This window comes from Thermobia domestica, chromosome 7, assembly GCF_964235325.1.
Source record: "Thermobia domestica chromosome 7, izTheDome1.hap1.1, whole genome shotgun sequence".
Lineage (NCBI taxonomy): Eukaryota > Metazoa > Arthropoda > Insecta > Zygentoma > Lepismatidae > Thermobia > Thermobia domestica.
The window spans coordinates 88,039,305-88,183,483 of NC_137460.1; the positions used below are offsets into that span (position 1 = coordinate 88,039,305).

Sequence of the window (144,179 nt, forward strand, 5' to 3'; positions counted from 1 at the left end):
CGACTGTCGCTCTACGGCCTACTAACAAGTGTTGGACAGAACAACGTAATATCTTGCGATATGGACAGTATCATCTTTATACAAAGATGAGCAACTTCCATTAAAATTAAGTTCTTATTTGGGTGGGTTGACGAATGCAAGTTCAAGTGGGTTGGAAAATACGTAAAGTAATAATATTAGGTGCAAATAATTACGCCTACGCTGTAGTCAATGCTAGTGGGGAAATGAAGTATGTGTATAAAATTCGTGGAATAACATTTAAATCACAGAACGAGTGATAAAATTAATTTTGACAGTTTTTAGGATTTAGTGACAGGCAATCGGGGGAAACTAATTGAAATGTCATCCAAAATTGTTCTGAAACCAGATTTGCGCATCTTTTCTCGAAGAAAACTAAAGACATATCGAATGGTGACCAGTAAACGCAGACGAATAGAGCTGACGTACCGAAAAGTGTTACTGTTCCGTATTGCTATAGAATCCATTACTGATTCTCCACATACTCGTTTTTTGGAAAGAAACAGCAGAGTTTCTATGACATTGTGTTATTTGAAAGAAGATGTTACGTTTTCAACATTCGTACACGATTCTCGTTGCAGTGGTAAAACTCAATTTGTCAATCGATTAATCAAAGAAAGAAATTATATATATAATGTTCCCTTTGAAGAAATTGTGTGGTGTTATGGCGCTGTCATACCAAACTTGGACGTTCATACAAAAATACGTTTTCTGGAAGGAATCCCCGAGATGAATACTTTGGAAGGAATCCCCATGGGTCACGTCAACTCAATCTCGCATATGGCCAAAGTTGTCAGTCTGATACAAACAAAGGATTTAATTTCAAATTGGATGTAACTAAAGTTATACTGTTTTGTAATGTTAAAGCTCTAGGCCGGACACTGATCATTAACTAACCCATAACTCGCACACTAAAGATAATATTTTTCAGTTTTCAACAGCAAGCATATCATTACCGTATATAGGTGCGTACTCATATATTTATTGCATACAAGTTTACAGGTGTATCATAAATACGTATACAATTGCTGGGAAGGTGTCAAAAAGATAAGGGTCTAGAAGGCATTCGGAGATAATGAAAGTACTGTACTTCTTTTAACTGTTTCTGATGACGCCCCTCAACTTTACCTATGCGATGTGGGGCATCGGCATGCCTGTTATACAAACTTGACCCAGCATTTTTAATCACTACAGAGCTGAATACCATAAATAGCTTCATTCGCCATATTCCTCCCCTGTTTCTTTATTAATAAGAGTGATAGTAACTGAGATTTATGTTAATTCTATTTCAAAATTTTTAATAATCTGAATCTTCAAGAACTGCTCTTTTAGATTTAGTTTATCTCTTTGTGGGGGCTTTAAAATATTTGCAACTAATTCCATATAATAATCTCAACTGGATATTTTACGAATTGGTTAGTAACTATAGCTATGACAACTTAAACACTGAAATTAAACGTCATGCAACAAAATCAACTTTAAAACAATATATGCTTGTAACGCAGGCCTGTTACAAAATTATTACTCATTCTGCTTATGGATAAAAAATATCCTTTTTTCCTTTTGCTCCCATAGTACTTGCTTGGTTGGACTGACGCGATGTATCTCCAGTTAATTCTCGCAGCCCTTACTGCATCATCTTCCATTTCTTGTCTAGGAATTTTGGTCCTCTTAAGGCTTTCTTCAGATTACGTATCATTCGAAGTGTACGCCAGAGTATCACGAATTGTAGCAATATTTCAATATTTCAACACAGTTTCAAGTACTAGTTCCATTTCCCCATTTTGCAATTGCCAATGACATTTTTTTTCTTGGACCCAGAAGCCTAGGATTAAAAAATAGAAACACATGAAATAGCAAGAAAATCTAAATACATATCACATCATTAAATGCTGCTAAAAATAAAACAATTTGGAAATTGTTCGTAGCATTTAGTATTTTTGCTAATTTAATATCTTACACAAATGTTCATCTAAACAGTATTATATATGTTACACATATTTCTTTTTCTTTTCTTCACTTCAGTTTAGTATTCTACAGGTATGACCTGTTAAGCTAAAGAGACATGATAAAGACACATAATCTATGAAAGAATAAGTGGACTGAGTGGGAGAAAATGGGGAAACTCCGAAAAAGCCCATGGAATGATACGTTGATCACTACATTACTAGTTGCACGAGGGATGTGCGTGCAACCTAATACTGAGCCCAGGTTCCCGCGTAATTAAACATGTAGGTTGCCAGGGAGATCTTACTTACCGTTTACGCTTACTTTGGGATATAACTAAGATATTTGAAAACAATGTATTCGTATAATATATTACTATGGTTTAAAGCATGCCAAGTACTATTATTCATTTTACGTAAGCTGATAGGCAAACAAAACGAACTCTCATATACTTAAATCGGATTTAAACAACTCGCTGAGCAAAACAATACGTTTATTGTACAAATTATTACGTTATTACAATAAACTATTGTTTTGCTCAGCGAATAGTTTAAATCGAAGTCTACTAAAGCAACGCTTGTACAATCCGCGGCAAAAAACCTGCAACATGAGCATATAAGTTTATTGTGAAATGACGAAATCTTTTGCTCCAAAATAAGTGTGCACGGGACGAGGCCGAGGTTTATCCTGACGTGATTCGTTCCACTTAGACGTTATGTTCATTCCCTGTGCTGTTAGGGGTAGTTTCACAATAAACTTACATCCTCATGTTGCAGGTTTTTTGCAGCGGATTGTACAATGGAATATATTATATTTCTTAAACTGTTATCAACAAGAACTATATTTCATTTTTAAAACAAATGTTGATTATTATCTATGTATTAAAGACGTGATTTTATTATATATATTACGTGTAAGAAATTGCAATGTTTGTTCATTTGTAGCACATTTCATGGTTCCTAAGAGAAGCGAAAATCCATAATGTCTTGGAGTTCAGAAAAGTAAAAACGTTTACTGTGAAAATGTCGGCTTATTAGAATGACTTCCAACTTTTTTTTTCCTACTGACAACACAACTTTGCTGAACGCTCACCACATCGCGACATATTTGTTAGAATGTTTTATTAATATCATAATATAACTTAGTGTAAAAGAAGTTTCAATAAAGTAATGACTTTATGTATTACAGAACTCTGTTGCTATCGTTGAAGGCGCTGAATGGTACATCTCAAAATTTATTTTAACTGATTATTAAAATGCTTCATGATTTGAAACTCCTAGAATTTTGCGACACACCCTATGTGACTGCATGATACACCAGTGTCACGACACACCTGCTAGGAAACAATGTATTAGAGGGCCGTTAGCATGTTGGCATTTTGGTATCACTCATACAGATTGTATTTGATTTTGGACTACCTATTAAGATGACATTATTGCATGAATATAGAGAGCATCCTATCAATTTCCAACTCTGTCATCGTCTGGTATTCAAATATTATCTCACAACCCCGACTAAAAAATAAATGACAAATGGTTGTTTGAATTTACAATTGCACTAAAGAATGATTCCTTATCTCACAGCCCCGAGGATCCCTAACTACCAAATAAATGACAAATGGTTGTTTGAATTTACAATTACACTGAAGGATGGTTACTTATCTCACAACCCTATCAAATAAATGACAAATGGTTGTTTGAATTTACAATTACACTAAAGGATGGTTCCTTATCTCACAACCCCCGACTACCAAATAAATGACAAATGGTTGTTTGAATTTACAATTACACTAAAGGATGGTTCCTTATCTCACAACCCCCGACTACCAAATAAATGACAAATGGTTGTTTGAATTTACAATTACACTAAAGGATGATTACTTATCTCACAACCCCGACTAAAAAATAAATGACAAATGGTTGTTTGAATTTACAATTACACTGAAGTATGGTTACTTATCTCACAACCCCGACTGCCAAAATAAATGGCAAATGGTTGTTTGAATTTACAATTACACTAAAGGATGATTCCTTATCTCACAACCTCGAGTACCAAATAAGTGACAAATGGTTGGTTGAATTTACAATTACATTAAAGGATGGTTACTTATCTCACTAATACAGATTAATGCAATAAAGTGTTTTAAAATACGTAGGGCTATTGTGGAAGCTACAATTAATTCTTTAGACATATTTATGGGGTTGTAATTAATCCGTTGCAAAAATTAACGATTAATCAGTTTGTTAATTTTTAATTTAATTAATTACATTTTTCAGGAGTTAAATTTTAATTGATAATTGTTAAAAAACCTACAAATTTAAAAAAAAATAATTTTCTCTAAAAATCACGTAGAATGAATATTTCTGAGTATTATGATATTAAATTTTACTGTTTATTAATTTTCGTTTGAAAACATTAACTTTTCATATAAGTACACTAGTTTTCAATGTTCTTAACTATATATATTAAATTTTACATTAACTTGCATAATTCATGCCAATTCTCATTGCACAGTAGGGAAAATTGTATTTTTTATTTTAATTTTAATCAATTAATTTTGAAGCTGTCAGTAAGCTTCGTATCAAAACAGAGAAATCGTAGGTGAAGACGAAGAGCTTAGCGGAAGACCATGGAGCATGGAAGCCTCTCAGTTCAGCAAGTGACCTGCCAATAATAGCAGAATACCTATGATGATGGTGAATCTTGAAGCTAATTTTAATTTTAACCATTATTTTTTCTGAAATTATTTTTTAATTTACTTGATTATATATTTACCGGCTTAATTTTTAATTTTTATTTATTAAAAATTGTATTAATATTCCCAATTACCCATATTTAGATACATTCTTTACCTCCATGAAGGGGGTTAATGGTCGAAAGAGGAACACAAAAATTTACGTTTATTATACTACGTGGGAGAGCGTGATAGGGAGGAAACTACTTTTGATCTTCTATCAACTTATCTGGAATGAATTATAAAGATACATTCCTTTATGATTTTTTCATTCTCTGTTACTGCAAATACACTAATTGAACAGGAGCAAGTGAATATGATCGTTACATGGTATTATGGTGATGCTGGCTAAGCGCACAATTACTAACATTACCTTATTTTCATTCCTATTGTTGTATGGCACTAATATTTCCAGAACTACTTTTTTTTTTTTCCTGTGTCTTTTACTGCTGAAGTTTAAAAGTTATCATAGAAAGGTTCTGAAGGTCCAGTTTTTGTCACTGCATAAGAACTATGCAGTATTCTAGTGCTCTGTACACTCATTCCTGAATTGTGCAAAATTTGTTGGATGACTTTCTATAATATTTTGGATTCAATTAAAAGAGTTTTCCTTATTCAAAACCTCCACATACTTAAATGTTGATGAAGAGAACAGAATAAATAGTACTCGAATATTAGTGAAATACTACTACTAATAATAATGAGGAGGAGAAAAAAAGTAGGTAAGACAATATTTAACAATTTTTTTTTTCTATGCAATGTATTTCTGTTATGTTTATATATCAGGGAAGCAAATGATACATCTTAATACAGTGACTGGTTGACGATAATGTATTAAAGGAGCAGGGAACAAGAATGTTAAATTTTCCACATTCAGAGCGACCAGAAATATACAAAAATAACTCAAAAATACAATTCAGAGCATTGTCCCATTATACTGACACAATGTCATGATAAAGTATTACATTATTTTAAAGGAGAAAGGCTTGAAGAAAATAATCTCACGGCATAATAAAGATACAAGTGCCCCTTTGTTGTAAAGTAGTAACGCGTGTGATCCCAGATTCGTTTCCTCATGACTATTCTTGCCTCGGATGAATAACACAGTGTCTCCGAAAAAGGAAGGGAGAAAAAAAAAAAACTTATGAGCATGGGTGCCCGAAGGAAGGGCACGGTGGGGTCCGAGGCCCCTCCCCCCGGCTCACGAAAATGTATTAAATTTTTTAAGATTTTCTTAATACAAATAAAAAATACCGCACGTAATATGGCAACCAGGGATTTGATCCCCCCCCTAGAAAGTTTTCTTCGGGGGCCCAGTGCAATGAACACTACGACTTTTGCTAAATAAAATAGACCTGACAAGATCTGTAGTTTGACGAAATTATACAGCAATAGTAATGAAATTAATACAGCAATGAAATCCCGAAATTGCGATGCAAGTTCAACATTTTTAGATTTTTCCTTTGTTCTTGTTCCATACACCTTAACGTAATTTTTGTTTTTATTTTTAACCCTTTTCTCCCTTCGTCCTGAAATGAACAAAAGCAGCGTCCAATATATTTTTCAGTTTTACTTTCTGCAAAGGAGTTGAGATAAGATTTTATCTTATTCTGTTACTAATTAAAATTGTCTTTCCTGCGCTTGACTGTTAATAACTCTCACAAGTAAACCTTACATTTGGGTGAATCGAGTTGCTGACTGAGACACATATGAGAAAGTAATACTAAATGTGGTCAGTATTTCAGTGAAGTTGTAGGTGCGAAGCTCCAGGGGTTTAGGAGATACAGCTACCAGAACATCACATGGAAGTACAGAATAGTCTTCATACAGTTGGAGGTAAAAGCCCTGTAAGACCTCTTGTAACGACAAAAGTTGAATAACAAATATATGGGTACATATTAGGACTAGGGGGAAGTCATATAGTAAGGGTATACCTGACGGCGGCCATCTTGAAATCCGCCATTTTGAATTAAGGTTGTTTTTAAAGTAGGAATAGGGTCATGTAATACATGATTTAAGGCGCAAATTTAATCAGAAGAACAATGGTGACGTTAGTTTTGATTTACGCGCAATTGGTAAAAAGTTACAGGGAAATTAAATATTGTTGCAACATATGTATTAGTCCTTTACCCCACCTTGTAAATTTTGTGTTAATGATAATAATTAAATATAAAGCAGGTGGATAAATATTAGGTCTATGGTAAGAGTAGCCTTGGTGGTGGCCATGTTCAAATCCGCCATTTTGAATCAGACAAAAGTTTTAAACAAAACGCATAACAGTGTCACCTTATTAATAGCAAATTTTACCATAAATCCAACGGTATAACCATTTTTGCTTTATCATTAACCAGCATTTGTTATCGCATAAACAAGTTGCTAATTTAAGGAAAAATGACCAAAGTGGAATTGAGTCATAATTGAACTTGGGTCTTTCTTCCAGAAAAGTCCTCAATTAGTACAATCAATATGTAGTTCAGAAAAGAGTGCATAACTTGCACAAATGCTCTGCTCACAGTGAGCACACCCGACAAAGGCAACAATATTTAATTACCCTATAACTTTTTACCAGTTGCGCGTAAATCAAAATTAACGTCACCATTGTTCTTCTGATTAAATTTGCGCCTTAAATCATGTATCACATGACCCTATTCCTTTTTTTTTAAAAAAAAAACTTAATTCAAAATGGCGGATTTCAAGGTGGCCTCCGTCAGGTATACCCTTACTATATGACTTCCCCCTAGTCCTAATATGTACCCATATATTTGTTATTCACCTTTTGTCGTTACAAGAGGTCTTACAGAGCTTTTACCTCCAACTGTATGAAGACTATTCTGTACTTCCATGCGATGTTCTGGTAGCTGTATCTCCTAAGCCCCTGGAGCTTCGCACCTACAACTTCACTGAAATACTGACCACATTTAGTACTAACTTCTCATATGTGTCTCAGTCAGCAACTCGATTCACCCAAACGTAAGGTTTACTTGTCAGTGTCTATATATTACAATGATGAAGCGCACACAATTGATTGATTTTATTCGTTTCCATCATGTAAGTACTTTTTACTTTATTTTATGCCCATGCTGAGCTTACTCTAGCCAATATATACATATATTAGTTGGTCACTTCTATAGTTCTCGTTAGCATCTAATTAAACCAAAATAAAATAGTTGGATAAAACAAACTTGTCTTTCGAGTTAATCGCTCCTTTTTAGCAGCAAGGCTAACAAACGAAAACTATACTTTCTACCGACATCAAACGAATGAAAAGCAAGAAGAAAAACGAAACTACATAAGGCACAAACTACAGTATGCCTCTGATTGTACAAGTTATTTCCATCGAAAGAGAAGTTTGATATATTTAAAGTGTCTTTTGAGCTCGAATAGAATTAGATAAACGATCTAAATTAAATCGTTACGTTTAAATTAGAAACAAGTCTACAAACCATAGAGTTACTACTTTTAACACTAGAGGGACAATTGGCGCCACTGTCTACGTGATTCCAGCTAGCAAAGCGTTGCCAGTTGAACAGCCATTTGTTTTCCAGTTGCATGGCAAGAAGCGGTCAGCTGCTATTTGTAGTAATGTTTAAGGGATGTTTCCAAGTAAATATACAAACAAGAATTCACGTAAAAACTAGCTTAAAATATGTCACTTAAGAAGGAACACAATGTTACCAATTGATTAAAACAGTACCATATTATACGAGGGCGAAATAATATTTTTATTTTATTTTAAATAAAACCACCAGTTGAATAGAAAAAAAAAGCTATGTGTAATAACTTTTTTCCCAATGTAGCTGGATATACACTGGGAAAAAGTTATTACAGTCCGATATAATAAAGTCCAGATAAATTAATGTTTCTATAGTCCAGTAGAGAAAAGATCTGTTATAATCTCATACAGTAATTGAGACTGCTTGACAACTGTAAGAAAAATTACTGTTTGTGAAAAATTGGGAAATAATAAAATACAATCAGTCTAGTTAGAAACAAAAAAATTTACTAAGTACTGAACAAAATAATTTACAGAATCTTTTTGCAAAAAATGTAACTAACATTTAAAAAATGATCTATCAAAAAATATTTTAAAGTAAATTGGGCCATTAGATCCTTAATAAAAATTTCAAAAGTAAAATACAGGGTGGTCCATAAGTCTTAATGCAATGGATTATTTTGGAAACAAACATGATTAAAGAAAATCTGACTAGCGGAAGGCGGACATGGGTAAAGGAGCTATCGATTGATGTATGCGTGGTGAATGGCCGTCATCCTGGATCTAGGTCAGAGTTGGCAAAAACCATGGTTTTTATTGAAAAAACAAAAAAAGTTTTTTTTTTTTTTTGTTTAAACCAGGTTTTTTTGGTTTAAACAATTTGCTCTATGTATTTATATCACATATGGACAGAAATAAGTTTGTTTCACCTTGGTGCTATTATGCAACAACCGGGTTATGCTGGAAGGGGTCACATAAGCTTAACGCGGAGTCCAAACCGTTTTTCGACTTACATCCGAAACAAATTGTCCTCCATTTAAACTCGAAACCGGGACTAATTGGCCACAAATGTGATATGTCTGCCGACTCACTCTTAAAGGACTCCTGATACGTTATATTGATCTTTACATACTTTTAATACAGGGTGTTTCAAAACAACACCGACAACGTTTGAGAGGTGATTCCTGACACCAAGATAAGACAAAAAGTATAGACCAACCTAGGTGTACAAATGCTTCCTTTCGGAGTTATAGACTGCCGAAAACATGAAAAACTAAATTTTAGAGGTCCATAGCTCCAATACTATGGGACCTACAGCAGTCGGGTCAAGACTTCACTTAGGAACTAGTGTATGCCCTATCCAAATATCCGACTTTCAGAATCCTGCGGTACTGCCGCAACTATTTTTATAGAGGTAGTTGGTGAGTACTTTAGATTATATGCCAGTAACCAAACTCCCTCCATAAAAATTGTTGCGTGAGTACCTTAGGATTCTGAAAGTTGGATATTTGGATAGAAATAATACTAGTTCCTAAGTGAAGTCTTGAACCGACTACTGTACGTTTCATAGTTTTGAAGCTATGGATATCAAGTTCATTTTTCTAGTTTTCGGCAGCCTATAACTCCGAAAGGAAGTATTTGTGCACCCAAGTTGGTCTATACTTTTTGTTTTATCATGGTGTCAGGAATCACTTCACAACCGTTGTCGGTGTTGTTTTGAAACACCCTGTATAATTGTCTGGAGTCATTTGAGAAGTACAAAAAGATAAACAGTTGCACAAGTGAAACCATTATACATAATTACAGATGGACAATTTCAAAATACTTCAGAGTATAGAAGAACTAATTAAGTCCAGGTTAGTTCACTACGACTTTTGTTAGTCCAAGTTAAAGAAATACGACGAGTTAATTTGCATATCAGGAAGAAAAGTGAATAAAGATAAGAATTATTTGAGTCCACTTTGGCTCTGACCCATTTATACATAAACAGATACCAAAAATACTTCTGATTTTAGTAAATGACCCCCCCCCCCAAAAAAAATAGGTATTTCGATGAATTTTATCAATAGTAAACATTATTAAAACGAAACAATATTTAGAATTTTTCTTTGATTGCAATTGCATAACAATAATAAGTTGCTTTTGTAGTATATTCTCTGAGTAATGAATGGGGAATTTAGGTTTGAATATAATACGAATAATATGCGGAAGTGACACGCGATAACCAACAAATGTGTGTTCATCAAGATTTCACGAACACACACTTTTACGAACATTTTTCGTTTTTTGGTTTAAACCAGTTGGTTTTTCTAAAAAACAGCTGGTTTAAACCATGGTTTAAACCAGCCAACCCTGATCCAGGTTATTTTTTTTCAAATGGGAAGGTATGTGACACGTCAGTTAACATTATTTTTGCAGGGGAATGCAGTCCCGCAAGCAGAAATGCGCTATCATGTCTCGTTCCAAAGTTATGGTGTCCCAAAGTCCCACCTACAGGATGTGCTCCACATGTTGTCCGTTTGGAGTCTCTTAATCCAGTCCTCCTGAACCCGTAACAACACAGCGGGGGTGGTGCTTTCACAGACGTCCTGAATACGTCCCTGTAGGTGTACAACATCCCGAATTTTCTTCTGATACAGCAGGTATTTTAAGTGCCCCCATAAAAAAATCCAAGGGAGTGAGGTCCGGCGACCGGGCTGGCCATTCCACAGGACCTCGGCGACCAATCCAACGTCCGGGAAAATGCAGATCCAAGCATTCCCGCACAGGCAGTGCATATTGCTGTGGGGCACCATCTTGCTGAAAATATCGCGGCAAGGTAGCATCAGGGCGAAGAAGCAATGGAAACACCAACTCTTGTAAGATGTCCAGATATCGGACACCATTTAGGGTACCAGAAATCAATAAGAGTCCTATGATCGACGTATTCCATATGCCACACCACCCCATGATATGAGCAGGGGTAACCCTCTTGCAGGGATTGATCGCATGTGGATTTGCATCCGATCAATATCGCATGTTCTGGCGATTCCCTTCCACACTCAAATAAAAGTTTGTCTGGTCTGTGAAGGCAAAGCTGGCTGGGAAATGCGGATCTCGGTCATATTGTGACAAAGCCCGATTGGCGAATTCCATGCGCCGGTCTGGACCATCCTCTGAAGGGTTGTGGACAAGCTGCAGCTTGAAGGGTTGCCACTTGTTCGTATGGAGAATCCTCATCACGGAAGCACATGGTACGCCTGTTATCGCTGATAGTTGCATTGTGCTGCGCGTCGGACTTTCAACAGTCGCAGCAAGCACCATTGTGATGTCTTCTGTGGCGGTTCTTGGAGGACCTGACCGTGGTGTGTCGGCAACAATACCAGTTACACTGAATTTCCTAATGAGGTAGCTCACGGTGTTGTGGCTTATTGCAGGTCTTTCGGGGTGGCACGCGTTGAAGTCCTGGGCAATCACACGACTGCTTCTTTCCCCAGACATTAGGATGATCTCAATTCTTTCCTGCTTCATCAGTGCCATCTTGCTCTACCTGCAACGAAAAGAAAACCTGTAAATTTGGGGAGTCACGTCTTTCTTGCAGCGTTAGTGCCATGTCGTTCTCCCTGTAAGGAAACAGAAAACCGGTCAACTTTGGGGCTTCATAACTTTGGAACGGGACATGATAACGCATTTCTGCTTCCGGGACTGCATTACCCTGCAAAAACAGTGTTAATTGATGTGTCACATGCCTACCTTCCTATTTGAAAAAATAAACCTGGATCCAAGATGGCCGCCATCCCCACGCATGCATCAATCGGTAGCTCATTTACCCAAGTCCGCCCTCCGCTAGTCAGATTTGCTTTAATCATGTTTGTTTCCAAAATAATCCACTGTACTAAGAGTTATGGACCCTGTAGATAAAATGTCCTTCAGCAAACCAACTTAAAATCACATTTCCACTCCATATTTATAATAGGGTTTTGAGAACAAAGATAGAAAATACACTGTTGGTCTGGTTGTTATTTGCTCTAAATCGGTAAATTGGAGCAATTCTTTAATACAAGACTTCGATAGTAATTAATAGTATTTACAACAATGATAATGAAAATCTCGATTTTTCACGACTACCCGTAATTTAATAAGCTATCCACAAAGCGAATACACTAAGTACCTACAACCGTTTTCCAAAAATAACACCTGTTCTATGTATAAACGTACACAGAGGGCTTAGGGGGCAGAATTCCCCAAGATCTAAAATTTATGCAAATAAATTGTTCCTTACTTTATACTTTCTTGTCATTATATTTCTTAGCTGCTAAACTTCTTTAAAAGTAATATATGAATTCAAACGTACTTCTAGCTTTCATTGGCGTAACTAGGATATTTTGCTGGGAGGCAGGGCCCCTTACTTCTGAAAATAGCAATGGATATGTTTAAATTGAGATGAACTTACTACGTTATTTTCGTCAAATAAAATAATTATGAGCGAAGCAGCTTTGCTTCTGTGGATGTCCAGGCCCCATGCCCCCCTCTAGTTATGCCTATGGTTGCTATGGACTAAATTTGCTTTCTTACAAAGATAATGAGGTAGCTATGGACATGGCAGGTGTACTTTCTGACTTGGGATTTTGAAACAAAAATGTTTTTTCCGCATACGTTGCTTCCATGTAGGATCGGCTCGAGAACCGTAGCTAAGGGGAACTAGGGGTCAGGTCCAATTTTTTTGCTTCCCCTGAAGTTTCCGTATGACATACGTGGGAAAATGTTTTAATGGTTTTTAAATGTGATCATATGATTGGTCCATTTCTAAATTTTTGTGGCATCCTAAACATTTTACCTGGCCACGACCTTGTTCGGTTCTAAAAGTGTGAAGCCTCATACAGTGACATATACCTGTATATGTCCCAGTATGTATGTATATGTGTGTGTGTTTGTGTATACACTAAAATATGTCATAAGACGCTATAAATCAATCCCAAGATATCAGCGTATAATAGTTGGATCTACTGATGTGAAGGCACGTATGGAAATCCGCTACGATGGAAAAGATCATTTTGTGGCTGCAATTTCTGACAAGAAGCAGCGAAGACGTAACTTAGATCGTTGCAAGGCAGTTGTGAGAACACAGCGTGTAAAGTGTAGTGTTGGATTCTGCATAAATGCTTTATCTCTTATCACACACGCTGAATTGAAAAGAAAAATATCCTTGATCAGCTAGTTCAGAAAATGTATTCTTCATTTATATAGAAAATATGCCTATCTATATCATGTGTTCAAAGGTGGCTCTTGATGGATGCAACGAAGGTAAAAATTACAGTCTTATATCTTCAAACTAAGGGAAGAAAACATATCTGATATACAGACTTTTGAATATAATAATTGTAACACTAGGTAAGTTTTATTTTATTAGTTTGAAGTGATAACAGTTTAACTTTACCTGTGCGACTTTCCTCAAGAGCATGCATGAATTTTAGCTCAATATGACATCTCTGAGTATACAATGTATTTTTTAAATTTACATATAACAGGTATATAAATAAATCATTAATTATGCAAAAGAAACCAAAAGTTACCACATTTGCGAATTGACACGATAACCGCCCAATGTAATATGTCACACCCCTTCCCTCCGCACACTGAAAACCGATCTTTATAAAAATTCCAATGTATGTCATAGGCCTAAATGCTCATTAAGAAGAAATACTATATGCGGCATCATCATATCATACACACAAAAAAGGCGGATCTCGGTTAAAAATATTCGCAACACGAATATCAGCATCAGCGCAGACCTCTATATGTGAGTTATTGATTATGGAACAGAATTACTTTCGGAAATTTGTTTCTTACGTTTTTTGGTTGTACATGCATTTTGGCTACATGATGCTTTCTTATCATTTCCTTTTTTAAACTCTTTCTGTACAGCCATAAGCTGCACAAGAAATAGGCATTTTCTTCTTCCAAACAAAGTCACTCACAACAAACAACGCCATACACGCTCGCTTTTGCTACACAGTAGTATGGTTGAAAGGGCAACGCGTTTGCAGCGCCAATTGTCCCTCTAGTGTTAAACGTAGTAACTCTATGCTAAAAATGCTACCGTTAGTTGTAACGAGTAAACTTTTAAATTTTACGTACACAGGGTGGACAATTTATCTGGAATATCCGTGATAACGGAGAAACCAAAAAAAGGAGAAAAGCGAAACTTTGCATGAAGCAACTATAACGAGGGGGACATCGTTTTACGTAATAAGAAAAACCACCCAGTGAACAGTGTTGCCAACTTAGTATAAAGCTATATTTTTTCAAATGGCACTACGTCAGGTTATTACGTATTTCAAATCGACATGTTAAATGAAAACTGAAAATACTACATTTGTTATTCAGTGTTGCAAACTAATGATGTTATAGTTGACAATCATCCGGAATTTGGAAGCCTCTATCACACATACAGCGCAACGGAGATGAACAAGACAATGCATATCGGAAGTACCTTGGCGTTGGATACTATGGTCACGGTATGACTTGTTTAGAATGAATAGCAACGAAGTTACAAGGGCTTGAAAATTAGAATTTTTCTGAAAGGCTTTATTTCGAAAAATGCTTAGATTAGTATCGTATCTAGTTGCTTGTGTGCTTTGCAATGGATGTGTAAATTATTTTGCTGTTTACAGCGCTTCGATATCTTAAACCTTTCCGGAGATATGATCAGCATTGCTGAAGTTTGCAATACTGCTTAAATCAAATCATGTAACTGCGAGGACTAGTTGTAATTATACCTACTAAAAGTTATTCCTGGAATGCTACAAAAGAGAAGGAAACCAAAATCGGTTTCAATATTGTCCAGAAATACGCTATTTTCAGCAGTGTTGGTAACTTTATCAATGTTTATCATATCTCCGGAACGGTTTGAGATATCGAAGTGCTGTAAACGGCAAAATGGTTTGTTTGCCAATTGTAAACCACACAAGTAATTAGGTATGATACTTACCTTAGCATGTTTTCGAAATAAAGCCTTTCAAAAAAATTCAAATTTTCAAGCTCTTGTAACTTCGTTTGCTATTCATTCAAACAAGTCATACCATGACCATAGTATCCAACGCTGAGGGTCTTCCAATGTTCATGGTCTTGTCCATCTCCGTTGTGCTGTATGTGTGATTGAGGCTTCCAAATTTCAGATGATTGTGATACTATAACATCATTAGTTTGCAACACTGAATAATAAATGTAGTATTTTCAGTTTTCATTTAACATGTCGATTTGAAATACGTAATAATCTGACGTAGTGCCATTTGAAAAATATAACTTTATATCTTAAATATAACTTTATATTTATACTTTATGGGAGATGGCAACACTGTTCACTGGGTGGTTTTGCTTATTACGTAAAACGATATCCCCCTCTTTATAGTTGTTTCGTGCAAAGTTTCGCTTTGTCCCTCTTTTGGTTTCTCCGTTATCACGGATGTTCCAGATAAATTGTCCACCCTTTATATATCTGTTACTATTACTTTAAATTTGTTGCTAATGAGTTTGATTTACCAACCAAAACTATATGTTTACACTGTTGGTCTGTCTGTCCTACTTGATGGTTCACCATCAATTTCGGCCAACACAAGTTAGAAACTGAGAAACTGAGCGTCAGAAAAATGCAACTCGCTTCCATGCTTAACTCAACTCTCTACGAAAACCGGAAGTGACAGAAATTCACTGGAACTTCTAGTTTGAATACTGATCTACATACAGCAAAAAAGATGCAATATAGAGCACCTGCGGTTTTCTTTTTCAATCGACATAGCGCTCTAAGAATATATACCACCTTCTCTCTTAATCCTCTATTCAAACCAAAAGTGGCAGAAATCAACCATTTCCGGTTTTAATATTGGTTGTTATAGAGTAAAAACACAAATTGACATCGCGAAATTTTAGTTTCTTTTTGCAATCAATTAAGCATCCCAAGAATACAATATATTTCATTTCCACTCTAGTGTCTTTCCGGTTTCAATATTAATTGATAAAATATCACGCCATACAAACCAAATTCCTTCACGTGGTGTACAAGTAACACGGCTACTTGTTTTTATTCATTTATGATTGTTTCTAACGTTATGTTGTACACTTACTCGTACAATGCTAAGGCTAGTTTACATTATTGTTAACATTTACTCAGTTTCCGATTTGCACTGCAAAGCAAAATGGAAATTAGTATTATTCACCTCATAAGCTTTCCGTTTAACATCTTCAGTTCCTAATTTTCGGAACCGTTTTTTTTCCCGCCCTCTTCCCTAGTCTAAAAATGAAATGAAATCTTTAAGTTTTACGTCCTACGGTTATGCCGGTTAGGCTAAAGGAGACGGTGATGATGAGTGATGAATGAAATGGTGGAATGAAGAAAGTGGGAGGAAACGGGAGAACCCCGAGAAAACCCACGCACACGGTGTTTGTCCACCACAAAGTTCACTTGGCGGGGGCTGGGATCGAACCCGGGACCCCAAGCACCAGAGGTGAACGCTCTACCACTGAGCCACCGCGGTCCCTCTTCCCTAGTCTAGTGGCAAGAGCGTGTGTCTTTGGTGCACGACGTCCCAAATTCGATGTCCGGTAGGAGAACATCGAACGTATTATAGTGGGTCAGATTCCACTTAAACTATAGATCTCGTTCTATATAACCTCCCTGCTAGTAAATGGAGGTTACAAATAAAAACTGATCAACCATTCTAGTAATTTTTAGAGAAAAAAATGCACGACGAAAAAAGGTACATGAAGATGATACGATCTGGGAAGATGTAATTTTATATTTTTAATATTTACTATCTACATATACTTACTTGATCCCTATCTCCTTTAGATCATTCTCAGACAATGTCCAGAATTTTTTCAGATCTATTCCCTTCTCTTCAAAAAGAGGCAAATACTTTTTCAAGTTTAACATTTCCAATAACGTTTCTAAATCTTCAGGTGGTGATACATCTGCAAATATTAATGAAACATAATTTTACTTAGACATTAATACATATACAATCCTTATTTGAAAATATTTAATGAAACAATTTTATTTAGACACTATTACAGGTATAATCTTTAGACAAATATACAGTGTGTCTGAACTATACGAACGAACTTCGAGAGGTGATTCTACAAGTTTGAAAAAAATCTATTAGTCTGTGCGAATCAATGATTAGTTTAGGAGATACAGGGTTCCGAAATTATGGAATAAAAGACTTTCGAGCTAGAAATTACCAAGATATATGCCCATTATAGACTCGTAATTTGCTCTATCCAAAGAGCAGAATGTTTCAGTCATATACAGTGGTTCCATATGAAATTTCCTGGAAACTCTGGGAAGCAAACATAGGCGCAAATGTACTGATCATTAATAAACGATAATTTGTTTGCGAGATGTATGTGTCTCACAAAGCTAATGATGTAGAACCCGATGTGCGTGGTTGCATACCACCCACATGTAATAGCAAGTGTATGTCGCTTTGAATGAGAAATGGACCTACGAACTCGAGGAGGTTGTACGTCCTTGGGTCAAGGCCAGCACTAATATCCCTACAGGTAAAGGTCCTTAGAAAGATGAAACTGGACATCTTGAAAGCTGTAAATATGTATATCTGGGACATATTCGCATAGTGTATGAATCGATGTGGATGAGTGAGACGAAAGAATGAACAGTGATATAATCTCCCAAAGAAACGGTGCAGCGGTACAGAAGTTGCCACAGGTTTGGCACCAAGGGTTTAATATAGTATAGTTATGCGAAGCCACACTCCGTGAAAGGCAGATGGCATGCGCAGGACAAAACGATCTCATTAACGAACAGACAGCAATGTGTCATTTGGGCAGAAGATAGTACTACTACCGCATGTTATCTTCTGGTACGTTAGTACATAGTAAGACTAGAAGGTGCTGGAGAATGAAAAAGTGTGTGCTGGAGGGTGTAAGAGTGCAATTGGGCTAGTCGTTGGTAAAATGGTTCGTTATTCGTACCAAGAACAGGCGAATATGCTTTTCATATATAGAAAAGTTAATGAAATGGTCGACAAGTAGTACGGCTGTCTGGACAATGATTTCGCCAGCGACAGCAACCAGCATATAAAACATTTATGGCCATATATCGTTGCCTCTCTGAAAGTAGAACACTAGTGCCTGTGAATGTCGACGATGGCTGACTGCGTCATGTACGGACGCCGGATGTGGAGGGTCATGTTTCCAACTATTGAGAATAATCTTAGTAGGAGTTTAAGATAGGTAACCCATGAGGTGAATGTAAGCTGTGCTTCTTTATGAGAAGGTACTAGATCCACACTATCTGCACATGGTACAAGAACTAATAGTTGCACATTTTCCCGCACACGAAGTCTTTTGCTGCTGGTTTATAGTACATGCCCCTACCATTGTGACACGTCTGTTTTCTGTTCATAGATGAAGCTGCATTTGGGATGGATGTAATCACTAATCTTCATAACACTCACATATGGCACATGGGCTAATGAAAATCCCCATGCAACACACATCGAGTGTTCCATCATACAGGCCGCATTAGACTTAACGTGTGAGTTGGTATTGTTGGTAATAACCTTATTGGGCCCTAATCCTGTCCGAACGACTTACTGGAGCAGTGTACTTACAGTTCATGAGGAACACTTTGTCGATATTACTCAAAGATGTGCTCTTTGCGGCGCGTCAGCGCATGTGAATAATACAGGATAGTACTCCACCACTATTTAGACTGAACCCAGGAAGGTGGATTGGACGAGAAGGACTTGTAGCACGGTCCTTCCGATCTCCAGATCTTAATACTCTAGGCTTTTGCTTTTGAGGACATGTTGGCAAGGGTGGGACGTATGTCACCACTATTATTAGTGTCAAATTCAAAGTTTTCGGAGTCGCTGAGATGAATACGCAACATTCCCAACGAAGTCCAACTTTATCCCCCACAGTCATGAAGTTAGGAGGGGGGTGAAAATTAGCATGCCCAATGTCAAATTAAAAGATTTCAGGATCGCTAAACTGTTTGGTGACAGTTTAGATGACATTTGAGCCCAAATTTAGGCCAGAAGGGACATGGTAGCTGGTCCGGAAAATGACAGGGGCAATGTCGAAGACATTACTCGTCGATATTCTTTTTGTTTCACTCATATTGAGAGGGACAACGCTATCCGATGTTTATTTAAAACACTTATGTTCACAGGGGAAACGTCCAAGGCTTGTTCTTCGTTGTTTATGTACGAAGGTGGGTTGATAAGTTTTCAGCCTCACCAAGAAAACAAGTAGATAGGAAGCGAAGCTTAGTGTTTTTATTCAACATATTCCCCTTGTAGTGCAATGCACTTTTCACATCGCAGCTGCAGTGCTTGCAGGCCAGACAGATAGAAGTCGGATGAACGCTCTGCAAACCAGGCCTTTGTTTGAGAAATGATGTCATCGGCGCCATTGAAATGCGTTCCCTTTAAAAATATTTTCAATTTAGGAAAGATATAAAAGTCTGATGGAGCCAAATCAGGCGAATAAGGTGAATGTTCCTGTATTTGAAACCGTAGGTCCTCCAATTTTTGCAATGTCAGACGTGCCTTGTGTGAGGGCGCATTATCCTGGAGGAAGATTACCCCTTTTGACAGCTTTCCACGTCTCTTCTTCTTTAGTGCTGCTTTCAGTTTGTCCAAAAGAGATGGCTGCATTGCTGGTTTCACCCGATTTCAAATAATCCAGCAATAGAATTCTTTGGCAATCCCAGAAAACCGTAGCAAGGACCTTAGCAGAGGAGCGCTGTGTCCTAGCCTTCTTTGGACGTAGAGAACCGCTGTGGCGCCATTCCGCCGATTGCTGTTTCGTCGTGGGATCGTAGAAATATAACCAGGTTTCGTCCTGTTACCAGCCGTTGCAAAAAATTGGCCTTATCCGCTTGAAATTGGGACAGAACTGCCTTACTTGCCTCTACCCGTTCACGCTTCTGATCTGCGCTCAAAAGTTTCGGAATCCATTTTGCTGCGATCTTCCTCACACCCAAGTCTTCATGGATAACTTTCACACCCGTTTATGACTAATGCCCAATGTGTCCTCTATCTGAGCTGGATTCGGCGATTGTCGAGAATCATCCGGTGAATGGCGTCAATCATCTCGGGAGAGGTCACTGAAATTGGTCTGCCACACCTTGGATCATCGTTCAGACCAAATGGCCACGTTTGAAGTGCGCTGTCCATTTCTTCACAGTGGCATACGATGGTGCCGTGTCCCCCAATATCGTGACAAGGTCGTTGTGGATCTCCTTCGGCGAGTCTCTCTTTAGGAAGAGGTACTTGATGAATGCACGGTGTTCAAATTTACTAATTTGTGGGATGTGGGCTGACATCCTCACTTTGGACCTGAAAAAAATAAATTAAAATTCGTTTAGTCAAACCAAATTTTGCACAGTAGCTTCACAAATTACAAGCCTCATAAACGTATATAACTTTTATATCTAGCTTTGTTTGAACCTGGGTAGGCTGAGAACTTATCAATCTACTCTCGTATTTCACTGACATTGACATGGGTAAGGACAAAAGCGTTCTCTTAGGTAATTTCACTAATATTAACAATGCAACGCCATCCCTTATTTATTTTGTTTCACTCATTTCTTTGCCTTCAAATATGCATAAACCTTATTTTCCCCGTGCGAAGAACAGGTATTTCAGGTAGTACACACATCGAGTAGTTATTATGAGAAGTTTATTTAATCCACTCGTAAATGATGATGTTTTAATGCATACTTTACAACGAAGATTTACTAGATAATGTTATAAATAAGTGAAAATATTTTTTTAAATGGGAGTATATATGTAGATTTACAGTATAACAGTACAATATGTAATTTTATTCACAGTTTCTACAAAGTTTACTTCTTTGTACTTCGATATAATGTAACCGTTATAAGAACAGAAATAGCAGCTAGCAAAAAATATAAAGAAATTTGGATACATACACCGAATTTTAGAATAAAAGAACATACGAGATGAAAAAAAAAAAGAAAGAAAGAAAACGACTGCCGATGCAAGGCTGAATAAAACATTTGAAAAGATATTTACACGAAAACTGACTAGGAACGACATATCTCAGAATCACGGGTCATCTAAAAATGAGAAACATCTAGGCCTCGAATCAACTTAATAAAATGTGGAACAAAATTAAGAGTTATCCATGCTGAGGAGATAAATGTGTTTATTGATAATGATGTTAATACTTCGTTGCAAATGACGACCACCATCGGTTAGATATTAATTACAAACCTATATAACGTACCTAGGAAAAACAAGGTAGATAAGTCACCTCTAATGTTTAACAATTCTATGCTATCAAACAGCACAATTAAATTGATTTCACTTGTTTTTAGTTTTCCTTTCCTGAAATGATTGTGAAACAGAAATTTGTCTCCTTGCGGACATTTGACTCCATACATTACATCTACAGACGTGTTCAAATTATTAGACTCACACTCGAAAAATGCAAAGTTGATGTTGCAATTCTAATTTCGGAGTTCTAGAACATGTAATTTCATAGTTAAACCACAAATATAGAATCCTTCATTTGTTTACTCTACAGTTGAAGAGGTGATATCGTTGAACAGCAGATGGCATTAGTGGGAGACGGAGTTTTGAAAGTGGAGTTTCAGTTGTAGACAGCTATTGTGGTTTCCATCAACAAGTTGCAGTCTGAAGTGTTGTGGTTGCAGTCGTAAGTAGTTACGACATTGAAATCGTTCAACAGTTCGAAATGGGTTAATCTAAAGTGATTGTGACATGTTTATTTGTGTATTAATCTTTTATTCGATGTAGTCCTGTAGTTGCGGCATAATGGGAAAAGCCAGAGACCTTCCTCCACGTAAAGTGGAAGTTATAAAACACTGCTGACGGAAGGAAGATATATACAATGACAAATTGCTAGTAGAGTTGGGGTAGGGGAAAAATTTGTGGGTAAAAACTCTGTTGCAATAAGCAAGAAGCAAATATATCAGCAAAATAGGGTTGGGAAGCTTGGGCGAAACCCAAAGCTATCGCTAAGAGGTATCAAAAAACTAAAAAGATTGGCTCTGGGAGACAGGAATGCAACTTCTAGAGACTTAAGCATTAAAATGGCTGAGTATGGTGCAAACATTTCGCCTGAAAGTGTTCGAAGGATTCTTTGTGTTGAGGGAATAAAAGCAGGCAGACCAAGAAAGAAAGCAAAAATTACTCCAATCATGGCAAAGAGCCCCTCGAATGGGCACGAGGCCTAGAACATTGGACTGCTGATGATTGCAGAGTAGTGTCTTTTAGTGATGAATCATGTGTCTTCGTGTCTGATGAATGTTCACATGTGCAACGTCGACCTGAGGAATCCAAGTTAAAATGTCTCCAGCAAACCATGAAGCATCCTAGTTTAGTCGTAGTCTGTGGTGTGATGTCTATCGTCATCACACGAAATTAGTGTCCTTCCCTGGCCAGACAACAGTCCTGATATGGACCCGATTGAAGACCTTTGGAGCTTCATGAAGAAAAAGCTAAAGAAGAAGCTCATTACAATCAAACATCAACTGATCGAGATCAACAATTTGTGGTATCATGGTGCTAAATTGAAAGTAAAATGTGCTAAACTCGTACATAGCATGCCACAAAGGATAAAGACTTAATAAAGAATAAGAAATTTCATACGAAATAGTAATCTTTGTGTTAGAGATCATTTTCTTGTAAATATTCTAATACATTTTTCGTTTCCAATTTGGATATACACATTGTATAGTAATTACATTTGAATGTCATGTACGCATTTATTTTATTGATATTGAAAAGCATGTGCTACATCCACTAGAAATTGGGACAGAGTTACAAAGCAATAATTTGGATTAAGTTCGAACGTATTTTCTCACATAATGTTGAAAGAACAGTAAAATATTCAGAAATCGAATCTTTAGTCTAATAATTTGAACACGTCTGTACATTTAATACTCAATTTACAAGGTTTCTCAATAAGCTAAATAAATTTTACCATTACGGATCAATGCTTTGCTATTCATTTTATGTTAGAAGGTTTAAAAGCACAACGGTATTTATTTAGCAGTCTACATATTTATGCCACATGGTGTATAGTGTACACAAAGCAGGTAGAAATATGAATAATATGAATGAGGAATTACCCAAAAGTTTCAATAATTCTAATTTACATAACTATCTTAATTGAAATATTTGCTTTCATACCATTCCCTATTATCATAGGAGGCCGGCAATCGACGACTTCTCTAACGATACGTGCAACTGCTGTCGAACTATCTTCGTTGGAGTGATGCAACATTTCTTTCGAAGCTTTGCTATCATTTCTCGTATCTTGATTGACAGATCTCTCTTCCGCAAATCCTACAAAAGAATTGAATTCAATAAATACAAGCGAACACACGTTGGGTGACTGTAGATTGGTAACTGATTCTGAAGGATCATTACTTGTAACATCAAAGAGAATGTGATTACTATTATTTGTTGTATAGATATGCGGAAATCAGCAATATTTCTACTCTGTCATTATTATTATAAAACATACATTTCTTCATCGTCTACGACTACTTCTATTCTAATGCAAAAGGGGTTTCGAAACTTCTTTATTACTAAGTACTGTTACCGAAACACTAAATACAGTGGAGTCCCGATTATCCGAGCTTAATCGAAACAAACAAACAAAAAACATCTTTTAAAACCTGGTCTGGTTACAACGATAAACAGTTTTTAAGCCTTTGTTTCAGCAACAAAGCACAAGTGAAGCTGGAGTAAAGATAACAACCATGCCCGACGTTGCACAATTTTGTTTTTTCCTGTATGAACTTCGAAATACTTATTGGAAGATCTAGAAAATAACAATACGCTTGTCGAAAGCCTAAAAGAGGTTACTCTAAAAGATGCCATTTACTGGGTGACAGAATCTTGGGACAATGTGAATCTACTTGTCCTGAAAAGCTGGAAACATATTTCACCAAATAACGATAGCAAAAGGATGGCACAAACTCCAGAATCTTCAAATGATGTAGAATTAGTATATAGATCTCTTGAACAGGCTACAGAGGCAGTAGCAAATGAAGATATGAGTGATTGGATGTGAGATGATGAATACGATGAACTGTTTGATGAGACCATTGTAAACTTGGTCACACAAAATAACAGTTCGGTTGACGTTTTTTTCTAAATGTTAAAGAATCAGTCACCCGAATGATTTGATCGCGATCAAGAAGGTACTGCTCTGCGTAGAACAGCAAGGCGACACGGCACCAGATGATATGCTGTTGCAACGTCAGCGCAATTTAGCGGCCAAGAAAACTAGACAGCTTAATGAAGCAGAAGTCTATGAAATAATTCTGTTTATATATACTATGTGATCAAAAGTATCCGGACACCTGGCTGAAAATGACTTACAGGTTCGTGGCGCCCTCCATCGGTACTGCTGGAATTCAATATGGTGTTGGCCCACCCTTAGCCTTGATGACAGCTTCCACTCTCGCACGCATACTTTTGGTCAGGTGCTGGAAGGTTTCTTGGGGAATAGCAACCCATTCTTTACGGAGTGTTGAACTGAGGAGAGAGGTCGATGTAGGTCGGTGAGGCCTAGCACGAAGTCGGCGTTCCAAAACATCCCAAAGATGCTCTATAGGATTCAAGTCAGTACTCTGAGCAGGACAGTCCATTACAGGGATGTTATAGTCGTGTAACCACTCCGCCACAGGCCGTGCAGTATGAACAGGTGCTCGATCGTGTTGGAAGATGCAATTGCCATCACCGAATTGCTCTTCAACAGTGGGAAGCAAGAAGGTGCTTAAAACATCAATGTAGGCCTGCGCTGTGAGAGTGCAAGCCCCCTCCAAGAAAAACACGACCACGCCATAACACCACCACCTCCGAATTTTACTGTTGGTACTACACACGCTGACAAATGACGTTCACCGAGCATTCGCCATACCCACACCCTGCCATCAGATCGCCACATTGTGTACCGTGATTCGTCACTCCACACAACCTTTTTCCACTTTTCAATCGTTCAATGTTTACGCTCCTTACACCAAGCGAGGCGTCGTTTGGCATTCACCTGCGTGATGTGTAGCTTATGACCAGCCGCTCGACGATGAAATCCAAGTTTTCTCACCTCACGCCTAACTGTCTTAGAACTTGGAGTGGATCTTGATGCAGTTTGGAATTCCTGTGTGATGGTCTGGATAGATGCCTGAATATTACACTTTACAACCCTTTTCAACTGACGGCGGTCTCTGTCAGTCAACAGACGAGGTCGGCCTGTACGCTTTTGTGCTGTACGTGTCCCTTCACGTTTCCACTTCACTATCACATCAGACACAGTGGACCTAGGGATGTTTAGGACTGTGGAAATCTCGCGTACAGACTTCTGACACAAGTGACACCCTATCACCTGACCACGTTCGAAGTCCGTGAGTTCCGCGGAGCGCCCCATTCTGCTTTCTCACGATGTCTAATGACTACTGTGGTCGCTGATAATGAGTATCTGGCAGTAGGTGGCAGCACAATGCACCTAATATGAAAAAACGTATGTTTTTGGGGGGTGTCCGGATACTTTTGATCACATGCAAGAATAATATGGATCCAATTAATATATTCAGTGTTATAATGCAAAAGGAGGTACCTACATACAGTGTCCATCGTGCAGTTAGAGCAAGAAGCAGGTAGCTCCAGGAAAATTTCTGAAAGTGGACATACTTGGTTCTTGCATCCAACCCTCCAATTATACTTTCTCTTTCATTCATTTTAAGTGGTCTAGTACAAAAGATACTAGGAAAAGTTTTACAATACGATGCAACCATGTGTAGCAGGTTGCAGGTTATTAGCAGTGATAAACTGCTTGATATGGCATGTTGGTCACGAAATGAGATACAAGCAGTTTTGTTGTATAATTTCGCGCGTGGTTTAAATATAGACCAATGCTTAGAAGAAATTACTCTTGTACTGGGTGGTGTATCCGCATTGTACAACTATATTTAGGTGGTGCAGAGCAATCTAAAGGGAAAATTTCACTCTGTAGGACACTGAGAGGGGTTGGGGTGGGAAAGGCTACGAACGTCAGTTACGGAGGAAAACATTACTGTTGTTAGGAAAATGCCTGACGAAGACAAGCGAGTGATCTATCACAAGACTGAGAATAGTTTAGGCATAAATGCACCAGCAATTTGTTCGATTCTGCATGAAGAAACTTTGTCGTCTCTGGGTGCCGCATAATCTGACTGAAGAGCAGATGACATAACATGCGACACTGTGCCGGGAGATTCTGCAAAAGTTTGATATGGGACAATCTCGATATGTGAACAACATCGTGACAGGTGACGAGACACTATTGTTATACTATTATGATATGCCGACCAAGACTCAGTACAACGTTTGGGTCTTTGATGATGAGAATATACCTGTAGCTGTCAGGAAATTCTGATTAGTAAAGAAGAAAATGATACCTGTATTTTTCAAATCGAGTGAAATTGTGGAGCGTGACATTTTGAACACACAGCTAATTGGTATACTGAACAGTGCCTGTCTAAAGTCATTGAATCTATGAAAAACTTAGGATTAAATTCAAGAATGGACACCTAGTTCCTCCATCATGACAATGCTCCAGCACACCGCGAGAAAGCCTGCACCAAATACTTGAACACTACAGGATTGAAACTTATTGAGTGTCCTCTTTACAGTCCAGCCCGTGCTCTCTGCGACTTTAGACTGTTCCCGCGTGTGAAAATGAAGCTGAAAGGGATACAGTTTTCCAGTGGTGAGGATCTTCTGAAGGCTTGGGACGAGTGTGCCTTATTCCCTAGTGAAACCTGGCAGATCTGGTTTGATGATTGATTTCGGAGGATGGAGAGGTGTGTTGAATGTAGTGGAAATTATTCTGAAAATAAATAAGTTAAACTTTCATAGTACACTTTGAATTTCAAATTTTATTTATTTTAAAATTACTATTATTTGCATATCTCCATACTAGTTAATCCGAAAATTTGATTACAAATTTTTGTGATATGGTCTGCTTATATTTGTTGTTATACAGCATACTTTTTGCTTGCAGAAAGTTCCCCTGTGGAACCGAAATATTCCATAGTAAATATATCAGTATATCAAAAACTAATGAGTTTTATTTTAAATTTGTCCTCGTCATATCATGGAAGTTTAAATATTGTGTGTTATATGTTTTAAACTTAATAAATATTATGTTTTACATGTTGTAAAATTAACTAATTCTCTTACAAACTAAACGTGCTTTATTAAAAGATCCCGAAATGCTTAAACGCAATTGCTATGTTTCATAATGATGTAACGTAAAGTAGTGCAACACTGAGTAATTACTTGTATTCATAATTAGAAATGCAAAAGTTCGGGGAAAAAAAAACGGAATACAAAATCTGTCCCCGCTTTTTTTGCCTGGAAAATTTTGGCCCTTTTTAAATACTTCGATTTTAATGGAGGGATAAGAGTATGATTCTCTTCAATATTTTATTTTTCATTATAACAAGAGAAAACATTTAATTGCTAGATTCTGAAGAAAAAATCCTGAAACATTCGATAATAATAATAATAATAATAATAATAATAATAATAATAATAATAATAATAATAATAATAATAATAGGCTAATCAATAGGAAAGAAGCAAGGCAGTTCAGTGAACTCAGGGATTCTCTAGTTGCAACAAATTTTGTAGAAAATGAAATGAAACGATATCTTTCGGTTTAACGTTCTACGATTATGCTCTTTACGATACGGGAGACAGATGATTAACGCAAGTGAATAATAATAGAAGAGTTGATGGAATGAGAATGTGGAAGAAGTGGGAATGGCAAGAGGAAACCCACGGACACGATTTTGTCCACTACAAACTTGCTTGGCTGAGTATCAATCAAACCAGTGACCTCCGCACCAGAGATATGCGCTCTACCACTGATCCACCATGCCCCTGATTATTTCTCAAGATATTAGATTAATGTTTAACGAAAACAATGAGATTAACAGTGTAGACAATAACTGTTCTGAAAATGAAGTAGGTTTCGTGGTACAAAATTATCATGTAAACCAGTAAAACATTCACAAAGATGTATAACTTCGAAGCACTTGGTAAGATAGACAACCAATGTAATGCCAGTTTGAAAACCAATCACGACAGTCAGTATTGAACAAAGCATAGAACCCAAATGCAGAATGTTGTAAACGCACTTGCTCAATTGAAGGGTAAGGGGAAAAAACAAGGAATGTCCATGTATGTGATTTTTCTGGTGCTTTGCCCTATCTGTTGGTGAGTCTTGGTACTATTTGACTGTATATGCTATGCATGAGTAAATGTAGAAATGTCCATGTAAAATAGGTAAAAGATTTAACTAACCATATTCTTCTTACGCGGTTTTCAATATTAAAACGACGATTTCTCGAAAATATAATTTTGTGACTCCTTCTTTTTTCCTTTGTCCTTCAATTGTATAACCCACTACAGAGAAATGAAAGTGATAAGTCAATAGGAATCATAAAAAGCCATAAAACAAAAATTTTCGTTTTTTGCTAAAAGAAGCCGTTCTTTTTAACGGAAAAATCCTCTATCTCAAAAAAGCCAGCATCTTCGCATAGTAGAATGTTGACGTGATATCTATTCATTTTAGAAAATGCATTTAAAAAAAAATAAACAGGTACTCTGTAATGTGTTATCACCGAATAGGTATTAAAAAAAATCGTCGCTAAGCATTAAATCAATTCTGACAGTCATAATTTATTTCCACAAAAGTATTACGCATTAAAAATATATAATACTTTTATAATTTGTCCCTCCCAATCATGGCGTCATTCCCACAAGTGCTTGGAGGAGATCCCTCAAATTTACCATTCTCCCTCCCCCCCCAAAAAGAAAGTAGTAGTAGTAGAGGAGACTAGGCACTTATGCGAACAACTTGCAGCCTAAAACCTGCCAGTGGACAGCTCCATTTCCAACTCAATACAAAGAAAAAAATAAAATAAAAAAAATAAAAGCTAACAAAAGCTAACAAAACAAATGGCACTCTAAAATGTTTTCATTCAACAACAACGCTCCGTTCCACGCGTTACTTACTACTATATATATAGAGAGAGAAATCACATAAAAAAAATCTTCTTATCGACTCTGATATAGTTATAACAAAACTTTACACTGTTACTTCCAGATTCAAAATTTTTCTACTAATACATAATCTCATGGTATGTTCTTGAAAATTTTAATTATGTAGAAAATTTAAAAGAAATATTTAAATGTCAAATCATACGTACTTCCCCTTAAAATGTAATCCACTATCAGCTGTGCTATTGTCAAGTACCCCTTTCGTAAGGCCAACATTTGCGCAGTCTTTCCATCATGCGACGCAATAGTTACATTTACACCGTATTGCAGGAGTACTTCCAAAATATGTCCCCTACCATTCTCAGCTGCCAACATAGCTGTAGTGTAACCGCGTATATCATCCCTGAAACAGGAAAAGCAGTCTATTAGAAACAGTAAAGATACAAAATGTAAATGATATGGTTACTGATCCAAGACCACAGTAGAAGAAATTCGATATTTCTAGTTTTACGTCCTACGCTTATGCCCTTTAAAGCAAAAGGAAACGGATGATACATAAAAGTGAATGATTACGAATGAAACGGTGCATTGAGAATGTGGGAGGAAACGGGGAGAGCCATGAGAAAATTAACGGACACGATGTTCTCCATTACAAACTCACGCGGCTGGGATCGAAACAGGAATCCCTCGCACCACAGATGAGAGTTCTACAATTGAGCCACCGTGCTTCCCCCTTCTCCCACGAGGAATAAAAGAATACCTTTTAATTGATAACAACACTAATTGTTTATCTAAATTTTCACGATGAATTTTCACTTAAACTTTTTCTTTTTCTGTCTGTCTGTTTGAGCCGCATATACAGGGTAAGCATAAAGTCTTGCCCTGATTACAAAAATTCATTGTGCCCCTTTGGTAGCTCGGAGAATGTCTAAGCGGTATTCCAGTTCCCGCCAGGTGTTTTGTAACATGTCTTCTATTACAGAATCCACAGGTGCTTGTATCCCAGCCTTCAGTTCCTCGACGTCAGCAATAGGTGTGGCATAGACTCTGTCCTTGATATAGCCCCATAAAAAAAATGTTGAAACGCTTGCTGAACACGATCAACAGTTGCCTCACTCACATTAGGTCTGCCACTTCTCGAAAAATCTTCATCGCTGCCTGTTGCTTTAAATCTTTCATACCATCGCTTTATTGATTTCACATCTGGAGGGCTGCGGCCATACGAAGTCAGAAACTTACGCTGAACACTGATGGGCGATTTGCTTTCGTGATACCACAGCACGCATTGCGCTTTCTCCTGCTTCGATGCCATTTCGCAAACTAACCCGCACGCGCCAAGTAACGTACTGCGTCACTCTTGGGTAGCACCAGTGCCATCTATTGGTCTTAAAAAAAAAAAAAAACTTGTAATACTAACCTATGTAACGGACCAGAATTTACATTATTCTGTCCAACGGTTATTCCGTAATAAATTTTTATAATCAGGGCAGGACTTTATGCTCACGGTGTAATATTGATAAAAGTCCAGCTGAAATAATTTCGTGATCTTACTCATTTGCTTCTTCATTTCTCTCTCTTTTTTCTTCCAATTCAAGGACTGAGGATCAGTCAAATTAACAATAAATGTGATCGCCTCTATATAATCACCTTTAAACTGTGTTGAATAAATACGTATTTTCTACATTCTGATTTTCCTCTTATTTCACTTTTTCTCACTATCCTGAGTATGATAGCTGCTTATTTTAACAAATGGACGTAGGCTAATGATTAACGATCTTGTTTTGTACTGAAAAGTTCCGGGCTCGAATCTGATAGTAGATCATCCTTACAAGTTTTTCATCAGTTCAGCTGTCTAATGCTAGAACGGCACCTTTACATATAAGTCCTGGTCGACCACCTTCTTCTCTCATCAACGTTGTTATTGATTATTAAAGATTCCAGTGGGAACTGACTTCGCAAAATGTAACTGGAAGTTCGTTAAGTAAATAAATAAACAAACTTAAGTATATACTCCAGTTCAGTTCAGCAAGCTGTTCGAGTGAAACGTAAAAGCACGCAAAAATAACAATGGAAAGTGCGCATTGTTATGTAAGGTAACCTAGGATACCTGAATCAGTTTCCCAGCAACGCTGTATTGTTGGTATGGTGAGAACCCAAGGGAACAGCCTGCTGAACTGGCAACGTTGTTTTTTCAGTTAACATGGAGCTTTACCAATGAGAAGCTGAAACGGCTGGAGCGACTGGAGAAATTCCACCATTTTAGACTGAAAACTTCCTATTGGCAACTTCCTCTCTCCAATTTTTCGTATCATTACTCGTAACAGAGTTGGCCTATGGCCCCGAATTTTTTATGCATTCTGTATTGTAATCAAAACAATGGAAACATCTGTAGCTGCAACACATAAGATACGAGGTCAGACTAGCTGATGCTGGCAACCTGCAGACTGAAACCGCCATCAGCATGTGATCTTGGGAATGCTCCAGTAGCACAGCACATGGAACTCACGAAATATTATTAATTGTGGAGTTAGAGGTTGAAGAGTGCAGTTGTGTGTTGGAACCCCGTCACAACAATGGAAGCACGTAATATTGAGCAGCGCTATGCAATCTCCTTTTGTGTGAAACTTGGTGAGACTGTCGCGGTAACGTACCGGAAGCTTCAGCAGGCCTTTGGAAATGAAGTGTTATCAATGGCACAGGTGTATCGTTGGCACAAAATGTTTGCGGAAGGCAAAACAGAAGTTGAAGATGAACACCAGTGGGCGACCCACAACAACACGAACGGAAGAGAACACAGACAGGATGAGGGAACTGGTGCGAGCGGATAGACGATTAACCGTGAAAATGATTACGAATGAACTGAACATGAATCAAGAAACAGTGCGTCTGATATTAACTGAAAGTTTAGGAATGCGAAAAGTATGCGCCAAACTGGATCCGAAAAATCTCACACTGGAACAAAAAGATGACCGGATGACTGTGACGGTTACATTGTCTGTTCAGCAGTATTTGGCATCAAAATCCATTACAGTGCTACCACACCCTCCTTATTTACCGGACATCGCCCCGTGTTAATTTTTTTCTGTTCCCAAAGATGAAAGCAGCTCTTAAAGGACACCATTTTGAAGCAGAAACAGACATTCAAACAGCTGTAACACGGGTTTTGGCAGGCATCCCAAAAAGATGACTTCCAGAGATGCTACCAACAATGGAAACGCCGATGGAGTCTGTGTGTGCAAGTACAAAGGGAGTACTTTGAAGGTGATCACATTGTGGTTGGTTGAAAATGTAAGTGAAGTTGTTTTTTTCCAACAATTCTCATTACTTTATTGTCAGCCCTCGTATATCAAGTAGTAAAACTACGGATAAGTGAGCAGCGCTTACCCGTTGTTTGTGGAATATTAGGTGACCATCTTTAGTGGTCAGGCGGGAAAAAAATGAGGCATGTGTTGAAGCGATCAAATGGTGATGCAAAATAGGAAATCTCTTTGAGTTTCAAAGAGATCAAATTGTTGGTGTGCGATTAGTTGGGGCAAGTGTACCTCAAGTTTCCACTGTATTAGGTGCCACGTTTTTCACCACGTATTTGCCACGATACATGTTATCCATACCTTACCTTACTTCAGAGAATTAAGAATTATTGTATCTTGTTGAAATCCTCTCCATGCCGTTAAATATAACAAAGGAAAAATAAATATTGTGTAACTTTTTTGTGTGTCACTTCATTGTGTAACTGCGTCAAAAAGTAACTTTTCTAGTTGTATATGTACAACATAATTTAAAAATAGGAATTAAGGAAAAGAATTATCAGTTTAACGTCTCATAGCTATGCTTTTTAGGCTAAATGAGACGGTTGATACTTGAAATTGATTATTGAAGAATCGATGGAATGAGAATGGGGAAGAAAACGGGAAAACTTTGATAGATACTAAAGGATACGATGTTTGTTTGATTTGTATTTACATTTTCTGTCATCAGAAAGGCTATATAAGATGAGATCTACAAGTTTCAAATGGGATCTGAAATGTTGTGCGTACGTTGATCTCAAACGAGGATCTCGATTATAGGACTAACCATTAGAACAATAAAGGCAGCAGCACACACAATGTTATCCACAACTTATACTCCACGCACTACAGATAAGAACTCTAGCACAGAATCACCGTATACCTGAGAGCTGATAAGAAAAGCTTATTGTTAGATTAAAATATAGGTGTTCTTAACAGAAATATAGAAGCTGTAGTAATCTGTTTTTAAAATGAGTCTTGGTAGACTACTCGTAAACGGTCGGCGTGTCATGAGACTATGCACACATACTGTGTTCGCCCACGGTAAAACTTACATGAATTCAGATTTACTCATATATAAAATAAACTAATTACGTTATCTTTCTATTGTATAATACTTACACAACATTAACATCCGCTCCTTGCTCAAGTAATAGTTTCACAATTGAAAATTGGTCCATATTCACGGCGTAGAAAAGGGGAGTCCAACCTCTTGAGTCTTTTGCTTCAATATCAGCTCCAGTCTGTAATATTTTATATATATAAATTAAAATACCACACTTTGCAGATATTAGGAAGATATTCACTCATTTTGCAAATAGTCCTAATCGTGTGACCAGGAACGGATTGACAAACTTTGGCCCATCCAGCTTAACTATAAAATTGACCCACATTGAAAATTACGATAGTAGTTTCATTTGCAGCAAGGAAGTGCTTTTCAAAGGTCAGTTTGACTTACCCCTCCAAAATAACTTCTGAAGACAGTTAAATACTTCTCTAGAGATTTTGGAGATGTTAGAACTGCTCAAAAGTCATATCTCTGTGCTACTGCTTTGTACTTTATTAGAAAGTCTAGGTCATAATGATTAGGAAATCCAATTGTTATACGTTTGACTATCTTCATTATTTAATTGGCCTTGCACCTTTTTATGTATATTTGGAATGCTTTTGATTCCATTTACCCAGGGTTGATATGTTTAAAACATGTTTTAAACGAGGGCTGCTGTTTTATTCAGTTTGTTTTAAACGTTTTAAACAAATTGTTTTAAACGTGTTTTTTTTTTTTTTCGATGGTGGTTGGACATGTTTAAAACAACTAAAATATCAGATTGAAAAAGCTAATTTAATTTTCTAACAAACAATCCATCCTTCGCAGGATTTGTGCATGAAGTAAATTATAAGCAGAGTTATATTCTTATTATAACAGCAATTACTGAACGAAATTCTGTACGACAATGTGCGTATAACTAAACCAACAGAAATTCAAGTGAAGTATTTGAACATTTCTTAATTTCCAAGAATAACTGAGGTTAAACACACTATACACTATTCTAAGATCCAAATACACAAATTCAAAACTTGAGTATTTTTTGGTCACTATCATTTCTATAATAATGAACAGTTCTCACATCATAAGCTAGAAGAAATACCCTGACAAATACAACTCATAGAAAAGAGCAGTGACTAGCCTACAAGGAGCAAATAACATTTTTTAACTAAACAGTTTTCAAGATACATCTCTATCTGCAACATGGATAGCTAACAATGATTAGAGTACGGCATAATAACACAATTAACCTTTAGACGCCCGCCAGGGATTTTAACAAAATGGTAGACTCTCACGTTCGGGGCTCTGGTGACCCTCCTAATTACCACAGAGTCATGATTTATATACAGTTGGAAAGCTTATAGACCACAGATTCCAACGAGATAACATTCATGAAATTCCCGCCGTATTTGTAGAAACGAACAGACATAAAAGTCATTAAAAAGTATGAAAATATTGACTTTGCGGAGCCCTGGCAACTCTTGCAGTCACCTGCGCTGACAAAATGATGCTAATGTGTAGGCCACATACTTGTGACAATAATATAAGAAATGGTAGCCATTGCTGCCATTGCGTAATGAATTCGTTTTATGTAGGAAGTATTTAAAAAATGCACAGAAAAACATTCATTGAATTAGACATTTCCTCCCCTCCCCCACGGCAGTACCACGTCCATATGCAAATCATTTTTGCTGCACACAACATGTATACGAACAAGAATTATGCTTCTAGACCACTTCAGTAAAATATATCTTGCCTTATAAGAAACCGTTCTGAAACTAAATGTAAATTAGCCAAATTTGACCCCCTCTTCCTCTATAAACACAGTACATATACAGGTTACTATCATGTAGGGGACTACTTCATTGCTTCACATACTAATTTTTGTGGATGTACCACAAAGGGGGAAGGAATGGCCTCCAAAATCTGATGAAAATTTTAAAAAAAGAACTTCATCCTCCCTTTCTTGGCTGTACATAAATACCCCCTATATACATAAAATGTAGGGATGGGCACGAGCGAGTTCGAGCGAGTTTTCATTGAAACTCGACTCGAGTTTCGAGTCAAGTCGAGCCAAATGCTGTGTGTAGTTTCAAGTACTTTCTTCAAGTATCCTACATAGACAATATAATTATTATCAATGATACTTACTATTACTACAATTTCTTCTTCTTCTTCTTCTTATTATTATTTAATAATAAACATGAATGATAGGCGGTTTGTATCTGAATACTAAAAACTAGTTGACTGCTGACCTCGGAAAAGGTGAAGTCAAGGAGGCAAGGACATCGTTCACGAGGTTCTGGGTTTCAGTTCCGGAGGAGCAAGTATCCAGGCTCGAACCAAAAATCGTTAAAAGTTAGACTGCGTCGGCCAAACATGTTCAAACCTGCTTGGCTCAGATTCTCAACGGCTCGGCTCACATCTCATTCACTATCGAACTGCGCCAACAGCTCACCCAACCGAGCCGGCTCGAGCCGATGGCTCACCTGAACCGAGTCGGTGCCTCATCTCAACCGAGCCGGCTCGAGCTGCTCCTCAGTTGAACCGAACAGAGCCAGTTAACATCACTACCTGGGTTGGGCTTCTGCTTTGGCTCAAAAGTTAGATCGTGCAGGTCTCAGCCTTGGTGATAAGGACTACAGTATATGCCGAAGTTTACATTTGAGGCTGTCTCGTTATAAAAATCCATAGTCGTCTTGTTAATCGAGACGACATGAGATCCCATCTTCTGAACAACACTAAAAATGTTCCATATTACTGCTTACATTTTTTATGACTTTCGTTTTCCAGTCTAATCAGGCCATGATTTCAAAACGAGTTAAAACGAGCTAAACGAGCGAGCCGTTTATCAAACTCAACTCGACTCGAAACTCGACCTCAAAACAGTGACTTGACTCGAAACTCAACTCGAGAAAATTAACTTTGACTCGACTCGAATTTGCTTCGAGTTTCGAGTCGAGTTCGACTTTGCCCCATCCCTATTCCCCCATATTAGAAAGAAGTACAAATACACGATATTACCATGTAGTGGCTTACTTCATTGCTTCATGTACCAATTTTTATGAATCTACCCCCAAAAAGGGGGAATAGCTCCCAAAAAACTGTTTAAAAAGAAACAAAAGAACACATATTTACCCTCCTTCCACCGCCACGTGGTACCCCCACATAGATAAAATGCACACTAGCGGAAAGATGCATCCTTCAGGAATAAATTGGTTCCAAAATTATCTTCCAGCCTTAATGAGGGACTGAGTCATTGAGGTTTAAAGCCTTGATACAGCAGCTGCGTCAATGGGAGTTTGAAGATTAAGAATGCAGACGACCAGTAGAACGTAACACAAAGAAACTACATATTCTGTTAACGGAAATCGGGAAAATCCCGATTTCTTTCTCTGCAATTGAATATTTGGACGGATCGAGATTAGGGAAGTTCCCGAAATTTGATCTAACTGTTGAATATAGAATGCAAGCAATACCTGTGAGCGTGTAAAAATGGAATATATATGCCTATTTAGATTATTGTTTTAAACAAAACAAACATGTTTTAAACATAAAAAACGTTTTCTTTAAAAAAAAAAAAAAAAAACTTGTTCTTTTTCAACCCTGCATTTACCTAACATATTTATGTCTTCTTGTTGTGATACAATTTTGTGTAATCTAAAGAAGTTTTTGCGTCGATATGATATATAAAAATTACACGCATTGGGTTTTCTACAAATGTCAGAACGACTATTACCATTAAGTATAATAACTTATAGATAAAAATAATTATTTACAGCACTTGCGTAAAACTAAATCCGTAATCTAGTTTCACTTTAAATAAGTAATAAGGATTTTACTCATCTTAATAAGTGTAGTGAAAGCCTGAGGAACTAAAAAAACATTAATAAAAACAAATGTACTACATGGTTAGCGTTCTCCTATAGTGTGAGAGATCTGGTTCAATTTATGGTGCAAGTACACGAGGTTTAGACTCCATGTCGGTCTAAATTTATTCCATGACTCATACTGCCTCAGAGCGGGGAAGAAAATCCAATTACCTTCCCCCTCTCCAATGGACATTATACATAATTCTGTATCATCTCAATCTAGCCAATACTATTAAAATACTAATATTCCTACCATTCTGCATTACAGTATCCCCTATTACTTTCCCACCAAAACCAAATACGTTCTTCCTAAAGGCTTCCCAACCAACAGTGTATACAAGTGCACATATTTTCAAGGAAAATGATATCTCTACCCATTTTGTACCAACACCTTAGCATCGGGCTCAGACTCACTACTCTCAATGAAGCTCCCGATCAATAATCGCAATAGAACTCGGGCTTTCTCGGGCCTGCTCTCGCTATCCTCAATATGACTCGCACTCGCTCTCAACTATTGAGCCATTTCTGTCTTCCACATCTCGTTCTAATAATTCACACCGTATGTAATGACAAACATTTTGTGGAGTCCTGCTTACGAAACTTTCTTCAACTCATGTTCGATATCCTGTTTAAGGTTCGAATAGTTTCGTCAAGCCTAATATATTCTAATGTAAATGCACCCACTTCTTTTGTAAAAATAATAAACCCTTTAGACATAATAATTTATACAAAGACCACGCTAAAAGTTAAAAAGCTTACCTAATTTAGTCTTCTCTTTTTAGAAAGTTACACTCAATATTTCGGCCCACTCTGTGACCATGAATATGAGCTATGTTGTATGTTAGCTGGAATATCACTAAAGCTGTGTCTTGCTATTGTTTGACTCCTTTCCTGTAAAAGAAAAATAGGACCAAGTATTTTGAAAAGTACTCTTTATGTCAATCCACACCATAAGATTTATTACATCGGGTCATTGTCTTAGAAATTAAGACTATTTTTTGCGGACTGTTAATTATATATTAAATTTAATGTCACTTTACACTGACTTCATTAAGTTTCTATGGAAACTTTTCAATTGCGTTTTAAATTTTTGGACACTTCATTCTTTAGATATTTTTCTAGATAGGGTGCAGATTCCTTTGATAGTTTACTAACTAAACAGCTTTTCATTGAAGTTTCGTTACAGTACTTCTCTTTCCGTGGGCAGAAGAAATTTGAACCAGTTAACATACAACAGCTCGTGTTCATTGCCACAGATCGGGCCAAAATATTGGATATAATTAAATTCTAAAGAGAGAAGACTGGATTGGGTAATTTTTAATAGTATGTACTCAATAGCATCTATTAATAACTATAAGACTATACTACTTGAAATACTGTACAAAAGATAGCTTCTAATAAAAGTATTTACCTGAATCAAAATACGAACAGTTTCCTCGTCGCCACTTACAGCGGCCAACATCAAACATGTGGCTCCTTTTCCACTGGTAACTTTCCTATCCACTCCACAATTTAACAGTAAGCGTACAATTTCCTGGCGACCATGACAGCATGCGTACATTAACGGTGTCCAACCGGCTTTGTTTTTCCTATGTAAACTCCATGGTGCTCTTCAGTTCAAATAAAATACACACAAATCACTATCAACATAAAATTAACAAAAATAAATAAATAGAAAAGCAAATTAACAAAAATAAAATAAATGTATTGTAGTATTGTATAAATTAACAATACTAAAATAAAAAACTGTACTTGTTCCTGTGATAAAAAAGAAATGCAAAACATCAACATTTTCAAATTATGTTAGTGCATGCATGAATGTGGTACACTCTTGCTTAAATCAGAGGAAATTATCCAGCTACTGGCACGACTCAATTGGAGAATATATATTAATGAAAGAGGAAACAAAATACTTTTTTCCACACATCAGATCCTCTGTAGATGGGAATTCTATAACATACAAAGAGTGAAAGTGTGACTGACTGGACTGGGATACGAGTACCGGTCCAAGCAGTCACTTTTTCACTCTTAGTATGTTAATTGGATAAATTAATTATTTAAAAAAAAAAAGATAAAATCAAAATAATTACCAAAGCAACAAATACAAACTGCAACAATAAATTATTAATCAATAATAGCTGTTGAAACGAAAAAAAAAAAATTATTTGAAAATATTTCCTTTTTGTTTGGTGCTTATTTCGTTATGTATATTGTATCACTCACTCTTTTAAATACCAAAGTGACTAGGACGCAGGACTAAAGGACTGGATATCGTGAACATCCGAATTCTGACGCTGGTATTCATCTCACGAGACGTTTAACACAACTGGGCACTAAATTCTTATTCAAGTTTTCCATGCATAAGTGGTTAGCATACTTGCCTTGCTTGGGAAAGTTTTGGGTATGATCTTCGGTAGAAATATGTGTGGTTCAGATTCCACGATAGACTAGGTTCTATCTCACGTAACTTCAGTACAATATACTGCATGTAATCTTTCAAAACCCTACACTCTACTTACTACTTTGAAGCTTTTGTTACAAGCATTAGTGCCAATTTCTCAACAGACCACAGAAAGATGAAGAAAACAGTATTCCAACATAATCTACGAGAGTAAGTCAATAAGTAACTTCAATATTTTTGTATTTCTTTTCAGGTTGGTTCTACGGAATTGTGTGCTCACCAGATGCTAGGTGTCACCCTTGGCTTCGCCTGTGGTAGGTTGCAGCGTTATAAATCAGTGCGCTTTGCGCTGTTGCGGAAGTAAAGATGGCCACGCCACACACTGTGTGCACCAAAGAACATGTTATGTCATCCGCTTTTTATGGTTTGAAGAAATACCTGGAGCGGAAATTCATAAAAGACTTTCAGGACAATGTGTTGCCACAGCGAAGTGTTTAGCAGTGGATTGAACAGTTCAAAAGTAGTCGAACAAGGGTGAAGTATGAGGAAAGAGCAGGACGTCCAGCTACAGCAACAACTGATGACATTATTGAACGAGTAACGTGCCTTGATTCTGAATAACAGACGAGTGACTGTTAAGGAAGTGGCAATCCATATGCACAATAGTCATGGTTCTGCATATGGCATGCATAGCAGGCTCAACTTTCACAGTCTGTATGAGATGGGTTCCGATAAAACTGGATGAAGAAAACAAGCGAAACCGTGTGAGAATCTGTCTGCAGCTACTGGGCCCTTATGCTAAGGTGAAGAGTTTCTCAGGCGAATCATCACTGGGCATAAAACGTGGATTCATCACTTTGAACCCAAGAGCAAACGCAGAGCATGAAATGAAAGCACCTCGGATCTCACGTCAAGAAGAAATTCAAAAGTCAGCCTTCTGCAGGGAAAGTGATGCTCACAGTGTTTTGGAACTCACAAGAACCAATCCTGGAACATTACCTGAAAAAGAGGTCAACAATAAACAGTAAAATGTACAGTGATACGTTGGTAAGCAAGCTGAAGCCTGTAATTCATAATAAAAGTCGATGTCGACTGTCGGAACGCGTTCTTGAGTTGCATGAGAATGCGCGTCCACATACAGTCGAATTTAAGAGAAGAGAACCTCCACTGAAGATTACACAAGATCAGGAAAGCTCATGGAAGCACTCCCTCACGGGAAGTGCATGAAATCTTCATACTTGATCGGCGAATGACCAACAGACAGATTGCTGAGTGGTCTTAACTACTGTAAGCGTTGACCGAATTATCACCCAGCATCTGGGAATGAGCAAGGATTCCGCGAGCACCAGTTGATCAAAAGTTTACCAGACGCAAAAGTTTAAGGAACAATCTTAATTTCTTCCGGACAAATCCAGATGCCTTTCGCACTCGATTCAGAATAGTGAGTGAGTCTTGGGTCTACCATTACCAACCAGAGTCCAAACAAAGTTCCAAGCAGTGGAAACACCCCTCATCCCTCCTCCGAAGTCATTGCTCTCAGCTAAAAAAGTAATGGCTACACTTTTCTGGGATCCGGAAGGGATAATGATGGTGGATTATTTTTCAAAGGGGCGAACAGTGACTGGGGAGTAATATGCAAGTCTTCTAAGACAGTTGCGTGATAATTTTCGGCAGAAGTGTCGTGGGAAACTGACAGCAGGCCCTAGCCACAAGTTAATCATCGCATTGGCAGCAACTCACGATTGCGGTTATAGATTGGTCCCCACCCACCTTATTCGCCCTGATTTAGTACCTTCTGACCGCATCTCTTTCCAACGCTCAAAAAGAAGTTGGAAAGTTTTCATTTTGACACTGATGGTGACGTAATGCGTGTCATAGATGAAATTTTACACGCCTTTCAGTTTAACGTTCCGCCACTATGCCTCTTGGTTAAGGGAGACGGATGATTATTGTGAGTGAGTGATGATGGAAGAATCGGTGGAATGAGAATGTGGGAAGAAACGAAAATACCTCAAGAAAACTCACGGACACGATGTTGCCCACCACACACTTACTTGGCAGGGAATCGAACCAGGGACTTCACGAACCACAGGTAAGGTCTCTACCATCGAGCCACCGTGAACCCCGAAATTTTACACACCTTCGACAAATCATTTTTTACCAGCAACATTAACGCACTTGAACATCGATAGGAAAAATGTGTTAACTTCTCAGTGGAGTATGCTGAAAGGTAACACCATCCATAAACTCTTTGTTGCTCCGTTCATAGATAGGCTTAGAATTTTTCTAACAACTCTCGTATACTTTTAATGAAGAATAAACTTCTGTTCGAATTAAAAAAAAAAAAAAAAAAAAAGTCCACTGTATATACTGTTCACCGTTATGCAAGAATTCTGATATGTAACATGTTCACATAGTGCCATAAATACACAAATAAGATTCTGTCAAGTCGGAAATACTGCATTATTTATGTGACATAGATAATAAAGCTAGTGGATATCTTATATAACTGCACTGACTGCAGGGACCAGTGGCCTAGTCCTGCTAATTGGTTGGCTGGTTGGAGTTAGCGTGTACGCCTTTTCAGCACCGAAAGTATATGAAATGTGGACTCACAATTTAAAGTGGAATCCAAATCACCGTATTGCGTTCAAATTTCAAAGCTCTACCACGGGAATCGAATCCGTGAACATCAAAAACATGCGCTAGCCACTAGACTAGCGGGAAGGACGTGTGGTCTTATAATAAGGCTCTCTTGGTGGCAAGATAATGTGGTGCGGAACGGCCTATTCTGTGAGACTTGCTCTTGCATGATGGTATGTGAACCCGCCAGTTGAACCGTAGTTATTGGAGCCCACGTTAATAGTAAGTCTCATCCTTCAAATTCTGTTTTGCATAAGAAGGCAAAACAAGAAAGTCCAAACTCAAACGCACTGCAATGACAAAGTTCTTTCAATGATTGATTGCTAACATGCATTCACATATACAAGGTGTTTCAAAACAACACCGACAACGTTTGAGAGGTGATTCTTGACACCAAGATCAGATCAAGATCATAGCTGCAAAACTGAGACCTACTGTAGTCGGGTCAAACTTCATTTAGAAACTAATATGTGCCCTATCCAAAAATCCATGTTTCAGAATCCTAGGGAACTCACCCAACAATTTTCATGGAGGCAGTTTGGCTACGGGCATATAATTTGAAGTACTCACCAACTACCTCTATAAAAATTGTTACGGAAGTCCCGCAGGATTCTGAAACATGGATATTTGGATAGAGCACATACTAGTTTCTAAATAAAATCTTGACCCGACTACGGTAGGTCCCATAGTATTGGAACTATGGAGTTTTAACTTCATTTTTTTATGTTTTCGGCGGCCTATAACTCCGAAAGGAAGCATTTCTGCACCCAGGTTGGTCTATAGTTTTTGTCTCATCTTGGTGTCAGGAATCACCACCCAAACATTGTCAAAGTTGTTTTGAAACACCCTGTATATTTGGAGGAGTACAGATTTTATTATTATCTGGACTCATAAATCTTAGTTGCAGCACAACTTAATTCATTTTTATTTTTGCCACTAGTGACTACAATTTTAGAAAGACTGCATTTGCAAGAGGTGTACTAAATTCATTTTTTTTCTAAACCAGTTTTACAGTTAGAAAATATTCAATGTTAAGGAACAACTGAAAATTTTGAAGATCATTAAAACTTTAAGCTAGGCCTCTGCCTGAAAATGTCAAATGAACAACCAGATTATCAGTAAACTGCATTGTCATGGTGTTACTCTGATTATTTTAATATTATTATTACACGTTTGATTAAAACCTCTGTGTTTCAATTTATTTTTCTTTAGTTTTGGCAGAAAATATGTTTCGCACGCAAGTAACAAACGAAGAGGTTTTAAAAAGAATAGGAGAGAAGAGAACGCTTTTATCCAGCATTATTCGTAGAAAAGCCAATTGGACACATCTTGCGAAGAAATTATTCTTCATATTACTGTAGAAGGAAAGATGAAAAGAAAACAAGGAATAGGAAGAAGAAAACAATTGATCGATAATTTGAAGAACAAAAGAAAATATTAGGAGTTAAAAAAGTAAGCTAAAGATCGAGAAACGTGGAAGAAACATTTCCAGGCCCAAAGCTAAAAACAGTAACAATAATAAAAAACTCATTCGTCACAGGACCTGCCAAAAGGATGAATACTTAATATGTTTTCAAAGATTTAAAGTTCTCTTGATACTTTAAAACTTAATCCTTAAAATACATGAGTGTAAAAAAGTTTTGTAGTATTTGCATACGTGAATTGTTTCTGGCGTTATTTGTTACATAATCAAAACAATTCAAGTTATTGAAATTGCTCGCTATTACGGGTATATATAGGTTATTTCATGCTATGTCCCGTGTGTGACTTGGCAGTTGCAAGGATGAAGTTGAATAAGTCTAATTCGGAGGTTTTACAAGTTCGAACTACGCCGTAACACCATGCAAGCAACTCGGAAACTTTTGACGTACGAAAAGTGATGAGACAGCTGATCATCACAACAATCACATAGTTCGAAAGCTTTCGCTCGAGTTAAAAACCTTGCCGATCAGCCAAGATCAGGCAGACCGAAAACCGTAGATTCCGAGGTCGTGCGCTAGGACATAAAGGAACATCGGATGACTAACACTCGGAGTTCATCACGCGAGCTCGGTATCTCAGAATCCAGTGTGTTTGTCATCTCCACTACTTCGGCCATGGTTGTGCCTCACGAACTGACCCCACCTCAAGCAGAGAATGATGGATATGTGGAAGAAACTCCTACAAAACCTACATAATCCGCACTTTCTGAAGAGAATAACAACGTGCGACGAAAAGTGCATACCTTTTCGAAATCTCACCTGCATAAGCAGTGACCAGGTGCCATAATAATCTATTACCACATCCAGAATGGGTGTTTCGGATAGTCGAACCATTAGTGCCACCCTGTACTCCAAACAGTTGAAGCAAATGCTAAAATACCCTACATTGGTGAACACAAAGCGAACGCTTCTGCAGCAAACCCACCCATACTTCTCGAATGACCCGGAATGAACTCCACGAATTTACGGGAGCTGAACTGATACCACACCCACGATATAGTCAAGAAATTACACCTTTGGATTATTACTTGTTCCGACCTAAGGCTAACTTCGATGCTGCAAGAAACAAAAAGATGTGGAAACTAAAGTACAGGAGATCTTAGTCTCCAAAAGCAAGAAACTGTATTGAGGAGGATCTAAAAACTGGATGAAAAATCGCTTTTAACATGCACCACGATAGCCTCTACTTTGAATGTTACGCAGCTTTCCTTGCAACTGTATATATAAAGCAAGTGACCGAAATATAGCAAACTTTTGACTCATTCGTGTGTAATTATGATACTAGTTAATCACTAACTAAAAAAAATTGCAATACAGTATTTCCTACCTCTGAATTAAGTGTAGAATTGTTTCCTTGTCGCCAAGATTAGCTGCTGTATGTGCATCAAAAAGACAACCATCTTCTTCCACAAACGGTTGGGTAAAGTATTCATATTCATCACCCATTGTATCTATTCAAAAGTAACATAAAGGTTTAGAATTATTAAAGAACCGTAATAAGTACACAACTAAATACAATACTTAAACACACTGAAAAAACGAACGATTATCTAAATAATATATTAATATTAGCAAAAAGACAAATTTCTTAACTTGAAAAAAAGTATGTGAAATAAGTGTCTGCTGTCTACTGGTGCCTGCCGACATTTTTGGGACTTTTTTTTTTTTTTTTTTTTTGAGGCGGGGGTGCTTTAGTTTCTGTTTCTTATGACTTTTTTTTGTTCAAAAACAACTTTTGTTTTCCTGTAGTAAATTCTACAATTACGAAAGCTACATAGAGTATTTGTTACTCTTCTATTTGAGTAAGTACATTTTAAAAATATTTTCTGTAGCCCGTTAGGAAAATCGCACAACTATGTAATATATACCAAAATGTCCATAAAATTCGCCTCTATTCAACTCAATATCAAAGAATATAATACAGCTTATAGGTAGATTTTTATTAGAACAATTACGTTCAAAGTAGCCCCATTTATGGGGCTACTTTGAACACGCATATTTCATTTTTTTTTTTCTAGCTGAAGACATTATCTGACAACAATGGTTATTATACAAAGTGACAGTACTCTTTCGTGCCATGGATTTAAAAATATAAAATTGGGCTTACAGCATGTTGTTCACAAAATATTTAAGATATTTTTTTTCGTAATAAAGTAGCTCGGTAATTGTTTAGAATAGCTACTTCTCATCTCCCGTGCACGTGGATACTTCTTACTGTTGTACTACCTACAGAAATGATTCCGTATCATGTACAAGTGGTAATAGAACACACAACAAACGCAAATCATGTTGTGTTCACACTCCAACATGGGAGTGTGAATACAGCGTGATCTGGGTTTGTTGTGTTGTATTACGACTTGTACATCAAACAGAATCATTTTTATAGGTAGTACAACTGTAAGAAGTATTTACATGCACGGGACATGCGATATATGTTTACCGGTATCACTGGTTTTAGAAATTCTTACATAATTTCTAAAAACAAAGATAGAATAGAATAGAATATTTTTATTGTCGTTAAGTCTGTATGCAGACAATAGACAACGTTAAATGCAGTTTTATAACTATTTTTTTAAATCCCTATTTCAATATCTTCTTCAAATTCCTTAATATTATAATATGGTACAGTCGGTTAGGATTGGACGTGCAAAGCTCTAGATTACTGATTCCCCTTTCTGTACTAAAGTTTTATTATTTAAGTCACATAGTATTGCCGAGCGGGCGTTAGTGAGTGAAGGCGGGTTAGAGCCCCGCAGGGCATGTTGTTTTGTCCATTTTGGAGTCGCCATCTGCGGAAGTTAACCCAGTGGCTATGGCGTACGTCAGCACGAGTATTTACACCTGTACTGGAAGCACATCAGTTGGAACGTAGGCAAATCTTTAGTTTAGGTAAGGCAGTGACAGGAACTGATTGCATTAAGTACAAGGGCAATATTGTAGTAAATTAAAGTCCCCTTATTACTGCCTTTTTAAGGTCGTACATAGTCTATGAATAATCCCTAGCAACAGAAAGGAACCAATGACACCTGTGAATAATACTAACAGTGACGGGATATCACTGCCTTGCCCAAAGTAAAGAGTTACCGGAACGCATATTATCAATCTCAACGCAATTATTTGGACATATGCAAGAGTAACAGTCCAGAAAAAAATAGACTCGTTTCACGCAAGTGAACATTTTATTTTTAAATAGGACGAACTATTCTCCACCTGCAGTTGCACAAAAAAAAAAAAGTTTCCTTAAGTTTCACTAGAAAACTTCACTTCGGTAATAGTATACATGAGAACCCCCTGATCTGCGTTTCTTCTGTGTTCTATTACCACTTCTACATGAAATACCATAAATTTTCTACGTATTACAACAGTAAGAAGGGGTTAAGTTTAGAGTTACCCCTCCGCTTTTTATGGAAATCAGGAAAATTTACAGGAGAAATGAGGTAAGAAATGATAATTTGAACCTTTTATTTGATGTTTAGAAATGTAAGTTCGGCAGGAGAGTTATGTTTAATACGAGAAAAGATATGTGGAAATTAGTACTATTTGCTGGATGCGGAAGGTTTCAGCAGCATGGTAGTTGTAAAAATATGGCGAATATGGCGAACAGGTGTAAGGGATGCGCAAAAATATTGAAGAAAACCTTTTAAATTTTTGTGAAGCACACGGAGTACTGAAGTTAAGTGAAATGTAACAATGTTTAATATTTTAAGCATTGTTTTTTTATGTTGCAAAGTCCAAGGGCAACTTCAGACTGGAGGGGCAACTCTAAACTTAAGCCGTAAGAAGTATCCATGTGCACAAGACGTGCGATATGCGTTAAATCCCCCCCCCCCTCACACACACACACATAGTCATAGATAAAGTACAAGGGCACTACACATGTAGATATAAAGTACAGGTACGTTCTTTTTTATTTTCGTATCAGTCGGTAAGTAAATAAAAGTCACTTTGTTACCCCTTTGTAAGTTCGTACATACTCAATGAATAATCCCTCACTTCTATCAAAAAAAAAAAAAAAAAAAAGACTGTAATCAGCTGTAGAGCCTGAAACACATCAACATGCACATACTTTTGACTGAAAGAAATATGGTAATTAACACATCAAACGAGTATGACATTTGTTGTAAACTCATAAATAACAAAAATACAAATTCTGATAACATTTGTTGCAGTTCCTACCTATGTTCTTAATAATTACACCAGTATAAAATGTACATTTGACATAGAACACATGAATTCCTTCGGAAGCTACCATGTCTAGGTCAGGTTGCTAGACATTGTAATACGTAGCGTGTAGGAGAAAACTAAATGCGAGTTTATACGCCGAAGTCCATTTTCGTATGCTCGCTTACTGGGTTGGTCAAGGAGTGTTCAAGTTAACGTAATCCCTAATGAGAGTCTATGTTCTAAGATCTTTTGCGATGACATGAAACATTTCCTGCATAAGAAGGAGGCTAGAATTGTTGTGGATGTGGATGTTGTAGGAAATAGTAAGCAAGATTTAATAGTATTTGGGTGGATGGGATTTGCCACTGCGTATGTCTGTTTGAGATGTAACCTTTCGCATCTTTTCTAAAGTACATATCAACCAATTAAAGGTTTGTGAAGAAGATGTCAATTCGCTCTAAAGCTAATGAAACAGCTGGCCAGTAAATATTATGCCGTTTCTAACTATGCTTCGACAGGCTTACTCTATTTTGGGGATCAATATGGCTGACAAGATGCACAAAAGTTTATTTTCATTTGCGCGTGTTTGTGTTGTGTGACTGGTAAGGTTAATATCACAATGAAGTGCGTTTTAATGCAAATAAAGTTTACAATTAAGTTGAATCTAACTTCAAAGTATATTAAACAATCTTAAGTAAGTATGTGGGGGAGAAATGGAAACTTCGGTTGTTGTCCTGATTTAATGGAAAGTTTAAGTGTTTACGCAGTTGCTTTTCGATTGTATTTTTTAGAAATTGTTCAGATAAATTTCTTAGTGATAAGGAAACCTCTTATTATTTTATTAACCGCTGACAGCTACTTAACGGGCATGAAAAGATTGTGTTTCCAAATTCCGTTCGATCAAATACTGCGACGTTTAGCAGGCCACCTACATTCAAGTACCGGAAGGGAAGAAGTGACAGTGTTAGAATATTGTTAGAATTGATAATTTATGCCCATTTATATTGTATTTCAGTTTCGATATTAGTGATAAATGTTTTGAAAGAAGCCAATACACCGACTATTGCGAAAATATAGACATTTTATTTGGATGACGTAGCTTTACGAATACATTCAGAACTTCGAGACTGTACGAGAAGTTTCCGAAGGTATTAATTCTTACTCGCACCAGGTAAATAGTATGTTGAAGAAACCAGGTCTGCTTTTCTTGCCAGAATAGAAATAATTACAGGCGTGAAGTGACATCCTTGAGATTACAGGCGTGAAGTGACATCCTTGAGATAAAAAGTATTAAAACCTTGCCGGAAACTTTGATGTTTTGTTTTATAGTTGTACCTTACCGGGTTAATCGAGAGTACCAAGCTGCGCAGATTGAGGTAGGCGATATCTTAACAGAGTATATCCGTAGTATTGTTTCACTGCATAGCAAAACAAGAGGGCTGTGGAGCAACTCTTAGATCTTGTTCAGTGCAGATTCATTGTACGGATTCATACGTAAACTCATTGCGTAGACAGTATACTTCTTTTTCTTTAAATAGACTCTCTGTACCTTAAACAATCATTTTTGGGATGTGGACTTCCATTCCTCTGTGCAGATTCATTTTAGGGCCGTTTCAGTGTACGTACACGGTAAGAACTATTGTACAGAAAACACAGTCGTAATCGACTTGTGTTAGACGGTCAGGAAAAAGCGCAAGTGCGGACGACCTGCGGCGGGGTTGCGTCCTAAAAAAGTAGGCACATAAGTGATAGTGGATACCGGTATACGCATGAGATAATAGCACAAAACCCAATATGGCATATGATTAATGGCATTACTGCTGTATGGCTGGACCAATTTGAAAATCGAAAAAAAAAAGTACCAAACTATCGCATTCGGTTATACAAGGGCTAGACAAAAAAATCTAAAAACGCTTCATACAGGACACACAAGTTCGGCCCCCCACTGTAGAACGCGTTTTGGGATCAGCGATCGTTTTTTGTTTTCAATGTGTCATGTGGACCTTCCGTCAGAGTGTCGTGGTGTGAAAGTGGTGCTGTAAAATGGGCGACCTTGACAGACTTCGAAAGAGGCATGATTATTGATGCCCGTCTGGTTGGAGCATCAGTGGCAAACATTATGGGGGTATCGAAAGGTATAGTGTCCAGTGTCACGAGGATATACACAATTCGTGGGCAAACCACGTCTGCAAAGCACAACAGTGGTCTAAAGATAATCCTTTCAGATTGGGACCGGAAGACATTAAAACTGATTGTAGCAACTGAAAAGAGGATCACTGAAATGAAAATTACGTCTGAACTCAATTCCGTCTTACAGAATCCGGTTTCATCGAAAACAGTGCGACGGGAACTTCATAAAATGAATATTCATGGCAGGGACGCTATCGCCAAATTCCTGGTCACAGCAGTAAATGCGAAGAGGCATATCCAGTGGTGCAAGGACGACAAGGCGTTGACTCATGAGCAGTGGAAACACGTAATGTTGTCCGGTGAATCGACCTTCACTTGTTTCCAACAACCGGCCGTGCTTACGTATGGAGAACACCGTCGCAGGCCTATAATGCAGACAGTCTGCTTCCAACTGTAAAGCATAGGGGTGGTTATGTTACAGTATGGGCAGTGATATCGTGGTTTTCTGCAGGTCCCATCATAGCCCTGCATGGAATGATGCATGCTAAGGCGTATGAGCCCATTTTAGGAGACCAGGTTCTACCCATGGACCAAATATGGTTCCCTCATAGTGATTGCATCTACCAAAATGATTTGGCACCCTACCACGCTGCGAAAACTGTGAAATCATGGTTTGAGGAGCATTACCAGAAGCTATCACACCTCCCCTCGGTTCCTCAATCACTAGAACTGAACATCATTGAGCCATTGTGGTCTGAGTTAGAAAGGCGTGTTCGGTCTCATTACCCTCCACCAGGATTCCTTTAACGAACTGGAGCACTTTTGGAGGAACAATGGTACAAACTTTCACACACCACGATTCAGGAGCTGTATACGACCATTCCATGTCGGATCTAAGCTGTTTTGGACGCAAAAGGAGGCTCAGCTCACACTTTTGCAACCTTTTTAGATTTTTTTTTTTTTTTTTTTTTTTTTTTTTTTTTGTCCAACCCCTGTATTTGATTGGAATAGATTGTTACGTTATATTAGCTAAAAGGCATAAAAACTACAATGCAAAAAACACAAACGAGCCTATGCTAGGTGCTCACTAAAAACGCGAATACTATCTTACCGAGTTAAAATAGGTGGAAGCTGGTGGGCCCGCGCGGGGTGCGTCCGATGGAAGCAGGCGCGTCAGCGATTGTGTGTATACGCGAGGGAAGTGAAAAAGATGTGGGTTTCAGCAATCATACAGATTTCAAAACCACTTGTCATAGTTTCATATTAGTAACGCTTAACTTTAAACATAAAATACAGCATATACTTCAGGATTACATTACCGTTGAGTTAGAAGTCTCTTGCCTTCAAAACTGAGGCTTCTGAACTTTTGCAATTTCAAGAAGGTCGTGTACAACAGTTGGCTTAACTGTCGCTCGTTCTTTTTGAATATTTCTATATAACTCTCACATATGTCACACCCTTGATATACATACGCCATTACCATGCTGCCTTTCGCGCTACTATATCATAACAAGTGTATGCACCCCTCCGCGAAATAGTTCATCCGCCTCCACATAAAGTGTCCCGTTTACGTCAAAATCAACCACTTTCTTAAGTTTTACTATTCTCCAATTAATTGGGAAATTTCCTAAAATTGGCCCGGTAATACAGCACTTAATCCTAATTAATTACTTTACGTGTAAATTATGTATTTGTACGTTGCTAAAGACGTCATAAGTAATGTCCTAATGTTTTCATTGCTTGCATGTTTGTGTTCCAGGGTAACGTAACACATTACTAACGTAAACTTTGCAAGTTTGTGGATCTCGTAACTCGGACACTTCTTTAATTATGAGTTAGCACATTGATTTCAGATACGTAACTCACCTTGTATACTCTGGTTACCAGCAACCTTATGGGCGAATCCTGAATAACCGACTTGACTTTCATTAATGTATTTTACATATATACACGTCTTAGTTTGTGCGTTTCAGTTCCGGAAATTCTGATGTTTCCTGCACATGAGATCCAAGACTTCAAAGATCTTAACAGAAATCCAGTGCACAGTCAGCTCTTAATTTTTTTTTTATATAATAATTTGTAAGTCTGTAGCCCTACATAATGTATCCATGTTCTTCATATCTATCTTAGAAATATAGTCTCTCTCTTAAAACTTTTCCAGAAATTTCTATTTTCATGCCCCTGAGATCGGAATGTGTTAGTCTTACCGCCGCGGGGAGTTAAGATCTGCGGTGCATTCTTAGGAAAGGGAAGAGCCGATTCGACCTGGAAGCAGGGTTTGAAAAAACCCGGGCTTTTTTGAAAAAGCCCAACCCACCTGGGCCCACCATGACGTCAAGCTGGCCCGCCATCAAAAATTCAATTTTTTCGAAATTGGTGGGGGTACAAATTCTAATTTTAGTGGTACAAATTGGTACATATTGAGTACAAATTTTTGGTACTGTTTTAGTTTGAATATGAAATTTGTGCGGGCCAGCTTGACGGACGTGTGTTAAGCTCTCAACTTTACCCTATATCAGCAGATAGACGTTAACTGAAAGATCAGGTAGAAATATGTTGATGTCTGCTCAGTATTGCATCGGACTTCCGACTGCCCGTACGTTGCCAACGCAGGACAGCCCTGTCCAAGGAGGAAAAACAGGACAGGAATTGTGTAAAATGCATTAGGAATGGGTATACAGTATGTTAGTAAGATGATAATGAAATGAATTGCAGCTTCCGGGTGTTGGTCTAGTTTATTATCCTTGCTGCATATAGCACACAAACGGTTGTCATCACATGAATTAAAGTCTATACAATTAAGCCAGTACAGGGGCCGCGGTGGCTATGATAGAGAGTTCCCCTCTTGTGCATGGTGGCCTTGGTTCGATACCAGCTCGCGCCAAGTGAGATTTGAGGTGGACAGACACCGTGTACGTGGGTTTTCCCGGGGTTCTCCCATTTCCTCCAACTTTCTTAATTTCATTCATTTCTCATCACCGTCTCCTTTAACCTGGCCGGTATAACCGTTGGACGTAAAACTAAAAGTTTTTTTTTTTTTTTTTTTCATTTAAGCCAGTACGATTGCAGTAGGGTACAGTAGCCACACGCACATCAATATTTATCCATATTAACAGCTAAGTTACGTTATTAGCACTCGTTCCGTCATTGTACAAATTAACGTTTATTGAATGTACTTTATCGTATCCATTGCATACGTGTTCATTTAATTTAATTAAAATCGTCATAAATAGAACTACATTATATTAATTTCGTCGTATAATAACAAAAGGATGATCATTTAATTGTAGGAGACAAAGCACAAGGTATGGAAAACTTAATAACCTATTAAACAAGTATGCTGTTGAATGTAAAGGTATGCATTCTACTGAACTTAGTAAGGTACTTTATTTTTCCTGGCGTGAATGCCATTATTTGTAAACAGAAGAGAAGATAATCCAGTTACGGAATTCTCACCGATAACAGACTATTTTGACACTAGTACGGCATATTCATATTTTCTCTTATCGTCAGGGTTGGCAAAAACCATGGTTTTTATTGAAAAAACCTTTTTTGTTTAAATAATTTGTTTTATATATTTATATCATATATGGGCAGAAATAAGTTTGTTTCGTTTTGATGTTATTATGCAGCAACCGGGTTATGGTGGAAGGGGTCACATAAGCTTAAAGCGGAATAAAAACCGCTTCTCGAGTTACATCCGAGAGAAATTGTCCTCCATTTGAACTCGGAACCAGGACTAATTGGCCACAAATGCGATACGTCTGCCGACTCACTCACGAAGGAATCCTGATAAAAATATGTTGTACTGATCTTTATATGCTTCTTAATATAGCTGTCAAGAGTCATTTCAGAAGGACAAAAAGATCAACAGTTGCACAAGTGAAACCATTATACAGAATTACATATGGACAATTTCAAAGCTACAGGGTACAGAAGTACTAATTTAGTTCAAGTTAGTTAACAATGACTTTTATTGGTCCAAATTAAAGAAACACGAAGACTTAATTTGCATATTAGTAAGAAAAGTGAATAAAGATACGAATTATTTGAGTCCACTTTGTCTCAGACTCATTTATACATGAATAGACACCGAAGATACTTCTCATTTCACTGAATGCCTCTCGTGGGGTCTGTATGACTCCTCTCCCCCCGCCACACACACACACAAAGTACGGCATTTCGATGTATTTTATCAATAGTAAACATTGAAACGAAACGATATTTGGAATTTTTCTTTGATTGCAATTACATAACAATAATAACAACTACAAAAAAAAAAAAAAAAAAAAAAAAAAACACAAAACAAACATTTATAAACTTATAAAGAAAAGTTGTTTTTGTATTATAATCTTTTTGAGTAATGAATGGGGAATTTAGGTCTGAATATAACCCTTTTAAATTCTTGCCTTTTTCGGCGTTTTTCTTGAGTCTCAGTTAAGCAGCGACAGTGTCATCCCTATTTATTCTAGGATCATGGTTTATACCTCGTTTTTCTCAGAATGGAACAGCCTTTCAAACGGTACGACTTACATGTCCCTATAATATGCCAGAAGGTAATTATTTGAGGGAAAGTCGGGAATTTTTAGCAAAAAAAAAAAAAAACTTCTTCAAAGTTTGGGCCCCCCTGAGCCTCTGCCGGGTCTGCGCACAAACCTCCAAAAATTTGGAAAAACTCTACGTAGTGTACTAATTACTTGTGGCAAATTTGAATTTCCTGTCTTGAATAGTGAGGGCGCGAAAAGTTTTACCCATGTTGAGAGAGCATCAAAAAAAAAAAAATAGATAACATGCACCATACGAATTTTAAAAAATTTCTGACACGCCCCTAATGATCGTAAAATTATGGTTCATACGTCGTTTTTTTCAGAATGGAGTAGCCTTTCAGATGGTATCACCCGCATGTCTCTCGGACATCCCTAAGGAGGAAAAAAGTGAGGAAAATAGGGATTTTTGCTGAAAAAGTCCCTTTTCTCCCGGTTTGGAGCCCTCTGGCGTGGCCCTGGGTAAACATAGAGATTCAAAATTCAGTTTCAAAAATACTACGTAGTGTACTAAATGCTTGTGCCAAATACCAATCTCCTATCTTCAACACTAAGGACGGGAAAAATATTTTCCTGTTCTGCGAATATTCCCAGAATACCCTATATAAATTTCAAAAATTTCTTGCCACGTCCCTAATTATCGTACGATCACGATTCATACACCATTCTCTTCAGAATAGAGCAGGCTTTCAGATTGTATTACCCTCATGTCCCTCGCGCGTCCCTAAGGAGGAAAAGATTGAGTAAATAGGGATTTTTGCTGAAAAGTCACTTTTTTCCCGTTTTGGGGCCCTCTGGTGCGGCCCAGGTTAACATAGAGATCTGGAAATCACTTTAAAAATATTACTTATGGTGCTAATTACTTGTGCCAAATACCAATCTCCTATCTTCAATACTATGGCGGGAAAAATATTTTCCTCTTCTCCGAATATTTCTGAAATTTCCCAAGAATACTATACAAACTTCAAACATTTCCTGACACGTTCCTAATTATCGTAGGATAATGATTCATACGTCGTTCTCTTCAGAATCGAGTAGGCTTTTAGAAAGTACCACTCAAATGTCCCTATCATGTAGCCGAGCGGAGCAAGAATCACGAAGTGGGTTTTTTGGTAAAAAAAATATCCCTTTTTTTTACCCTTTTGTCCCTCCGAACCCCCCTTGTATGTTGACGAAGAGATCCGAAAAAATTCTGATGAAACTAATTGGTCCACTGATTGTTTAGGGAAAATGTTAGGATTCTAAGATTAAAGAGAAGCTCGGCAAAAAATGTTGAAGTTAGACCTCAGTAAAAAAAAAAAAAAAAAAAAAAAAAAAAAAAAAAAAAAAAAAAAAAAAAAGGAATTTGTAAATTGATGACGTCATACCCCCCTATGTTCTGACGCTCGGAAGCGTATAGACCCTTCCAAGGCTTTCTTGAATGTCTCCTCTTTTGGAAAATAAAAAAAACGGAACTAAATAGCATTCTTAGTTCTCTTTTAATCGAATCTTTAAGACACCGCAATATCGGTCGAAAACGACCGAAAAAAACTTAAAAGGGATAATACGAATAATATACGAGAGTGAAACGTGATAACCCACGAATGTGTGTTCACCAAGATTTTACAAACACTTAAACTTTTACTAACATTTTTCGTTTTTTGGTTTAAACCAGCCAACCCTGCTTCTCGTACAATGGTTACTACATACCACAGTTATTTGTATAGAGTATGTTACGAATATCGTAAAATACTACAACTTAATCCCACAATTGAATTCGTACGATTATTTGAAAGTTCCTCAATTTCAAATGATACAATGTTGAAACTTCTTCTGAAATGACTTATTAACAAATATGTAAAGATCAGTACGACGTATTTTTATCAGGATTCCTTCGTGAGTGGGTCGGCAGACTTATCGCATTTGTGGCCAATTAGTCCCGGTTTCGAGTTCAAATGGAGGACAATTACTCTCGGATGTAGGCTGAAAACCGGTTTGAATTCCGCTTCAAGCTTATGTGACCCTTTCCAGCACAACCCGCTTGTTGCATACTAACACCAAAGCGAAGCAATCTTATTCCTGTCCATATGTGATATAAATATATAGAGCAAATTATTTAAAAAAAAAAGTTTAAAGCAAAAAAATCGTGTTTTTTTTTTTTAATAAAAAACATGGTTTTTGCCAACCCTGCCTGTGACACAGCATAAACCGTTGCTGACTATAAGATTAAAGCATACGTTACAAATTACAATTGAAGGTCGAGATACCAGGTAAGGTACGTTTGTGTTATATCCACATCTCATATAGACTCGGTGCTTAAAGCACTTTGCCTGCGCTTGTCAGCATATGCAGATACAAACGTTCTACGTCTTGCCGACGTTTGTATGCATGTGCATACACGAACCTTTAGCATGTGCTTGGTGTCGCTGACAATCTTGAATTATGATGTAGGTGTCGAAGCCTCACATAATTATCAGAAATGAAACTCACACTATTGTTTAGTCTACCTCCATAAAGGCCTTTGAATGTTTTTTTCTTGAAAAAGGAGCTTGGAAAGAAAGTTCTCTTTTGATAAATAATAAAAATAATGGGTGGCGAACATCTGTTCACGTATCTCAGAAACCTGTTTCCCGTAGTTCCCCGGTATGAGCAGAAAATAATACATGTATTCAGTTCTTTCAATACTTTATATCTAATGAGCGGATAAAAAAAATATAGTGACTGAGACTAATAGATATGCCGAATAACAAAAAAGGGAAAGGGAGCGAGAAGGTACTCTTAGAGCCTTTCTATTTGATCTGTGCCCCTTCTGGCGCTGCAGTCGATGTGTGCTTTCCCGTACCTCCCTCAAAAGAGGAGGAAGAAGTTGTTGCGACCAAGATTTTTCAATTGTTAGATGCGGAAGCGTTGCCAAAATGAATTATTTCACGGACTTCGCTGTCCTCTATCTTGTTAGGCATTCTAAGTAGCCTACGATCGTCACTCGTCAAGACCAAACGATTGAATGACAAATTGGCAACACAACTGAGGTCATACACTTCTTTTCCGTAAGCAAAGGGAGAATTTCCTCCGTCAGAGTGTGGCGGGGGTGGGGCCGAAGTATAGTTCGCATACTTTCCGAGGGCATAGATGAGATAGACAGGCTCTAGTACAACATCGGTGAAAATATCACGCTAAGTTTGCAACACTGCTGATTCTCTACACAAGGATACTAAAATGTTTACTGAAAATAATTTTATTCTTTTTCTATCAATCTGTCAAATTTCATTTCATTATCTTTCAAAATGTGTGGCCAAAACCCTTAAAACGGCCGTCACCAGGGATTGACAGATTTAAATACCCTCCTGGTTCAAACTGTTAAAAGGTCCCAGCGGGAGCTCATGTGGTTCGGATTCCGCGTTAATCAGGTCTCGCTTCGGTGCGAGCGGTCCCGGGTTCGATTCCCGGTGGGGGCACTCGGTCGAAAAAGTGTAAGAAGTTTTTTTTGGCTAGGCATCATGAATGAAGTTTTCCTGGGTTTTCCTCATTCACACCAGGCAAATGGCAGGGTGGTACCTAACTTATAGGTCCCAGCCCGCTTCCATTCCTTTCCCAATTCTTTCTTTCTTCCCTTTCCTTGGATAGTGCTCTTGCCGAGGGACGTCATCTCTCATACGTGACAGGTTAAATGGCCATACATCCCGAAAACCCACAAATCTAAATCCTATATCCACGTTAATCAGTAGGTCCCGTCTCATATAGTCTCGCTGCTGAAAGGGACGTTAAACTCAAAATCAACTAACACAACTCTGAGTGTTAAAAGGGACTGAATTTCCATGAACATGGTCAAGTAGTAATTCAGATCTCACTTAAGGTAGTAGGTTCCGTTTGATAAAGTCTTGGTGCTTAATAGAATATTAAAGTCCGATCAACCAACAAGTAAGATGAAGTAATCGTTTCCTTTTTATTTCTAAATTATGCCAATATTTGTATGGTCAGGAGAATATATACAGGTTGTTTCAAAATAACCCAGACAACGTTTGGGAGATGATTCCTGACCAGAAGTATAGACCATCCTTGGTGCACAAATGCTTCTTTCGTAGTTATAGGCTGCCGAAAACATGAAAAAATGAACTTTAAAGGTCATAGCTATATAGGTCACATTATATATATATATATATATATATATACTGCCGGTCAAAAGTTTCCGGACAGATCAAAAAACAGGGAAATATTAAGTTAGGCTTGTAATACGGTGCAATTTTGGACAAAATACTTGGTAGTTTAGGAACACAGTGATAGTTTTAACATCAGAATAACATAATAACGTTATCCAACAAAGAAAGTTGTCAAATTCATTAAATGTTCTTCTCGTCAAAGAAACTGCCGTTTGCCGCTTTCACTCGTTTCACCAATCGGGGCATGTGGCTTACAAGTTTTTGAAGATTTTCATCGGAATAATTATTCCAGGCGTTCTGCAGAATATCAAACACATCAGCAGCAGATGTTGGACAGTCTTTTCGTACACTTCTGGCAAGCTCTTCCTAGAGAATTCCGGCGGGGTTAGGATCTGGAGACTGGGGAGGCCATTCCATGATACGAATATCTCATTAGGCTTGTTTCTTCTTAAAATAATTAAAACAAAGTTTGGACGTGCCCTTGTGATCAGTATCTTGCAGAAAAGCTATTCTGCGACCAATCAGATCAAATTCTGAGGGAATAATATGGCTGCTTAAAACGGAATGATAGCCATTTTTGTCCAGATTTCCTTTTATTTTGTGAATCCAACCAACTCCAGAACTTGCGAAACACCTCGAAAGTATTACAGAAACTCCTCCATTTTTAATAATCGGGGTTACGCAGTCAGGACGCATCTTTTCTGTAACAGATCTTTGAACATAAAGTCGATGTTGTTGTCCAAAAACTTGAAATTTTGACTCATCACTCCATAATACGCGTTTCTACTGCTTTGTTGTTATTTTTTTGTTCTTCAGGGTCCATTGGAGCCTCTGTTATTTCCACTGTACCTGCGATGGTTTCTGCACATCAACTCTTACCCAGAGTGTAGTTACACTCAAATGTCGATTCACAGTAATAACTGAAATGTTTGTAGGGTGACTACGATTAAATTCTGATTGGAGTTCCGCTGCAGTAAGTTGCAAATTTCTTTTGCCAAACAATACAATAATACGATTTTTCGTACGTGACGTAATACGAGATATTCCAGTTTGATTTTTGTTCGCGTTCTTTCGTCTTCGCTGAAAACGCTTGATCGAATCACCAAAAATAGATGGAGTCTATTTCAGTTTGAAAGGTATTTGACGAATAGAAAAGCCCATATTATAAGGCGCAATGATACCTACGCGTACCTCTTCACTTAACATCTTACCTCTGTGCCTGATTTCTAACAATAACGGCAACAAACCCTCAGAAGAGGCAGAAACATCCACACAAACACTTCAAAACTTCACTGTACGGTATCTTGTAATATTGTTCACTAATAATGTACACTCCTGACATTATTTATGTCTGATAAGGTGTGTATGGTAAGGAATTATATTCCAGGGGTAATTATAAAAAGGAATTAACTGCTAACGTTTAACCGTACTTCGATCAAGCAAAGCTATTTCATGATCCTGATCACGTTATTTTAAATTAAAATAATCGCCGACTTTACAATAATTCAATAATCTTTCTTTTTAACTACATGTAAACATGTTACAAAAACGTCTATTATCCTCCTGAGACATTATAGAGACTTACACAAACAAAATATTTCGAATTGGTTGCTTTCCCTATCGAATATATATTGATTAGCTCATAAGAATGTAAGTTGAAGCGCCTGTCCGGAAACTTTTGACCGGCAGTGTATATATATATTAAAATGACCCTCAAAATAAGATGTATTTCAAGTTTTGCCAGTTAATGCTTGTTTTTGTTGCAGGTACTTCAATAATGCTCCTTGTGTGTAAGGAGAGGTGATCACTTGTGAAAAAATGGGGAAGTGTAAGAGTTGAAGACAGGCAGCGAACTCATAGAAATAAAGTTACAAAGCTTTAAATATTTCTATGCAAAATGGCAGCAGCTAGTCCCAAGCCGCAGGATACTATGGATATCGAAGACGAGAAGAAAAACGATGCTAGCGAGAAAGACAGTGGCAAACTGTTACCTTTATCAGAAGTTGCAGACGGTGCAGGGGATGGGGCGAAGGATTCTGTAAATCACAATACTAAAGAGACAAAAGATTGTGATGGTGTACGAAGCAAACGACAAATGAAAAAAGATGATAGTGGTATTTCGGTGGAAAAATCTGAAAATAGTTCAGATGATGACAGCTTTAAGAAACAAAAGACTCAGGAGAAAGATGAAAAAGTGGAAGATAAGTTGAAAGAAAAGGCACCTGATTCTAATGCAACATCTAGTGAGAGTTTTCCAAAGTTACAACCAAAAGCCAAAAAGAGAAACTACCGGAAAAAGTCCGTAGAAGCTGGTAATGCTAGCTCAGAAGATGAAAATAAAGATGAATCGTCATCGAAATCTCAGCAAGCATCTGGAACAGGTAAGTAATGTAGCTATAGAAATCATAGATTTTTTTTTTTTTTTTTTTTACTTCACTCCCTAATGTTTGTTTTATAAAGTACTGTATATCGGAAACAGGAAGCGCATAATATGTTTAGTATATTATTAACTGATAATTGTTTCCACACTATAAAAGATTGGCCTACCAGCTGTGCAGCGGCTTGCGCGCGCCTTTAATGCAATGTGTCCCGTTTTGATTCCCTTTCGGATGAAGGGAGGCTTGAAATTCGAACGTATTGCGGTGGTTCGGATTACACCTTAAGCTGTAGGTTGACGCCTCTTACAGCCTCGAAGCTGAAGGGGGACTTTTTTAAGGTTCCAATCAACTATTAAAGGTTTTCAAAAACAAGTATTTCTTCATTTGTGTTGTGAGTATTACATCACATTTTTTCCAGTTGAATTTTTGAAAATGAGAAAAAGAAGTGGCAAGCGTGCAAGTATAATTGCAGGCCATTACTAGACAATACGGGTCCTTCCTTGTCTCTGTATTTTCACTATTAATAATTAATCAAATTACCTTATTAGAGCCTGCTGTTGCGGTAATTCAATCATAGGTTTGCAGTTTTAGTTAAACTATTCAAAAGAAGTTACTTAATGTCAACACCACAAAACCATTCCTTCCATCTAGTAGATCAAAGACCCTGACCTCTTGCTGGTACATTAGGCGCCTTAATTACAACCAAGAGTGCTTTAAACCTGGATCTCCAGGATTTTTACTCTAAATCCTAAATCAGTTTAGATTAGTCATGTCACACTCGGTATATCAGGTGAGTGAAATAATCTTTATTGTACATTACTGCATCTGACACTGTTGCTTAGAAATTTTACTGGACAGACTGTACGTGTTACTTTACGTACTTCATACATGCACGGTACACACTTCAAGACCAACACCCATAGATACTACTGCAACAGGTGTTCAAATAGGTTTCCTTTCTGCTAGTAGCATATGCAGATACGGGGTCGTACCTACCACTGCACGCCGTAGTTGTTTCTCTTCACACGTGTCTGATCATTAGCTTCAGATTCTGGGGCAGGTTCGGTATACGAATGACAGATACTCCCACAAGTAAAATACTAGTAGCGTTAGGTCAGATGACCTGATTGGCCAGGACCCCTACAAACAATTCATTGACCAAGGGGCACCTCGTTTAACCATTATCGTACCATACAGCCGTAATGTGACGATGCATGTTATCCAGATACGGCTGCAATGTGGTCTCCAGATGATGTAGGTATTGGTCTCATGTTAACCTGTCAGGCGGGAAAACGATGCCGTGTATCCCACACCACACATTTACTTTAGGATCGGCTTGATGGTAAGCTTCCACAACGATGTGGATAGGCCAGTACACAACGTTATGTCTGTTGACTGTACTGTTGAGATGGAAAGTAGCCTCATCGCTAGAGGCACGAGTTTTTCGCAATGCGCGATAAAACTAAATGCGTCAGAATTAAGTAATTTTCAGTTTCTTGACGTTTTATGATATTCTGTGTGTATTTCCAATGGTTTCCGTTGCGCGATATAACGCGAAATTTTAAAAATACGTTTTCGTTACTTTAAAAACGCTAGTTTTCCGCTGACAGAACGGTAGAACGTGGCATGAACTGTGCATTTTGGGTGAGGACATGACTATAGGAAACATGCTGCCCGTTAGCTATCACCATCGCAGCTGGATGGGGAGTTCCGACGTGATGACTGTTTGAAGTTTGTTGTAAATGCTTCCAACAAGCAATGTCAGCTGTGAGGTTTTTTTTAAGTATGGACGTATGATTAGTGTCAAACGTGCAACAATTAAGGAGGAAAATGTGGAAACATGTAACATGCTTATGTTTGATGCTTATATGTAACTTACGCCTATGTGTTTTCAGCAAAACGTTCCTACCCATAGTAAGTTTAGTTACTTATTTTCCTCAGTTTGATTTTAAAAAAATAATAATAATTTTCTATGAATGAAATTGACATTGTCAAGTAAAATAATCAGTGTATTTTGGTTTTAGGTCATTAATGATTTACTTTTATAGTGATCTATGAATAAAAGGAACGATTGTAAAAATGTCAGGGAATTCTTTTCCACAAAAGCTACAAAATGCGAGACTTTATTTGGAAATGCGACAAAACGCAAAATATGGAAAATGAAACTCGAAATTTTCAAATTCTTACTGCGAAAAACTCGTGCCCCTACTCATCGCTGAATAGAATGTCAGCCTGTACATTAGGATGTTGCTTTCGTGTCTACTGGAACCACACAGAACTCTGTTCTTCTGTCTGTGTCATCCCCAGATAACTCTTGTAGCAAATGTATCTGGTAAGGATGATGTTCACGTGACAAACAAGAAGCACCATTTCAGCTTTTTCCCGCATTGAGCATTTTCACTTCCTGAGAACACACGCGTCACAAAGGAAGCCGATAGGAGAGAACTACATTAAATTGTTCTACAGAGGCAGCAGTAGACACTGCACGGACAGATAGCCGCGTTCCACAGCTACACAAGTCGTAGTAATACGCAGTTTGCCCACTACTGCACTCAAGTGATAACAATCAAAGTCAATAAGACACATAACCTTTGTATACATTGCAACCTTTCCAACTTCTTTCAGTTGTCTCGCAGATTACCATTTAATCGGATTTACCTACATACTCTTCTTGAGTTTGAAAGTAAAATGACTACGATCCACTGCTCTGACAGTACATTTCCATTACCTTTAGGAATGTTAAATGTTTTGAAACAGAATAATGATCAGTGTTGGAGGTGAATGTGTCCCTGCATGAAGGGATGTGGATGAGAGGTCCATATTTTTCTTTGCCTCGGCCATATTGGAAGTGGATGGTCAACACGACCTTAAGGCTTCCTTCCCTTCTCAGGAACGCACATTATCTCAAGGCCTAATGAATCCTAGAGTTTCTAGGTGCGGATACGACGGAAAATTTATTAGGTTCTGATCAGCCCGGAGATCGAACTCGGGTCCTCCGCGTTGCAGCCAGGTGCTCTATTGCCTTGGTCATCGTGGCCAATGCTATTTTCTTGAGCATGTTACAATAGTAAAAGTATGGCAAGATAATAGTTTGAGTTTGTATCGGATACAAACTCAGGCAGTTCCTACAGAAATTGTTAACAAAATGACTTTATTGACACTTGATACGGAGTGGAGTGTCGACGACTACATGTTTCGATCACCGTTCTTAAGATAGCGAAGGTGTGACAGACAGGGAAGATATGATAGACAGACAGACAGGACAAAAGAACAAGGGGGATTTTTTTACGATTCAAAGATAATTGCTGACAATCGTAGTTCGGTTTCAGTACATTATTTCTTCTTTGATGGCATTCCAGTGCCAGATAGTAATACTCGTAGTAAATGTACGAGTCTTTTAATGTTAGTTACCCTACGGTATAATTTTTGCTTACTTTCCATTCAATTATTATGTGAATTAGTACTAATATGGTAAGACTATGACCGGCAACGCTGCTTTTTCAATTACCATTGGAGCGACTACAAGTGTAGAGCCGAAACTGGTACTCCGATTTGGAAAATTCTAACAGTTTAAATTGAAAACGTATTTCCAGAAACTTTGCTCTCGTTGCTAATTTTTATCTGCACTCATAACAAACTTGGTCAAGGGACTTTCATTACACCCTGTATAATGGAAGCCATAAGATATCATTAAAACAGCACTATGTGTTCATGTAATAATAATAATAATAACCCTCCGGCGAAAATGAGGATCCTCATTGAAAATTTCGGCATTAATAATTAGTTAAATGAGTTCCTGATTTTAAGTAAATACTGAAAGGTGTAGAGTAATAATGCCAGGTTACCATTTCTGGATTATAAACCGGTTAATTAATGTTAGGAATGCATTTGTAATCAATTAATATACGTAGTTTAATGCATATAATTTAGGGAAACAAGTATGGATATTATTTTTATTGCATCTAAATTAATTACAGGTAATCCTCAGGGAAGTAGCAGTCCAGATTCAGGGAATCAGGAGATTAGCTCCGGAGGCGATACCCTGGATGTGGAAATGGAAGAGTCGCAAGAAGCAAAGGAACTATCTTTCACATCTGAAGACTGTGATAAAGTTTTCCGTAAACGATCCCATGAACCCGACGGTGAAAGTGAGAATGATTCCGACGTGGAAACGGGCAGAGGAAAAGTGAAATCTTCTGAAAGCGAAGAAGAGGCTGAGGACGAAGACGAAGTGACTCCGAGTGTTCTGCAGAAAGAAAAACCTAAACATAAGTGGTTTATCGTCCAAGAAGTTATCAACAGGTAAGTTGATTGATAACCCATAGGTAAAGTACAATCAAATGTAATAACAGTAGGATGGCGACAAACTGGGAGTATTTAGGGAATTTCAAAAAACGAGATTGTAACCAGTTCTTGGCTCTAAGTTACTTTTTACCATAACTGTACAAGACATTTTAGTAAACATTTTTTCCTTAGTATAATTTTTCTTTACTACGAAAGACTAAAAATAAATGAGCATTAAAAAGATTATTTTTCTTTTTGCTAACTGCTGGTTCTTGTTTGGAAACGATGCAGTTGTTTCGCCGATTTACTGTCACTTGATAAAAAACAATAACGTTATTTTAGTAGTATGAAGCGTGTGTTAGAGAAAGCCAGACAACCAATCGCTTCTTCAGAATTGTCAAATGTTTTATTTATGAAGTACTTTCTTTCGTACACGAACATATGGACCTGCAGTAATTTTATTCCATTTTACATTAAAGTTGGTTGGAAATGTTGATTTCGGACTGTACGAATACGCTGTTCTGTGTTATCCCTAGAAACACTAAATAATTATAATTACTTATACTGATGTTGCAGGACTGTATAAGTAATTAGGTTTATTTCGGAATTGCTTATGAATTTAGCAAAACTGCTGATAAAGTTGCACATTATCATCGTATGCATTGTGTCAATACTAAGTGGGTAGCCGGACTAATTTCATCAGGCTCTTGATCTTTAAATATAGGATACGCCTATAGATACCAAAGCTGCTTTGTGCTTATAATGCATTATTTATTGTTATACAATTATAGCTACATATTTGACAATTTTCCATCAAATAGTTATATATCTGTAATAATGTATTAATGGCTATACGTCTCATAAGTTTTTAAACAAATATTGTTTATTCTTGTTTTAAAATTATTCTGGCGTTAAAAATGATTCAGGAATATACGAACAATATTATGGTACATGAGTTCAAATAGAATTCCATTTTCTATCTCTTGAATCATTCTTTAACCCAAATTTTTGTATGCTTTTTCGATGCCAGTGAAATATTCAAAATATTAGAAGACAAGACGTGTAAAAATATTTTGTAACTGAAATGCAGCTCTTGAAAGAGGGCACAAAATCTTCTGGAGATCCAAGATTGTGCCACACATGGGGACATCTCTGCTAGCACCTCTCCAAAATGCATAACAAAAGACTGGATTCCTTTACTTAGCAACTCACAGTGAAATTAAAGGAAAGAAGGAACATTTAGAATGTATTATTCAAATTAAAGTAACATACATTTGTTCCCAGTATACTATGGAAAAAATCGTAAATGACTTCCGTCATGTTCGAATTTTGCTGTTCTTTATCTTGTTTTTGCTAAAAATCCTTGAGTTTTGGAACAATGGAAGCAAACCGGTTCTTTCTTGCTGACTATGATTACATGTTACATTAAACGAACTAAAATGTTTCGAGTTATTGATCGTTTCCCAGATGTTACGCGGGTTTCAAATATTTTCGCATGTCTGTGCTAACTTACACATAAATTTCGTGGCGTAGTCGGTAGCGTTTACTTGTGGCGCTTGGACTGCAGTCATAACTGAAACAGTTATTATTTGTGAAAAACGAATGAAATTATAAAGAATTTTCGGGAAATTTCAAGAAAACTCACTCCCAAAAGTAAATTAACGTTGTGGGTATTTTCATAAGTGATTTAAGCAATGTGATGGTCATTAATGAAATATATGTACGACATTCGAACAGAATCACCTGAGTCGTTCTTTGAGAAAGTCATCCGGAAAAATAACATTACATTAGAGCGTTATATATCACATGATAGGTATACAGCGTATTGCAAGATAACTTAAATCTTCTGGAAAGTGAGTCCTATCATTGAGACAAGAAAAAAAGCTCTCTTGAAGTTTCGGCAATCGCACATAGTTTCGGACCTACAATGTCCGAAAGCGTGGAAAAATGACTTCCGGACGCCAATGTTGTGAAATCTATCCAATGTACAGAGCGCGGGTAAAAGCTGAACATAAGACGTCATGCTTGCTCTATTGAAATATGCATGTGGCAGAATACTCAATGCACCGCAAGGGATTCCCCAAACGAACATAGGGATTCCCTGATCTAATGAAAGTTTGGTTTAAGAGGACATGAATGGATAGGGTTTCCAACTGGTAACAATAATGCTGTATATTACAGAAGTTGTTCAGCCTACGTTTGGACGATTTCGTTCCTTCCCCTCCCGGGCAGAATGCACTCATCCGACCTGGCTCGTGGCGTCTTGCAGTGTTGTGCAGTGGCTTCCTGGGAACGGAGTTGCTTTTCCGCGCGGGCGACAATAACGCACTAAACAGGATCATTGTTGTGAGTGTTGTGTTAAATTTGTTTCCAAGTGTGGGTTTCCGCTCTGTGACCAAAATGCCGCCCAAACTAAGCCGGATTTGGGAAGGCTATATTGCGGCTCTTTATGACGCCCACTTTAGTGTTTCTGTCATTAGAAAACAGTGCAAGAAGAATGGTTGCAACATCAGTTTAAGTAGAATTTAAAATGTTATTAAAAAGTACAAGCGAATTTCTTTTCAAAAAACTTTCTCTAAAACAACTCAGGCGATTTTATTCATATTTCTATTTTGCATATATTCTGTGAAAATATCCTCAAGGATTAGTTTATTCTTGGGGTGTTTTTTAACAATTTTGTTAAATCGTCGGCGGCAATTCAAAACCTGCTATGTGCATTTTGCAGGAGAAGCGAAAAACAGTATCCTGGTTAGCTTTTTGGCTTTATAAAAGTGATGTTATAAGTAATATTTGATGCTGCACGTAACTTGATACCTTTTCAAGTAACTTGAGAAGGTACCAGTTACGTGCAGCATCAAATATTACTTATAACATCACTTTTATAAAGCCAAAAAGCTAACCAGGATACTGTTTTTCGCTTCTCCTGCAAAATGCACATAGCAGGTTTTGAATTGCCGCCGACGAAATACTACTTTTAAGAATTTTGCTATATTATATACACATATTACATTCATAACCCAAACATATGGCATAAGACACTTTCTTATTGAGAAATCTACTTCCATGTGGAAAAATCTATGGATAATTTAGTTTTAGGGTGAGTTTTCTTTGGGCGAAATTTTCCGGAAACGCCTTATAATTTTGATCGTATTTTACAAGAAAATGTTTCATTAATAACTGTAGCGCAATGTGATTTAGTTTAAGGAATGGGAGCGAGTGCGGTGACCTGTACCTTTTATTAATATTTAAAAAAAAATAGCATTTGATGTTGTATTTACAATATATCAAAATAACTACAAATATGAAACACAGTAATGTATAAACGAAATCTTTGAGATTAATGTCCCACGATTATGGAGGGGGTTAAAGGAAACGGTTATGAAAGAAATGAATTGTTATGAAAGAATTTGTGGAATTAATGGAGAGAACTCGGACAAAACCACGCACACTGTATTTATTCATCACCATGGTAGAAATAAGACAAGTTAAGTCCATCAGCGAACGCGTTTTCGTCCTACTCGTGCATTGACGTTACCGTCGACACACGCTCGGGACAGGACGACAGGAGTAACGCTGTCGTCTGCTTGCTGTCGTATATTCTCTTTGGAATCCGATGTCAAATTACAGTTTTCTCCTCACTTTCAGATGTCTATTTGCTATTTCTAATTTAATGTCTATAGCGACTCAACTAGGCTAGTTGTCGCCCGGGGCAATAACTCGCCTTAACGTCCTTGACCAGCCAACGAAAACGCACCCCGACTACACCTGATAATAGCATCACAGTAATTCTCCTATTTCATTTTTCTTCAAGTGGTAAAGCTTGATTTCAAATTGCAGTGCATAATTTAATTTCTAGTATAAGTAAACACACCAAACTAATTAGTATTTGATTGCCAAATAATATGTGAGTAGCATGCTTGACACATTCTTATAATCTTGTAATAACTGCAAATCACAATATTTTTTGGAACTATATCGGGGTGCGCATATGTGTAGAATGAATCAACAGTCTGTTGCTTTAGAATAGAATATTTAATTATGACAAACAGTCAAACTGTTGTCTCGAGTACGAGTATTCTGCTTGGATATTTGCAAATCTCTTAAATCAATGTAAGTTAACTGAAAACACAAAAAGCTGGAACTAAAGTTTCACTTTGCGGGCTCCTTTGACTGCAGGGCCGTAACTTGTGAAGGGCAGGGGGCAAGTGCCCCCCAGGAAAGCACCCCGCCGTTCAAGGAGGGCCCACTTTAAGACAAAATGTTCTTACTGCATATATGATACGAACATGAAATTATAAATGAAGCATCAAATAGGTTCACTACATTACATAAACAAAATCACACAAAGGTAAATAAAACAAAAATTAGTCGTGGAACCATTTCAGTAAAAAAATATCTACTATTAGGGGCCCTAGAAACAATATTTATTCGTATGTGTTTGAGATTTGAAATATTGTTCTCTTAATTAATTTGTCAAGTATGGAACGAGCCATGGGCGTAACTAACGGCCCTGCAGACTTTGCCGTGCGGGAGAGCCCACAGGCTCTGAGGAACCCATAAAGAGTAAAAGAAAGATGGAAAAAGGGGGCCCAAGAATTAGAAAAACAACTTTTTCTAGGGGCCCAAATACGCTTATTAATACTCGCCCCTCCCCCCAAATCTAAGTTACGGCGCTGTTTGACTGCAAAAGTTTTTACAATGTTCTCAAAAGATAGCTTTGAAGCTAACTGATGCTCTATGGATATGATCCTAAGGTTGATGAGTCGTTGGAGTCCTGTTAAGTTTCTGAGGTAATTTTTCTTACGATTTTTAGTTTGCTGAAACTCCTTTCCTTGCCTTAAATATTTGCCCAGTTTTGCGTTCCCCCAATCCGGCGCCCTGGGCACAAGTCCCGTTTTCCCCCCTTTAGTTACGTCGCTGCATGTCTATTATATTACTGGAATTTTATTCCAGTATGGGAATATATTTTATTTTTTAAAAAAATGCAAATAGAAAAAAGTCTATTTAGACAAGTTTCCTCACCACCTTAGAGGAATTGTTCGTAGTGCTTTTTTTTAATCAGGTGCTTTTTAGTAGGTCTAGTTTCTGAATCCTCTTGCTTTGGAAATGAATAGAAGTTGACATTTTCTCCACCAACTTTTCTATTTCGTGTGTTCGTTGTACAGCGCATGAGGGCATTGTTAAAGTTTCCAAAGTCAATGTAAGAATTACAGATGAATTCTATTTATACAAGATGCACAGTACGAGATATACAACAATATTTACACGCAGAAAGTGTCATACACAACAGTGTATAACAAAACTAACCAAATCTTAAAAAAAAAAAAAAAAAAAAAAAAAAAAAAAAAAAAAAATCCCAAAACTGGCTTAGTTTGGGTGGCATTTTCGTCACAGCGGAAACCCACACTTGGAAACAAATTTAACACAACACTCACAACAATGGTCCTGTTTTGTGCGTTATTGTCGCCCGCGCGGAAAAACAACTCCGTTCCCAGGAAGCCACTGCACAACACAGCAGGACGCCACGAGCCAGGTCGGGTGAGTCCATTCTGCCCGGGAGGGGGAAGGAACGAAATCGGCCAAACGTAGGCTAAACAGCTTCTGTATTAGAAATTTCGGGGGAGGTCTAGACCTTCCTCCTGCGTACTTCCCTGGCCTCTACGTTACCAAGAAATGAGACAAACTGCCTATGTGCAATATTCATCCCAAGATTAATGCAATATAAAGACTATGAATTTTTACTAACTTTAGCAATGCAACGCAGGAGTTCAGCATCCCTTTTCTCCACAGGTGATACGTAAGACGTGGACCAACAGTGTAAATATCTATATCGCAAGTCTCAAGACAATATTTTCAGCTTTAATTTTATCATTCATTGTCATTAAGAGTTTATCAAACGACATGCTGCTTTGAGAAAATAATTAAATGTTTTCTTTGTCGTTATGTAAATGAATTAACATGGAAGCTCACGCTGCTGACGTTTCAACACGTGTGATGTGCTTGATCTAAAACAGCCGCACAAGTCGGTTGCGAGTGTGAACCAGCTCTTAATGTGAAGTATAAACGGTAAGCAACGAGCTGTCAATAAACGTGTTTTCGACGCAATTGCAAATGCAATGAATGGTTTCTTTCACCCGTGTTGGAGGAAGTAAGCTTTTCTCTGCTCGCTTTCTGGCATGAGAGTTTAGTTTACATTCGCGGTAGTATTCGTTGCTGGAAAATATAATTTTGTAATCCCAAAATGTGCGAACCTAATAGTTAATGTGAGACCTGGCTTCAATTCGTGATGGGAACTCACGTGATTCGGATCCCACGTTAAGCTGTAGGTCCACGTCTCACATAGCCTTGCTACTGAAATAGGCGCTAGGCTCAAATGAAATTCAAATCCTAATATTTAATACAAAGTAATTAAGACATTCTACAAGAAATCCCAAATGAATAACTCGCAGCATGCTGTCTATACACTTTATTACGTATATTAAGCGCGCGATCACGTTCCATTTCTTTTTACATTTTTTAGTTCTGAATTTTCATTTCTTATCTTACGAAAAACTGGCTGTGTGCGAAAAAAGGAAAAAGAAGTAGCGAATATAAGTTGCGATGGATCGAGGCGAGTTACTGTACGTAGGATTATATATAATCATCACAGTCGAATTGGATTTTATTTACGATAGCAAATGGAAAGACAACCGAGGAGCTGGAGAGTTAGTGTCTTAGTAACAGCTTTCTGATAAACTTACTGCGCGTTTGTGTAAGATCACTGCTGGTTTAGCATGGTTGTTGCCCAACTGTAGGGATTTTACAGGACATATCTCTCCAAAACTAAAGTATGTATAAAGGTTTGCTTGTTCACGAGATTCAGACCTAGTTATGGGCATACTCACAGAAAAATAAATATAACTATGTTTAATACTTAACTCCTCGTAGACCGCTGGACTGATTTTAATGATTTTGGGTACATGAGTTGACTCTGGCCTAACTTAGGTTTATATCAAATTTTCGGCATGGGGAAGGGGACGACATGTAAAAATAATCGAGAACGCCTGGCATTAATGTCCAGTCCATAGTTTTTGAGGTCGCTGAGCTGAATAGTGACACTCACGAGGCCGTGTAAGTCCAGATTTTTTCACCTTCGGCATGGGGGGAGGAGTGAATTGGGGGATGTGACATAAAAATAGTCGAAAACGCCGATATTAATGTCCTGTCCATGGTTGTCTGGGTTGCTGAGATGAATAGTGTCATTTTCAATGCAATTTAAGCCCAAGTTCAGGTAAATCAGTATCTTTCAAAAAAGAGGTGTTCTAAAGTGAGTGGGAGAGTTCAAACATGTATGCTAAACATAAATTATCTTACGAATTTTTATTATCGCACTTACATTGAAATGCGTATTTTAAGGAGGCAAGGAATTCAAATACGTTCCGTAAACCTATTCTCACCGTGCGAAGAATGGACACTAGCTGATATTATATAATTTTATGTTGCAGAGTTATGAATAATTACATTTGTATTGCATTATTATATATTCAGTATTAATATTTAAGTTAAAATTTTCCATAGGGCCTTTTCGGTGTAAAGTAGGGACATTTTAACTTGGTTTTAGGGATTTGTTTGCAGAATTATTGCAGAGGCAGGATCGAAAGTGTAGTGGTGTTGTAGTTAAGGTGTGCTGTGTTCGTTCCAGTATTTCTGTACCGATAAAAGGCATGTCAGGTTCCAAATATTCAACGAAGTCATCGATCAATCCTTCCTGGTTGTAGGCTAATTTTATATCATGGATCCGGGAAGTTCGTAGTAACAAAAATTTTTTCCTTGTTCCAACATTTTCCTTTTTCTTCTTCTTTCTTTCTTTCTTTCGTTGAGTAACATGGGACGACATTGGGTAACAAGTCACATGAAAGAAAAAAGAAATGTACAGGTGGCCGCTCAATCTCAGTATCAAGAAAGTTAGTGCTTTTGTGAATCGAGGAAAAAAGTTAGTATCTTCTGACTTGGTATCAACCTATTGTATCTTATCTGTGCAGAACTTAAAAGTTTCTGGTGATGTGTGCTCAAATGTGGATTCTGCACTACTTTCGAGCATGAAACAAAGTAATTTACATGAATTCGTAGTTAGAGAACATTACAAAAGCAGAGTTACTATGGTTTACCAAAATTGTAATGACGGTGCGCACTCCTGCTAAAGATGTCAAAGTATTCAAACTTTTGTTCCCAAACAGTGATATTGCAGCTTGAACGTGATAAAACAGCATATACTTTAGTTTATAGGTTATCACCATACTTTAGAAGTGAAATAATTCAGTTGCTGAAGAAGTATCATTACTATGCTGGCCGCTTTCATGAATGTTAATGAAGTGTCTCAAAAATAGCAAATAGACATGAATGTGCGATTCTGTAGTATTGTGAAAGGGGAAGTTTGCATGCGTTATTTGACATCGCAGTTTTTAGGACATTGTATAAATTCCGACCTTTTAATTACTCTCAAAGAGGCGCTTTTACCCTTGAACTAAAAAAAAAAAAAGATTATTCAAATTTCAAAGGCTGACCCCATTGTAAACTTTAAATTCGTGCATATCTTCAAATCAGATATCAAGACGTCACCAAATGACCCTGTAATACTTGATATAGGAAGCTGTGTGTTACATACTACGTGTGGAGCATTTAGGGCTGCAATTAAAATGAAATGAAATTTCTTAAGTTTTACGTCCCATGGTTATGCCGGCTAGGTTAAAGAAGACGGCGATGATGAGTAATAAATGAAGTGGTGGAATGAATAAAGTGTGAGGAAATGGGAGAACCCCGAGAAAACCCACGCACACGGTGATTGTCCACCATAAAGTTCACTTGCCGTGAGCTGGGATCGAACCAAGGACGTCAGCCACCAAAGGTGAACGCTCTACTACTGATCCACCACGGATCCAGGGCTGCAATTGAGGTAAGAACTGGAGAATCATTGAATATCTAAGCTCTGCATAACTTATTGATGTTCCAGCACGTGGTGACGAAAACACTCACTGTAGTGGCTTAAAAAAATTTCCATTGAAGTTTTGGTATGTACATTGGCTTGAAAATTGTTGTGTTGCTCAGCGAACCATTGGCCTTTATCCGTTTCTTCTATTATTATATTCAAGGTTTCAGGAAGGATAAAAAAGTTCCCAGCTTACAAATCGTATCGAACATTTTGGAAGAAGATAAAATGCCTATTCCTAAACTTACCCCCCCCCCCCCAAAAAAAAGAACTTTGCGTAATGGCCGATTTGTGAGCCTAAGCCTGCTCCAACGCCATCCGCTAGCGACCGGCTGAACTACGTCCACCCTAGCGGCGAGCACGTGGTTAGCACGCTGCGACGCCCTGTCCCTAACAAACGCATCAATAGCTTTCTAACCCTAATGGCCATCACGTCTTGTTTTTCACGTGACTCCCCAGTTCGCCCCACGACGCTGGGTACATTGTTTAAATCACTTGCTATAGAAGTAGAACTTTCTTTACTGAATTTCAGATTAACGCTCCTCTCACTCCGTTTCTTTACAACACTGTCGACTATGATTTAAAAAAAAAAAAAAAAGCAATAGTTTGTGGACATGGCAGAAGCGAACTTTGCACTTTGAAACCGTTGCTTTCCGTGTGAGTCAGATGAAAAAGAGAGATCGTTGAATACTTCGCATGCGTAAGACGTGTTGTCAACCACGATTATACAAACTTGTCAGTAGTAAGTCATTTATATGCCTGCTGTCGAAAGAACAAAACTAGTGTGCTCAGTTTCCCTATCGAAGTTCGTAGCTAGTGATGCCACTTGAGTCTTGAATAGGCAGTTCATTTCGTTCTTCTCAGCAAAGAGAGAGAAGGAAAAGTACTGCCTAACTATAAATATGCTATCGCATGGAATATGAACTAAGCTCAGTTTTCTACAATTATCATGTGACATTATCATTATAATTTTCCTATGATCAAAATATTTTATCTTCCTTAGTCATAGTTCTAATTAACTAAAGTACAAGGGAATTTGAAATTTACTAAAATAAAAGAGTAACAGAATGCATCACGTATCTGAACTTGACGACATAAAAAATAATTTAAAAAATAAAGTATTCATACAAATATATCCCAGACATTCACACATAACAAAATAGGTACACGCGAAATTTTAAATTAGCTTTACAAAAAACAGATTCATTTTTGTATTCACTACCAACACAACGTTAAGTGATACTGAAGGGAAACGTTCTTTCGCCCTTTTAATTTTTTACTTTTTTTTTTTAACATATGGTACATTTTGGCAACTCCTTCTCAGTAATTATTGAGTAAATGATGTAAGAATGAAAGGAATGTGAATAGGAGAGAAACGGAAGAACTTTTGAGAAAACCAACCACTTTTTTTTTTTTTTTTTTCGCACCCATGGTTTGAACGCAGGAACTCTGGCCCTAGAAGTGTACGCCCTACCAGCTATTCCACCGAATTCATGCTTAAGTTAGTATCAATATTTCAATCCCGCAACCTGAAATATGATCGATCGCTTGGGTTAGTTTCCTTCATTCAGTGTAATACGTGATAATGAACTGTCAGTTAGAGTGAACTAAGAACCTGTTTACTTCCGTATTTCCAAAACACAAGGATTTTGGCGGAAATAATAGAGAATAGCAGTTTTATGAACATAACGTATATTTTATACGGGCACGGTTCTGAACATGGAATCTGGGGTCACCCTATATATGTTCAGAAAGTACGCGTTATGTGATGGAAGAATCCGCTTACAAAAGTTCCGTCGGGAATGTTGGTTGGTCCTGCCATGCTTGCATTCAACGAGGATCCCAAAGTCAAGCCTGTGTCTCGTCCTGATTAGCTTGTTACTGATCAAAAAGGATTCGGTGTCCGCGTCACATCGAAACTTCCGAAAGTTTCAGGTGTCATTCAACGGAAACACTTCTGGCATGATGACCAAGGCATATTTTAAAGACTAGCTGGACGCTTTGGTGGCAGAGACTGGATTGAATGTTTTCCTCATGAGAGAAGTGTACGATTCATGTTGGATCCACAGTTCTATGAAATTTATGAGGGGGGTGGATGTTGAAACTATCACCGAAGGGATGACAGCAAAATTCAGCCCTTTGACTTTTTCTTCATCCTTCAAGTTAAGTACATCTCGAAGAGGATCCACAAGTATATTCGGGACCATGGATTAAGTAAGAAACTCGACATGACCAGTCGTTTCTTCGCCGCCCACATGATTGACTTGGTACGCAATCAGTTGCATTCACCAAGATTCAGAAACATGATCACGTACGCGTTCGGAAAGATTGGTTATATCGACTTACCGGATGGATTCATTTTCCAGACAATGAAAGACGTGCTTCAGTTCTGGAAAATATGTGAGAATATGATGTGTCACAAATAACGTGACGAGCATTGTATGCAGGAAACATTCATCATGAGCAGCTGGTGTCTTCAACCCCGCTGCCTGTATCATTTCCTGTGCAACAATGGTCAACTTGGAGCAAACATGGAGCACATCCTGGAGCCTGATTATCATGACGTGCAATGAATGACTTGTGACGTGTGTTACGTGGCCCTCATACTATACACCAAGGACACGCCCTGGCAAAAACCATACAGCCATGGTATTTTCCCTCTCATAACCTGAGGCGTGTCGTGCCGAGAGGGCTTAATCCCCTTTAAGAGTACCCAATCGGGTCGGGGTTGTGGGCTCAGTTAGGCCCGACGGAACTTTTGCAATCAGATTCTTCTATCACGTGACGCCTACTTTCTGAACATATATAGGTTGACCCCAGATCCCATGTTCAGAACAGTGTACATCCCGTGTTAGTTACGATTTTTTTCCTACAGGTATCAAGATGTTAACATCAAAACAAAGTACGCACATCATTAAACTTCGTTACTTCCACGTGTACTGGAAACAAATTATTATTTTAAGATAATTTGAATCGAAAATTCTGACTGTCCTTATTTCTTCCATTTCACTACGAATTACTTAAGCAAATCAAGTCCTTGTTACATATTTTTAGAGAGGGGTTCTACAGAGGTGACCTCTTTGGGACACACTCTCCAATCCTTAAGTTTTTGTGCCCCTCTCTCAAAAAGCCACATTCCAGTTGCATTTTTCCCCACGTCTTGTCTGAAAGAATGTTTTATAAGACTTTGAACATTTCGTATTGACATTGAAAAAGCAGAAAAATTTAGCTCAAAGAACGATTAAAGGGATAGAAAATGAAATTTCGTTTGAAGTCAAGTACCACAAATATTGTTCGCAAATTTCTGCATAATTTTTAATGTCAGAATAATTTCAAAACTAGAATAAACAATATTTGTTTATAAAAAATTATTAGACGCATTGCCATTAATACATCATTACAAATATATAACTGTTGATAGAAAATGATTAAATAATTGCCTATAAATGTATAAAAACATTGCTTTGTAAGCACTTTGGTTTCTATAGACAATTTCCACATTTAAAAATCAAGAATCCGGTGAAATCTGTCGAGCTGCCCACTTAGTACCTAGGTATTAACTCAATGCATATGCTGATGGTCAAATTCATCAGCTATTTTCGTAACAAATTAAACCTCTTTGCGAATTAAATTGTATTACAACGAAAACATAGAAGCTCAGATACGAGTAACCGTATTCCAAAATCCTCTCACTTATGTGATAAGCTGCTCTTACTTAATACAGTACAGGAAACACCGATAAAGTCGGTTGTAGTGGAAACGAAAATGAAAAAGATTGGAATTATCCGTTCGTCAAAAATAAATTTCACAATAGATCGTTGGTCCAACTGTATGAGCGAAAGCAAAAGGGAATGCGCGTAACTACAGAATATAAGTTTGTTATTCATAATTAGTGGAAGACACAGAGAAGTTTCTAAGTTTGAAATTGTCAATTAAAAAAAAAAAAAATCAACCACATCTGAAATCATCTTAAAATTTTATTTCAAATATCTTTGAAATCTCATTCTTAGCAAATTGAGTTTGGCGGTCTTCTCAAATTCTCTGACTTTCGTCGCCACTCTGGAGTTCGTATGTAACCACGATTTTGTGAAGAATGGGACCTACTATTAGGCTGGCCGTATATTGATCAGCGTACAGGATAGCCAAGGTGAGGTTCAGTACTGTGAACAATACAACAAACCTCGTACTGCATATTCTCTCGAGCATGTGCTAGATGAAGGACTCTCCAGCGTTGTGCACACTGTCAGTATACTCAGGACTCACTTTCCTCATTCTTTCCAATTTCTCTTTGCCTCGACTTGGTTGACTTTTCTTTGGTCAATATGTGACCGCTCTTAACGTGAACTCCGAACCACGACTGCAACTTCAATCCGGTGTAGTTGGCGGTTGCACAGACCTGATGCAAGATCAACATATACATTATTGGCCGTTCCCCACCATACTATTGCCTCCCAAGAGGGCTGGACTACAAGACCACGATAACTTTGGAGTGGTGTGCTATAGTAATTGTCCTTTTCAGGCCCGTATTTTATTTAAAGTAAGGAATGAAGCTGATGTTGATTTCAGATAGCTCGACAAACTTAGTTTTGAAGGAAATTTAACTTAATTTCTTACTTACGGTTAATTAATCTATTGTATGCACATTATTTAGTATGCTTAATAACAATGCGAAACTCGAGATAGTTTTCATTTTATTATTTTATTCTTAATGCCGATAGTGGCATTGGAGCTCTATATATTAAATCAACGGAATTTTCCTCTTTCGAACGCTGTTGCATTGTATCTCCGAGATATAATAGGATGGTATCAAATAATTATAACAGAAACTGAGTATTCACGTGAGCATACAAGTAGCAATCCGAACGCTAACGTTGTACGACATGTTTTCTCCATCTTCAGTGTGTATAACTTAATATAAATTACGTTACTTGCTTTGTTCATTTTTGATCAGTTTTCTTCATTGTAGGAGTAATGTGTATGATTCTTGAAGTCTCCTTATTAATTTTTTTTTGTTAATAACCTGTGCTCTTTTCTAATTAGCTTTATCCAGACATTAAGAGAAGAAACTACTGTGTTAGATTACATAACATGTATGGTAATGTTTTGCAATATATATATATATATAGATATATATATATATATATATATATATATATATATATATATATATATATATAATCCTATTTGTACGCTGTCGTACGTTAGTTACCAAGCCCTGGTTTATAAACTTTATAAAATGAACACTTTCTCCACCTATTTCAGTAATATTTTTGTTTTCTCTTGACAGGCAAAAAGGAGTTAGTAGTAAGTTTCAAGGTCCGGAGTTGTTTCAACGCCGTTGCTATGGTTCCTTGCATTCCGTGCAACGACTGGAGCTAATGTACAAACTCGAAGCGCACCATGGCTGTGTGAATACTCTCCATTTCAATTCCACTGGGAGCAGGTTGGCCAGTGGTTCAGACGACTTAAGTGTCGTTATTTGGGATTGGGCTCTCGGAAAGATGCTCGTTACGTACGACAGTGGCCATAGGAGTAATGTGTTCCAGGTAAGATTCTATTATTAACAAATAAAAATGTAGTAATTCATACGTCAGTTCCTCTTTTGTAAACTACTAGCTAATCAAAGTTTACTGAAATTAATGCGGAGAACTGAATAAAGTTTCTTTTCTGAATAGAAATAATTAAAATAATACAAACACGGTACACGTGAAACATTAGATATCATGCAAGTTTTGGAGAAGAGAAAATAAATAAATAAAATTGAAGAGACTGTTCGAAGTATCTAGTTATTGTAAATTGTATACAGAGTAAAACCTGTATGTAACGAACCTATTCTCAGGTGAAATCTACTGAGAAAATGAAAGAAATACGTGCAATTTACAATGTAGAGGCTCATGGGTGTTTTTGCTGGGAAGCTAGGGCAGTTAAATTTTCATGAAGAAATAAGAATTATGTTCCATCTTCCTTTCTCATTATAACATACCGGTATTTAAGTTACAACTGCATTGTGAAGAAAAATGTAAAAATTTCAAGAATGAAAGAAAATATGTAATTCGATAGGAAAAAAAAAATCGGTTCATTAACTTGTTTTAGACCAAGGGCCAAGGGGGTGATAACTCTTCCCACCCCAGGGAACTATAACTACCCTGGGTTTGCCACTATATTAGAAATGTTCCTTAGGGTCCTTAGAATCAAAAAATAGTTGTTGGTCAACATATAAGTGCAACACCTGGGTCCTACGGCCCTTAACCCTTTAGCACCCGTGTATATTTACAGGCATCGATGGGATATCTTTAAATGACCGTAGATCAGACCGTTAGTGCAACACTGGATCAAGTTATACCTCGATCGATTTGTAAGAGTGTAGGCTTTCAGTTTACGTTATGAACGGGACATTTCTGTGTACAAAGGAAAACTAATTGAGGAATATTTAAGAAAATTTCCCCTAAAAAGTCCCTTCTCGCGATTCTTTTAGTTATTATGTGCCAACACTGCAAACTACATGAATAATAAAATGTATTTAGGTTGTCTGTTTCATGTTCAGCTTAAACTGAAAATTTCGTCTTGATCCATTAAATAGCAGCATAGGAAATATGTGTTTTGTAGTCTTCACAATTTTCATAATAATTGATTTTCATCGAAGTATGAGTATGACTTTCCGTTTTATTTTTCTACAGAAAACAAGTGATACAAATTATTTTAGTTGATTTTTTTCATTCGTTATATTATGACAGATTTCCAGTACCGAGAAATCCCCCAGGAAGGTTTTATGGTTTGTTCGTCCATGGTATAATATAAATAATATCAAAGCAATAATTTTAATGTTGTGCGGTTACATTATGTTCCTTTGAAAATATTTGTTCTGCTATTCTACAATGAATACATTTGCAAACATGCCTGCTGATATGTGAAGTTATCAAACAACTCTCGAAGTTATTGTGTGGAGCATGTATTCCTATTACATGTACACACAGATAATCGCACTTAATATAGTATGTAATATGTAGTTTTTTAATTGCCGTAATATTAAATAATTTGTTGTTCTGTATGTTCTTGTCTGTCTGAAAGTTGATAATAGTAGCACATTCGCCCTGAAATCCACGTGTTCTCCGTTATTCTGGAATAGAATGACAAACAAAAAGAAGCCAGTCAGACAGACGACAATTGCAACAAGAAAAAGGATTACTGTTGTGAAAATCGAAAATTCTGTGTAATAAATTATGCATAAAACGAAACTGAAACGACGACAAATTTCATAAAATAAATAAATAAATAAATAATAATAAAAACTTCTATAAGAACTTTCAGGTCAAAGTACTGCGGCAAGAGACTGAGACTGCAAAACTGCACTGCTTAACATCAAATTGCATCCAAATTCCTACAGAATACTATACAAACAAACACGGTCTATCCCTGGGACTACCAAAGTTTCATAAAATTACCACGATTGCTAAGTCAGTCTGCTGAATCATGTGTGGCGGAAAATTGTACACTCTTAGTGGATAATTCACTATATTTGGAGCGTACTGCTATACGGCAGTATGTAGCAGACATCCTGTTTAACGAGGAGCAGTACGTATTTGGCCAGAAATATAGCTAAAATTGGGATCACGAAAAAAGGGAAAGGGTGTTTTATGGGAAACTCGAGTGACATGTGTCACTAGAATAGCTGAACTTGTCATTAAAGGAACACCTATTCGATAGGAAGACGTATCAGTACTGTTACAGATTCAAGAAGTGGGTTTCATAGCAGCCGAAATGAGGTATCACAACTTGTACCAGATCATCGAGCTGAAATTGTTAATGGAAGAAACATACCTAAAGATAAATTCATTGAAGGCACAGCCCTTGGTCTATTTGTAAAGCTATTAGAGTAATGTTTATCGACAAAAATGTTTATGCAAGATCAATAATGTTAACAATAACTGAACTGAAATTTAATTACTCAGTTTTGTAACATGAACTAGAACTCCAGTTAGGGACCACTGTGGCTCAGTGATAGAGCTCTCACCTCCGTATGTAGTCTCTGGATTGTTTCGAGCTCGCGTTAAGTTAGTTTGGTGGTGAACAAACACTATGTGTGTATGGATTTCCTTGAGGTTCTCTCATTTATATCAAACAGGTTTTCGTCGCCAATATAGTCTTGAACATGAATTTAACATCAGAATCACTAATCAGTAAACATCGAATTTTTACATATTTGTATTTTTTTTCCCCTAATGTCATATCAATGTGCTGTTTTAATAGGTATCAATTGTAGCTGCTGTGTAGCTGAAATTACGTGGTTTTATAATGTGTGTAAGGCATATTGCGGGGGTTAGTGCATATTTCTACCGTTACCGTACATGGATGTAAATCAGCATATAATTGTTTGCCATTTTTGTCTTCTTAAATCATTTGCTAAAATCCGTTTCTAGAAGGAAGAACTTAGAGCTCACAGGTAGACTGTAACCTGGTTTAGAAACTGAAAATCTTTATCTACTGAAATATATTCGTGGGATTTCAATTGCCGTCTTGTCGATTGTTGCGTAAAATCCGGAGATAAAATTTGTTTCAAATGGAATCCATCAAGAATTTACCTTTTTTCTGAGAAAGCGACATTATTACCTTCTTACAGTTTGTTAGGCGGAAAGAATATATTCTGTGTGCAAAAGTGTTACGTGACAGGCAAAAAATAAACAAAAATAAAAATAGTTGCGATATTGCAACTCAAAACTCACACTCCAAGGTAGAAAAAGATTGTGGCATATGTACCTCTATACTGCTTTTTTCTGCATGCATATTGTGACTTCTCAGTACATATCGATCCGAAGAATAAGGACCTTTCATCATGTCTTTTACTATTTGACTTGAAAAAAACCTTAGGTAGCGTGTGACATAATGGATTAATTTATAAATTCCATTTCTTCGATCTACCTGCAGCCTATATTCGTTTTATATACCATTTTCTATATAATAGAATAACTTATGTATCAATTAAATTTTTTTTCAACTCCAAGGCATTCCTCAAGATTCACCGTTGCTTCTATCGTTTACATAATACGAGGTGTATTCAAAAAATTTTAATCTTATTTTTACCCATGTTTACGAATGGAGTATTGGCGCCATCCGTTGCTGGAGATATTCATGTGAAAGGTGTAGTAATGTGCATTTTTTTCTCACTCGCAGAAAGCGTCACAGTCATGAACGGTCAGCCTTCGATTGCGAACGTGTAGTGAGCGGCGCTGGTCAGGGATGTAATTTGTGGCAAATGACGGAACGACTTGGATAGTCCTTGTGCAAGTTTTGCCCAAAGCAGAATGGTACTTCAGAGGAGACGATTCGTAAGATGCAATAGGTGTTCGGGAACGGTGCCATGAACATCTCAACCGATAAATAAATGGTACAGCATGCAGGTGGAGGAAGGCCGCACATTATAAACAGTGGGCCAGCCTAGGTAGAATCCTTAACAAGCCAAAATGAGACTTGTTATGAAGCAACTGAAGACAGGTCATTCAGAATCGTCGTATCCCAGTTCGAGAACTTGAGACAGAGGTGAGGTTAAGCATTGGATCGATACATTCAGTTTTGACAGCGGAGTTGACCTCGAAGAAATTGCCCGAAATTCGTGCCGAATTTGCTGACGATGGAGCAGAAGCAACTCTGATTGAAAATCGTACAGAACTCACTGGACAACGCATCAAGTGACCCCAACTTCCTAACTCGGTGAACATTGGTAATGAGACGTGAATGTGTTCGTGCAACTCAGAGTCAAAGATGCAATCCACACAATAGAAACATCGATAATCTCCGAGGCCAAGACAAACACGGCAGACCCGCAACGACATGAAGGTGTACTGGCCGTTTTCTTCTTCTCCTGTAGGGCGGTACATCAGAAGTACACACTCATACCAAAAAGTACTACCGGAAGATCCTTCGTAATGCTGTACGACGCAAACGATGTCAACTCTGCAGTTGCTTCACATTAATGTTCCCGATCATACTTCGCATCTGATTCAGCGAAATATAGCATTCCCGTGGTTTGTCAGTCTCTCTACTTCCCCAACATGGCGTCACATGACTTGGCTCTTCCCAGAGTTGAAAATGCTGCCGAAATGGACTCGATTTGATTCCAAAGAAGATATTATAAGAAATACAATTTTCCACCTTAACACCGTTCCAAGAGATGTGTTCCCTGAGTGTTTCCAACAATGGCAGGATCGCTGGTATAAATGTGTTGATTCCCAAGGTGACTACCTTGAAGAGATTAGTCATTGCATGTTATGTGAATAAATATGTGAATAAATAAATGTTATGATATTTTTGCCAACCGAAAGTTAAGGGCTTTTTGAACACACCTCGTAGTTGTAAACATGTTACCTGGCGTCTCCACTTTCACATTTGTTGATAAAATTGCTCTACTATGAGTAGGAAAGCCAATATATTCTATGAACATTAACTTGCAATGTGAAATAAGTTTATTTTCTGCCTGATATTAGCATACAACGTGGTCCCTCTTAGTCCGTGTGTTCAGATATGTCAAACTCGAGTGAAAAATATTTAGAAGTAATGTTTGATTCACAGCTTAACTGGGAACCACACTTCAAAATAGGAAAAATGTCTAACAGATTGAATATTATGGAAAGTTTAGATGAAGCTATTTGTAAATTACAATCTGATAGTCTGAGTGAAACTTCTAATGCCTTTCTTTCGCCAGACCATGCAGCAAGGGTCACCAGATTTAAGCAAAACCTGCTGTACGCACTGTAAACTGCTTTGCAGTGAGTGACGCGTAGAACGCGTGGCAGGTAGTTCTATTGAGGCAGGACTCTATGAAACTATTTGACAGTGTGATCTTCCATATATTTGTATGACAGAGGAATGTTTCTGGATTCATGAAGTTTTGTAGGTTAAGGAATAATAAGGTTGAGAGGTTTGAGTGAAATAGGAAGAAAATAACCACGTCTGGTTCAAAGACCAATTTCATGATACATTTTAAAAAGTAAGCATAATGAAGCCTAGAATAAGACCAAATGTTCTGAAATAATAAAAAAATGGTAATGCGTTGTTTGTTCTGATTGAATTGCATCATTCCAGGCAAAGTTTCTTCCTCTGACGGGAGACACACATATAGTATCTTGTGCGAGAGATGGTCAAGTGAGATTAGCTGAACTGTCGTCGACCGGAGTATGTCGTTGGACTCGTCGTTTAGCACAGCATCGAGGACCTGCGCATAAACTGGCGGTTCAACCAGAGCCACCGCATGTGTTCCTCAGCGCAGGGGAAGATGCTGTTGTTTTCAACATAGACGTCCGGGAGCCCAAACCAGAGAAGTAAATGCTTTGACTTAAGTAGAACTTATAAAAATAAATGTGTTAGATATAAAGTTTAACTACTACGAGTCATTTAAAATGAAATGCTGCGAAAAACTCAGTAGAAATAAGACATTGAAAATTTCTATGATCCTTTACCTGATTTGCAATAAGACTTCTGTTAAATGAACAAATTCTTTAGGAATTACAGAGTACTTTTGTTTGATTATTTAGTGGAATTTAAGAAATGTGTTCTCGTCCTTCATTTGATTTTGTTCTTAAAACAGCAATTATAAAGAAATATGAGTCGATCGCGATCGATAAACTCATCCCGATAGTCACCAAATTGCCACGGTAGTAGATCACACATTAAATATTATGTTGTTCAGACTTTTTTCCCGAGTTATTGACATTGAAGTTGGGTTTCGCCTTAATGAAAATAAGCATTTTCACTAAAACGTGATCGATGAAACTAATCCATTTTGACCAAACATAGTGTGGTGGCAGATCTTAATGAGCTCAATATGCATTTGAGCTTAGTATGGACTATTATGGTGTATAAACGTTTGGTACCCGAGTTATCGGCCATCAAAAGCAGGTTTGGACTCTGTAAAATCAAGACATTTTACTAAAACGCTATCGATGAAATTCCAGTCTTGGCCAAGCTGAGCTAAGTTGTAGATCTTGATCTGCCTAATACACATATGCAATCTTTATTATTGATAGCCATTCAATGAATCAGTTAGGATACAGAACATATGCAATGCAGAGAGACGATCTAAACACTGGAAAAACATATTGATTCAAATCAATTACCAATTCCTTGTGAAGATTAGCTACCAAAACGCATCCCCGGGTGGGGAGTAGACTTCTACAGTAGTAAGATATGTTGATTAGTACTTCATTGCATTGTATGCTGTGCTATAATCAATGAAGGACGAATTTTTCTCGCTTGCGTTAAACCTACTTGGTACTTTTCAGAATCAGTAGGAGTGAAGAGTTTTGGTATCCAAAGAAATATTGGAATTTGAAACAAATTCGCATATACCACGAATTCTACTTGGAGAAAGGAAACTAATTTTGGGACTTTGGTCTGTTCATATATTCCCACGATTTTTTCAAATGTTCGTAAAGATTTTGTTCAAATTTTATAAACTAATGCATATTAACATGTTAATTTAACTCGAGAAAATTCAGAACCAGTAGCTCAGAAGAGGAATGGGTAATTTTATTTATGTAACGATGAACAGTTTTGTTCTTCGAAAAATGCAGTTGCTGTTAATGACTGAGAAATTCATTTCTCGGAATAATTCAGAAGGCTAGATCTTGTGAAATTTGCTATATACTGAGAGAGGGTTAAATTGGTTCAATAGTTGATATGAATTGAACAGTAATGCAGTATTGGCCAAAAGCGTAGAAATGAAATTAAATCTGTCATGGTGATGATAAAATTTAACACCTCATGACTCTAGGCTAAAAGAGATAGTTGATACGTGGAAATGAAGATTGTGGGAGGAAACGAGACATCACGGAAAAAACTACAGAATTGGTTTGAGCCTGTTGAAATTAAAGAACCACTAGTAAAGTTATATATTTGCCTTGCCACGGTGTTATTCACCGAGACTCACATGATGTGAGATCATAGGAAGTATCCTTCCTCCAGACATGAATTAGTCACTGAACTGTCGTGTCTCCCTTGCAGTCATAGAAGTAATTCTTATTGTTTTCCTTACCAAGTTGGAAGTATTGAAGTAATTCTGATTTTATGCTCGTAGAGAAATGATTATACCTCATTAGTCATTAACTCCTAATTTGCATTGAGTGTATAGTTTAGTTGAAATTCATGTATCATTTCATTGTGAGAGAGCTTATGTACTTTTCAGATTAGTAGTAGTAAAGGAAGCCACGAAGAAGATCGCCCTCTATAGTATTCATTCAAACCCGTTGAATACGCATGAGTTCTGTGTAAGTGGACGAGATCATTTCATTCGAATCTACGATAAGAGGAAGTGTTCAGATAATGCAGGACCGTTGAAAAAATTCTGTCCACATCACTTGGTAAAGTACTACTTTGTTTAGTTATTTTGCAGTTCATGTATACTTTATCAGGTATCTACTATTGCAGCACTTAAACTACTATTTCTCGTACCCCTCTTGATTAAATTGATTTAAATGTTTTAAGGTTTCCTTTGTCAATGTTTTTAATGTTTGATTTTTGCCTGCACAAATTTTTTTTTTCTTCACATGTATTTCATTCTATTTGTGGTTAAGGTTTACGTGTGGCATTGTTGAATGGAAAATGTCGTTCATGGTTTAAACATAGATTTTTCAGAACTTCAAATGTTGAATTTTTGTTTTGACATAATAGGCTTCTCTATTTGCTGGTAAGATTTGTGGGTGGCATTGCATATTAGAAAATTTTACAATTTAAGTATATCCATATAATAACAAATTTTAAAATTAGTCAATAAATAATATATACATAAAATGGTTTTCTTAGAAACATCGAGAAACTAACACTTAGCAAAGGTTATGTAGAAATAGTGTAATAGGGTAAAGGATAATTGGTTTATACAAAGACCTTGTTTATGTAGAAGTTGTCTGTAATCTTTTTGATAATGTCAGCTTAATACCACAAATACTTTTGATGAAAAGTAGGTTTTTTTATCCGTAAAAAAGAATAAGGAAAGGAAAAAAGAGATAGTTTCACAGTTGAGTCGCCAGATAGCGTGAAGATTTGTTATAAATGAAATTCCTGGTTGTATATTCATATTTTTCAGAGAATAGGCACCATCCATACTTGAGCATGTGCTAATGTTTATTAAGCTCTTCCCGTTTAGACTTGCAAAGTATGTTGTCTAAGTAAAGGTTTATAGAATGACTCTTAGTCCGTCGTTGGATAGGTACCATAGTAACAACGGAAAGAAATAGCAGGAAATATGAATTCAATGTCTTAAAAATATATTTCGTAACATCTTATTCCTCTATTGAAGCAAGAATATCTGTCTAACCGCCGTAGAATAATTTGTAAACGCGTAGGTGAATCTCAAGAACTCAGCACATCAAACTTCCACAGTGTATTCTCTATAATAGGTATCAGAGCAAAAATGAAAAGAGTGTGTGTGTTACGGAGTTCGATATGGATTAAATAAGTGGGTTACGGTTTATGGATATGGATTCAGCGTCTCAAAAACACATTTCATATCCGCTCGTATCTTGATTGAAACTGAACCTACCACCGAAAAGAAAAACCTCGTCACTGCAAAATTCTCTAGTCAGAACTTCCGTAATATTTCTCCAGCCTCCATTCTGTACAGACAATAATGAATCTTGCTTATCCCATACTCACCACCTTAACAACGTATACCGGAAACATTTCTCCACCCACTCTAAAATCGTTATCAAAGGCCTCTTCAACCCTCACATCCTCATTACAGAAACTGGTCTCATGAAACAAGCCACACCTCCATCGAACAAATTCCAGAAACCCAGGTTCAATACTTGTGTCATGTTCTATACTAGTGCCAGTTCAGATTCTTCCAGCCGTAGTTTCATCCTTCTGTGTTTACGAAACCATAACTTCTCTCTCGATTCGTGTCAACCACCCCCTTTTCTCGCCGTCTGTAACGCCTTTCGTCGCTACACGCTTTCGGTTTTTAATCTATTTTTATTTTTGGCAGCGTTATATATATATATATATATATATATATATATATATATATATATATATATATATATATATATCGGGTGAACGGTAATATTACGTGGACAAACTTAGACGGATGATAGTACATCTAAAAAGAAGCAAAAAATGTCCTGGTGAATATCGGGGAAATTCCGTTCCGTTTAGGAGTGAGTGTCGAAAGCGTGGGAACATGAACTTCAGAGGCCAACAACTTAAAAACGAAACATCGTAGAGAGTGCGGTTAAAAACGTCACTTAGAAAGTCATACCTACTCTTTTGAATAGTGCATGTTTGAAAACGCAGCTATGCGTGCGCGCAGGATTCCCCAAAGGAACGGAGGGATTCCGGGACATGTTGTAAAGTAAAGAAGTGTCACACGTTGTCAATCCAGTGTGCACACGTAGCTGCGTTTTCAAACATGCATTTTTCAATAGAGTAGATATGACTTTCTAAGTGACGTTTTTAACCGCACTCTCTACGATGTATTGTTTTTAAGCTGTTGATCTCTGAAATTCATATTCACACGCTTTCGACACTCTTGTCACTCCTAAACAGGACGGAATTTCCCCCATGTTCACTAGGACTTTTTTTTTTTTCTTTTTAGATGTACTATCACCCGTCCAAGTTTGTCCACGTAGTTACTGTTCACCCTGTATATATATATATATATAATATAATTATCTGCATGCTTTTCATTTTCGGGATATCTTTGCTGCAGCTAACTGAGAGTGCGAGAAGAACGTGATCGGAACAAAGAGTCCCGAAGCGTGAATCAAGAACAAATTACTTACCAGAAAATAGAAGAAACCCAATAGAAATTAAATAAATCGAACGCTTCATGAGATAAAAAAAAAGAAAAAAGAAAAGAAAAGTAGAAGAAGAAACACAAAAGCTATCACATAGTACAGCATCTAACGACAGCTTATCGCAAATGGAAGAAAAGGCCGCAGAATGATGCTACTAGTGTTGACAGTAGATTCGAATGAACTGAGAGTTTCAGTTCTTATCCATTTCGTAATGTTAATTTATAAATGCTGTTGAGAGAACTTGCGAAGATAAATTGAACAACATAGCAATTAGTACATTTTTACTTAGATCAGCGAAATCTTCGTTACCTTGTATTTGCGTAAATTTTTTATGATCACCATCATTTTGTAATGTGTCTAACACTCATTCAAATCTTTCGACTTTGAACTAAATTAAACATGACAGTATTGATTCCTGGTCATAATTCAGAGTATATTAAAGTAGAATACGTGTTTCAGGTTTTTTATTATACGAAAGTAAGTAAATAAATGCTCGTAAAGTAATATGTCTATCAATAGATAAGAAACATGATTTTAAATCTATACTTTCGTTATTTCTGGTAGTTGAAAGGGAGGAATTAGAGATTTGACCTCTAACATAGGAGAAAATTTTGGAAAATATGTTTATAGAATATATTTCATCTCATAATATTTCAAAAAGCAATGAAAATATTAATGAATCTTAACTTAGTGTAATTCATTGGCGGGACTTTTTGATCTGAAGACTCAAGGGAAGAATTCTTTTTCTAAGAATTTTGTGACATCTAGTCAAATAGGAAAAATAGCATCCAAAATCTGAATTTTTGTTGAGTGTATAGAGAATATTAAATTTTAATTTAGCTCGTCAATATTTTTGTGTGAACCTTTCACGAAGTAATATTTTTCAAACCCTAAGTTCGAGAAGATGTGAATGTATTTTATGAATAGAACTCTCAAATATTAGGTCAACATAATATTTTTTTTAAAACTATTTTCTTATATGACTTATAGTAAAATTTGTACTTACATTTGCTTCTTTAAAATTCCTTGTGCTGTTTCTCTCTCACCACGTAAGTATAATTCAGATAAATTTATAAAAAACATTTCACAGTTACTAAGGAATACTTACTAGTATTGTTGACTAACAATTACTTATTGTAAATTATTTTTCTGTTCTACAAAATTTTGATTACGATTTATTAACCCTTCACTTAAAAGATAATATGTGTAGTAAATATATGTTAATTTCCTGAAACTCCCACCAGTAAAGCTGTTGTTTTAACATTATTTCTGTATTAGCATTGTTGCAACGGGTGCTTTCGCTTAAGTGGTACGTACTGTACTCCATATTTGTCATATAACTGTTCACACACTACACATACATAATGAATATATTCTGTGAATAATGATCGCTCATAATAGATGAAAAAAAGCGATCGTAGATGCACACATTAATATTCACTTTTAATCGGGAGATCTCAGATTGAAATCCCAGTAGTGGCATCTGGGTTTTTCTCTCTGACCAATCAGAAGAAATCCGAAATATCTAGCCTATTTCGAAAAAAAAATCCATTAAAAATAAATAAATGAAACGTAAAAAATGTATTTTAAAGATTATTTAAGTAAGTGGTATATATATATATCTTCTTTATTTATATTAGGAAGGCTAATTATTTCGACATCTTAAAAATCCTCTTGATATCTTTTTCAAAGAACTCCTCATTTACACACGTACATTCCAGTACTTGAAATCTCAATTCTCATATTACTTTGGAAAAACTTCTGTGATAGATATCTATATTTATTTCATATTTTGTGTAAGCGTAAAGTATTTTCAAAGAAACATTTATGATGTTTAGCTAACTTCAATGCAATGTCGGGAAAATTTCTATCGTAATTCTCCTTGTTCACAATATTGGTTCTCTCAAGCAGAGTATTCAGTACAGTAGGTAATGTATTTTGAGTTTAATCTTAAGTGTTACTAATGTAACTTAGACTTGATTTAATTTAACTGTGGAGTACTAAAATTTTTGGTATTTTTTCAGCTCAACTACAGGCCCGGTACTCATGTAACGTGTGCTGTATTTAATTATAACGGAACTGAAATACTAGGTTCATACAATGATGAAGACATATTTTTATTCGATACGAGGCATTCAGACGGCGCTGAATATATTCATCGTTACGAAGGCCACAGAAATAATGCAACAGGTAAAGTATTTCCGGTTATTATTATTATCTATCCATATATATATATATATATATATATATATATATATATATATATATATAATATAAATGACAATGACTATATTTGTGACTTCATATCTCTTGAACCACACGACCGGTCTGGATCAAATTTTCAGCATATATGAGCTTCGGACCTGGGATGGTTTTTGTCATTGCACTTTGACGGTGCAACTTAGGAGAGGGGAAAAATATATAAAAATAAATAAACATGAAAGTGACTACGTTTGTGATTTAAAATTCGCTCAACGATGATCGGGTCATGTTTGACCCATAAATGTTTTATTTTAACTTTTTTTCCTATTTCTTCTTCCTTTTTCCGGTCATCGAGCGAGGTATGCTTCTTTTAACCTACGTACCATGCAGTAACACTTCTATTACCGTAGCATTCTTTATTTGTCAAGCACAAATAAACAATTCCTTGTCTGGGTCTTGAATGACCCGGTCTTCGTAGTTCACGTGAAGGATATTTTATTTGTCTTGTCTGCCTCACACCGTCCGATTTGTTGCCATTTTACTCATTCCGCATGATCACTTCTACTCTTTGCTCATTCCCTTAGCATGCCCCAACATGTCATCAGTGTTGCCAGGTGGCAAAAATTCCCACAAAACGGGAAATTCATGTGTGTCGGGAATGCGGGTATTTCTTTCCAAATAATGTAGGATACAAGATATCTTTCTTCAAAATAGGTAACAATGGAAACGCATGGTAATAGACCTGTATATGCATATCTGGGTGTGATTGTGTGCGTTATATATTTGCGGGAAACATTGAATCATATTGGAAAATTGCATGTCTTCGGACGGGAAATTTCTCTTCACGAACTGGTAACACTGCTTCTGAGAGTAAATATCAAACATTTAGTCCAATTTCACTCGTGCAGACGAATAATGTAAATAAACTGTGCGGTAATAATGTCCGAGCAAAAGTTTTTGAAATCTTCAGATGAGATATCTCGTGAACTGATTAGACACCAAGAAGAAAGTAACTGAAGTTATAGTCTGGGTTCTGGTTGACCTCCCCTCCCCCCCTTCCCATATTTGGCTTCTAGATCCACCACTGAAGACCAATATGCACATCACTAATATCAACCTTTAAATTAATTGAAAATCTGGTAATAATACTATGTTCTCCTTAAAAAAAACAATTAAAATATTGATGGGTCAAAAATGACCCTATGTTCGTCGGATGCGTTATTTCTAGCATCTTCGTTGGGCGAGTGTTAATAACTCTTAAACCACCCGGACCGATCTCGATTAAGTTTTCAATTTAGATGAGATTCGGTCTTGGAATGGTTTTTATCATTTCATTTTGACGGTGCAACTTAGGGGAGGGGGAGATATTTAAAAATAATCGATATTAGCGTCGAATCCATAGTTTTCGGGGTCGCTGACATGAACAGTGACACTTCCGACTCCGTTTAAATCTAAATTCAGCTTTATGTCCTAAATGAAACGTATTATTTCCATGCGAAGAATGGGTATTCTGTTAGTTACCTCTAGTGCATGGTTGTTCTGGCTCGATCCTAGGTCCCGCCAAGTGAAATTTGTTATGCACAAACAGCATGTGCGTGGGTTTTCTTGGGTCCTCCCGTTTTCTCCCACTTTTTCATTCCTCCATTATCATTCATTTCATCTTCACCATGTCCCTTAAACTCGGTGCATAATTGTAGTACATTAAACTCAAAATAAATAAAAATAAAGAAATGTTAATTTGGCAATGTATTTCCCCTCCCCCATGAGAATGTAAAGTTTTCAACACTTGTGTGTGTAATTTATGTGATTAAAAAAAAATCACATTCCAAGATCTACAGTAACAGTTTTCTTTAGAAGAGGTTAATTAGCACGACAAAAGAAATCCCTTTACAATGTATGAATATTATCTAGCTGCCAGAATTATTCAGATATGAGATTATTCGAATATCTTTAGTATGAAAACAACAAATTAATGGTTGCTGAGGTACTGAGAACGCAATACTTTTGCTATCGAACTCAATTCTAGGTATCTCACATTTTGATAGTAATATTTTATCTTCCATACCCGTTTTTATTAATGCTTAAAGTTTAGTAATAATGTGAGAAACATGAAATGCCAGGGATTATATTTAATAGTATCGGTCTCATTGTATATGTATTCGATATTTTGTAAGACTGCAGTCTAATACGAAATATTGTGTTTCCAATTATTTATAAAGCTTACAGACAAACGTTGAAATTCAGTTTTTATTGTTAAATTTTACTTAACATGTTTACGAAATTTTATCATACTGTTGATGACGGTACTCTTAAACCTTTTAAAAGTTGACTACCGAACATAGTTTGAAAATAATAATAATTTATATTCATTGATTCCATCTTCTAATTTCGTGAAATATTCGAAATATTGTTACTTCCGGACAACGATCAGATTTATTTTTAGATTATTTGAACACTATGCAAGACTTCATTTAAGTTGTTGAATGTTTATCTTCATTATTTCCAGTTAGATTTTAATACCTTTTTGTCCGCATTTTTTTTTTTCTTTCTTTATACTTTTAGTCTCTGTCATCCAAATGAAATCTTTGAGTTCTACGTCTCACGTTATAACCGGCAGGCTAAAGGAGGCGGTGATGATGAGAAATTAATGAAATGGTGGAAGGAAGGAAGTGGGAGGAAACGGGAGAACCCCGAGGAAACCCACGCACACGATGTGTGTCCAGCACAAAGTTCACTTTACGCGAGCTGCGATCGAACCAGCGACCCCATGCACCAGAGGGTGAATGCTCTACCACTGAGCCACCGCGGCCCCTTCTTTGTCATTCATTCTCTGATTAATGGGATCACGCATGTGAGACATAAAATTTTGTTGTTAGTATATACGTGCATTCGTTACTCAACATAACTTCAACAAAAGCGATTTTTTAAAATTCTTTTTATGTAATAAATGCCCAGAGCTATTCTCTCGGCAAGTTCGGTACTGGATTAGTCCGTTAACATCGTAACGGATAACGGTGACACGTCCCGTCCATCACTGCACGATAATTCTTGAGCGAAAGTGAATTTTTTGCTCTTCGTTGTTTTGCAATAGTTAGTCTAGAGCAGTTACCTTGGTTGGGGTAGCTGATGGGATCAAACTATTAATGTCTTGACGGGCTACGGTGACTTTAATGGTAACTATCCATACTCTATTTTCTACTATTGAAACAGATACTATAAGTTACACGTCATGCCGTTAATGGCAGCAAACATCGTTCACTGTTTACATCTATCGGTTGAAATTGAAACTTCACGTGCGTTATTTTTTTCACTTTCTACCAGAGTTTATTAAATTTGACTCTGTAATTTTAATCATAGTTTCGATTAGGCAGTTCATTAAGGAATTAGTGACAAAAGGGCGTATCTTGATATATGTACCCATTTTTTTTGCTAGGAACAGTACATTGTAATTTACTTCACATGTTATATCTTATGTTACTATAAATGATATATCTTTAGTGTATTTTTTAATTTTGTTTATAGTGAAAGGCGTGAATTTCTTTGGCCCAAAAAGTGAATTTGTGATTTCTGGTTCTGACTGTGGAAACATTTTCTTCTGGGAAAAAGAGACTGAATCAATTGTGCAATGGATGCCAGGAGACGAAAATGGTGTGGTAAGTATTTCCTGAAATGTATGTACTAATCTATACTATTACATTTTATAGAACTAGGAAATTACGTTATTACAGGAATCAAGTTGTACTAGATGTAATGAGAAAACGAAGTAGATACAGAAAAACGTCAGATGCACTAATGAATCTTTAGAAAAGAACTTGAAATCTCAGTAGATCACTGTTGTCTTTTGTAAGTTAAGGAAGCTAGGTATATCAAAAATCATGTTAAATTGCAGAACACCACTAATGTTCAGTCACCTAACTATCTAAAGAAACAGGACTTCAGGGCTTGTTACAATTCAAGTAATTGAGTGTACAGTTCTGCACTTTTACCTTGATTTTAAGTTACTTTTTATTGTATTGATATTTAAAAAATCTACTCACTTTAGTTTCTTTACTTTTCATAATGATCTAGAAAAAGGGAACAGTGAATTACTAAACGCAGTTTCTTTGAAACATTTATTGACTGAATTCGCAAGTGTAATTTATTCTGTCCTTTACAGGAAATATATGAACTGGCAATAAGACATCGTTGACTTGATGTCATAGTGTAAAAAATGTTGAGCTATACCTAGAAAACTCATGCAAAAATGATGGTATTTAGAAAGTGTGTACTATAGGATAGTTAACGATGTTTATGTAGTTAAAGAAAAAATCTTATTTATACTTGTCCGTAGAACATTTGTACAAAACTCCAATTTTTTTAAGCTCAGCGGTTTTAGAGATCGGTATCAGATGAGGGCTTACTCTTGACATATTGAAATGAAAGAAACAGAAATAATGGTCATTTTTTATATAAAAGTTCTTATTTATATATTTATTTATTTATTCATGAAAATGATTGATAGAAGCTATAAGGTACATACTATGTAACAACAACTGACTCACTTTTGTACCATTGTTTTTTGTGTTTATGTACTAAATAACTGTAGCATTTCAGTCCACACTGAGATCTTGCTCACGATCAGCTCCTCTGCTTCACTGGAAATTCAGTTATTTCTCCATCCGATTGATATGACTTGTTGTACTGTGAAAGAAAAATCGAGGCAACTAAGTATTCCGAAAAACTTGATTTTATCACTGTTTATAATCACTTAACCTGGATTCATATCTGTCCACTAAACGTTTGAAGGGAACTGCGTGTTACTTACGAATTAGAGATCTCTTAAAACAACATTGAGACATGTTAGTAAACAAACATTGAATCAAACTAGGTAATTTATAAACAATGATGTAATCAGTTTTCTTTGGAATACTTTGCAGTTTGTTTCCTTTCATTGGATAAGAGTAAACGACACCAATCGGATGGAAAAATAATTGGATTTCCAGCGAATCAAATGAACTGATCGTAAGGCCCCAGTATGGATTGAACTGTTGAAGTTAATTAGCATATAATTAGCACATAAGTATTAAAAAGCAGCGGTAAAAAAATTAGTCAGTTATCCTTACTTTTCTTCATGAGTTTTTTTTACAGTTCATAGTGCAAGAAATAGATGAAATCTTCATGAAATGTAGGCAACAGTCAGTTTTTCCCAGCACCTAATTTTTGCTGTATGTTTCAGGTGAACTGTTTAGAAGCTCACCCACAACTTCCTGTCTTGGCAACGAGTGGCCTTGATGATGATGTAAAAATATGGGTTCCTTCTTGTGAACAAGAGCCAGAAATGGCAGGACTTAAATCAGTAAGTTAAATATAGTAACTTGCGATTTTGTAATAGGTAGTAATAAAGGAAAGAAATCCTTGTCCCCCCCTCCCCCCATATCAATGACTTGAAAAGATCAAGAGAGCTCTGTAAAATTAAATCAGGTGCCAATTTACACGGGGGGGGGGGAAATATCCTCATTGAAATTCGAGATCACAAAACTTGTAGTAGACGCCATCGTGTGAGTCTGTGCGTAAATTTTCGTAGTTTCGTCTCTGATTTCGTTCTATAAATTTTTTTCATCATTATTGACGTTCGTTTCTCGTAGTTCTGAGCCTAAAATGTACAGTCAACGTTAAATTCTTACTGAGATAGTAAGAAAATGTAATTTTACTTGCTGCAGTGATTAAATGCCTTCTGTTCTCTATCCAGTCCCTCCACGGCGCGGAAGCATTCGTAGGAAGAGTGACTTTTCGTAAATATCTCAAAACATCGAGTCAAGGACCAAGGAGTAGAAAATCACGATAGTAAACTTAAAAAATAACATTTTGAGTTAAGGTTAGTTTAAAGGGATGTTTTGCCGATAGATGTCACTACAGTCTTCGTATGTGTATTTTTTATCTTCCAGAAAAATTCTCGATTTTTCTTACAAATTTCAACCAACAGACTTCAAATTTTTAGAGAAGGAACTTAATAACCTATCGAAGACAACAATCCGTGCCGATTTTTTATTTAGAGTTTTCTTCATTGTTGAAATGGCTTGATTGTTGGAATAGATATGCAGACCTTTAACAATGAAACTGTTTCCACAATGAAAAAAATTCTAAATAAAAGATCGGCACGGATTGTTACCTTTCATAGGTTATGAAGTTCCTTCTCTAAAAATTTGAAGTCCCTAGATTGAAATTGGTAGGAGAAATTGTAAATTTTCGTGAAGGGTAAAAAATACATTAGAGAGATACAAAGACTGTAGTAACATCTATCGCTAAAACTTGTCCCTTTAAATCATCCTTAATCCTTAATACGTATTTGCTGAAGTGTGTATATATATATATATACATGAGTAGGTTATTTAGTGCATTGTTCCATGTCACTAAATTGTAGGGTCTTTTCCTTACATATTTTATTGGACGGTTAATAGTGATTTTAGGTTGAAGTGTGTTATTTTTTTATATATTGTGTCAAAGTTATACACGGGAATTCCTGAAAGATAATTTACAAATCTTGTGTACAACGCCTGGGTTTATTTTCTGCTTTCCCCTATTTGTACTATTGCTACGCAGTTCAATGCCAACTTCAGGGGGAAGGGGGAAAATTTGGGAGTTATTTTGCACACCGAAAAGGATAGTTTTGTATTACTTGACCTACATTGCACATCTGGGGGGAGCCGTAGCCACCGCAGAGGGAGTGGGCTCTCGACTCCCTTGTCAGCTCTCTCTCTGGCATCGTCATTGTTGCAGCTTACATAATTGGAAACCATATTTGATTATAAAGAGAACAAGATAAAAAGAGAAGTTCAGAATTCGTCAAAGATCCGAATTTTTCATAGAAATTTACAGCAAGGCCGAACTTCTTATACAATGTGCACCGGCTAAAATGGCATGTCTATACCCAACAGTATAAACATAGAAGAGAAAATGTGATTCCTAATGCGTAGACATGTTTCCTTATCCGTAACACTCGTCATAAACGTAGAAGAGACAACATGATTCCTAATGTGTCATTTTGCGTTCATAAGGTGATTCCGAATAGCATGTATTTTAAGTGGTATTTTGGCGTTCACCGTCGACGTGATATAGACATACTACAACTGTGAATAAAGTGACTTATGTACATTTGTCTTTGTTTCCAGCCCTAAAGCATAGTCTCTTATCATTCAACATCTACAGCAGCAAAAAGTTCATATACTCGTGTTATTTTGATTGTTATTCCGAACTTTTTTTATGGTCCATTGAGTGTTATTATTAAGAAAGAAAGAAAAAGGGAAAAAAAGTGTAATAAACAAAATCGAGGTTTTTATTTTATTTTTCTCATATATTTGCCACTGTTATCGAAAACTGCAAAGCAGCTGTACGCTTCGACAATTTCTATTTTTTCATTATACGTTCCGTTTTCTCCCCGAATAACAAGAGAGCAATATAGGTACAGTTAAAAATTACACGAAGTATATTTATGTAAACGAAATCACATGGTATTGTTTTGAAAACTTCTGTAAAAGTTACTCGAAATAGAATCTTTCGCTATTTATGTATGAGTGATGCATGAAATGAGTGCCTGCTGTGGAATGTGTGAATCAACTTTGGTGGAAATCTGTTAGCGTGTATGATATTTATAAATTTGAATATCCCATGTCAAAACCACTGAAGTGGAAATCATTTATAGGCACTCCCATAATTTGTAAACTACTGAACCACCTCTATACTACAACTATTCGTTTCAATGTGTGACATTGTGAATAACTCACTGACTACTACATAGCTCTTTGTGAAATCCAAAATTTCCGTTGTTAAAAATAAAGTACTTGTTGACTAAGGCTTAATCATGTATCTAGACCTAATACTTGTAAATACATGCCCTTCTCCCTCCAAATTTGATCCCCTTCCCCTCCGTTTCTTATGGCGCTCAGCCGCTATAACTTTTCACATATAAATATTTTCACATCCTCTATTAGGCGCACTATGTCTCATCCCGCAGCTCGATTCATCCATTTGGACCCTTTACTTGTCAGAGATCTGAACAAAACGAAGTAAATCCAAAATGATGGAAACCAAATAAATTATTAATTCCGAATGAATGAATGTTAAATGATCCATTTTCTTTAGAAGTTTTGCTTTTTATACGCACCATCGTCCTTGTTTGTTACAACTAGTTGGCACTATATTTTTGAATTTTAAACAGTTCAAATAGTAATTTTCTGATAAATATTATTGTTATGTATACAAATATAAAGGCTATTTTTGTTTTTCTGTTTAGTTTCGGAAAATCCGTATATTTGTCTACCAGAACGTTACCAAATATTTTGTTTTTAACTTTACTTGCAAACAATAGATCAGATTACAAATGCACATATCGAGGTTAGCTAGATATTATGTTATAGCTTGTTGTGGGAAAGTTTATTTTCCAGTTCACACAACCTTGGCCTCAGGTTATTCTTACCTTTAAATGCTTTGACTATTCTCTCACCTTCCGCGTACCAAATAATCACACTAAAAAATATTATTTTAATTGTCCATTTCGTTTCATGTTTTTTTTTTTTTTAAACTTTATACACTATTAAGTGATAATTCATTTATTATGTGATACATTTTTGCATCCATCTGCTCAGTAAATAAAGAAGGTGGGACTAAGAAAAACTTAGTACTGAATTAAATAATACTGTTTTCTAAAGTTTAGAATTGTAATCGCAATTTGTGTATTTCTATTTCAGACCGTTATATCAAACCATAAAGGACGAAATGATGATCGTCATAGTGGCCCAGATTCATTTGATGGACAAATGTTGTGGATATTATGGAGACATATTCGAAGGACTGAACGGCGAAGAGTGCGTATAATTAAATTTGTCCATTTTAACAGAAAAATATTACTTTAAGGAAACATTAACTTTATTTACATAAGAAATTCTTAGCATTATAGGAAAATTGTATAAAAATCTAATTCTTGTAGGAAGAATGTAAATTTTAAATTTTTAGTTACTGGAAAATATAAGATGCCATGAAATGAAAAGGTTTCATGGAAGGTCCATGGAAAAGCATTACGGAAGTTGGTTACACAAATTCACATTGCATTAAGGCACTTATCTCTTTTGGATACCAGCTGATGATTGATTGTATTTAGCTGAGAAGCAAACCATTCTGTACCAGCAGCCTGTAACTCGTCATCCGCGACGTGGTAGCGTCGTCTGAGGTGTTTCTTCATTGGGCCCAAAATGTGAAAATCACATGGACTTAAGTAAGGATTGGAACTGGATCCGTGGTATTGTTGCAGCGTGTTTGAAGATACGTTTTCGTAATGACAGAGTGACGTTTGGGGACCTTTAGCAAAGTATTTTACGTCCGGTCGATCGGAAAAGCCTTTTCGGTTAGAACTTAATCTTATTCGATATCAGTTTGATCTTCACGGAAATTACACTTTCCACCATTCCGACAGGTGAAGTTCTTCGCATGTCATTTATTCACTACTTAGATTTCTTTTTTGCCGAAACTCGAATTCCTATTTGCGTCAGTAATCACAAATACTCGAGCAGTTTTTTTTTTCTTTCTTCTTCAAATTCCGGATCTATCTGCCCTCTTTTCCCTCCAAAACTAGAATTAAAAATATCATTACTGCACATTTGAAAGAATGCAGAGGTCTTATTAAACGCTTGCAGGGATATGGATTTGGAAGTAAATGCAGAGAAAACAGATACATGGGATTTCTTCAGAACCGTAATACTACAAATTATCAAATAATACTTTCAAATACCTAGGATCAGCATTAACAGACGAAAACCATATTCACGAAGAAATTAAATGTCGACTGAAAGCAGGGCATTCATGTTATTATTCAGTTCAAAATCTTCTGTCGTCGCGAATTCTGTCAAGGAATTTGAAGCTTAAAATATATAAAAGGATAATCATGCCTATTGTTCTGTATGATTGCGAAATATGGTCGCTTACTCTGAGGGAAGAACGTAAACTGAAAGTGAGAACAAGATCCTGAGACGAATATTCGGACCCAAGAGGAACAGGAATGGGAAATGGCGGAAACTTCATAACGAGGAACTACATAATTTATACGGTTTACCAAACATTGTTATGGTCATCAAATCTAGGAGAGACAGGTGGGCGTGTCATGTAGCCAGAGTGGAGGAAAGTAGGAACACTTTCAAAGTTTGGACTGAAAATCCAATTGGAAAACGACCATTTAGGAAGATGTAGGCGCAGATGAGAGGACAATATTAAGATGGATCTCGCAGAAATGTGAATACAGAGTAGAACCTGGATCCAATTTGCTAAGGACAGAAGTCAATGGAGAGGTTTTGTGAACACGGCATTGAAGATCCAGATTCTATAGGCTGTAGAGTTAGTTGCTAGTGATATGTAGATACCTCGCTCTTTATGTTCCCTGAGAATTCTAATCAGGTTATATTCTTAGTTTGATTTCGGCATCTAGTTGCTTTCGACAATTAGACACTGATGGAGAACTTCAGCTTCACAAATATTTTTACTCTTTGTTCAGTTTAGTCTTTTTGTTGTCACAAAAAAACACAAACCAGCAACAAGTTTTTGAAATGTTTATTATTATTATACACACACTTAACTCACAAGTTAGCGATACCAATATAAAAACAGTCTTAAATGTTACTACAAGGATAAGTCATAAATCTTGTAGTATTCTGGTACACACCATACCTGTATTGCAATACAATGAGAACAGGTTAACACTAAAAGTATAGCCCTCGTATTGAACTGTCTGCAGCTACCTTTCTGCCAGTTGCTCGATTACATATCGATACCACATTTTGTGTTTAGATGCAAAGAAGTCAGTCCTTGGAGCTTCCGTCTTCTACTAGTTAGTGAAGCATCGCGATTTCAGAAATGCGTCATGGGCCGAATCTGGAGGGGGCAAGGTCACGACTATATGACGGGAGAGACGCCATTTGATGCCATCAAACTTCTGAATTTTTTGTTGATTTCTTCAAGCCAAATGTGGTTTTGCATTAGCCTGCTGCAGTAGAGTGCTTCCAGTTCAACAGTAAAGGGTATTTTTGACATAATGCAGCATACATCCGCTTAAGCTTTTCGGGATAAAAGTCAACATCGATGGCACGACTGTTAGCAACAAGTTCAAAGTGAATTGCCCCCTTCGTATACCACACATTTTACTTTATTCGAAACTGCCGGATCTAGAAGTTGTCCCTTGCTTACCCACTGTTGTTGCAGATTCAGACTTTAGAAGAAACCACTTTTCGTCGCATGTGACAATTCGTTTCAGGAAACGCACATCACGCAGATTTTGCAACAGTTGTCAACACACATCCACTCTCTTCTGGGCCTCAGCTGGAGTCAACTCATTTAGAATAGTGCGACAGCTCCTGATGGTTTTCCCGACTTCGTAACGGTGACGCAGTACAGTGGACTGGGACATGCGAGTTGATTTAATAACTGCTGTGTGCTGGATAATGACTTTGTCTCAATGGAGTGTTGCGTGACTTCAGAGTCTGTTAGTTTGGGGTGACAGAACCTTTATTGATCTTCGATATTTTTCTATTTGCACGAAATTTCTGGAACCACCGAGTTACAGTGCTGTGATTCATCTTCTTTTTTCGCATGATAAATGTTTTGGATTGCTACCAGTGTTGTGCCCGAGTTCGAACACATACACTAACAGTTCACGTATCAGAGTTTGTTGAGCACTTATCGTTACTGCCTGAAAACTAACTAAAGATTCTGACGGAGTGCTAACCTCCGTGATAAATAGTCCGCTTGCCACACCACCTCTTGGGCTCATTTGATCTTGAATTTCCGGTCGATCACTGCGTTTACAAGCGCCTGATGTTTGAGTTGTGGAAATATTGCAAAACTTATTCGTGATTTTAATGTTTTGTGTGATAAAAGACTAAGCTGAGTGAAGTGTGAAAATATAAAAGCTCTTCATTATTGTCTAACTGTTGAAGGCAACAGAGCTGATTGCTGAAATCATACTAAGAATTCCGAGGACACACAATAAGTGAGTGTTAGTTAACCTCAAAATGTCCCAGATTGTGTATGTGTTTAAAAAAAAAAAAAAAACCAGCTTTTGGACATTAAATTGTCTAATAACTACACGAAATTTAGAGCTCTGACGGTATTTTCCCAGAATTCGGTTAACTTTGTAGTCTTTTCTTTGTAAAATGTTGAAAGTAAGTTACATTTTTATACAAAAGGCAATAGCTTTTCAGTACCTTAGAGTTCGTTTAAAAAAAGAGCTTGCAATTTAGGAATAACTGAGGCCATCCTCCTCCTAGAGAACAAACTTCGCTAAGCGGTGTTGGGCTGAACATATTTTGACTCATCATTATAATATGCCATAAATAGTAAATAAAGCTAAATCTGTGAATCTGTACTGATATCGTATTGTCCATTTTTTCCCGTTTTTCTTACAGCATCAGCAAAACGCAAGTTGGATGTCAGGATCTGGCTGTGGCCCTGGAGAAAGAGGTCGAAGTGGAGGAGATGCGGAATCTTCATCGAGCGGCGAAGACACGGACAGTGTGGACTCTGATGATGCTCCACACCGTGTCCAATGCTCTCCGTCGTAACTAGTTGATGAAGAGTGTGTGTTAATATCATTTTGGGGGGTTGGAAAACGGGGTGCCTCCGCTAAACTCATTTGAGGTATTAAATGTTGTGTTTCTAAAACAAATGAATATGTGATAATATATATATATATATTTAAAAAATCCTAGTTGAACATTTCTGTTAATTAGTGAAGAAATCTATATATATATGTATATATATATAGTGAAAAAGAATGAAGAGTTAACAAAATCTTATTTCTTTTCAATACAAGGTGGTGAAATGAGAAGTATTGTCTTTTTTTAAGAAAACAAAAACAAAGAGAAACCTTCGAAAGGATACCATTAAAAAATAGTTTTCTTTTTCCCCTTAGTAATAGCTGAGAGCTTTAAAAGTTCATGTACACCTTGTGATAATCCTTTTAAAAAAGACTACTTTGCATGCGACAAGGTTTAATTTTGATCGTCTTTAACTAGAAGCTGTGCGTTATGTAGATGTGCAGCAGCTAACAGCTGAACAAAAACGGTAATTCTACCTGGTGTCTATATGCACTGGTTTCTACGTTCTATAATTCATGAATTATTTTTTAAGAACTCCAGTCCTGTCCAAAAAACATTTTTAAGTTCAAGCTCCAAACTTTCTTCAAGGTCAAGTGGAGATAGCTATTTCTGTCAAGTGACAAATAATTTAACATTAAGCATCTGTGTTGGAAGGGAGAATAATGCTCAGCAAGTATTATGGTTTTGTAGTTGAGAAAAACCTTGTTACAAGGTTTGGACTACTTTGATACAGATGTCATACTATATTAGACCAAATAAATATTAATCTTTTGCTTATAAATGTATATTCCTTGTAATTACAGGTGTTCTCTCTCTCGCCGTCCATGAAAAATTATTGATTTGAAGCAGTCAGCTCGTTTGAATCCTTGTACATTTGATCCCCATGTATATCTTCCTTTTCTCACATCATTCATATAAGCAGAAGTGATGTGCTTTAAAAATTTTCAGGATTCAAATTGGCAAGGTTTTTTTTTTTTTTTTTTTCCTATCTTGTACAAATGTAAATGATTGTCCATTTTTTCATTTCTCTTTCGTTCGACCTATTTGTATACTCTTGTACTCTTTCTGGTCGCTCATCTTGTATTAAAAGTACGAAATACTCATCCAATATCTTGTAGGCGAAACTATTGTTTTAAACTTTTCTATTTAAGTCTATTTAAGTAAATTTATATAAGACTACTGCTGTACAAATGTGTGCTTCCTATTTTCGTTTTGAAGTTTTCACTTCTGTTTCTGTGTTGTTACTTGGGCGATTCATGAATTGTAGACGGGAAAGCAAGAAGGGTAATGTTGTTGTTATTATTATTATTTTACTGTAACCAAGTTTCGGAAAGGATTTAGTAGGGCTGTCTGATAACTGTAAACAAATTTAGTTTCCTACGTTTGTTAAACCTTACGTTTGGAATATAAAATTTATGGTAAGATCATTTACCCAATAAACATAAATCCCCTGGAACTTGTTAACATATCTAGCGTAAATCGTGTTCGTATTTTTAAGGAGGAAAAATCCGATACGTACATGCAGTGCGTGCGTACTGGTTTATGCTAATGAAAACAGAATAATGTAATAGTTGAGTTCGTAGGGCTGTTTATAATTTATTATTTCTCGTTTTCTTTAATTGAACTAGTTTATTTTCTCCCATTGTTAGGTGATGATCTAGTCACACTTCTCTTGAAGAAAGATTTAAAAAATTCGGCTTTCTATCAGAACGTCAATTATTTTCTTCCCTTGCAGTGTCTGCATATGGTATTATGTAGGCACATTTTGGATTCTTTTTTCGTGCGTTTTCAGAACTTTTTAATTTTTTCTTGGATTTTAGGTCATATGTAAATTATTAAGCGTGAAAAAATGTATCTACCTTAATACTCATTGTATTTTTCAAATTATGTAAAAGCCCACAGTTAAAATTCTAAAAAGAAAGATCTATATATATATCAGAATAAACTATTTCCGATTTTTGAAAACTTGTGATTTTATTTTATTAATAGTATAACTAAAATATTTAGCAGATATTATAAAGGTGACTTCAATATTAGCTTGGTATCGTATACGTATTATGCTGGCCATTTTAATGGAAGAAATCCTTCTACAATAATACAATGTAACCAAAAAAGTTCTTGCCGTTTGTGACGTTCCATCGATCATACGCTAAGAAGAGAAGAAACGAGAAGACGCACGTACCTGCCAAGCGATCGAAGGTTACTGTGACCATCAATCTTCAGTAATACAGGCACGTTGCGCACACAGCAGTGATAGCTTCTCCAGGTCAAAGAGAAATGAAGGTATGAAAGCAGCTTGTTTGCGTGTGTTTGTTGTAGGGCTTTAAAGTCCCCGCATATACCTGGCATTTGGAACGATCGCACCGCCAATCTTTGGTTCTGGAAATTCCGTTCGGGAGATATGAGTCTTTCGGATGAATCTCGGAGTGGGTGACCATATGTCTTAGATGATAAGGCCCTTGAAAGCTGTCATCGAAGAGAACAGTAGTCTTAACGTATAATGAACTTATAGAAAGGTTCCATGTTTCCGCTGAAACACTCAGACTGCACCTGCATGGAACGAAGAAGTCATACAGTTTAAGTGGGTGCCCCACAATAAACAACGAGTGAAGCCTTTTTGTCCTTGCTCACTCAGCACTTGAACACATCCATCTTTGATCGCTTGCTCACTGGTGACGAGAAATGATCCTCTATGACACTCCCAAGCGTACCAGATATTGGTTGTCGCCACGTGACTCTGTTCTTCACATCTTAACGCTGTACCCACGAAAGGTTATTCCGTCTGATGAAATTGTCGGCAAGTAGTGCATTATGATCAACTGGCCAGACTATCGGTGCTGACCTCTAGTCGCAACAGTTGTAAAGGGTACACCGTACATGGCGCAGAAACTGTCATCGGTGAATCGCGAGTATGTGCTGTTCTGCACGACAATGCCAAGCCACATGTGGCAAAGATGACCCGGGAGACCCTTCAGCAACTTGGCTGGGAAACACTGTGCCATGCATCATATATTGACCGGACCTTGCACCAGTAGATTACCACCTGTTTCATTCCCTCGACAACCAGCTCCGTGAGAGATCCTTCGCAAATGAGGGAAACCTGGGGAAAGTACTCACGGACTTATTTGCATTGACGACCGCCGAGCTTTATCACTAGTGTTTTTCAGCTGCAGGAACGTAGACCATTGGTGTTGAATGCTGATGGAAATTACTTCTAAACCTAAAGGCACGTACCGTCCACTGTATTGCTGTTCGTTTACCACTGCTCTAGAACGGCAAGAACTTTTTAGGTTACCTTGTAATACAAGATGTATTTTTTAAAAAAAAGTGCACAAAGCAAAGGATATCTTAATCAGACCCTACCTATGTTAATCACAGATATAATAGACTTCTCGGTTCTATCGTGTACTGACCTACTCTTAAAAATTAAAAAAGAAAAGAAACGTAACCAGCAAAGGAAAAAGTGGTTGGTTTTACGGAAAAATAGGGTGGAGCATATAAAAGTAACCTGGCATGGTAATACCGAATACAGGTCGAAAATGATTTTTTTTTATTTATTTATTTATTTTTTTTTTTTTTTAATGGAAACACTGGGTTAGCTGCATGTTATGAGACGCTGAAAGTGTCCCTTGTGAACGTGGAGACACTTCTGTGCACGTCGCAGGATATTGGCTGACATAGCCTGTAACTTCACGGGTGATGCTCCGGATGGTAAGTAATTTTTGCTGCAGGTTAGCAAAAAATATTTTTTCATACAACTTGAAGTATCCACAGAGATAAAACTACAGGAGGATAAAGCCGGGAAACGAAGGGATCACAGCCCCTTTCTTAATGTGCGCTTTTCTGTAAACAGTTCATGCTCTAATGCCAGGGATTTGTTCGAGTGTAGCCTGTGGCTCCACCCTGTTGAAAGGAGGAGTATAAGCTTTATTGTGTCACTTGTCATAAACCATAATAAACTTTACAATTGATTCAAAGAACACTGAACACGCTATAATGTATCTCAGAAATTTGCTCACCAAACACCAATTTTTTGGATCATGGAGGAGTGTTTCGTGCAGAATATGGATTCTCTGCATATTAGTGCTGCGTATTCTGCGATTCACCTAAGCATACTTCGTCGGAAAGAAGGTACAGCAGAGGGTTCAAACATTCGTCCAAGGGTACACAGTGGCTCAGTAGTGAAGCGCTAACCTCTGGTCCCTGGTTCGATCCCCGGCCGGCCCTGGGTTTCCTCGGGGTACTCCGTTTCCGCTCACTTTCTCATCCACCAATTCTTCTATCATTCACGTGCCTTAATTATCCGTTTCCTTCAGCCTAAAAGGTATAATCGTCGGGCGTTAAATTGAAAAATGTTCCAAACGTTCGTCAGCAATCATTGTTAGTAACCAATTACAGTGTGGAACTTATTTCCAACTACTTCAATTTCTGGACACACGTTATTCGGTATGGGTGTAGATTTAGGGACCAGCACGCCGAATTAAAGGGTTAGTTTTCAAGCATACTTTTGCGGGCTTCATGTTATCCATTCCTGAATATCACAGACGTTCTCCAGTGTTGGACAACATTTCATTATTGTCTGCTCACATTCGCCACAGATCCACTTAACGCCACTTTTGCATCAACTCCTGAACAAATCGTTTCGCAGGTGCTTTTGTTCCTGGCAGTGAAGACCTCTTGTGTATTCTTAAATGACTCCATCCGCATATAATCTTCCACTAACCCCATTCACTGCTGCACGGAAAACAGTGTTTTCGACGCGACTTGTTTACCAGAACTAAACAGCCAGCTAAACAATAGCACATCGGTGCTACATGGCGGCGCCAGACAGAAATGCTCCGCGAAGTGCTAAATAATTACATACTGGCTCAGCCAGAATTATTCAGTATAATTTGGTCGTTTCTGGTATTACCCGGCCAGACTTATTTTTATGTGCGCCATCCTGTAGAATGTGAAGAACATGCTTATAGCATCCATATAATTTGGTACAAGTTGGAATAAGTCTTCGGTTGTCTTTGCTCAGTAGGACAAGGCTTACTGAATCGTGTGAAAGCTATAAGTCACATTTTTTCTACTTGCGTCAACTTTTAGTGAATTTCTATAATCAAGTAAATTGTTAATAATGTACGATTCTTCAGTACCGCAAACGAAATAACTTATTATACGATAAATTTTAACTGAAGAAAACGAGCTTTTCAGGGTGTATTTCGTCTGAATGTATCTGTGAAGTTCTTGTTTTTGTCAATTAACATTCGTCCAAGATAACTGAAATTCTGCGGTGACCTGCAACAATAAATTAGGGCATGAGTGTGTAATTGGTGCATCGATGTAGTTTTATGTATTATATTACCGTCTTTGTCGTTAATAAAAGATGTAGTTTACTGAAAAATTGCACATATCAAAATCGTATTTTCTTTTCTAATAATTGGTTACATAATTTTACTAAAAGTGAAAACAAGTAAAAATATGACTCATGGACTTCACATGATTTAATAAACCTTGTTCTACTGAGGAAGGATACCGAAGAGTTACCGAAACATAGAGTTAACACTAGTTATTTGATTGTTACAAGGAACATGAAGGTGAGTAAAGTTTAAATTAAGATGGTTGCTAATTAAGAGTCTTCATCCCGACGAAATTAAAATACTGCTAATTTTACAGTAATTATGTGACATCTTCAAATAGGTAAAAGATAATTGAAATATGGAACAAGAGCGCCCTAGACAACATTATTTTGCATGAGGTACCGTTACCTCAAGTCACCTAGTGGCTTTATGTTTTCAGCCGTTTAGAAACGCGAAAATAAATGCCGATTTTCAAAATGGGTCGAAATCGAAAGCAGGTAAGTGAGTCATGATAACGGTATCTCATGTAAAATAATATTGTCTAGGGCGCTCTTGTTCCATATTTCGATTATCTTTTATCTATTTGAAGATATCACATAATTACTGTAAAATTTGCGGTATTTTAATTTCGCCGGAATGAAGACTCTTAACGTCAACATATTTGAGTGTTTTTATCAAGAAATTTTCATCTCTAATGAACCTTGACCAGATATATCAATTTCAGCTTTAGAATGTTGGTTCACGTAGCGATAAAATTACATATACAATTATAGACAGTTCTGTACGGCATATAGCAACTTTAAATCTCAGGGAAAGTTTCGTTACCGCTTCCGATTACACTTCGTTTCTAACAGTGTTAGAAAATGCAAAAGGTAAAGAAACTGGCACAGAGTACGAAAGGTCATATTAGGTTGGCACGAATGAAATGTCTAACCTAAGTGTGTCATTTCCAAAGCTTAATAAAAGAAAACTAATACCTGATGTCCTCCCTGCTGGTCTAGTGACTAGCGCGTGTGCTATTGGTACACGTGCTCCCGAGATCGATTCCCAGTAGGGCACAAAATTTTATCATTTGTCCCCTTCAGCCTTTAAGGGCATAATTATGGGACAAACTAAACTTGAAAAAAAAAAAAAAAAAATACTGTATTTGGTTAATCAAAATAGTCGCCGTCTACAACCCATATTTTTGCCATTGCTCAAAGACCTATTGGATTTTCTGACAAAAAAATGCAATGCGAAGTTGTCCTCAACCGCAGGTTGTACTGGCCGATCATAAGTCAGGATGTTTCCTCCCGGAAGTGCTCGGGATGTTGGAAGAGATGATAGTCGGTGGGAGAGACCATATGGAGAGTTTATAGTGTTCTTTTTGCATGTATTGTCGTGCAACGTGAGAACATTTCTGGATAGTTGCGTAAGCAATGTAACTATCCGCAGTGATGGTTTCGCTTCGTCGAAGACAGACACGATAGATCATTCCCGCCTTGTAGGGGTTTTGGAAACCATTCTGGGCTTTGATCAATATCCAGGCACTGTCGTGATTGTGTATGGTTATAACATGCAGTTTTCATCAAATGTGCCAATCTGATGAAGGGAACTTTACCGGTCACTCCTTATGCTCAGAGCCGTACATGCACGGGACTGCCGAACGACAGGAGGTACTTAAACGAACATGATGTAGATCGGTGTTCACGGTGCTCATTTTGCAATAGTGTCACCAAAACTATGACAAATCAACGGAGGACGGTGTATTCATTAGCTATTCATGGCACTGTTAATGTTTCTGCCGCTTCTTGTGTAGGATTCGTAAAGAAAATACATTCCCAATTTTCTGTTCTCCATTGTGCACTTTCGTATGATCCTGTTCGATAACGCACTACCTCCTGACTAACTGGGTAGCTCAGCCTGTTTGCTAGCCGTCTAGAGTTCTTGACGCGTGACCTTATTCCATCCCTGTGTTGTGTTCCTGAGGTGAGTTGCACCAGACGGCAAAGCAGTCATTACATTCACAACAATCTAATGTTAAGAGAATGAACAGATTCTTCAGTTTTATGTCAATTGAGTTAGAGGAATATATATGACTTTCCTAAGGGGAGAAATAACAGCTTTGGAACAGTGCGGCAATGTTTTATCTTTTTTAAAAAGGATAGAGTTCTATTGGCTCTTTGCTATTATTGGTCGTGTTGACCAGAGCCCTGCACGGGCCGGGCGCGCCCGGTTCGGCCCGGACACACTGAAAGACGGATCGGAAACTAACGTTAGCTTATGCTAATCGTAATGTGTTTGGGAAACTACCTCTTTATTCAAGACTGCAAAGTACTGTATACTACTACTTGTACTACTAATACTACTACTTCTTCTATTACTACTACGACCACTGCTAATACTACTACAACTGCTACGACTTCGCGTCAGAGTTGACATGTCTGGTGGTACCGAATTTACCTTCTAAGTACAGAAAAAAAGGAGAAATATTAGTTATTATGGCCGGTCTGCGTAGAATGTGAACCAATGCTTGATCTACGAGGGACAACGGTGGCTCAATAGGAAAAGCACTCACATCTGGTGTTAGAGACCGTTGGATCAATTCCTGCTCGTGCTATGTGAGCTTGGTGATGGACAAACACCGTGTGCGTGGGAGTTTCCAGGGTGGTCCCGCTTCCTCCTACTGTTTTCATTCCACCAATTCATCCCATCTACCATTAGACCACGGAGGCCAAAACCGTGAACTGGCGTGCTCATAAGATCAGCGCAATTTGTAGTAATGTTCAATTAGCAAGTGAAATACCAAATGGTGTTACATGTTCCTGTATTGTAGATAGTATGATACTACAAATATAACAAAATATAATGATCAAATAAATCACCAAGACGCTAGGGTCGATTAGGAGTTCCTGGAACGGTGGCTCAGTGGTTGAGCGTTCACCTTTGGTGCATGGGGTCCCTGGTTCGATCCCAGCTCTCGCCAAGTGAACTTTGTGGTGGACAAACACCGTGTGGGAGGGGGATTCTCGGCGTTCTCCCATTTCCTCCCAATTTATTCATTCACCATTTCTCCTTTAGCCTAGCCGGCATAACTGTCGGACATAAAACTCAAAGATTTCATTTTAATTGCTTTGTTTTCGTATTACTAGTAATAGCAGTAGTGGTATTCGCTGTCGTATTAGTATAGTAATGAGTAGTAGTAATAGTAGTAGCAGTGGCAGCAATAGTGGAATTAGCACTAGTATTCGTAATCGTAATAGTAGTATTAGCAGTAGTAGTTGTAGTATTAGTATCACATACGGTGTAGTAGTTTTACATATCTTCTCTGTTAGTCATAATGCACTAATGAGTGTAGTATAAGACTTTCACGTCCATGAGTTGTCTTATAGTACCTAGGTATAATAAACATGGCTGGACAGAGCAAGCACAGATAACACATAGACAGACAGAATAGGGATATAGAAAACAAACGTTGTGTAACCTTTCACACGGTTTTCCCATTTCCTATGACAAATAGACATTGCAATATTATGACAACACATTTCTCATTTTCCATTGCATATTGAAGGATTGACTTGACTTATCAGACTTGGTTGTGCTCAGGCCAGTTACTCCCGGCCCGTTCTCCGCCCGGCTCGAGATTCGGATCGGGTCGAGCCGGGCACAGAATATAGATCCATCCGGACCGTCTTCGGGCCTGAGTTTTCAGGGCTCTGGTGTTGACATGGCAGCCAGTTTTTTTTTTTTCTTTCTTTCTTACGACCAAGAGGCGATAAAGTATGGAAAATAAAACAATAAAAGATGACCAAAAATCTTTGCTTCTGCTTTTTGGTTGGTTTGAAGTTTCGCGTACTGTTCAGCAGCAAGGTTATGTGAGACTACGGTTTATTGTGGAATCCAAACTGCATTAGCTCCTAGCGGGAATCGAACCTGGGTCTCCCGCGTCAAGTGTAAAATTTGGGTTCTTCTAAAATGAAAGGCATTTCTAGTGTCATTTTGTGATATTAATGCAAATAGACATAGATTTATTTTACTGCAGCAACTATCACATTCCCTTTATATATCCACCACTCTTTCGCGGGTGACAAAATGAGTACGTCATAGGAACAGCTGAAAATACGAGTCATCCACTTTATTTATTTATGTATTTTGTGTGTGTGTTTAATACTACACATACTAAAGACTGTTTGGAATCATACTACAGCTTGCTCTTATTCGAATGTGGATATTCAAATTTCAATACTATCAAAGCACCTACCTAAGTGAATCTAAGCGTGCCACAAAACTAACCAACATTTTGCACAAAACTTCGCTATTGAAAGATAAGTATACGAATTCTTCTTTATTAGGACCAGGATAAACCCAGATAAAGTTAGCCGAACAAACTATAGTACTACATCATAAATTACAGCAAATAAAAAAATCTCATACCTCCTGTTGCTTCACCAAAATTTCCACAGCACTGTTAATGAATATGGAAAGCCTTTAAAAAAAAAAAAGGCTTATAGCGGGTATTGTACTTTCATATCAATATTCTGTATACGATTTATCAATTCTGAGAAAACTAAGCGTGCTAGTAAAGTTCAGAGTTGTAATAAACCACTTTTGAAAAAAATAAAAAAGCCCAGCCCAGTGGATTTTATTAATAGTGCAATCAAAATAAGGTTTGAGGTAGACATTTAGAATAAAAAGATGGTACCTTCTGGAATTTGTTCGTCATCTCTTCCTCATTAACCTCCAGAAAATCCCAAAAAATCCAGTTGCAGGTTTTCCGCCATTTTGCATAAATAGTCTGCCATCTTGGATTTCTCACATGCACTTAGTTTATGCCACATAACTTCTAAACTAATTAACGTAGAAGGATCATTCTTTCTTTATTATACTTCTAATATTACAGGCAATGTAACAAGTTATTATCACTTTTCTCCGAGTAACCATTTTTGCATAACTTTAGGATAAAGTGAAAAATTGGGATCTATATTAGGGGATATATTCTTTTCATTGCCTCATACAACTTAGAGTAGAAATGTGAAAAAAAGTGCTTGAATGAAAGTTGTTGGAAGTTTTATAAGCTTTAAAACGATGTATATATTGTCACTATATACAATGTCAGAGATGCACAATGAAGCTTCAAACGTCATCGGACTGCGCACAATTTCTGTTGAAACATATGAATGAATCATTTAACATGAAGAAAAAGAGAGACTATTTAGTGATTTGAGACGGCTTTTCATTACAATTTCCGGTAGGTATCAACAGATTTGGAAGTCCGGCTAGTTTACTAAATAGTTCGGAAACAGTGGCTTCGGCAGAGGGGTGCGCAAGAACTCTGAAAGTACTGTAGACTTTCGCACTATCTTTCTGTATGTAAGCCTGTGTGTTCATTGAAATGAGTGTTTGCGATAAACGTTTCAAAAGGAAGATGAAATCTATTGAAATATGTTTTACTAATGTTGTTATCCTGAAAAACAAACAAAAAAAAAAAAAAAAAAAAAAAAGTTGCGGGTTTTGCGCCTTTTTGAATAAATAGCTCTAGTCCAGTGCAATTACGACAAAAATCGATCTAAAAGATTTTTTAAAAAGATTAAACGTGTTAGAATATGTTATATGTATTGATATTATACTAAAAGAGTCCCAAAACTCTAGTTGCTGGTTTCCCGCCATTTTAAATATGCAGTACGCTATCTTGAAATTTTCCCCAGCACTTAGTTTTTGCCTTATAGCTCCTAAGCTAATAAACCTAAATGTATCATTCTTTCTTTATTATGCTTCTAACATTATAAGTTATATAATAAGTGATCACTTTTTCCGCGTTGACGTTACCAAAAGTTCAGTGTACTTTAAAGTGTTATCTATTAGTGCTTCAAAATATAAAATTAGGAAAAAATAAAAATGGCGATTTAAACAAGGGATTAATTATTAAAAATGAAGGAAAATATACTTACCGGAATTATTTTTAGGTGCGTTTTTTATCCTATTTACAGCAAATACCATCATATCCTGTTTCATGATTTTCACTATACGTACTAGCTTTTATAATTGTGCTTAGATTCTTCTGCGCATCTATTAAATTGCTAAACTTAAAAGTATTGTTATAAAAAGGAATACAATATACATTGATCCCCAGTTGAATTATAAACACCTACCTAATGGATGTAACACCCCCTTTCGCTTTGATAACGGAGGCTACCCGCCGCGACATAGACTCAACGAGGCGCCTTAAGTGTTGTTGTGGAATCTTAATCCATATCAGCTGCAAAGTCTCCCACAGAGCTTGCAGGTTAGTTGGAAGATGGTCCACAGCCGAAGGCGTCGTTCCATGGTGTCCCAGATGTGTTAGATCGGATTGAGGTCCGATGACCGTGTTGTCAGATCAGAGGATTGCTGATCAAACCCGTTTTCTGCAATCCTAGAGCGGTGGGCCAGCGCATTGTCCTGCTCCAAGATGTGATCTCACCTCCTGGAAGTAGGAGCGAGCAAATGACATGACATGGTCGTCCAGAATATCGCGATAGCGTTTTCCTGTGAGGGACTGTGTTACACGTGTTAGGGAATCCATTTCATCCCACGTAAACATGCCTCAGATGAGAATACCACCACCACCGACCTGCACAGTTCCCTGCTGTCACGATGGATCAATTTCCTTTTGCGGTTGGCGATGCACCCTTACCGATTCATCGTTATGTACCAATGTGAAACTGTCCAGGAAACCCTTTTTCACATTTCCACGGTCCAGAGGCAGTGTTCCTTTGACCGGGGGAGAGCAGTGGCCATGATCCTTCTCCCAAATGGCGACCTACACGTGCTGTTGGGTCCGGGAAGAGATACCGAGTATCTCAGCGTGTACGTGGTACCTCAACACGTAAAAGAGAGGTAGTCCCGTATTGCTTGGACGATCCTACCGGGAGGGGAGAGTCGGATTCCTGCCTGCAGGAGGACCAAACGGAAACGGGAAAGGTCCAATCCCAGATAACTGAGCAACGGTACTAATTCCGCGGAAGGGAGGTAACCCTGCAGGATATGGGCCGGTTCCAAACTCAAATGGTGGCTTACACGTACCATTGGATCCGGGATGAGATGCACAGCAGCCGAGGTACCTCTACACACGGCGGTTGCTAGTTAAACGATAGAGGTAGGCAGGGCCGGAACACGAGCCCCCTCGGGCATTGCCTGGGGTTCCCGGATTGGGTTGGACTCTGCCGGGTTGTGGTCATACAGTGGGATTCGGTAGCACATGGGAACTAATCCCAGGGACCTGGGTAACGGTGAACATGTGCGGGAGGTGAGCTCGCCTTATAACGCTCGGGCACCATGCCTGCAGAGTATGGTAGGGCCTGACTCGCTAGCAGGACCGCCTCCACCAGTAGATCAACTGGTAGGCACTCAGGACTTCGGTCTGGCCGCGCAGTGGGCGTATCCCACTCCCTCAGTGAATGGGGGTTACACACTTAGGTGTCAAGGTTAAGGGACAAATCTTGACGATGCACTTGTGCACGAGGACATAAGTCCAAAGCACGAGCAACCACGGGCGGGGTTCATTACATTCTTGCGGAACCCGACCATTAAATAGACCGAACGGTCGCGGGCATGCTCCCCATGCATGCAATTAACCGTGGCATAGTAGACCACTAGCGAACAATGTTCCTTTGACCATGCTAGACGTTGTTTCCTGTGTTGTGCTGTTAGAAGGGATACTCGCGTGGATTGGTGACTTCTGTACCCCATGGCGAGCGGATGGTTGCTAATTGTGTGGCTGCTGACACGGCGTTGTTGTCTTGCATTGAACCTCTTCGCGATTTGATGCACTTTGGCTCGTCTATCGGCTGTTACGATGCGGGACACTGAGCGTCTACCCCTGTCGTTGACACGCCCCTGACCGCAGCAGTTTGCCCGTGTGGGTGCGGTTTTACCGGAAGCCAGGTACTCATGATACACTCTTGACACAGTTGCCTTTGAATATCCGAGTGCCGCAGCCACTTCCGAAATCGAGCCAACCAGTCATCTGACTCCTACAATATGACCACGGTCAAGTGCACTCAGGTCCTTCGTCTTGCCCATCACACACTGCACTGACACGGATACTGAGAAAGGAAGTACACGGCAGCAGTACCCTCGCGATGCATTTCATTCAAATGCACTGGTGGAGCATCTGCAGGGCGGTTTCTGCAACTTTCCTGCTGACTCTAATTCAACTGCTGATCAGTGTATATGGCAAAGTAAAAAGCCTTGCGACGATAAATGAACTTAAACAAAAGTTCTAAATATACCAGTGTACTTTGAGACTTAATTTTCTCGATGGCGTTTTTCAGTTGAATGTCCACAATTTTCGTTAACTTCTTTCTCAAAGAAGTTGGTTTTGGTAACAGCTTCATCATCACTTCCTTCATCTGCGTCTTCAATTAAACTAGTGCTACCACATCCGTGTCCACTAGAAATACTCTGCCCACAAAATGATGTACAATCTAGCTCTCTTTTGCATCCACAATCGTTTCCACAGTTCACCTGGCAGTTGCATGCTATTAACTTGAACAAATCTTCTGGAACAGGTTGTTCAAACGTTATTACAGAAAGAAGGCAATCACCACAAATTCTCCAGCCCCATTCAATTGGAGTCATCTCTTGATTTTTCCACTGCTGAACTTGATAGAACATATGGGACTATGTGATTTGCAGCAGCTGTTGTTGGCAATAGTACTGCTAAGATGAAAGTGTCACTAATGCGTTGTTTAGATACAATCTGTCTGTAAATGCAGAATCTTGTACAATCCAGATTTTCTTTCTCTGCACATCTATATAACGCTAAGAACATTTTTTCTCCAGCAGCTGCCACATCATCAGCAGATGGTGTTGGGTTGTTGAAAACATTCATTTCTCGACGCAGTTCTTCATTTTTCTCCAGTATTTGGTACGCAACTTTCTTCCCTTTACTGTGTTGCGCAGAAGTTTATCACAACCAGTGAAGGCATGCAGAAATAAAATGCAGTTCACCATATCGCCCAATGCTCTCTGAAGTTTGGTATTGCTGCATATCTTATGTGGTGGCTTCGAGCCAGGAATAAACATGTAAGTCTCAGCTGTTGCGAGTGCTACTATCAGAACCAAAATATCGGAATCTTCTCCCACTATTACTGACGTGCCAGATTTTGCAAGGTTTGTTACGATTAACACAACTAATGTGTGTGCATCTCCAGGTGATTGATGTAAGGTACAACCAGATTTCTCGAGATATTTCGTCAGATGTGAAATCAATTCGGATTTGTTCCTTGTGTTAGAAATAAATTCCTGTTGAGATAAACGAACAACGCGGATGTTACCCTCAACGATTACGCGTATTCATTGTTTCTTTGTTCATGTCCACTGTTTTATATCCTTTACGCTAGGTCGACCATCATAAACATCAAATACAATAATTTATTTACCATAGTGTTTCGTGACAAACTTCACATATTGCTCATATAATTGGCCGCAAAGAATATGGAAAACCAACAACTAGAGTTTTTTTTTTTTTTTTTTTTTTACTTTTAGTATAATAATACATATAACGTATTCTAACAGGTTTAGTCTTTTAAAAAAATCTTTAAGTTAGATCGATTTTTGTCGTAATTGCACTGGACTAGAGCTATTTATTCAAAAAGGCGCAAAACCCGCAACTGTTTTTTTTTTTTTTTTTTTCAGGATAACAACATTAGTAAAACATATTTCAATAGATTTCATCTTCCTTTTGAAACGTTTATCGCAAACACTCATTTCAATGGACACACAGGCTTACATACAGAAAGATAGTGTGAAAGTCTACAGTACTTTCAGAGTTCTTGCGCACCCCCCTGCCGAAGCCACTGTTTCCGAACTATTTAGTAAACTAGCCGGACTTCCAAACCTGTTGATACCTACCGGAAATTGTAATGAAAAGCCGTCTCAAATCACTAAATAGTCTCTCTTTTTCTTCATGTTAAATGATTCATTCGTATGTTTCAACAGAAATTGTGCGCAGTCCGATGACGTTTGAAGCTTCATTGTGCATCTCTGACATTGTATATAGTGACAATATATACATCGTTTTAAAGCTTATCAAATTTCCAACAACTTTCATTCAAGCACTTTTTTCACATTTCTACTCTGTTAAGTTGTATGAGGCAATGAAAAGAATATGCCCCCTAATACAGATCCCAATTTTTCACTTTATCATAAAGTTATGCAAAAATGATGATAACTCGGAGAAAAGTGATAATAACTTGTTACATTGCCTATAACATTAGAAGTATAATAAAGACAGAATGATCCTTCTACGTTAATTAGTTTAGAAGTTATGTGGCATAAACTAAGTGCATGTGAAAAATCCAAGATGGCAGACTATTTATTCAAAATGGCGGAAAACCTGCAACTGGATTTTTTGGGATTTTCTGGAGGTTAATGAGGAAGATATCACGAACAAATTCCAGAAGGTACCATCTTTTTATTGTAAATTTCTAAGTTTCGCCCGTTTTTGATGTAATTTGACTGGACTATACATTTTGTATGTATATTTAGAACCGTATTCTTACTTAACACTTAAAACATTCATAGTGTATTGTACACATTTGGAATGAAATTATAGAAATCCATTGTCGCATAAAGGGAGTCGGTGAAGGCCCATCCACGTTTCGTGGAACATATCTAGCATTTCGCTTTCGCTTAAATTTCGATTTTTAGAAAAGAGGAATGATTATGAAATACAATAGGAATAAAATTCCCTATCACACTCAGGATTCAAGAGCCAGCCGTCCTGAGTGAAGATTTCTTTAACTTTCCTCAAAATATGCCAGGCAAATACCAGTATCTCAAATCAGGAGTCAGAGATGAAAGAAAGTGACTTTATTAAGCCTTTTGGCACAAATGTTTTGTCACGTACACATATCATAAATTATCTCTTGGAACCTATATGCTTGCATCACAGTTATGTTTGTTTATGTCCAGAAGGTATAATGTTATACAGGGCTCATAGCGAGTCACTTTTTTTTTAAAACTAAAAGTTACTTTTTTTTCAGGTTGGTCACTAAAAGTACCTTTTTTTTTAATTTGTCACTAAAAGTTACTTTTTGGGGAGGTAAAGTGACTTTTTCGTGTGATTTATGGTTTGCATTGGCAGTTTTCTAAGAAAAATAGAAAAAGAAATAGAAAAAGGCAGAAACTTGTTACTCATTACTCTTCTGAAAGCTTTAGTACTTGCTGCACATGTGAAACAGTCAGCTTTATTCTCACTTCAGCTTTTATTCTTGCTAAAGCACAGTGGATGGTTGGTGGATGCTTAAGCTCTTAAGTGGGGTTGAGAACTTCTGTGTCTATCCTTTCTTCTATCATAATAGTCTTTTAGTTTTCTCTCGTAATAGTTAACGCTCCGCTCAACGTTGTGAGTGTGTATTTGTGTGGTTCATCATGTTCGTCCTGTGTTATCCTTCTTGTATGTTCTTCTTAAGAGTAGGTGATGAATTTGAATATTTCATGGCTTTGAGAACTCTCAATGCTAAGTTAAATATAATGTCGGGGATGAAGAAATTCGGCAATAGGCCAGAACTGGTTTCTGCTAAGTCTGCTTACCGTAACTACAAAGCATACTTAGAAAACCTAAGAAAGGAGAAAGTTCAAAAAGAAGTAAAGAAGAAAAGATTAAACAAAACAACAGAGAGGTGATGGACAAATTGACAAAGGAAAAGGGGCATGATGAGATTTTCACTTTTTCGTGTGCTTTTGGTAACTTTTTCGTGTGTTTTTGGTCACTTTTCAACTATTTACAAGAGACCAGACCACTATGAGCCCTGTGCAGGGCCGCCCACAGGGGGGATGTATGGCGCAAGCTGCGCCATTGAGAAAAATTTTGGGGGGATTTTACTCTACTTTCGAACTAGCAATTTTACTGTCGGAATAGCATTAAAACACGATTTTGAGAAGCTAATTTTCAAAAATTTTCCGGGGTGAACCCCCGTACCCCCTGCTTCGATACTCGATGAATGAAGTACCACGCAAGTAGCCGTATGAAAGGAAAGGTTGGTTCGTTTTAAGAGAGAAGGGCCGCCCACAGGAGGGATTAATGGCGGAAGTTGTGCCATCGAGAAAAAAATTGGGGGGAATAAAAAAATTGGGGAAGAATTTTACTCTAATGTCGAATAAGTAATTTTGCTGTCGTCAGAATAACATTGGAACACGATGCGATTTTTTTTTTAATCTCGAGAATGAATCCCCCTACCACCTGCTTAGAAACTCTATAAATGAAGTACCGCGCAAGTTGCTATATGAAAGGATGGCGCCAAGTTCTGGTGAACAACAGTTACAAACACTCAAGGAATCACTTTCAAATTTAGATTTGAAACTTGCCTATGTTGTCTGTTGAAAATTATAAAGTAGTTTGACATAATTGTGAGCTAGTGGTAACCATACAGACAACAGCCAAGTTTCAAATCTAAATTTGAAGTGAGCCAGTGAGTGTTTGTAACTGTTGTCCACCAGAACTTGGCGCCTATTTTTGTGATTTCAATTCTTTTTAAGGCCACTCGTACTTGGCTCTTTTACAGGAATGTTTTTTGTTGGATATCACTTCTTTTTGTAGTATTTGTAATTTCGAGGATAACATTTTCTTTTGGTATCAAACTCAATAACTTGTAACTTGCGTCTTACTTTTCATGTACAAGGGAATTATATCAATATTTTGTAAAGAAAAAAAAATAATACTACTAATTGTAAAAAAAGAATACCTGTGCCATACACAGTGTGTAGAAGTTTTTATACCCTTCAATATCCTTATAGAACATATTTAGTATTGTACACTATCAAGACTACTAATAAAAGTAATGCAATTTTTATAATTACTACTGCCCCTACTACTACTACAAGCATTCTATAATACTACTACAGGAAATAAAAACAACAACACAAATAACAATTACTAGTACTCTAAAAACTACTGCTACACTGGGCAATTGTTTTTAGAGGACTTGAGTTTTGAGGAGGGAAGAGATTATTAGTTTTCGGGGGGAGTGCGCCATCAGCTTTGGGGGGGATGGGCACCCCTGGCCCTGTGTTATAACAAAATACATTTTTCGCTGATTGCGTTCGTTGATATAGGATGATATCCTTTCAAGTTTGGGCTTGAAATGTTTTGGGATAGTGTAGAAATATTTCTGTCTTCGCTTAACAAAAGTGGAAGGAAAATGAAATTTTATCAGTAATGTTTGTCCGTGCTTTAGGTCTATAGTTCGTGAATATATATTATGAAATGAACATTATAGCATTCTCTTTCTTTGTACTTGCAATATTACATACGGACCATAGTATTTTCTAGGGTGAATTATAGTCGGATACCTGTAGCCGGCGGTGTCGTCCCACTTCCGACATTCCTATTAGCGACAGGAACTGTTAACTGTCCTATGAGCGACCGATTCGATCTGTTAACTGCTCTATGAGTCACCGATGCGTTCATACTAAGATAATGAAAGAAGGCAAGGTTCTCTCTTCTTTAACTTGTTTCATGCTAATGCGATTTAGAACCTAACAAAATGTACTATGAAAAATTTCGCTCTACCTTAATTTAATACGTGAGACTACTCTCATTACACTAACAATATTTTCTACGTTTTTCCTAAATATTTTTGAATTACTTTCTATGAATACAATGACTATATCAAGAGGAAAACTAACTAAATATTTAGAGTAGCTCCGCCTTTGTCTATGATTCTAATATAATTAAAAATTTCATGTTAAAATGATGGGGAGCATAAGTTTAGATTTAATATGTTTATGGCATAAGAAAGAAATCAGAAAGAGGTAGGGGCGCCCGAAGAAAATTTTCTAGGGAGGGGCAACTTCATAGTTGCTGTACCATGCCTGGTATATCTGGTATTTAATATACGTGGTTTGCTATATTACGTATACATTTTAGTGAGCCAGGGGGGGTGATCCCTGCCTTCCCATCGGGCGCCCATGGAAAGAGGGTGTTCACCACTTGACGATATCAAAGAAATCTTAAAAAAAAAAAAAATGTATTCGAAGAAATTATTACACAAGTTACAAATCTCTCGCAGGACTTAACAGTTCGTCTAGTTATAGAATAAGGGATTACTCGTATTTCAGATTGCTATACGACAAGCTTTTATGTATAAGTCAAAACAAGGAAGGAAGGCAAATTAAGCAATTAGTTTACGTTTTTGTAGCTTACAATAGGGAGGAAGGTAGTTTAAAGAGTTTGTTTACCTTTTATATTGTTTAGAGTGAACTGCATTGTAATTGGTGAGATTGGTTGAGAATACCCAATCAGATGTAAAGGATCTCAAAAACTGTCTTTTGTCATTGACTTTTTTTCATTTTATTCAGTGTCTTTGGAAGTCTAAAAAGTAGATAGTTAGCGAAACTGTTACACGTTTAAGTTTTTCAAGATAAAATGTATTACTGTGCTTAGTGAGTAATTAGATTTGAATCAAATTAAGTACAGAAAACAGAGCTTTTGAAGAAAGGGGATATTACAACTGGATTTTCAATAATTACATAAGAATATACTTTTCATGGAAATGTCCCTGTTGTCTCGCTAAGTTATTTGATATGTTTTATGTCAAATCTAACTCAAAATTAAAATAAGTTTTATTTGCACTCACTGTAGAGGAAAAATATATTTGATGAACTGTATTACTGGCACGTACATTTTTCGTAGCAAGGTTGTTCGGGCGCTAATAATGCCAGAGGCAAACATATTTCACGAGAGGGAATCATATCATCTTCCATCATCTCAATGTAAATGAATCGGTCGCTCATAGGACAGTTAACAGTTCCTGTCGCTAATAGGACTGTCGCTTCTGGGACTAATTCGTAGCCGGCCAGGCTTCAGAGAGCGCAAAACATAACAAAAGAAGTTTTTTTGGAGGGAAATTTTTCTTGTCTGGCACATCACGCACATATGCGCAGGGTACCAGTTGAGAGCTTGTTTCATTCTGAAAAGAATAACTTACCAAGCATGATATTTGGATAAATAGTACTGATACAGTAGCTATTCAACTGAAAGTCAAAATTTTTCTCTAAAAATGCTGAAATTAAAAAGGGTTGAAGCTAGCGAGGAAAACAATTTAATGTACATAATTGTAACTACGAGATGTGAAAGGGTTAGTTAACTGGCATTTTATTTTCTTGCGTTTTCACAATATGTCGTAAATAGGCATGGGCGCGAGACGCGAGAACGCGAGAAGTCTCGTCTCGTCTCGTCTCGCAAACGAGACGAGAACGCGAGACGAGACTTATAATATTTTGCGAGACGAGACCTGATATCTTTTGCGAGACGAGACTTCTCGCGGTCTCGCATAGTTTGCATTTGTGATATTGATATGGTATTCTTTTGCAAGTACCATCATGCATATTTAAGAGAAGATAGTTAATAATGTAAAGATCGAGTTTTGTAATAAACATGGGTGTACCGACAGTAGAGCGCCAGCAAAGAGAGTGATGGCAAAAGAGCGACGACCAGGAGAGCGTTAGCCAAGAGATCGACGGGTCAAAAGGCGACGCACAAAGAAAGCGACAGCCAGGAGAGCGACGGTTTAAAAGGGCGACACACAGAAATCGATAAACTATGGATCAAATGCTTGAAACGTGGTCATAATTCAAAATCACTAAAAATGGACAAAAAATTGCTATAATGAGGCTTTTGGTCTTGTTAATTATCAATTTGACATCAAATAAAAAAAATGGAGGACCAAATTTGGAAAAAGTAAAATTGGCGAACTGGACTTGGTACATTGGTGCATTTGACTTTGTTGATTACAAACTTACTAATTTGACATTAACATTTTAAAATTCAAAATGGCGGATCCATATAGCGGACTGCGTCTGAAAAAGTTTGAGATTCGAGAGGGAAAGATACTTTGTCTACTTCAACAGCTAGGACAGAGTCAATCTACCAGTCATTTATTAATTAAAATATAACTTAATGAAGTCATTTTAATTTTTCAGTTAAACAATTGTTCTTCTCCCCCTTATTTATTAGCTCAGCATCCGTTCTCTATGCACTATATACTTTATACCACTAGCACTAATAGGAATTAGAAACACAAAAGATGATTTTTTTTTCTATAGAAAGTACAGATGATACTTATTATTCTCTCAAAATTACGTTCTCTTTGACACAACAAATTTTTCAATATTTCTTCCGAAAATATAATTTTGGTTTAATTCATCGACTTGGACTAAAAAGATCCAAATATTTCGTAACCCAAAATGTGTATTTGCGTCACTACTACGTGGTAAAAAAAAAAAAAAAAAAGGACTGTCCACATATCTATAGTGCAATTTTGAATTTACTTATTTATTTATTTTTTTCATTTTCGGTAGAGCTCCAAGAAAATGAACATAACTTAAGATTCAACTATGGCCGTATCTTCAATATGAATGGCGAGCATTTCAAACCATTCCATTTTCCTTCCTATCACATATTGATAAGTGTTCAGACAAACACTCAAATCTCGAATGCGACCGCACGAAGATTTTAGCATAATTTGTCGTTTCCACATGGAATAACTCTATAGGTATTGTCTACATGTTCAGCCGAATTCCCTTCATCACCTTCGTTTGAGTCGTCTAAAATTTTGTCAGCTTCCGTGTTGGAAATAATTAAAAGGTTTACAGCTTCAGGTGACAAATTCTTCATTTTCTTATGAAATGATTTGCCCAAAGAAGAAATGAAAGGATCTGTTGTTGCCAAAAGCCTTCGGAACTTATCATCCATGTTTTCAATACGAAAACAGTTTCGTGAGAAATTCTGACAAGCTGACAAGAATTCAGACGGTTCAGATGATGAATTCGATAAAGATTCGGCTGAACGTGTAGACACTTATATGGTTGAGGATGAAGCTTTCGCAAAAGAAGGAGAACAACAATTGTTTCGCTGAAAATATCTTCAGTAAATTGTCCACTGATTTCGCGTGTTTATTCTTTATATAACTCCTCCTGTCCCATTACCACGCTAAATAAACACAAAAAATGAATTGAATTCAGGCCTGGTCATACCGAAAGTGAAAATGTTTACTATTTGCCTAAACGAACAGCTAAATTTCCGTATTTTGTTTTGTTTAATCTTGTTTTTGAGGCGAGAGATAGAGACTGGGCGAGACAAAATCAAACCTGTCTCGCCTCGTGACCAGGACTGGTGATATTCAAGAAACAGTTCACATTTGTTTCGAGATAATACATTAACGACATTTCAAGATAGACTAATTTTTCCTCTTGTCGCATCTCGTGAGCATCACTAGTTAATATAAAAACTACTAATACTATAGAATTAAACGCGTTTGGACCCGACACTACTCGAAACTTGAGCAAATATCAAGGCGAATTGGAGATTTTTTGAACCGAGTTCTCGAGTGGATATAAAATATTTTTATTTCGAGTGAAGCCAAATTTAAAGAAAATTTGTTTGAACTTGCTCGTTCCCAACCCTCGAACAAAATGGGTCCAGAAAAGGTAAATCAATATTGTGCGTTCGTGCTGTATTTTGCAGTAAGGAACAATGCTGTCATAATTATGAACTCCCCAAAAATGTTAATGTTCTACAAAATTGATACCATAGAAGTGCATGGTTCTCATCGAAACATCCCTTCCACACAACATCATCACCTGAAATCGTAGAGACAATCGCAGACGAAGGCAAGTCAGTAACTAATAGTTTATTTCTAAACTTTTGGGCTAGCATTTATTTGAACATTTACTATAAATTATGTCGACTAGTGGAAATTAAAAAAAAATACAATTTTCCTTTGTATTATGATTTTTTTATTGATTTTTTTAATGTTTTACTATTATTTTGGTAGTTTCAAAGTATCTAGTTAACGGGGTAAGTGTTGTGACTTTTCGGCAACACTGATAGTTGCTTAGTTAGCTGTTCTTGTTTCTTGAAATGGTTTGGTCAGGTTGTCACAATTACTGATTTCATGATAGGTTTAAGTTAACAAGGTTAATCAAAATCTAGTTATTTTAGGAGATTTCCTCATGACAAAAAATTCAAGAAATAAAGATTGTGTTAGTTTTTCTTTCCCACTACTTTCCCAAAATGCAATAAAATAGATTCTTCCATTATCTACACTGTTTTCTTTATTTTCTCTTTGGGGTCGTGAGCCAAGATCTTTGGTCATAAAGTTCTTGAAGAGGGGGAGGCAAAAAGGGGGAAAAACAACACGTTTTGTCTTGAGTATCCACCCTCCTCCTGATGATGAGACAACATCTTGATAAATCATAAAAGCAGGATAGCAAATACCAGTACAATACATTTTTTTTTTAGGTAACATTGCATATTCGCGGCTGCGGTTTCCGGTCTTCTGTTATTGCACCATCGGTAAAAATATCCTAGTTCAAAAATATACGGCTCGCTTTGATTTTTCCTTCAGTGCAGAAATTCGAGGCGTCGGTCAGAGGATACCATATCTTCTCTCTCTCTCTCTGTTTCTGTCTGTCTCTGACACTGACTTTCTTCTTCCTATTTTCAATGCATTATATATATGAGGGAAAAAGACACGTGTTTAGTTTCAATGTGATGTAAAGCCTCTGGGTTTAGAACAGATTTGTTCCCCCTGCCCACCAAATTGTTTTCTTACGGTAACTTGTTTTATGAAGGCAGAAAAAGGGCCAATTGGCTTGTTTAAGAAGGAAAATTTTTTAGTCAAAATAAAGCAGTTGTTTATTTCCGTAAACATAAATTTAGGATAAATGAATTTATGGCTGCAAGACGGATCCTCTCACCAAAACCAAGTTGTTCAAGGTGTTGCTTTCTGTATCTCCAACGTGTGTTACTTGTAACAGAGTTAGATCTAAAATTGTAACTATTTAATTCCATGTGACAATAGGTTAGACTAAATAATAATAATAATAATAATAATAATAATAATAATAATAATAATAATAATAATAATAATAATAATAATAATAATAATAATAATAATAAATTTTTATTTAAGCTCATTGTAGTCTTTCTTGTAGTTATTAAAGATTAATCTCTTTAACTCTCAATTGTTAAGAAAACGTTTAGATGAAAGTGCATTTAAGTTGTGAAATATATATTACTAACGCTGCATGTTTACTATAAATACGGCTATTTGAGTTACCGTTCTTACCAAGTTATTTGAAAGCTTTTATCTTGCAAGTAAGATTACTCAAATGTAACATGCCGATTTCATTCATACTTCACATAGACAGAGACTACAGAAAACTGGCATTTTTTAATACTGAGAATGTGGGATGTAAAATCAAGCATTGTGAATCGGAATGAGTGGATAAGCATTGTGTAACAATGTAACTATGAAACAAAACTATATAAACTTTGAGTATACATTATTTTAAAAGGGTCGAATGAAGACTACATTATTCCAGTATTGATTTGCGAGACCGCGAGACCAACGCGAGAAGTCTCGCGCGAGACCGCGAGACGAGACTTGCAAAATTTTGTGAGACGCGAGACGAGAACTTAGGTCTGTGAGACGAGACGAGACGCGAGACGAGAACAGCTTTTGATTTTGCGAGACGAGACGAGACTTGTTTCAGTTCTCGTCTCGTTTGGTCTCGCGCCCATGCCTAGTCGTAAAGTGTACCCCAAAGATCTGGTCTGATGAAGCGAAAGTGGATAGCGAAACTGTTACATTTTAGTAATTTTTACAATAAACATATTGTTTTGCTCAGTGAGTAGCTTAAATCTAATTTAAGTTAATACGTCGTTGAATTGTGTAAAGATAAACTGTGATTAAAGCTTAGTAAAATTACAGTTAGGTTGAGCTATGGCTAGTTGTTCTTTCATTTGTTTGGTTCGTAATTAACATAAAGTTTTTAATTGATTATGCCCCGTAAAACTCAGGCTTCTAAAATTATCCGTTTAAAAATAAACGATTAAATGAATTGTTAATTGTTTTATTTTTTAAAAATTTTAATCAACTAAATTTTCCAGGCAGAATAGAACTGCCTTACAGGAGGTACCATTCACATGTCTCCATCATGTATCTAAGGCGGGAAAATCCCGAAGAAAGGGATTTTTTGGCGAAAATATCCCCTTTTTCAACCTTTTGCCCCTCTGGATCCCCCCCCCCTGTTTTAACGCAGAAATCTGAAAAAAAATCTGGTAAATACTACTCGGTGGACTGGATGTTTGTGCAAAATTTCAATCTTCTACGTACAAAGTAAGCCCGCCAAAAAATAATGAAAGAAAATATATATTTTAGAATTATGACGTCATCACCTCGTATGTCTCGACGCAGGAAAGTGTGAAACCATACGTAAGGTCTTCTACAATGCCTCTGGACTTGAAAAACAAAAACAAAACAAAAAACGGACGATAAAGCTCAAATAGGAGAGTTTTAACGCAATTTACCATGAAACACCCGTATGGTACAAATTTTCCATGGGTTCCCCAAAGGGTTATACTTGACCCCCTTGGAAACCACAACATGGGAGCCCTTGTCAACAACTCATCTGATTTGTGAAAGTCAACAGCCATATTATCAGTTGAATTGAAATAAGTCATCATCGATGACGTCGCAGCTAGCCGAGGGGATGAAACTGGACAGTGGCGGCGTAAGGCAAACTGGGGCCCGGGGCCAGTGAATTAGTGGGCCCCTTTTCGAACAATCATGATTTATACAATGCTATTTTTGGCATTCATTTGCATAACCATTCTTCCTGTTTACTCCTCCTCCCCTTTTCATGTAGGTGATGTGTTTAAACTATCTTAATCTGGGATATATTAAATAAATAGGGGTGACATTCAGCATCCATAGTTATTTTTTTAATGATCAGAACCTTCAAACTGGTATCTAAAAATAAAACAGGAACAGGGCTGCTATTGCATATTTTTTTCTTTTTTTATTCGTTTTTAAACAAGGGATATGATAGAAAAAGGATTAGGGATACAAGTGTAACGGAACTACAACCCACGACAGAAATAATAATCTTAACAACAAACAAAGCGTAACAAGAAAGAATCCAGAATTTATCCTACATCTAAGTTAGGCTAGTTTTAGACGGAAGCATTTATTGTAGCAAAAATCGTATCATCGATATCCTACCGTGTAAAGTAGCAAATGCTATAGCATTTCCCATACCATGGCATATCCTATGGCATTTCTTGTCGATAGATCCTGCTCTATTTCGTAGCATTTTCCACAGCATTTCTGCTCAGATTGCAGCGCCGTGGTGTGTTAAAAGGAAGCGAAAGACTGTGTGTCAAATATGCATGCTCTTTGTTTTGTGTGGGAAATTGAATTGTAATAAAGAAAAATGAGGGAGTAGGGATACTATTATTATGTTGATTAAAAATATGAGGAACATCCTTGTTTGTACAAAGTTAAAAGCGTACAGTTTCACTATACGAATTCACACAGAAATTCATTATATATATATAAAAAAAGTTTCATTTATTGTACCTTCAGCAATTATTTCTGAGGTGTGCTCTTGCACTATCCGGTGCAGGTTCACTTTAACAGGTGGCAACGTGTAGTTTTACTATACGGATCCATAGTATAAGGCTAGTTTTAGACGGAAGCATTTATCGTAGCATTTCTCATAGCAAAAATCGTATCATCGATATCCTACCGTGTAAAGTAGCAAATGCTATAGCATTTCCCATGCCATATATCCTATGGCATTTCTTGTCAATAGAACCTGCTCTATTTCGTAGCATTTTCCCCAGCATTTCTGGTCCGATTGCAGCGCCGTGGTGTGTTAAAAAGAAGCGAAAGATTTTGTGCCAAATATCTATGCTCTTTGTTTTCTGTGGGAAATTGAATTGTTGTAAAGAAAAATGAGTTGCAGTAGGGATGCTGTTTGCCCACATACTTCTTTGTGATTTTCGTTTTTTAATATGACCGACGAGAACTGTTGTTACAATTACTATAGCTTTAGCTACCTCACGCTTAATTTCGGAGCCATAATTGTGCTCTTCTCCAGTGATTTGTTTGCTACCTCGCGACAGATGCTTATCAAAATGCTACCGTGTAAAAGCACCATATACTTTTGATGCCATATAATATTATATGAAATTTTTGGAAGCTCATCTGCTACGAGAAATGCTTTGATAAATGCTTCTGTCTAAAACTAACCTAAGTAGTAGTAGTAGGAGGACGAGGAGTAAGTAGTAGTAGTAGTAGTAGTAGTAGTAGTAGTTGCAGAAGTAGTAGTAGTAGGAAGACGAGGAGTAAGTAGTAGTAGTAGTAGTAGTAGTAGTAGAAGAAGTAGTAGTAGTAGGAGGAGGAGGAGGAGGAGTGATAGTAGTAGTAGTAGGAGGAGGAGTAAGTAGTAGTAAGAGTAGAAGTAGGAGTAGTAGGAAGACGAGGAGTAAGTAGTAGTAGTAGTAGTAATAGTAGTAGTAGTAGTAGTAGTAGTAGTAGTAGTAGGAATAGGAGTAGGAACGGGTAGTAGTAGTAGTTGGAATAGGAGTAGGAGTTGTAGTGGTAGTAGTAGTAGTAGTAGTGGAACAGGTTAGAAGCCCCGAAGGGGTTGGTTGGGTTCAGTTCTCGATACAAAATGGGGAAATTACAGACTTGCCAAAATTTTATGGCAGCTTATTGAAGATTACGTGCATTTCAGGTTCGACTTTAATTTCTATATTTCCACGTAAATACGCATTTCAGATGTAAGTGCACACCATATTTCCATTACTTATATACTACTCTATTAAAATATTAGAAATTTCTTCAGTAAATTTTAAAATCTATGGATCTGTATAGTATAACTGTACGGTACCGTTAAAAGTCCTTTGTATCATAATAAGCATATGCGAACAAGGGCTTTAGAAGAAATAGTGACTGAAATATCTGTTTTTAGTTTTGGAGCCATAATTGCGCTCTTCTCCAGTGATTTGTTTCCTACGTCACGACAAAATGCTTATCAAAATGCTACCGTGTAAAAGCACAATATACTTTTGATGCCATAGAATATTATAGGAGATTTTTGGCAGCACATCTGCTACGAGAAATGCTACGATAAATCCTTTCGTCTAAAACTAGCCTTATACTGTTCTCATTTAAACGCTTACTGTCCCATGCTCTAATGCCCTATGCCGTAAGCGTCGGTGCACCACCGATGGGCAACTAGAGATATCTCGCCAAAAATTCTGGTGGAACCACTTCCGTTTTGAAAATTATACCACAAGCGGCAGAGACGCGACGAAACGCCAATGAACAACAAAATTATTCCCCAAAATATGTTAAATCGCCTATATGCGTAATTTGTTTACATTAAGGAGAGTCTGAAAAACACTTAAAAATAGTTTTAAAAAAGTGCGCCGGGGTGGGCGCGAACAACCAACCTTTGGATTACTAGGCGCGTGCTCTTCCAACTTGGCCACGGAGGCGATAATGAAAAAGTCGCTTGTAGAGGCATAAATCTTTGAGGTATTTTTCATTTGGCTAATCAGAGTGCTCCTGCAACCATGTATATTCGACGATAACCGTTTGAGATCAAATGAAGTCCGTTCACTATGTAATTTTATAATAAAATCATGCGCGTCTATTTACTTTATTTCATGCTTCTCCCATATTCACTTTGAAATGATCGGCTACAGTTGTAATCTAAAATCATACAATTATAGGCACTCATCTCAAACTTTTTCACTTCATGATGTAAATCCAGGGGTTACTCTTGGCCCCCGTAGCTCACTTTAGGAACAATTCGTCAGGAAAAAATAATACGAGGGCTATCCAGAAAGTAGATTACGTTTTGGAATAAAAAATCAACAAAGTATAGGAAACAAATTTTATTATATACAGATGAAAGCCACACACAAATACTACTTTTCGACATAGTCACCATTCAAATTAAGGCATTTATCGTAGCGATGTACGAGCTTGGAAATTCCTTCGTCGAAAAATTCGGCCGCCTGCGACTTCAACCACTTCGTTACCTCTTCTTGCAGCTGTTCGTCGTCATCAAAACGCTGCATAGCCAGCCACTTCTTCATTGCTGGGAATAGGTGGAAGTCGCTCGGTGCCAGGTCGGGACTGTACGGCGGATGAGGAAACAACTCCCACTGAAACGATTCAAGAACTTCACGCGTGACATTTGCTGGGTCTCCCACTTCGATCTTCGTCGTGAACATTGGTTCGGCCATTTTTAAATCTTATGACCCACTGTCGCACTCCACCTTCAGTGATAATGTTGTCCCCATACACTTCACACAGCTGCCGATAGATTTCTATCGGTTTACAGTTTTTTGCTGTCAGAAACCTTATTACTGCACGCACCTCGCAGCTCGCGGGATTTTCAATTAACGCAGACATTTCAAACCGTCACAGTATCTTAACGGAGCACAGCACGAACCTCTCACTAGCACGGCTAGATGCCGACTGAGCTGCGCAACGCTCTGACCCCAAGATGGCCGCGCTAGCCACGCCCCTAGCGGACACAGACGAAAACGTAATCTACTTTCTGGATAGCCCTCGTATATAATAATAACCGCATGCACATGACTGGCGATATTTCGTGTTGGTCCCTTCGCGATTCTCCGCGACAAATCGAAGAAGCGCGGACCAAAATGAAGTTCTCACTGCTATGCGGTGGTAACTTCAATATCCCGACTCTAGATATCTCTTTCAACTCGACGAAACCCTGCCGCCAGTGGTACACTAGCGGCAGTCCTTCGACGCGTCGCTATAGCGACGATCGACATTTACCGGCAACTGGGCCACTAGGTGTTGGCGACGTTTACGACATGGGGTGGAATAGTAAAAGTATGCTCCTATTAATACATTTAGAGTCAAATTTACGTACAAAATGTAAGAATGAGCTGATATTGAAAAAATTGCAAATAATAATATAACCGATGCGATTTTTAAATATAAGCTCTAAGTTTTCTAGAACTTCCTTGTTCGGTTCTGGCCTTTGGTGTTTCTCCTGTGCAGTTTCTCATATGGTTAAGTTTATTCGTGGTTTCTCACCTGTCTGAGTTTACGCTACATGGGTTTTATTTGATTAGAGTTTTCTCCTACAATTAGCCCCATTCACTTTAACATTCGGTTTCTTTCCAGCGATCATACACAATACTTAAACACTTCTTTTTATATCGAATTATCAATAAATAATGGCTAGAATAATTTCTCTTCTGCGTGTCGTCTTCATTTCTCTTTTAATAGGTTTCTCTCTAGTGATATACGATCTATTTAAACCCACTGCTTTTTCCGAAATATCACGAACTATCACTGAACATTAGAGCGTTTCTCTCCTGATTATGTTTTTTTACAATTGTATCCAGATTTCACAATTGTCTTATGATTACATTATTTTGTATTTAATAATTCAGTCATATTTATGTTCTGTCACTTACGACTCTTTCCATTACCCCTTACTAATTACACACTTATTATTAGAATATAACAAAAAATCCTGAATATATTGAATAACTGGAGATATACTATAGATTAAATATGTGAGCACAGAATTCTACTACGGGTTGTATCATCCTACTTTCCATTACCATCCATCAACAGTCAATTGACAAATATTGACTGCTTTTTATTCTTTGGGTAGTTTGTATTTTTATTGTCTAAAGTTTATATATGAAACTATTTTCGATGATAGTTCCGCTAACTTATTAGCCTGTGTTCCACCAGCATTCAGAATGCTACCTTCCTTTGGTAGCAGCGAAAGTCTCAACTATATGATCAAAATCCAAAGTAAAGAACTGGCAGGATCTTAAAAACCTTAGTGGGTGGTAATCGGAACTGTCCGAACAATCATATCCTCTTACTAGTGACATTGTAACTTAACTTATATTCAACGGCGTTGCCATAGCTTTGGTCCCTATTACACTGTGATTAATGGCTTACACATGTAGGTTCTTTCTTTCTATATAGAGAAGAGGGGAAATAAACAAACACTGACCAATTTGCCTGCATATATAGATCATTCCTTCTCAATGGAAAAAGAAATATTCTGTTGAAAGCAGGTTGAAAGTGTCAAATAACAAAGCAACATCAAGCACTCGGAGTTTCCAGACTACTTTTTTCTTCGCCAAAACATTTGAGACATTCCATTCCATATTCATATGACGGAGAAGATAAGCTTTTGCTCACTCCCTATTTTTGCCGAGAGCTGCCGTCCAGTTCGAATTTTGTTCCTCTCCAAAGGAAGAAGGAAGATTTTTCCACTCAAAGTGTGAAATAACAAAACAACACAAACCATTCGGAGTTTCCACGCTACTTTTTTTTTCTTTTCCGCCAAAACCTTTCTCAAGTGAGAGAGAGGAATACGCACTCCTCTGGTCGAGAATTGTCAGCTAGCTTGAATTTCTTGGCAACACCGGATTTCGGAGAAAATATCGGTTTCACTATCATGTAGTAGGAGGAGAAGGTTAATAGGTCAATTTTCCATACCTCCCCCGAAGGTTTTTAAGATGTTTCAAGGAGTCTAGATGCTATTTCATTTTCGATAGAAAGAATGGCCAGATTCGTGAGTCTTTCTTGACTCATTGTGGAGTGCAAGTATGATTTTCTCAGCTTCAGTTTGCTGAAAGACCTTTCACATGATGCAACAGATACAGGCAGTGTTATCAAAATCTGAAGAGCGGTTGCCAAACTTTTGTAAGCTTCAAGCGCCATTGAAGATACACATTTCAGTATGCCTTGTGGGGAAGAGTCAAGTTGTTTTTATCTTTCTGAGCATACCTTAGTGAACGGATTATATCCTTACAATCCTGAAATAATTCTACGCCATCCACGTCATTCGGGTAGAACAAAGCCAAATCCGAGCAACATGCTTTAGCCTTTCCTCGCTCTCATCATATAGCTGCTGCACAAAGTTGGCAAATAAAAAAAAAACTATTTTATTTCCATCTAAATATAGAAGGAAGCAATATATTCTTTTGAATATTTGAACACTTGTTTTCTTATTGAACATTTTCTTCGCTCTAAATTTGTGGGCTGAAATGTAAATTCATACGCCAAAATCAAGAGCAAAAAAGGGGAAATCATCTAAGCAAAAGGGTTTCGCTCGCTAAAAATTCGACTTGTAAAGGACAAAAGAAAAAAAGAGAAGAAAAGAAGCGAATCAGCGACTATAGCGCCTGCACCAAAGAGTTTTTACTTAGCAACAGAATGCTAGTACCCTAATAAAGCATTATGTACGTTGATCCCTTATTTGTGCCCTTCCCTTGAACAGATAAATAAATAAATAAGCAGTGATATTTTAGGAAGCAGGCTAGCAGACGGGGCTCCACTACTTGCATATAGGACCTTAGAATGTAAACAACACAATATACTTCGACTTTTCATTTATTATATTTTAATCTACACTCAGTTTTTTTTTTTTTTTACTTTAAATTTCTCTGAGGTTATTGAACAGAGTGAAATTTTTTATTTTATTCATATTTTAAAGCACATACATTTTTTCCTTTAAATTATTTTGGGGCCCCAAGAAAGTGAAACTTTTATTTATTTATTTATTTATTTATTTTATCTAGATTCAGCTCTTCTCTAATGTTTGGGGGCCCCCAAGAGAGTGAAACGTTTATTATTTTTCTCCGACAATCAGTCTTTTCCTTAAAATTTCTTCCACCCCCCCCCCCAAGATAATGAAGCCGTTATTTTATTTATTTTTAATCTATATTCAGTTTTTTCTTTAAATTTCTTTGCAGGTCCCCAAGTGAATGAGGCCCTATGCTATAGCTTTTTTAGCTTATACGGAAACCCGGCACTGTTTAGTTTAATTAGACAGATATTTCTGTTGTTTGATCTATTATTTGGTGTAATATTGATTGACAATTATTTGCGTTTACTTTTACGGAAAGTGTGGATTATAAACTGTGGCGGCCCTTGTAGGGCTTATGCTAACAAGGTTCTTTAGTAATTTTTTACCTACTGTCCGGGGCCCCCAAGAAGCGGGCCCGGGGCGGGGGCACCACTCGCCCCGCCCTTACGCCGCCATTGAAACTGAATGCACCATTGCCTGACTGTGGTTTGGTTGTGTTTGTGTATAGAGACTGCTATTTTCCCAATTTTCAATAGTACTTCTTTCGGCAGATCACAGTCCTTACAAACACTCCTTATTTCTCCGTCCCCCCAAGTGAATCATCATGATTGCATTGAGAGTTGTCATGCTAATTAGATATCCTTTAATAAGCAAAAACAATCTATGTGGCTTGAAGAACCGAACAGTTTACTAAATTTGTATTAGAAAAATTTCATTCTTGCAATGAAATGCGAAAATTAAAATAATTAAAAAGTAACAAACTGGCCGTTACGGGAACGACATTAAAATTCTTTCTAAGTTGAGTAGTTTTATTAAGTAGTTGTAAATCTTTAGGTACGGAGAAGGAAAACACGTGTTTGTTCCGTAATAGAACTCCCTCTCTCTAGAGAAATCAATTAATACGATAATACAGGGTGTAATGTATTGAATATGACTACTCACCTTCACAGCAGGTGCTGAAAGTGTCCTCCGCCCACTTCAACACACATGTGAGCACGATTGAGGAGATTCGTATATACCCTTGTCAGTTCTTGTGTTGTAATGCTATTGGTGACATCCTGGATCCTGGTCTTGAGTTCTTCAATTGTGTGTGGATTTGTTTCGTATACTCTTCCCTTTAACAATCCCCATAAGTAAAAGTCACACGTGGACAAGTCTGGTGACCGAGGAGGCCACAAGCCTTTGCTGATTGTCCTCTCTGGTGTAAACATCTCATGCACAAGGGCCAATGATGCAGCTGATGTGTGGCATGTTGCACCGTCCTGCTGAAAGTAACATAACTGACGCTCCTCTTCGATCAAGTGTGTATAAAACTCCTCCAGGGTTCCCATATACACGTCACTGTTCACTGTCGTCTCAAAGAATATGGGCCCAATAACGCGTGTGGCGGAAATGGCACACCAAACACCAATCTTCTCATCATGCAAGGGTACCTGGTGGATTGCGTGTGGATTTTCTGTCGACCAATACCGGTTGTTTTGGGAATTTACGTACCCAGACAGGTGGAACCACGCCTCGTCACTCATGATGAGCATTAGTGGATCCAAGAAATCACTGGCAACATTGCTCAACAGCCATGAACAGAAATGCACCCTCTTCTGCAGGTCAGGCTCCTTCAGTTCTTGCACAACACTTATCCGGTACGGTTTTAACTTCAGTCCCCTTAAAACACGTCTGCAACTTCTCTCACTCGCATGAACCTGTTGACTCAATCTCCTGGTTGACTTTCGAGGACTTCTTGTTATTATCTCCTCCACCTGCATCTTTAATTCAGGTGTGCAGACAGATGGTCGTGTGTTCCTGGGAGCATTTTGAACCGATCCTGTACGCCGCCATTTTTCAATCAATTCCTGAATGGTGCTTTTTGCTGGCACAGAACGTCCTGGAAATTTCTCCCGAAACAAATTCTTTGTTTTCACAAAAGATCCAGTGAGAATGAACCCTTCAACAATGGCAACACGCTCGGATATCGAATACGGCATTATCACACACTGACACTCACCCGGCTTAACACAACGAGGCCTTTTTCTCAACTGTTTTCGACAAGTTTCACTGGCTGCGGCTGCACGTGACTGCTGCAGATCACGTAAGTCGACCCGACCTCGACACGCCATCTCTTGGTAGGAAGGTAGATTATTTAAGTGTTGCCAAAAACACAATATACCAGAATATTACGACGGGCCGATTTTACGTGCCGCACCCTGTATATCAGGGGCGGATCCAGGACCGACTTCTGGGGGGGCGGTGGGTTGTCATAATGCTACTTTTAAGGGCTCCAAACGCTGGGGTGGATTTTATTTATATATATAAACAAGAAAGTTTCCTCTTCTGGGGGGGGGCGATTGCCCCCCTGGATCCGCCCCTGTAATATATAATGTAATGACATACAGGATAATTTTCAAAATTACACTTTATTTTCAAAGAAAAAGTATTTTTAGAATTAATTTAACGGCTAATAAAAAAGCAAAAATGGCAAAAGTTTCATAAAATAAGCTATATTTAAGGCTACAAGCATTTCGTAGATTTGTATGGCTAAATGCCTCTCCAAACACGCTAGATTTAGTCAAAAATAGGCTAAATTGGCATCACTGTTCTTCAGGACAGAATAACGAATATTTTTTATGGTTACATTACTCATTTCCTCCCGTTTTAGAGGTGCGATATGTAATATTAACCGATATTTGGGATTGTTTGAGATTTGTTCCCTTCCACTTGTGTTTGCTTGTTTGCAATGTACCAGTCACGTATATTTTTAGAACATTGATTTCAGTTTCAGTCATCTACCTCTGGCTATATCACAGAGTGATCAAGTGCTAATATTATTGGCATCTAGTAAAAAGGGTGGAACAGGGAAAACGATGAAAGAGACATGTTTCAATTTCACTGATGTAGATATACGTACGTCCTGCAAATATTTTCTCTCTCTTAATCTTTTTTAAACAAGAACAGAGAAAAACACTGACCAAACAAAACATTATGACTACGCTATTTTTTAAAACGAAGTTGGGATTACATAAGAGTTATAGGGCACTATAGAACCACTCGCCGGGTAGTGATAAGCAGTGTTTCTTTCAAGAAGGTAATATCCCTCTAGATAAATTGTTAAAAGCCTAGAGTAAAGCGTATATACAGTAAATATACTACTCATACTTTCGAAAATCAGAGTGAATAATTTGCATGTAAATGCTGAAATCTTACACTATATACTACACATTTTAATTTTGATCCAATATAGTTATTCTTTTTATTTATTTCGTTGGTAATGCTTCTCTACCACATTTATTCCGTGAAGAACGAAGAAAATGCTTTCGCGTTCTAGCGTTAATTTCCTTTTCTTGGCCCAAATGTGTGGTAATACGAGTGATTCAGGTTCTTCATGTTAATGTATTTTACGGCTTGTTGTACAGAATGTCTCAGTCTGAATTCGTAAAGAAAAGTCGCCTTTAATTGCGTGTTCGCTATGGTGCACTTTGATATGATCCTGTTCAACAACGTACTGCCTCTTGTCTGGGTACCCCAGTCTATTTGCTGGACATGTAAGACATACTGAGTTTGTGAGGTTAGACGTATGACCTTAATCCATCCATCTGGTTTATTGCTGAGGTGTTTCCAACCAGACGTCGATTTATACATTTTATTCACACCAACCTAATTCAAACTGTTCCACAATCTAAATATAATAATAATATCCAATGATAATAATAATAATAGTAATGCTTTGCATAATATTCAAAAATATCAAGAGAACCCTACATTGAAAATTCCAGATACATGTTGTTTTAGTCATTGTAGCATCATTTCTGTTAATAAGGAATGACGATAACAGAGATCTAGCTTTATTGGCTCGTGGAGATTTTCTTGAAATGCAAAAGTTTACTTTTCTTTTAACCCTTTGCCTAATGACAAATGTACTGAAGCCTGTGTGTAATTGAAGCAAATGTTTTCACATGGAGGACTGTCAGTTAGTAATGCTATCGCAACACCAGGTACAAGCTCATAATTGAAACTGATTTCTGAAGATCTAAAAAGAGTAACAAAACAAGAAACAAGTTCTCTTACCGAAACGTACGAAGACATTAAAAATGAAGTATCTAAGATTGTTTGGTAGGAGATCGTTTAGAAAAAAATATGTTTGTAAATACTTTCAAAATCTACTAATAGCAATGGAGTTCGACAAAAGATTTAAGCGAGACGCAGTAGGTTTAATCTTTTTGTGTACTTTGTTTGAAACTTGATCGTATTCAGTTGATAAACGAAAAGTTTTCTTAGAATGACTAAACAATTTGCATTAACAATTAACAATTAATCTGTAAATTTAATTGTTAATTGCAATTAACAATTGAAATAAGTAATGGTCAATTGTTAATTGTAGTTGGCCATTAATAAAGGAGAATCAATTGCAATTAATCAATCGATTGAAAGTAATTGCAGTGGAAAGTAATTGCAATTGAATTCCGCCATTCAATTGCAAGTGAAATTAATTGGCAATTAATTCAATTGCAATTGATTTCCACAGCAATTACTTTCAATTGATTGATCAATTACAATTGATTTCCACTTATTAATTTTCAACACTGTAGCTCAGAGAGGGCGTGGGGCAATGAAAACTTTAGTCACGACCAACTGACCCATCACCCGCCATGAACCACTCACCCACTGTGACCCGCAGACCCACCAAAACCGATTGTCATCAACTCTGACCCATGATTTACGCCCTCTTCTCTACTAACTAAAGAGTTTAAACTTGTAATAAAACAAGGCTATGAAATTATCACTCATCGGAGTTTGAATTTCTACGATCAATCGCTCAAGCACCGCTCTATTACAATAACGGTGGATCTGACCTTCCTAATATAAATAAAATAAAGTGTTTATGTGTGTGTCTGTCTGTCTGTGTGCAGACTGTGGACCACACGAGTGGACCGAAAGTTTCCAAAATTTAGTCACGGGTACCTCGGTCTAGGCTCCAGATCAGGACGAAGAGTTTTTCAAATTACGAACTAGGGGGTCTCAGGGGGACGTTTGCCGGGACCGGCCTGAGGACCAGACAAGTTGACCGAGAGTTACCAAATTTTTGTCACAGATACCTTGGTCTAGGCCCCAGACCAAGGCGGAGCGTTTTTGACAAAATTCGAACTAGGGGGGTCTCAGGGAGGCGTTTACCGGGACATGTAAAAATAGTAGAAAATGATCGATATTGGTGTCAATTTCATAGTTTTAGCAGTCGCTGAGATCAATGGTGAAACTCCGATCGCATTAACTTCCAAATCACCCTATTTGGCTGCGGGCCGGGGGTCATCGGGGAGAGGGATACTGAAACGTAAATGTAATCCAAAATGACCGATACATATTAGTGTCAAATCCATAGTTTTCGCGGTAGCTGAAATCAATGGTGACACTACCATTAGTGTTGACTTTCAAATTCATCCACCATTGTATGCGGGCCTTGGGTCACCAGAGGGGGAAATTCCGAGCCATGTAAAAATAGTTTTCGGGGTCGCTGAAACCGATGGTCACATTTAGTTCCCATCAGCTAGGAACGGGGGCATTATAAAGGGGATCACGAGACATGTTAAAATAATCGAAAATGACCGATATTAGTGTCAAATCCATAGTTTTCGCTATCGTTGAGATGAATGGTGATACGTCTACAGGCGTTGACTTCCAAATACAGCCCCCATCGGCTGGGGGCCAGAGGCGTTGTTTTTTCAAAATTGGAACCAGAGGATCACAGGGGCGTTTACCGGGATATGTAAAAGCAGTAGAAAATGACAAGTTGTTAGTGTTACATTCATAGGCGTGCCCACCAAAAATTTTTTAGGGGGGGCAGTACCCTTCACTCAACATTGTGGGCCGCATTTAAAGAAAGGCTTATGTCATTGCATTCCCTCCCCCTCCTTAATTTTCAAGATGTCACATAACATGAATTAAAGTGCCGCAATTTAGGATAGATAAATTCTATCAATGGTGTTAACAGGTTCTATTCCAGCGACACAAAAAATCCTATTTATGGTACTGTTGACAATATTTATTATAATTAATGGGATTTCCAGGGCGATGATATTAATTTGTAGGTTTCATGACAGTACAATGAACTTATAATCAGTGACTAAGCATAATATTCAAGTTCATGTTTTCATTTATGCTTTGTATTGTTTCCCATTTTGACACTGAAATTGGATCTTTAAGTGTCCTATTAAAAAGCTCCAACCTCTGATAATATCTCAGC

At 37.3% G+C, this 144,179-nt stretch overlaps 2 protein-coding genes across 5 annotated transcripts; one reads left to right on the forward strand and one right to left on the reverse strand.

Annotated features, from left to right (window-relative positions):
- Positions 1-361: 361 nt before the first annotated feature.
- On the reverse strand, positions 362-48,362 carry LOC145690275 (uncharacterized). Its single transcript, XM_081765026.1, has 8 exons — positions 48,157-48,362; positions 45,308-45,431; positions 38,867-39,065; positions 33,658-33,779; positions 29,458-29,651; positions 23,384-23,539; positions 17,000-17,141; positions 362-1,843 (listed from the first exon to the last, which is right to left on the reverse strand). The coding sequence occupies exons 1-8, from the start codon at positions 48,230-48,232 to the stop codon at positions 1,777-1,779; spliced, it is 1,080 nt and encodes a 359-aa protein (XP_081621152.1). The 5' UTR covers positions 48,233-48,362; the 3' UTR covers positions 362-1,776.
- Positions 48,333-105,275, forward strand: LOC145690274 (DDB1- and CUL4-associated factor 8). Of its 4 annotated transcripts, none has more exons than XM_081765021.1 (11): positions 48,333-48,467; positions 60,721-61,335; positions 65,310-65,634; positions 79,869-80,127; positions 85,658-85,893; positions 87,756-87,930; positions 92,388-92,553; positions 96,088-96,218; positions 97,781-97,900; positions 101,289-101,405; positions 104,988-105,275. In XM_081765021.1, the coding sequence occupies exons 2-11, from the start codon at positions 60,852-60,854 to the stop codon at positions 105,141-105,143; spliced, it is 2,169 nt and encodes a 722-aa protein (XP_081621147.1). In that variant the 5' UTR covers positions 48,333-48,467; positions 60,721-60,851; the 3' UTR covers positions 105,144-105,275. The 4 variants fall into 4 exon arrangements, with proteins under 4 accessions (XP_081621147.1, XP_081621150.1, XP_081621148.1 ...); XM_081765024.1 differs by having other exon boundaries at positions 48,443-48,575; XM_081765022.1 differs by lacking the exon at positions 48,333-48,467 and adding an exon at positions 48,477-48,751.
- The last annotated feature ends 38,904 nt before the right edge of the window (positions 105,276-144,179 follow it).

Bases quoted from the DNA above. Each gene is read 5' to 3' on its own strand.
- LOC145690275 (XM_081765026.1), bottom strand. From the start codon at position 48,232: ATGGTAGCTTCCGAAGGAATTCATGTGTTCTATGTCAAATGTACATTT. The intron at 45,432-48,156 runs GTAGGAACTGCA...ACTTTTGAATAG, and splicing joins TGTAATTATTAAGAACATAG to ATACAATGGGTGATGAATAT. The intron at 33,780-38,866 runs GTAAATACTTTT...AAAATATTACAG, and splicing joins CTGTTCGTATTTTGATTCAG to ACTGGAGCTGATATTGAAGC.
- LOC145690274 (XM_081765021.1), top strand. From the start codon at position 60,852: ATGGCAGCAGCTAGTCCCAAGCCGCAGGATACTATGGATATCGAAGAC. The intron at 61,336-65,309 runs GTAAGTAATGTA...AATTAATTACAG, and splicing joins TCAGCAAGCATCTGGAACAG to GTAATCCTCAGGGAAGTAGC. The intron at 97,901-101,288 runs GTAAGTTAAATA...TTTCTATTTCAG, and splicing joins AAATGGCAGGACTTAAATCA to ACCGTTATATCAAACCATAA.